This window comes from Corvus kubaryi, unplaced genomic scaffold (genome assembly GCF_017639235.1).
Source record: "Corvus kubaryi isolate FWS band 111438036 unplaced genomic scaffold, C.kubaryi_AGA036_p1.0 37341, whole genome shotgun sequence".
NCBI lineage: Eukaryota > Metazoa > Chordata > Aves > Passeriformes > Corvidae > Corvus > Corvus kubaryi.
Genome location: NW_024581112.1, coordinates 9,234,426 through 9,376,068, shown reverse-complemented (window position 1 = coordinate 9,376,068; position 141,643 = coordinate 9,234,426). Strand labels below are relative to the sequence as shown.

The following is a 141,643-nucleotide window of genomic DNA, read 5'->3' as shown; positions in this document are numbered from 1 at the left end:
TTGCAGGCAGGAACGGCAGCCTGAGCTGCTCTCAAGTCAGAAGGGAGAGCCAAGGTGCATTACATCATACGTTAGTAATTCAACCAAGAGGCACTTCTACCAACACTCACTGAATTTCTCTTTTTCTCCTTCTGGAAAGAAAGCCAATTTCTATCGTACCAGGTTCTATTCACATTTTGTGACTTTTCTGGAATGCTCAAATGGCCTGTTGGCCTAAGTGAGTTAGGGAATAAAGTATCATTAAAAAGGTGAAAATTAATCACAACAGTATAGTCAGAAGAAAGATGTTTGATCAATATTTTCCCCAACACGCTGCCCACGAATGCTCCATAAATAGCTGTCGCACTGGTATATACAGCATTTTTGTGGGAATATGTAGGTTTGTGTGGACCTTTGTAGACTCTTAGGATTCTGTGCAACCAGTGATTTACTGTCCTTGTAAACAGACATTTTGCAGAGAAAAATCTATGATCATTGCTTGTCTTCCAATCTGTGTGGCCTAGGATTTCACAATAATCCTTAACTCTTTCAGTTAGCACTTACCTTCAAGAAAATCTTCCTGACTCAAAGTCTTCACCAAAGCAGACACATCCAGTCAAAAGGTTGACATCCCTTTGCAACATATGCAACATGAAATATGCAACATATATTTGTTGTATATTATGTTTAAACTACATTTGCTTCAACATTGGTTTCTAGTAATGAGCTGTCATGAAGCAGCTAGGCTAGGATTAAGCACATACTTCTTTGGGCAGAAGCACATGGTTACATGCAAGCCATAAATTTGGAATCTTCCTCAGCTCTGCCTACAAATTCTTCATGATGCAGTGCTTAACTGCTGAAAATGTTACAAGGAATTCTGAAGGTAAGGAATGTGCCCCACAGATCCTAGGAGTATGGTGTCAGTGACTGAATAAACCAAGCAGGGAAGGCTTCCTGGAAGGTCTGAGGCGCCGTATGTTAATGGGGGAGGTAGACACTTGCTTCAGCATCTGGCTGGCATCAGTCATTTGTTCATTTGTTTTGTGCAATGTAAGGTCTGGTCCTTTTCTCTTTTTAATCAGCAGGTACTATAAATTAGTCCTGGTTTAGTGCTTGAGATGTAGTGTACTGTAAAATTAGTATATCACTCCCTAGGAGACTAATACTCATTCTGATTCAGTTTATCTTACTTCCATTTGTGCAGGAATGTGTTTGAGGACAAGACATTTTAACACTGAGAGATGGGGAAGAAGGAGAGGTGAAGCTAGTATCTGAACACTCCACAGCTAGGAGAGGAAGTGGGGAGTTTGTAATTAGATCCAATCTGGCTTTACATCTATTGTGTTGCATTTACACTTCATGCTTGATCAAAGAACTATTACATTCACATGGAGAAGAAAAGGTTCAAAATCTGAATCTGGAACAAAACTGTGTTAAGTTCCACTCAACATCAGAGATTTGCTTTTATCACAGCTGATGTCTTACCCACTGATACTGATATGGAGAATATACCTTTTTGGTGTGTTTTTGTTGTTTTTAATGTTCTGGCCTCTTTGGAATATTTTAAGCTGAAGACAGAGTGCTTTCCCCAGTGAGCACATACATTAACCATGTGGAAAAACAAAGCATCTTTTTCACACCCAAGCCCTTCTATAGTCATTCTGTGCATTCTGTGCATGCCAGGTGAAGCAGTCAGACATACGGAAGCAGTCTGCAGAGGCAGAGCCTTGCTTTGGTTGATGTTCACCATAAAATGGTTCACATTTTTTCTGAGAGCTTTTGAAATCTCTTACAGAGCATCAGCCCTGGTGACTGATCCAGAATTGCTAGGGCATGGCAGTAACACCCAAACTGCTGTTACAGAACTGAGTCACTGATGCATAAGCCAAATGAGTGTAGAGGAAAAGAGGACCACAGTGATGGGTAAGATGTGCAGACTCTCTAAATCTGGTTTTTCATGTTATCCCCTAGTTTTTCACTGTTCATGAACTCATCAAACTCATCTTAAAACATTTGTTTACATTATTTTGTCAGCTATAAAAATGATTCATGACAACTGACTTTATTGACTTCTGTGTATCACTGCAACAACTGGGGCAACTTTGAATCAATCCCTTCCTTCATATGCGGGATTACTCACCCGGGCACTGTTAAAAGATATACCTAACCTGAAGTGAGTGCCTTAATCAGTGAGCCCAGACCTATTCTTCAAGATACGAATATACTTAGCACCTTGTGGAATTTATGTCCTTACCTTAGGCATGCAGGCTCCCTTGTAACTAGTTCTGTAGTGTTTTTTAGAACATTATTAGCACTCCTAAAGATTCCAAAAGGTAGTCGAGAAGTAAAGAAGTAGTAAAGAATTTCTTTCGAGGTGACAGAAAAAGAGTGGAAACCCTTTGCAGTGGATGAGATGCTTTTACATGTCGAACAGCAAGCTGAGTTGCCCATTCTGCATGATTATGTAATGAAAGACCCTATTGTGACAACGTGATACACCCAGGGAGAAGGGGTTAGAGCTGCTCTGCGATCCTGCAGTCTGAACTTCCTGATCTTTCTGCAATTAAAATTTCAGACAGCCTTGCATGTGTGCATTCTTTTGACACTGCATTCCCTGAGAGAGCGGCTGTTTGGATTTTGGGCAAGAGACTTGAAAACACTGCTGGATAAATAAATGTAAATCAGCTGCAGATGCCATTGTGCAACTATTACTCCTCCCTAAACTCCTGCAAATACTAAACCTCTGTGTAATGAATGAGTGGTTTACGTTAATAAGGTAGTTTGAAAGGTGTTAGGGTGAGGTAAGGGAAAACAAAGCAAGGGATCATGAAGTGCTTATGAACTTGAGTCTGTTTTTCCTTTCACTGGCAGTGCAGCCAAGTGCTGCACAAAACACAGAGTTGTTGCCCTCTACTTTAACTCGTTTTCCTCTACAAATTCCAAGCAGGCCTAACACTTCTGACTGCTAAGCACAGACTTGTTCTTCAGGCTGTCCAACAATTGCCTTTCCAGTTGCAGCTCTCAGTCTCCTGTGTTAATTACATGCTGCATATCTGAATATGCTGGATGGCTGTGTGATCTTTCTATGACTTAATACTTGCAGAGTATGAGGTCCCCCCATGTGCCATCTGAGTTTGAACTGAATAACCTACTATAATTTCTGCCACATATTGCACAAGCATGCCTTAGGAATAGTATTTTGGACAGAGATATGAGCCAGTCCCATGTATGAAGGAGTCTCATCTTCTCAGCAAGGTCAATTAGCCCAACTAGATTTCCACGTTAAACTGATTCCGAAGTAGTTCTGGTATCTGGACAGGGAAAACATAACTCTCTAGAGGCAAGGCCTGAACCTGGGCTGTGGATTTCTCTGCCATCCTTTGTACACACGCTTGTAAAAACTGCAAGCCTCACCTTTGTGCCTTTGTGCCTCTCCCAGGCATTTTCAAGCTCTTGACAATGTAAGACTGCAGGAACATGAGAACAGAGACAGTACAATTTTCTGCCTGAGCAGTGCTAAAGGCTTTCGTGTAAATGGTGATTAAGCTCTTTGATTCTGGATAATACAACACAATCAGTGACACTAAGTCCTTGGAATTCATGGAGGCTTTCTTTTCTTTCCCCCAAACTGGGAGCAACCACCCTCCCAGGTCATGGGCTTCTAAAAGGAGAATATTTCCAGATGGAAAATGGACTAAGCTCTGCTCAGAGAGAGGCCTCTCTGGTATGGAAAGAATGAATAAACTATGATACATGTCCTCCAGTACACTGTAACTTTAGTAAATTCCAAGTGAGCTAAAAGCTTTTATTGTCTGCAGCACAAGGCAAAGTATTAATGCACTAGGTTCACCTTCACATGTTCTTGTCCCCATCCTCTCTAAGAGAATATTCTGGTTATTCTGGTCATCCAGGTGTCATAATCAAGGCCTGGTAATACCACAGTGCCATCAGTCTTATGCAAAGTACAACTGGGATGCAGAGCCATGTACTGTCCTGTCCTGGCAAAACACATTTTTGCAGCCTAGCTCACCTCTAGACGAATGAAAATCACAATCCAGAAAATCTAATTAGTATTCCTAATATGAGGGGTCAGGAGAGAGGAAAGAATTGAGCCTTACTTGGATATGGTCATTGGCACAAAATACAGCTGAGTATTGCCTGGCTGATGAAGATGTGCACTTGAAGACAGTGTTCCTGAGGGCTGAATTACTCAGAATCTGCCTGTTGTGCTCCTTATGGAGAAAAGCAGGTCTTTTGCAAGTACCTAGAACACCAGCATTTTACTGAACTGTACAGGTAGAGTAGGGCAGAAAAAGGGTTTGGCACCAGGATTCCCACATCCCGCTTCCTGACCTGGTTTGGATTCTCTGCATGGCATCTTACTTTTCTTGCAAAAGAAGAAACCACTATCTCCTTGGTCTCAGAAAGTTTAATTTTGGGATCCTCTGTAAGAAAGACAAGTAGTGAAGGTAAAGATAATCTACTGACAGTTACAGAAAGGTTATAAATGCATGGTTTCCTATGATTGCTTCCATCAAATTTCCCCTCAGGTGAATCAATGTGATTAGGAAATTGTAGCATCAGCAAGGATGTTGTCACATCAGGAGATCAAGCAAGTTGCTTTTTTACCTCCATTCCAGTTCAGGTTAATCTGGAGCTGAAAATGTTCCTGCTTGGTTTCAGTTCAGACCACTAATAATTTGTTAACCACTTGCACCTGACTCACAACAGTCAGGTGCTGGAAAAGATTCAGTGGAACAGAGCTTCAGGCACAAAAAATATTACCTCCCCTTGTTAATTAACTAAAGTAAATTTTGAGAGGGTCTGGTGCTAGTTCAGGTTCTGCAAGGCTCCAAAACTACACTCCAATTCTGGTTCAAAAGAAAAATGACATTTCTAGGTGGCTTTTGGTTGGGTTCATTTCTCTGGTTGCATTGCCAGCAAGCATGGTGTCTTAGTCACCTGCTGTAAGAAGTGATGGGTGCTACAAACAGAAAAGGCCTACTGACTCATTTACTCAGTGTTCCTGGTGAAATGGGTTTATTTGATTCCTTGCATTTACAATTCCTTAGTCCAGTTAATTGTATTTGAAACAGTCAATAAAGCTTCTGTTACTTAAGAGACTACTGTTCCAATTAACAGATCTTCCTATCAGGAAGGTCCCTTAATTTTCTTACAATTTCTTCCAGCATTGCTGTAGATACTTTTTCCTCCAAGGAGGCCAGACCAATTAAAACTTGTGGTAGCTTTTTCTGCTTCTATGTGACTCCATACAGAGGGCCAGATTTGCTCCCCCTCTCCCCATTGATACCTTCCTCACATGAGTAGTCCCACAGAAAGGAACACACTTGTATGACTAATCTGCTCAGCAGCATACAAAGTTCACTGTCTGGACTAGAATTAAATGACTTTTCTGTAGAGCACTACAGAGGTTGCAGAGGGGACGGATTAAAACTCTGGAGTCCCTAGTGACAAATGCCTTGCTTTGAGAACTAGACCGTTCTTCCTGTCTAACTTAACTGAGTCTGGACACCAACATTTTTTTCTCGGATATTTTCTTTCCCCTTAAAAAATAAATAAAATGCAACTTTTTTCCTGTAAGGGTCTCCTCAATTGTGCCACTCTGTCTTAGTTGGATTAAATGCCTGAAAATGGTCTTGTTTTCCCCAGACATTCGCTTGCCAAACTTGTTGACCTAGCAGACGTATTGCTGTATGTTGGCGCATACATTACCTCAGCTTAAACTAATTTATGGGATGTGGCACCTCTGACACAGTTCCCCTGTTCCGAACAACAGTCTTAATCAGTCACACTCAGAAACATGTATAATACAGCTGAGGAGCTGTAACTACTAGTAGCTTTTCTCTTGATTAGGACTTTGGCGCTGGTCCATTATTCAGCCCTCTGTGAACAAATGCGTGAAGCAGCTCACTGAAGCAGAGATGGCATTGACAGATGGGTCAGTGATTTTTTTTTCTGTCAGGAAGAACAAAAATGTGTTGAGACAACTGGGAGACAGGGAAAGTCATACAAGAGGATCCTGCCTTCTTAAATTTCCTCCTTGAAAAAAGATGTCTGGAGTGAGCCTGCACTAGACCGTGGTAGCATTTATTTGTTGTTTCTCGGGATGCTATGGAGGATAGAGCTTCCTGAGGCACTGGAACATCTCTACAGTCACTTTGGAAAATAGGGATGCCGATTGTGACTCTCTGCTCTGCTTCCTTGAAAACTGCAAAATGTGGCCCTCAATATAAACATACCCAAGGGGCTGCTCCAGGTTGGAGCAGGGTTACATATCTCTTCATGACTTACTCTGAAGTTTGGGAGGACTAACCTCTCTACTGTATCTCTTTCCAAGGTCTAACCTGCTTCATCTTTTCTAAGCTAAGAACTACATAAGAGAGCCCCTGGTTATGCACCATATTTATTTCTGCATAGGCTGTAGTCACTTTCTCAGCAGAGTTGTGAATTTAGCCTGACATCCCCTTCAGCATCATTTTAACTGAGGAAAAGGAAGGAGAAGCAGGAACCGAGGGCAAAGAATTTACAGGGAAATTCTAGATACAGCTAAGTACAGTCCTCTGTTCATCTGTTTCTGCAGCTTGTTTCATAACTCAGGAAAATAATTAAGGTAATTAGCTAAAAGAATTCACTTTAAAGAGTGATCAGCATTTAGAAGTGTTTTCCTTAAATTTGCCAAAAATATTTTTTCCATTTAACTCACAATTTCTCACTGTTTCTTCCTTTACTTTCCAGCTAAGTGAGCTGTTTCAAAAAATATTTGCCTGTCCTTTAAAGAAAAAAGGAGAAAAATGGGAAGCTAAAAAAAAATGGTCAACAAAGCCAAACAAAAAATTGCAAGATTTTTTCATTTTTACTAAATAACTCAAAACCAAGAAAAACAAATCTCTCTGAAGTTTGGTTTGGCCTTTTTTTCACCCTAAAATGTGTGGATGTGCAGTAAGATGGATGAAATCTTACTGTGTGAAATGGGCTCATGGTGAAGGTCCTGGTGGCTGTGACGCAGCTTCTTGCTAAGCCGGCATAGCTCACCCTCATGGCCGCCAGTTTTACCTTACTTTGCCCTACAAAGAACACCCTGAAATACGAGGTGTTTCTCCCCACATTTGAAACAAAAAGCAGTTTAAAAAAAAAGGAAAACATGACTCTGGTTATTTTTGTGAACCTGGGTAGGGTGGTGCTGCTACTAGTGCACCAGACACCGGAGCTGCCACGGACTGCACTGAGCTGGGCAGGGAGGAAAACAGAGATGTTTTCAAGCACTCCTGAGTTGCCAAACCACCACTTCCCATTGCACTAACCCTGTCCCGACCCTTCCACCCTGCAGAAAAGGCCATTCTGCCCTACCCCAGGGCAACATCGCCTCTGCACGAGGTTTCAGCCGATGAGGACGTGCAGGTTATAAGGTGGTGTTTGGACACAAAACATTCTGGCCCCACAGCTGTGACGGGAGGGAAGAGGAGGGCACCCCATGGGCAGGGCATGGGGAACAGCTGTGAGGCACAGGCAGGGGCCTGGGGGGCTGTTCCTGAGGAGCAGCAAAGGGGACTGGACTCCCTGCAGCCCTTGCTGAGATAAGAGCTGGTGGCCATGCCTCTTTTGAAGTGGGGAGATAGGCCCAAACTAATGCGTGGTGGCCAAGCTGCCCTGCAGCCAGACAATATGGGCACTTCCTGTGGGATTCAGGTGAGGGTCCGGCTATTTGGGTGAGGAGGGAACTCCTGGTTCATTCTGCTGCTTCTTTCAAGCCCCACATGCCTGGGTAGTGTTTTTAGGTGTCTGACAGATACCCTGAAATCTGTCGCTTCTGCCAAAGAATAATGGGATGTGTAAGTATGTGGGACACCTACCTATATGTTCCGTCTGCCTGAAGTAAGAGGATTTTTTTCATCTGTCCAGAATGAGGTAGGAAGAACGGAGTAGACACTGTCTGATTTTTGAAAATATAAATAGGCAGAGATGAATCCATTTTTTTCTCAGTGAATAGTGTCTTGTCACATGAGAACCAAAATATAATAAGAAAGAGGTGCAAGAAAAATGATACCTGGAGAAGAGATTGGAAGTACCTCTGGTTTTCTAGCTGTACCCTTTCAGAATTACATTCCCTTAACAATCTGCAACCAGCTTTCTCATCCATCAGGTTTAATGGGTTTAAGGCAAATGCATTTGTGTACTGTGGGCTGAAGATAACAAAACCCAGAAAGACTGTCAAAAGCCAAACCCTAAAGCTTTGTAAGTCTGATTTCTCCTCATGTTTTCCTGCATATGTCCAGCTTCTGTGTGTTAAACTAACGTGGAACTTTCTCTCACCAGTAACTCTAAGGAGGACTAAGAGACTCAGGATTCTAGGTTTGTTTTTTTCAGTACACCATGCTCTCTGACTGTCAGCATCCCATAAGAAGCAAATTGCCATGACTAATAAGTTCCATCTCACACTTCATATGAAGAGGTTTGGTAGCTTTTTCCAGAGCCTTAAATTGAATCAGGGATAAGCCAACAAAGAGATTACAGATATATCAAGAGTTTATTTTGCGTGATTGCCACATATTTGCTGCCAGATACAGTATCCTGTTTTCCCTCTACACTTCACTTGGAGATCAGATCAAATAAATCTCAACTTCTCAGTTATGTAGAAATAAAGCAAGCTGCCCTCCAGTTCTGAAATACTTTTTATTTAGCCAGAAATGAAAAAACCCCAGGCATTATGCTGAGAGAATTCACTTGATTTGAAAAGAGATTTTGGTGAAAGGTTTTTTCAAGTCTTTTCTGGGAGATGAGCCTGCGAGCCTAAACCATGACAAACAGGACTGGGGGAGAGGAGAGAGAAAAAACAATCCTCTGTGGACTTTTTCACTTAAAAATACTTTGGTTGTTTTCTGAGAGCTTTTCCTCTGAGCCCTGACCTATTTCCACCTGCCGCCTGGCATTTGATGAAGCACATTACTAAATGAATCCATTGTTATGGTTGGAAATAAATTTACTCACTGGCAAAGGTTAGACTTTAGGATGCTTTTTACAGCCTTAGACCTTACAGTCAGCACATATTTGGGTGGATACTCAGGTTTCAGGAGCAGCTCCTGGTGCTGCCTCTCCTCTTAGGTCTCTGGATGTGACTGGGCACAAGTGACCTTTCTTTGATCTACAGAGACCAGTGAGAGCCTCTGTAGCAAAGTGGCTGCTTGTTAACCAGCAATGATGAGTCCATAAAAGAAGCTTCAACTTTTACCTGACACAAGGAAACCCATTGTGTTGAATTGACAGTAAAACAGATCTTCAGGGTAATTATGTTGCAAAGCAGTGATATATTTAGAAAGCTTATCTATCTTTAATTGTGGTCAGTGAACAGGAGGGCTAAAATGACCCTGCTGCCGAACACTCTTGGAATAGTCAGGTGCTGGTGACTGCCATCATCTCTGGCAAATAATGTGTGAGTCTGTGGTCTCCCAGCACATTTATCTGTGAGCATGAGTCATGACTGCACACCAGCATGCCCACCAGACTTACCTGCTCTCTTCTGTACTCTTCTATATGCACTGCTCTGCTTACAACTCAGGCCAGGTAAGAACCTTCAGAACAAGAAGTTGAACAAATCTATTAGAAACCTGTCATTCCAACAGCTCCTTACTAATGAGGTAAATCCTTTCCAGCTATTGGTGGAAAAAAATCAGGTGATCCTATGAAAAGCAAATTTAGGTACTCCAAACTATCTAACTGGAGGAGCAGAAGTTGTGGACATTCTGATATGGAGGATAGAGGGAGGTGCTGAGGAAATTCAGTTTATTGAATTTGATGGGTGTGAGATGTTGGGATGCATTTTGCCATGGATATTTAGTGCAGGAACTTTGCAGACACTGTAATTTCATTCATCCATCTTCTGTGAAAATTAGAGTACTTAACAGCAGAGTCTGAAGGCTTTATTATCATAGTAAAATGCAACTGTAGATGTATAAAAATGTTTTGCACAGTACAGAATAAAAATAAGACAGATTCCTGCCCCAGGAGCTCATCAATTAGATTCCAAATGCCCATGTTGAATTCCAGCTTCCAGAATTTTGAGTGCCAGCCAGGCTTTCCACACGCCTTGAATTCAGGGGTTTGCTGTGGCCTCAACTCTTGCTACATAGCTCCAACCCTTTCTTCTGCTGCTGCTCTGGGCTGGCTTAAGAGGCTGTTGCACTGTGAGCTGTGAGAGAAACAAATGATTCCACAAACTATTCCAAGATTTGTAGGCCTCTGAAATACGTCCAGAACTGGGAAGTGAATTTGCAAATTTATACCCTGGCACTTCCTCTGTAACCAGCTGAGCCTAATAGGTGTGAGCAGGGCATTCCTACTGGAATGGGCCATCTCTAGAGGAACCAACAGTGGCTTAGGGCCACCACACACTCAGGCACAGGGAATGAGACTGGGGCAGCTCTACTTACTGCCTTTGGTAGCTGCACTGTAGAAACCTATCAGGATACTGGGTGCCTTCCAGGTGATCCCCAATGCCTGGCTTTGTTGTTTCTGGTTAGAAACATATGTAACCCATGTCTTCATATCCCAGAGTTTAAAGGAAAATGTTGAAATTCAGTGGTAATCTGAATTAATTGGCTCTGACCTCACTGTAATAGGGAAAAAAATCTTAATGGATATAAGTGAATATCAAATCTGAAGGAGAGGGACTTGATGGGGAGACGGAGATGGAGATCACTGTGGCACACTGAAGAAGATTTCACTTGCTCTGACCTATAGTTTTTGAGATGTGCTGCTTTTTCACTGAGAACCATTTCAATCAGAGAATCTGACCATTCTCTTCAGTGATTTATTTTCACATTACAGAAGCTAACTCTTTCTGCATGTCCTGATATCACTGGGAGTGGGAGCCTCATTGCATAACCTCAAAACCCTTTTCAGTTTTGTTTATTCTTACCAACATGTTGCATGGGTTGTTACCAGGGTTCTGTGGATGGCAGGAATCAATCTCAACGAAGTGGCTAGAGAGCAGTTATTGTGATGCTAAAGAAATCACCACAGCAGTAGACTTCTGCTCCTGTTGCCAGCAGAGGTTTGCAGACTCAGACAGTTGCTATCTCTTAGTATCTTATCCCCTTACTAAAATTTCTGCGCATCAGGCAAGGGATGATGAGGAGGACATAATGAGAGAGGTTATATTTTTCCTAATAGGAACTTCATTTTTAGAATTCTCAAGCAAGCATTAAGTTCATGAGAAAAAAATACTGACATTATCCTACAAATACTTTTATCTGTTGCCAGGCCAGAAAGCTGATTTTCTGGAGCTTAAAGTGTAGCCCTGGAAGCATGTAGGCTTTGTAAGCCTGCGCTATGTGAACAGGCTTGCCAGTGAAAGTTACAGGAATTCCAGTTTATAAGTATGTAGCACTTGCAATAACATCATAAATATTTCCTTTCACATCACACTTGCAGTTCCCAGCACTGTTAATACAGATATATTGTCAATCCCCAGCCACTGAGGAAGGCGAGCTTGTCTGGAAACTGGTTCATTCCTTTACTGGAAAGCCCATTCCTTCCAAAAGTCTGTAGTGAGCTGGTTGTAAAGTGTGGGCCCCTGGTTTCCCTTCTAAGCACAAGGAGATTATTTTTGTTATTTCTTCTCTAGCAAAGACTCTGGGGTCTATCATCTGACTTCCTGACATGTTTGTTTATCCTGGGCTCGAATAAGTTCTTCACCTCTTAAAGCCACAGACAGAAGAGCATGTCTCAGTATAACATCTCATTTCCTTTAAATCTGTTGCTGGATAGATGGTGGGATCCTTTGTGCTGCCGATTTTCTCAGTAACGCATTGAGAGCAGGACTGTAGCAGAAGTTAGGCAGCACTGAAAATGATGACTATTTTTCCCTGTCAAGGCAATGTCTGTATATGCACATTAGAATCCCAACAAGCACCCTTAATCCTTTTGTGCTTCTTTATATCTTAGCATGTTTAAAAGTGGTTCACTATGAAACAATCTGAAAAATAAAGTGTTTTTCTGAGAAATTAGCACAACTTTAAATCTTAAGTTTTTTTTATTTATATGTAATAATAAAAATGTTAAAAATCCACTCTTTGCATTGAATCTGAGCAAAGAATACATACAAAAGAGAAGCTGATTTTGCTCTTAAAAGGTTTCTGATGTGCAAAGTGTGGAGGTATACCAGAAGTGAATGGCAAGATCTGACTGCAGATATCAAGGCTCTTTCTGCAAATTTAGAGAGATGTGTGTCCATGGAACTGCTCCATCATCACATCCAACAGCTGACTTAACACTCTAGCTGAGAGTCCAGCAAACAAGATTTTTGCTATGTTGTGTTCACTCACCTCTGTTCATGTTAGATTGTGGTCCAGGAATTCGAACTGTCATGGTCCAGCCCAGCAACAGCAACAGCTGTGACACCATGTCTGGTGGGGCTGCAATTGCATTGGCAAAGCTCCATGGAAATGGACAGTACAGAGGATGATGATGATGACTTTTGCCTAAGAGCTGAGAACATGGCTTTAGGTCTTAAATATGAATACTCTTGTATGCCATCTTGAATGGAGCCTGCTGGACCTGCTTTTTTAAGTGTGTCATTGAAGAAACCCATTGGCTTTGCAGCTTTAGTCTTGCACAAATTCCATATTCCATAGGGTGGAACCCAGCAGAGGTGCAGCTCTTGTCGAGTACCCAAACTCTACCAAGAACTAAGGACTTTAATGCATCATGTTTTTTGAAACCTGCAAGAGCAAAATCTTCAGTGGAACCCTGCAAGGGGGATATCACAACATCCAACTTTCAGCATGGAACTTAGATGAGTAAGATTTGAGTGTCAAAACACCATTGTTTCTGAAGAGATCATTGTCCTGCCTAATGACACAAACACAGATTATAAACCTTGGATGTCATCTTGTGTATTTATAAAGTATGCAAAACCAGGAGCATGTTCCCCCAAACACAGTAGGAGTCAAGGTGTTTTCGGTTCTTAGCCTTTCAGAGACAGCATGGTGAAAGCCGCCTTTCTAGACCTTTTCACAGAGTTCCCAGTGTTTCTATTTAAATGTCGAATTTTGTTTCTTTTCTTTGCTCTCACTTACATAAGTCCATCCTCTGCTCTAATACACAGAAAAACATGCATGCCCTTGTGATATAAATATGTACCTAATGAAGCCATTCTGCTGATGTGTTTGAGGTTTTCAAATTGCTTTTCATTTGCCTATGCTTTGTGTGGTTAAGGTACCTGTGGTTTGAGGTTACTATCAGCTCATACTGTTAATTATAAGACTTTGATAAATTGTTCTTTAATGACTTTGTGTTTATTGACATTGTCCAAAGGACTCAGTTGAGCTTCAAGGAAGATTTTAAGAGTTCCATTAATTTCACTTTTTCAAATCCAGATAAGCAAATTAATGAGGCAAATGCTGATCCCTCTGAAAAGTCAGCTGGACTTTTTCTATCCCTTCCCATACATTAGCAGTAGGAAATATTCTGTTGGAAATGAGACAATAGCTAGGGGAGCAGTGGCTGATGCAGACTATACCCCACCTCATAATGGCTGAGGCTGGATGTGTGGCAAGGTGGTTGGGTGTGTAATCTCACTTACCAGGAAATGGAGCAGTCCACATTCCTGGCTCACGTGGAGTGAAAACTGTTCTTGCAAAAAGACCAGGAGAGAGCTACGTAGCACCTTGGACTCTTCACAAGGAAAAACCCATGTCAGTTTACTTTGTTGCTTTTCTACAAATAACCACTCTTTGAGGGAGATTTTATTTCCTCTCCCAAAGTTTGTATATTCAGAGTAGTGTTTCCTTACACAGACTCTGTGCTCATCCTGTGTTCTTTGTCCTTTCATGTCCAACAATCCAACATTAATATTTTGGTTCTGTGGTTTTCTGACTATACACATGGATGCCTCCAGTTAGGCTAATGACATGTGATTTCAATTATTATTACTAGTAGTAGTAGTAGTAGTGTTAATATTTCCTCCAGAAATACAGAGTTCCTAGACAGAATCAGAGCCCTACTGGAATGAGTATTTTATACATTCATGTACTGTCTTAAGAACAGATCTAGTTTTCTATTACAATTAATTTCTAATTGCTGGCAAACCAGAAATCTTCAGGATTTCTTTAAGCAGATGTTTTGTTCTTTTTCCATATGAAGCAGAACTTTTCATTGTTTATTTGCTTTTTAGGGCTCAGTTATCACTGAGTTTTGCTTTTGTACATTTTCATCCTCATCTACTTAAATCTCGTGGTGTTTCTGTAGATGTATCTTATCAGTATTGTCTTTAAACATATTTAGGGAGAAGACCAAATGGAAGGGGACCAAAGTATTATCTGCATAGTACCACGTATAACATTTGTTTCGGAGCCTGCACTGGCTTTGGTGCACATGGCTGCTGGTCTTTGGAGCCAACAAACTCCTTATATTTAATTGTCTAACACACAAACAAGCCCCAGTTACATAAAATATTGTCATGAAATACAGTGGAGTTATGCAATGTGTGAATCAAGTTGAGCTTGAAGCAAATCTCCATTTCCTGTGAACTTAAACAATGGTGAAATTTTGGATCTGGGTGAGAATTCTGTAGCTAAGGTTGACCTGGAGAAATTTAATTGCGGGATATTGCTAGGACCTGATTAGTACCTGAGGGTTCAAATGCTGACAATGATTCATTTCCTGCTTACTGCCAAGGGAAGTGTGCTTCAACATAAGGCAACAGGGAGGAAGAAAGGACAGGGAAAAGTCAGCCCCCTGCCACTTCACAAATGGCATTAGACTGAAATCTTTTGTCCTGGGAATTGTTTAAAACAATGCATGGTCTGTGAAAAATAATCTGGAGAATCTCCACGATGAATCTCTCCAGACCAGCACAGACTGTGAAAGCCAACAACAAAAAAACCACAAAGCTTGTTTTAGTGAAAAACAAACAAGCAAAAATCAAAACCCAAAAATCCATTCTAGGGCTTGTAATTTAGGACAAAAAGTGGAAAATGCATTAGATTGACTTTAAAAACCAAAAAAACATGTTCTAACTAGTTGCAGTGAACCAAGACTTCTATCACTCTATTCTTCTAGAGAAGCAGACTAGATTTATATGTAGTTTTGGAAGGGGGAAAAGAGCAGATTCTCTCTCAAATCAGTTTCGTTTAGAGCACAGCCTGATGTAGCTCTGCTTTCTGTCATCTGTGGATGAAACAGCATTTTTTCTTCACACACAAAAATAATAACTGCTAAAGGGTGTTACTTTCTCTTTTGCTCATTTTCAATTGCTCTTTCTATTCTTCTAGAATTCACTGATCTTCTTGGTAGAGCCTCTTGAAAGTGCTTATGCAGATCATAGGCAGATCTTTATATCTTATGCCTGTAATACTAACAAAATATCCTCAGTACATGGTATCTCATTTGCCCCTTGAAGTCAGCCAAAAAGCCTCTGATTTACTTTAGTGCTGTTTGGCTCAGACTCTGAATGTTGATTTAGTAATGTCACAGCAATAAACACTGCCTGAGTTTCCTGAAAAACAGTTGAAAGCTGTATATTTACTCTTCCTAACTTTTCTCTTAGAAGATGACACACACATCCTTAAGCCAAGCCTAGCCTGAATTAACTGCTGTCAAAGAATACCTGACATAAATAATGTTGTGTTAAAGCAGCTACAATACGGGGAGGAATTTTTTAACTCTCCCAGTGTTCTCAAACTCAGACTTGTTATATTAATAGGACCTTGTACGTGTAATTTTTACTGAAGCATACTAAAAACTCCATCAAATTAGCATTATCCCCTTTGAATTGGCACTGCTCACTGCTTCCATGCTCTTCATTAGAAGAAATACATCTGATCTACAGTTGTACTTCTAAACTTGTTTTCAGGCACTTTCCCTGCACATCACCATACAGCTGCCTTAAGATACAGCAACCCACATTTCCTTAGAGAAACTCTAATGAGAGCAATTCGGAGCAGACAGCAATTTTAAATATATTTAGTCTAAAGCATAAAGAGTAAGTGATATGAGGTGGGGGTTGTTGTCCTGGGCATTGAGTTGGCTCTTTGGCAGAAAATAACTGGGGTTATTCAGGAGCTCTCTGGCAATTTTGATGATGCTGCCTCTCATGAAAATGCTTGTGTTTCACTGCCTCCACAGAAACAAATCTAGTGACAGGTTTCAGCAGTGATGTAGGAATCAGCTCTTTTCCATCCTAACTTGAAACCAGGACTTTATACGCTAATCTACTTAATGAAAATACTGCTGTTTTGTCCATGCACAGATGTAAGGAAATGAAAAACAATTGAAAATATTCAAAAGCCATTTATGTCCACTTCTATAACATAACTCCTCCAACGGTCTCTTCTAAAACAAGAGAAAATAGATACTGAGGTCCAATTCCAATTCAGAAATGTGCTTGATGCGTCTGATCAACTGTTAGCACATTAAAATACTCCTAAATTAGGATGTAAAGATAAATATCTCTGTTGTAAATCAGGCTCACAGTTGTGTGATAAGATTTCCTATTATTGCATTGTTACTGTTATGAAGTAAAGAATGCTTACTATAAATTTAATGTATTTTAGTAACCTAGCAAAGATTGCCAAGGTTTCTTATAAAAGGAGCAAATCTGGTTTCTATTCTTCCGTATTTTTATGTAGCGAATATTCTTTTCAAAACCCCTCTTTTGGCCTTTGTTTTCTTGTCATTGTGGATTAATGAAACTGCTCTATCATTGGGATTGTCACGTAGATTGTCATGGAGCTTCTGTTACAAGTACAAGTTGAACAATTTACCTCTGCCTCTAAATGACAATCGGCAAAGGGTTTTACTCGTGTTGCTTGCATTCCTTCCTGAAGAAGAACTTTTATTAGTAGCTGGTTGTAGGATATGCCCAGCCACTGCCCTGGAGGGATGTCTGCTGAGATTGCACAATCCCCAGCAGGACTCCCTGGAAAGGCAACCACTTCTTTAGTCACAGCGAGAAAAGACAGACCCAGAATCCTCTGGGAAACCCTATGCAGATCCTTTGTAATCCATTGGCCTTTACCCTCTGACACCCGTCCCCTGTATCCCTATAAAAGCAAGCCCTCTGCCCCTGCAAGATAGAGCTCTCGTCCTTGGCTTTCCCCTTCACTGGAGTACAGACCAACAATAAAGCTACCTCGTGCGGAACCAGCCACACGAGCCTCTCGTCTCTCTCTCTGGTCTGGCTTGGCCTGGAGGCTGCCTTGCAGAGCTGAGCTGGAATCACTAAAGCTGACAATCACTAAAGAGCTGACAGCTTCTGCGCGGGCCCTCCTGCCCGCAGCTGAGGGAAGACACCGGGCCTCGGGAAGGCGATTCCTTTCGGGACCATCTCCCCAGACCGGTCACCTCTTCCTGGGTCAGAGCTACTGACCCCTCCACCAGCTGTAATAGCTGGTGGCTTTACTAGTGTGTCACGTACAGATGAAATACAGGGCTGTCACCTTCAAAGAAATTGAGTTCCACAGCAGTATCAGGCATTTGAGTTTTATTCACTTTGTTAAGCAGTTCCTATGGAGTCTACATCCTGAATCTGACAAAACAAAATGCTGAAAGGAGAAGCACACAGGTTTGTGGAGTGTTGGAATGATGCTTCAGCTGCCTTGAGCTGAACGTAGTTCCTAACAGATGAAAAACATTTTTGTTCACTTGAGATAACTGCAAGGCAGCCAAATGATTACATTCAAACTTTCCAAAGCTTGGAAATATTTGCTTCTGAGTCACAGCCAAACATGAGTAACGGCTGCCCAGAAGGGATACTGTTGTTTGGAAAGAGACAGACAGCTATAACTGATTGCTGTGCTGAGCCTGGAAATTCCATCTCAACCTTATCTTCAGCATCATGCTTTTGCAGCGCTCTCATGAGCTCCACCACTGCTGAAGCAGCAATCCAGGAGCAGCAGACCCACCTTTATGATGCGACAAACTGCTCCAACAAAAATTGTGGTGAATCCCTACACTGAGAAACAAGTAGTCTAGCAAGCAGGTAGCCTGGAGAACAGAAAGCAGTCATCAGTGTTCCTTCCAAAAAACCATAAATGTACTGCATAAAATTCAGCAAGTGATCTTTCTCTTTTTTTAAATTTGATTTTGATTTTTTGATTTGTGTGGTCAAACAGGATGTTCTGCCAGAATTAAATACAGGTTAGCCTTTATCAAATGACTGTGAGTAGTTGGCTGTTAACCATTTTTGTTGGTTTTGTGACTTCGAATCTTGGCCTACAGCAATTTATTTTTGCGTGTGGTGAATGATATTTCACCTATTTTTTGAAAGACAGTTGTTCTTGGAGTAAGAACTAAACATTCCAAGGACTTGCTGTAAATTAAAAAGAAACATGTAGGATCTTTGTAGAAACAAGTCACATAGGAAATGCCTTCAAAACAGTTTTGTATTGGACTGAGCAAGAGATACCGATTGGGATACTCATGGAGAATCAAAAGTGACAGACATGCAATATTTGGTTCTTAACTTTATTTATGGAGCCAATATGTCTCTATCCAATCTTCCCCAAGAAGGCTTTCTTGAAGACCTTAGTATGACCTTCCCTTCTCAAGTATCCTGCCATTTTTAATGGGAGAAGGTAATAACATTAGGAAACAGTCAAAAAAACCCCCTCCCAGGTTGAAAACAGTGCCTTTCCTGTGGTGCTTCAAGTCTCTATATGGATTTCACTTACCACCAACCAAAATGTTCCTTTTCTAAGAGGAGGAAGACTGACTCTTGGAAAGGACTAAAAGGTTCTGGGCATTTGGAGTCTCTCGTTGCTGCCAGCTTTTCAGCTAAATACAGTTGCAGACTCTCCACTGTGCATAGGGGGATAAAAAGCAGATGCCTTTCAAATCCCATGAAGTTTCTGTAACTGTCATTTAAAAGAAAACACCTTTGACTTGTGCAGCAGGCAAGCCTGAACTGAAACCACAGGGAGAGAGTAAATATGATCCTCATGCTGAAACCATAGGGAGAGAGTAAATATGATCCTCCTGGTGTCATTTTAAAAGCCTCTTTTCTGTCTGTAACTGCTCTTTAAAGGTAAATAAACACTGTTCTCTTAATACGTGAATTTCTTCCCCAGTACTCTATTAGGGATTGCACAAATATTACCTCAGTGTATATTCAGACATTATTAAAACAAATTATTCTGTTGCAGTACAGCTAAGGCCCATTCATTCATTCATTCATTCATAATGGTGGAGGACTGTGCAATGTCCCTGAGGTATGCCAGAAACAACCGTTCTCTTGTAAGCTTACACAATCAGTTATTTAAAATTGATTTATTTTGTTAATGTCGTATAATGGCTCCCAGGAGGAGATGAAAACAAACAGATCAGAGCTGATTATGCCTCCAGGTTATAGCTTGAGACAAGGCAGTAACTCGTGGGTCTAGAACTCACAGCTACAGAAAGATACTGCTTTGTGCTCTGTGTGCTTTTTTCTCCTTGCAAACCTTTGAACCTCACAGTGTTCATGTGCCTCAGGGCCTAAACCACCACAGGCCTGCATTGTACAGCTTGGCCCAAGGTCTCCAGATTGCCTGGACTGTACCTGGCAGAAGTCCAAAGAGGCTCTGTGTTGTACACACAGCTATGGGTAGTTTCAAACCATCCTTTAAAGCTCCCCTGCTCTTAGGTTCCTCTAGTCTTGGCCAGGTATTGGCATTGGATAAAACTGGCCAAAGAAAAAAATCTCAAAACAGCTGGGGATTCCTGGTGAACAGAGACAATTTGTTCCCCCTTTTATACTCTGTGTGTTGAAAACAGCAAAGGCGTGACCTAGAATACAAAGATCTGTATTGGAAATTGCTCAGCCCAAATAGGAAATTTGGAGCCATGTTCTGATTTGGCTTCCAAGAGGGATTTTAGCATATAGACACCTCTCTTCCTCTCAAAACCATTGTTCGTGGTTTCATCATTTCATGGTTTTCATCATTCATGGACATCGTTTCATGTGTTGCATGTTCCTGACTCTCCATTTGTTTCCATTTTCACGTCAGATGCAGGTTTCTGTCAGCTTTAATTAGCTTTAATTAGTCAGTGGTACGACTATGCAGCAGCTTTCTCTTGCCACAGGAGAGGGGTCATTCCTAACCTTGCTGCTGAGGTCGTTCCTTACCACTGCTGCTGTAAACAGCCCATGAATTACTTTTGCAGGAACAAAGCAAAACATCAGAAACACGAAGGGAGAAATCTGCTGTGTCGTGTGTCCACACTCACGCTGAACTGCTGCGAATGCTCTCAACCCAGAGGCCGTTTGGCCAGCTGGATGAGGCACACTACAGACAGTGGCTAAGAATGTAATTTCTGAGTAGGACTGTTGCACTGGCTGCTGTCACTGTGGTCAAAGTGCCTTCTGGCTGCAGTCACACATGAAAACCTGCTATAGTGGGAGCTGCTTCGCTTGTATGTAGCGCAGCACGAAGCGGTGTTATCATACACATTCCCCTTCCCAGAAAAGCTGTATAAGGGCTGTCAGATCTTTGCTCTAAATATAAAATTCATGCCTTGGAGCTACTTGACTGCTGATCATTATGTAGCCCTGCAAGACTAAATCCTTGGGATTCTGTTGCTTGGCTGTGCTTGCCTCCGCAATCCATGCTTTTAGATAGTCCCTGAGGAGCAGAATCTGCCTGGCCTGAATGGTGATAGATTGTTGAAAGCAAAGTCATCCCCTATCTGTAAGAGAATCGCAAGTTTTCCTTATATTCCTGGATCTCTGAGGCTTCAGTGGATAACAAGATCTTATTTCAATCCCTTGGCAACTATCTAGGCATCTGTCCAATAAAACAGTTATATTACTTCAAATAAAGTGAGGCCAGGACCAAGGATACATTTATGGTTTCTTAATGCCTTGTTTAACTGTTGCTACTTTAATGGTGTTTGGCCTTCAGATTTCGGCCTGATTCAAACCTCTGAGGGCTGAGCTTTCAAGGCAGAGTTGTCCCTACATCTCTTGGGTAGCTGTATCAAGTATATTAGACTGACACAACTGTGACCCTGGAATGTACTTTACGCCTGTGGCTGAAGGCCCTGAGTAGACCCTTCTGAGTGACACTTTTGAGTGTCTTCTGAGCATCTACTGAGCAGACACTTCTGAGGCTTATTCAGAGAAGGCCTAGACAGCACCTGCACACTTAAAAGCTGTTGGGAATCTCTGCATAGTCTGAGGTCTGCCCAGCCCTAGCTAGAGCCTCACAGTTTGTTTTAACTATGATCTTCCTTGCATGGGTCCTGGAACTGTTACACGCTCCTAATGTAGATGTGTCACTCTGTGCTGACAATGGCTTCATTCTTCGGGCCCTGCCTATTACAAGATGTTTGATTTCTTTCTTTTTATTTTAATGATAGGTATAAAACTCACTGTTGTTTAATTTGCAAGTTCTTTTTGAGGTGCATGAAAGGCATGAAGTAAAAGAGATAGAAAGTATACATCTATCATGAAGACTTGAAGTTATTTTCTTACACACTGTACCTATTTTGACTATTCAGATGGTAAACTATCCCTGGTAAACTAGGACCTCTAAATTTACCAGTAATGCATAAATAACATTAAATAATAGTAATGTTACATCCATATATCTATAAATGCATACGGTATATATACAGCACAAATCTGTTTTGTAAATACCAGTTTAGGATTCTGCTTTTTTATTCAGAGCTTTTTATCAAGACAATCTTTTGGTAAAATTTAAAAGCACGTGTAATTTCCAATAAAGGACAAACTCTAGAAAAAGAATAGAGCAGGCATTGGGACAAAAAGGATGAGCAAATAATAAAGTTTATATGTAGAGTATGGATCAGATTTCAAAAGCATATGAAATAAACTTAAGCAAAACAGCATGTATTCCAAGTTGGAATCAGCTATAATGTTATGAGAAATCTGTGTACCTCCTATTGTAAATATTTATACTTTTGAATTTCCTTAGTAAATGCCAGATATTATTCCCCAAAGAACATTATTTACTTGTTTTAGGTTTTAGCTTATCTGCCCTTCAATTCTCTGGTGAGATCAAATTCTCACATTACTGACACATGGGAGTTTGTTTATTGCAGATCAAAGGGGAATACAATTCATACATGCATTACAGCATAATCTCTTAACACCTAGCAGAATATAGTGATTAAAATCTGACTTCATAGAGCATTAAAATTTGAATATGATGCCAGAAAATGTACCATAAATCTCCCTGGAACTGAAATCCACTAGTTATCCTCATATACGTAACTTCTGCACAGCCTTCCCTATGTCAAATCACTGCCAGTTCTGCAACACAATTTCAAAGGGAGAATTCCATGCACTCAGAGATCAGGGGATTATTGGTGCAGGAATTATTCTATTTAAATTTACATATGAATTCTGCTCTGTCTCAGCATACCTGCAATTATTAGGTTTCTGACAATACACAGTCTATTGATCGGTCTTGCTCAAGGTGATGGGACAGATCCTGAGCTCTGACCTACCTATCTAATTCCAAATTATCCTGTATCTGTAGATAATTTCTGTCCCATCTTTCATGCTTTATGTTTTATCTGCTGTCTACTTTCCCCACTCCTCAGTGGGGATACAGTGAGGCTTACATGTCTTTTACTTAACTGCCTTGATGGCTGCCCAATAAAGTCATCATAACAACGTAGTTTGTTATTTTTGCTTTGAGCTTTTAAATGGAACATGCACTATTGACTGCAATGGCACAAGATCCAGCTTTTGTTTCTACAGGAGGTTGCAAGGGAAATGGAAATTCTCAGTGAAGGGTTTATATCTTCACTAGCTCACAGAGTCAGTAATTTAAGGTGAGCTTCCTCTACGCATTTGCGTATCTCACACCCTTTTGGAAAATCTTCTCTTTGATCTAGGAAGGTGTGACTGGGCATTAAAGTATGAAATATGCTGCTACAATTGCACATGCTTTCCAAAATCACTGATAACATCCTGTTCTGTCAAGTTGGTGTGTCTGTTTAACTTATAAGTTCCTTAGGTCAAGGACTGTCTACAGCTCCTTGTTTATATGGTAAATTAATCTTTGTCTGCGTTGATTAGTCCCTAGACATTACAATAATAAACAAAGCAGTTAGGAATCATCAGTCACATCAGATTTGAACTAGAAGCATAAAGGCAAGGCCTAATCATCCCTTGTGCCATTCACTCAGTCTTTTTTCAGCACAAGATGTTTCCACCTCCTTTCCAGCAATCCCCATCTCTTATTCTTTCTTTATGTGGCTAAAAAAACAGGTAAGAGAATAGTCTCAAAAATTCTTAGGAAAAAATTGTCATCTGAGCCCCTCCAGGTCCAGACAACAACAGAAAAACAGAAAAGCAGGGGGAAAAAAAGAAGAAAGAGTGTCTAGTTTGGCAAAAAAGTTTTGATCAAAACAGCTGCAATTTGCAAGGATTAGATCTGGTTCACTGTCCTACAGAGGTAAGAACTGGACAGTGGCTCTTTATGATTTCACAAGCCTCTGTGTAGGCTGCCAAATTAAGTATGTTTTGGATGGAAGTCTGAAGAAAGAGCTGGCATCAAAAAAAGTTTTGGTGTCCACTTCCAGCCCTAATAGTTTTCTTTTAATCTTTAGCCAGGGCATGGGAAATACAATCCTCCTTCATTAAAAGTATTTAAGTGATCATCTGTTGGACTGTATGTGACTTGATATTTGCCCCCTTTATGGGATGAATAAGCTGCATGGAATCTGGTTATAAGCTGAAAAGTCGCCATGGAAATTTTTACAAAGTTTCTCTCCTCTTTACCCCCCCCAAAAGTAACTTTCTTTTCTAGAGCTACTTCTCCTCCTTCTGATGTGATGTGAGGAGTAAACCAAGGAGAGCACATATCTACCTGGAATAATACCTAAAAATATTCAAGGTAGTCCTACTGTATTTTAGTTCCCTAAAGCTCTCTTTCACAGCCATGTGGCCATTTAAGTGATTTTCTGTGTTCTCTTGTATGCTTACAGATAGAAGAAGGAAAAAAGTAATTGTTTACGTTCGGCTGGTGCAATTGAGCTTGAAATAGTAAGTGAAAGCAGATGATGAACAACCAAAGTCTCAATACTGTACACTGGTTTTGCAGGGTTTTTTTCCTAGTTCTTTTGAAATCAACACTCCCACCCCCACACACACGTGGCAGTGTTTGTAGATTTTGAGCCTCGGGATTGTTAGCAGCTGAGTCTTGTCTAACCTTTCCACTCTGGGGCGGGAGCTCCTCAGCTTGTGCAGCTAAACCACTGCTGGGCACTGGTCAGTGTGAAGTGAGGAGGCCACAGGAAAACAAACAAGCCAACAAAAACCAGTGTCCTGTGGAAAGCATTGCCTAGCAAATAGACAATAGACAGTGATTTATTTTTTGCTAAGTGACATCTTAAATACCAAAAGACATTAAAACTTTCAGTAGTATTCTCTGTAAGGATATTATACACTCTTCTGTGACATGGTGCAAATGCTGGGGGCTGAAGGACAGCTTGCCCATCTAAACTCAGTTTGCCAGTTTCAGTTTGATGATACAATTTTCACTTTCTATTCTGTGACTCTCAAATATTCTGTTCTCTCAGCTTTCTGTTCTCTCAGTGTTCAGGCTCAGAGGCGGCTGCGCTTTGAGGTTAAAAGCAATACTTAGTTTTTACACAATATCTGACATAAGTAGAAGACAATGCACTTCACAAAATAGATCTGTATCATTACCCTTTTACTTAAGGGAAAAGTGAGGCTTTTAGAGGTGAAGAAATTGGCTGTTGATTATTAGAGTATTACAGGCTTTTTTTTTATTGTTAAGGAAAGTTAGAGCATGCTAATTATTATTTTATTTTTTATTTACTCTTGCCGTAGATCTGTCCTGATTTTTGAGTAGTCAAAATGTGGTTCTTGGTGACTGTGTGAAAATCACAGAATCCTTCTTTCCCTTTATATTCTTGTCTATGGAAAATATTGATGATACCTTGATTTTAATTTTAAAATACTGATGATAATTGAAAGCAGATTAATAGAATTAAATTTAGACGTAATGGTAAAGTACTGCAAGATCTTTGGCTAGGAAGTATTTACTGACAGGCAAGGCAATATTATTCATATGATACAGTATTCTGGACTGCTCTTAAAATACTGATACTAAACCCAGAGAGCCATGACTGACTACTTACATGAGCCTTATTGCATTAGCAAGGCAAAGGGAACCATGTTTTTTTAAAAATCCCTTTTTTATTGCCTCCCACGCTGCTCTGCTGTGGCAGTGGCAGTTCCTACATTTACAACAGCATCCTGGTTTGGATATTCCCTAAATCAGATTTCACCTTGATAGAAGATTTGTAATGTGCTGAGTTGTTTTCCTGAAATGGAAGTCCTGGAGCTGGAAAGAGGCAGTTGCACTGCACCCAGCCAGCGGTAAATACTTCTAAAAGGCATGTTACTACAGTCATTCATCTATAAATCATCTCTGTATAATCTCTCCTAAGTTTCTTCTGCAGATCTATGCTGGTGCCACCAGCTAGCCCAGATGTCCCTGTTCTTTGCTGGAACCTCACACCCACCTACTTCCCTTTCCTGAAACAGCACGCCAAGCAGCATGATGGATCACACGAGTCCATGCCCAGACATCTGGTTACTTTCTATTTGGAAAAACAGCTTTTCACATTATATAGCCCAGTGTGCACGTCTTCAGACATCCGCAGTGTGTCTGTAATGTGACCATACAGGCATCTCATGTTGGCAGCACCCAACATTTTCATCAGCATTTCAGTATTGAGAGTTCTGAGTGCTTGCAGAGAGGGCTGAGTTGAACTGAGGATATGAAGCGGTCACTCATGAGAAATGTGAAGGGAATTAAGGTGTGTGACTGTGGTGGGATGCAAACTTTTAATAGTATCTGGTCCCTGGTTTTCACTGTGAGAAAGCCATAAGGGCTGTGAAATAAGTGTTCCTGAGGGGTGTGTATATTTCCCTGTGATCAGAAATTCTTGGCCACTTTCATAGGATTGCCTCAAGATAGAAAGGCCCCTCATAGCAGCGGGGTAATACATAGGTCATACCTTTAATAGGCAGGGCCAGCATCAGCTCTTCTTGTTTACATGGCTCTCCCCAGCTTAGCCCTCCATAGAAGCAGAAAGTGACCACTGTGTGCTCTTTCCATTGTGTTTTCCATTAGGTTTTGATCACAATTACCCTTTGGGCTGGTATGCAGTGATCTCTCACCCACTTCCTTTTTCTGTGTCCAAACTGAAAGATGGAGATTAAGCTTGATAACAACCCTCATGTGACGTCAATGGACACCCTAAAGGATCCCACCTTGTCAAGAACTCTGTAACTTTCTGGTTTAGCAGGTGAGGGATGTACAAGGGAGAGGAGTAGGAAATTTGGACAAAGCTGACCTCAGATGTTTATTTTGTCTAGACAATAAGGACCAATTTTCTGCGTAGAATAACCACTGGACCGGATGGTCTGCTCTGTTGTTACTCATACTGAGGTCAGGGACCTGTGGAACTGAGGGCATGAATTTTACTGAAGGCATGGGATGTCTCCTAAGGTTTCTACTGCAAATCTGTGGATTTGGACCTACCAGCAAGAGGACTAACTAGCCCAGACATCCCTGTCCTTTGCTGGCTCTCTGCTGGGACACACACCTACTTCCTGTCTTGAAGCAGTAGCCAAGGAGGTATGAGGACAGTGGGGTCTGCAGGGAGGAACCAGCTGCTCTGTGGACTCCAGGCAGTACACAGATTTTGATACTTAAAATAAAGAGAAGAATGAGCCTTTCCACTGTGAAGCTGGAGTGCTGAAAATGGAAGGGAACTCCTGTTCCTATCTGCAGTCCTTTGAATTCTCATTATTCACTCCCTCATTTGTCTTTTACAATGCCAGCCCTACAGATCCCACTAATTTTTCCCTATTCTTTTCTCTATACCCTCAGAACCTACTTACCACTGAGCATTTGAGAGTTGTGTATACCACAGAGAAATTTCCAGTGATGTTTTAATGAGTTTCTTGGTGTATACCATGTTATTTTTGTTGGTTTTCCTTTTAATTGCCTTATTTCTCAATGTTGTTATCCACAAGAAAATGATTTTTTTTCTTTTTGTGAGAACATTCTGCCACAAATGGAGCTCTAAATGTAGGAAAATGAGTCACTACAATTACAAATCTAATAAGAGAGTATTTGGAAAACTAATGCTTCTCCTGTGGAAGTGTTTTCCATAGGGTGAGGTAAAACTGTCATCTAGTGGTCATGATCTGTTCCTGAATTACTGTTTTCATTTGGATATAGCCAGAATGTTTCCTATTCCCAGGATGAAATATACTGAAATACACCTGAAAATACTAAGCTAGAAAAAAATATGTGTTCGAAAGGCTTTGAGGTAAAGGGAAAAACCCTAGAATCTTTCATAAAGAATAAATTTATAACTTCATGCAGCAAAGCTGTGAACTCCCCTTTTTCTCTCTCTCCCACAATTTACCACAGTGACATATCACTTTCTGCCTTACTGAACAGCTGTGGGAGGCAGAAGATCAAGATAACTGAAGCTAAAAGAGACCATCAAAATAACCTCTCTTAATAGGTGTCCTGCTACAGTCATTTTACAAGTCAGTCTCAACTTCTCTGCGACAAGAACGTTGATGCTATCAGGAGAGAGCTGACTGTGTGCATCTTCTCACTTTGAGCTTATTTGTGTACCAGTGTTTTGCAGCTGCTGATTGGTAAAGGTAATGCTCACACCTACATATTAACAACTGGAGTTCAGTGAATAAATGTGAAGAAAAGCAGCACTGGGACATGGTGTAATAAGATTATGCCCTTACAAAAAAGGAGAACTGGCAGAGCAAAATGCAGTGCTATGAGTTTATTGACTCAGGCTGGAGTATTGCTGCATAGGATTAGCACCTGCGTCTAGTACCTGTGATACTGTGGACAGAAGCAGGTGGGATTCTCAGATTTTTTAATGGAGAAATTCATGTGTCTTGATGAGTGAGGAAGCTTTTATGCAGGCAGTATCTCCTGGAGTGAATTGGCTAGTATAAATCATAATACTTAGCAAACAAGCTTCCTGCTCAGTTTGGTTTCCAGATTCTGTTTATAACTTGTATTTTCACAAGGTGGTGGATCCCTAGTTTTGGATTAGGATCCCTTTATTCAAGGTGCTTTGCAAACTCAGAACTTCAAGATACTATCTGCCTTGTAATGCTTAGCGTTTTAAGCATATATTGAAGGGCATTGCTGACAGAGGCAGATGATGGGGACCACAAGGAAATTACAAGACAGTCTGTACATAATTAGCAATAATTCCAGTATGCCCACATGCTTAAGAATGTAATTTCTATTGAGCAGATGTTATTGAAGAGGTTTAACAAAGATATTAATAAAAATAATGAGGTACCTTTCTGGATGTTTATGCGGTTTCCTGACTGAGGACAGTGCTATCTGAGGTAAATGACAAAAAGCACAAGGTGAATTATTTTTAAACTTAATGCATAGTCAAAAATAGTTGTCATCTTTAGTCCACCAGAGAGAAAAGATTTCTCAATGGTGAATGCGAGGGAGAACAGGTTAGGCTGTGGAAGCCTTTCTTACATATTCATTATGAAATACATTTAGGAGTGAACATTCTTTGCTTAGTATTTGCTGTGAATAGGTTTTGCTCTGACTGCATAGCTTCTGTGCAAATGTATTTTTTTATCTTTCTTTCTAGTTATGACTAAATACACTGTACAATTTTCTTTCCCTACCAATTAAATATGAATCTGTTTTTATTCTGCTTATAAAGATTTTAGATTTTCTTAACATTTAGTTTAATAAATTGGGTTTTTTGAAAAAAATTATCTGGTATTCCCTAGCCAATATACTCATTCTCCAGGTTTGTGTAAGTACACTCATTCTTTAGATTTGTATGAAGAAATCCCTGCTGTATCTAGAGGGAGAATGCTCCTGTGAAAGTCATCCAGCTCTAGCATGAAAACTTAAACTTCTGTAGCCGGTAGGATAAATATAGAAGATCCTGAGGTAATTTTGCTTCATAACTGGAAGTAAGCTGAGCAATACTTCAGCAGTCACACACTGAACCAGAGGGTCATGATGGACAGCAGGGTTAAAAACTAGGCTGCAGGTAGTAAACAAACAAATACGAGTAGGTGATACTGGCAGGAGAATGCAGTTGTAAATCCTGAAAGCTGTTGGGATGCAGAGACAGGGTTATGTCTGAAACACCACTTTCACTGGACTCTGTTATTAGCAAAGCTGTTTGAAGCAGGTAAGTGATGATATAATGACCTTTCTGCTGATATTTGCAATGTAACCAAATCTTACATGTTACTGTGATGGGTGATGAAGCGCTTTACCCGGTTCTCATGAAACTATTTCCAGTTAGGGAGGCCAAGGAATTGATGCATGTACAGAAGCTATATTTAGTCTCAGGATTTGTGGTGCATCCATTTTTTGGTACTCCACTGCTATCCTAAAGAATAGGTGAGCAGCTACTCTGTGGATGCACAGCAGCAGAGAATCTGCTGACATGCTGTGCGTGTGAGCTGGGTGCTCGGGACTCTACAGTCATAAGGTAAGTGTGATTATTAACCGCCTCCTTAGAGCAGGAATGGCAGTTATAAACTGTCAGGAGACTGAAACATGCCTGTGAAGATAAAATATAGTGGTAAAAGCGTGAGATGCAAATTTACCAAAATCAAATGTTGCAGCACAAGATACAGCATCGGTAAATGTGGTTAAAGCCAAAACCTGTCTGTACGGGATGAGCTGAAAAGCTGCTGACTTTCTTCCTGTGACTTTGCAACACGCTGGGGAGTTTATAGGGCAGGCTGGCCTGACTGCTAAGAAACAGCCAACACAGAAGTTTTGTGTGGAGGATGCCTGCACCACAACAGCAGCACAGTGCAGAGAGGAGCAGCAAGCACCCTGACAGAGAAAGAGGAGTGCACAAAGGGACTCTCTGCTTTAGATTTCTGTGCCGCTAAGGACAAAAAATGCACTTGTATATGTGTGTATACATAAGACTCTTAATACTATTTACCACAGTCACAAACTAAAATCCTGTTTTCTGCCCATAGCAGGTCTGATTGTGGAACAAAGTAAAGTACAAAGAAAATAATCAACCAGTTAGCAACTTAGCAATGTCCAGGTCTGGAACTTATGTGATTTAGTTCAGTGTGATAGGCCTGTGAATGATCATAAAACCCCACAGCTAGAGAGCAGTTTAGTAGGTGATACACGTCTGTAAATGTAATATATTGCTTATAAACTGGCAACAACCTACCTTCAAGAGCTGATGAACCCCATTTATGAACACGGAACAACATAAACCACTTTCTAGTCCACAGAAAAAAAGCCTTAAGAAGGGATGCAACTCTATTTTTGAGTGGGAAAAAATATCACTGGTCAGTATTACACCTTTTTTAAGTGGAGAATTTCAGAGGATTATGCCTGTGTTGACTGTCTCTCTTCCTTGGTCAGTCACTGGAAAGGGAAGTTCCTTTAAAAGTTGTTTGTAGCTGCTTGATATTCAGCTTTGATCCCTTCCACTCTAAAATGCCATGCAGAAATGGAGAAAAGCAATACTTGCATGCAGAGAGCACCTGGACAAGAGTGGCTGTTTCATAGCTGCTAGAGTGAGAGTAAATAACTCTATCGGTCTACATGAGTAATACATTTGGGAACTGCAATCAGTCTAGAAGTCTGTTTTCCAAGCACTGTGTCATAGCCCTTGGGAGCTTTGCTCAAAAGAAAACTCTAGCAATGTGTGTCAAAAGACATTTCTAAATCTAAAGGAAAAATCCAGTTCTGATGCTACAATCAGACCAAGTACCCAGTCAGTCTTTTAAAATACTGAAATAAGAGGTAGTCAACAGCGGTTTATAAATATATTTCTTTACTCTTACTGTAAAGTCATTTCATGCTTTAGGTAGAAAGGCATCAATCCAAAAAGTCTGAGAACTGCTATTATATGGAGGACAATTTATTTTACTTATTCCCAAAGGATATTCTGTGAAGGTGGGAACAAGTCACCTCAAAATGAGACACAATAAGATATATAAGCTAATTTACAGAGTAAAACGTGAACTTGCAAGTACATTGAAAAGAATATGAGTAAAATATCTAGACATACAAATGAAAAAAACTTCATTTGTTGTAGTTATAATAAATATGACTACAATTAGCAAGCATTTGATCATTTTTGTACATTATTGCACATTTATAGAAGATGTATTTGTAATTGTTCTGTTTTGTGAAATATTTTACGTTTGTTTCTGGTAAAAGTAGTCTATGGGTTTTGAGTAACAAAATTATTTTACAGCATCTTAATGCTTATACTCTTAAGAAAGAGAGGAATGCCGTATCTTCATAGAATCTTATGGGAAAATAATCATACCAGTGATCTGAAACACAGAATGAACATATTTAGTGGACATCACAAAATCATAGAGTGGTTTGGGTTGGAGGGGACCTTAAAGATTATCAAGGTCCACCCCCCTGGCACTGGCAGGGACACCTTTCACTAAACCAGGTTGCTCAGAGCTCCATCCAACCTGTTCTTGAACACTGCCAGCAACGGGGCATTCACAGCTTTTCTGGGCAACCTCTTCTAGTGTCTCACCACCTCACAGAAAAGAAACTTCCTCCTAATATCTAATCTAAACCTACTCTCTTTCAGTTTGAATTCATTCCCCCCTGCCCTGTCACTGCACACTCTTGTAAAAGTCCATCTCTGTCTTTCTTGCAGGTTCTCTTCAGGTACTGGAAGGCTGCAATTAGGTCACCCTGCAGCCTTCTCTTTTCCAGGCTGAACAATCCCAGCTCTCTCAGGCCTTCCTCATAGGAGAGGGGCTTCATCCCTCTAATCATCTTGATAGCCTCCTCTGGATCTGCTCCAGCAGATCCATGTCCCTCCTGTGCTGAGGACCCCAGAGCTGGATGCAGCACTGCAGGTGGGGTCTCACCAGAGCAGAGCAGAGGGGCAGAATCCCCTCCCTCCCCTGCTCGCCACACTGCTTTGGATGCAGCCAGGATGTGTTTGGCTTCTTGGACTGCAAGTGCATGTTGCTGGGCTGTGTCCAGCCTCTCATCCACCCCAAGTCCTTCTCAGCAGGGCTGCTCTCAATCTGTTCATCCCCTGGCCTGTGTTGATACTGGGGGTTGTCTCAGCCTGGGTGCAGCCCCTTGCACTTGGTCTTGTTAAACCTCATGAGATTCCCATTGGCCCTCTTCTTAACCTTCTCCAGGTTCTTCTGGATGACGTCCCATAATGGCTTCTCAAAATACTGGATATGAACCTAACAAGTGAATTAGTCATGCTAGTGCAGTCTCTTTCTTAGTGGATGACCTTCTAAATTTCTCCCTTATTTCCATTTTCAAAACCCAAGTCTTCCCTACCATTATCTTCTGCTATTTGAGGTATTCAGTGATGATCAGTACTCAGGTCACATGTTACTAACATATGAATTAGAAAAAAGTGGCTGTTGGTGGAAGAGTGTTTCATTTTAGTTCAGACATAACACTCCTCTGGTCTCCCAAATGTGTGCATCATAGTGTCAAGTGCATCAAAGTAACTACAAGTGACTGACAAAACTAGGATCTCCACGGCAAGAACAGCAAAGGGAAGACTGGTCACAACTTCTTTTCCAGGAAAAACTGTGGTGTGTGGTCTGTCACGTCTTCCCAAGGAATAACACATTTTCCCAAGGAAGAAAGCAAAATGGGGAAAAAAAGAACTATGGACTCATCAGCAGGCAGAGGTGTTTGAACAGACCTAGTGGTCTATGCTGCTCCAAAATCTGAAGAAATCCTCTGAGAAGTTTCTTTCTATAAGCAGTCTTCTATAAAGTACCTCTTTCCTTTTCCGGTGTTGTTGAATCATTCATGTTTCTGTACACAGGTCTTGTGGAAGATTCTGCCCCACTGTCAGATCAGACACTGAGTTGTAAATTACATTCTCCTTCTGCACATAAGTAGTATAAGGTTCCACTTCCATCGTGTCATCCTAGCAAAACAAAACCAAGAAGTGTGAATACAAGGAGGAGTTTAGTTTGGCAAGACTCTGCAAATCTTTCATCTGGACTGAAGAAAATAACTGGGAAATAGTGCTCTCATATTTATTCCTCTTCGGCTAAGGGAAAAAACCCCTTCTATTGCTTTTTCTACCAAGGAAAACGGATTGCTGTTCCTGTCAAAGATTTGGAGTGTAAAGCTAAGGTATTGTTTTACTTGCCTCCTTTTTTTCCCCTTTTACTCTACTTATTTTGGCCTGAAAAAAAAAATTGTATTAGGTTCTAATTCTCTAGAAAGAGCAAATAATATGTTGGAGTGTTGACCTTGATTCATTCCTCCATCAGCCTACAATTTAATAAAAGTCACATGACATGACAGCAAGAACACTGGTACTTAAATCATTATTTTACATTAATGCAGCTGCATCTGTCAGCAACAACGGGGAGGTAGGAACAGCAGAACACTAATAACTAGATTTGACTAAGTCTCTTCAGAAACTGAAGCATCTTTTAAACTTGATGACAGATTTGGAGGCTAGTGTATACTGTGGGTGCACAGATACAATATAATTGTAACACATCTTGTCTGCATAGAGATGCTCTTATTTGGGTTTGGCAGCAGAGAACAGAGACAGAGCTGACAGGTGAATTGATCAGCTACACAGAAAGCTTCTAACAACATAGGGAATCCAATAATATCTCCCAGTTTGCAGCTCAGCACTCCTTCCCTTGCCTTGAGTATGATTGTTTCTTTGATTGTAGATTCACCATGCAAGAAAAAGACTGGCCTTCAAAACTCACATTACCATTCTGGACACCAAAAGAGATATTCTTTTTCTATTGGTGTCTGTTAATCTTGTTGCTTAATCTTCTTGTTCACTAATAGTTTTCTTAATATTCCCCAACCCAAGATATTGAGTCCCTTCCTGATTATTATTTGGAGAGCAGTTGTGGTCAGAGTATCTGATATGATGAGGGAAATGTGCTAGGACTCACTTCTTGTTAAGATTAAAGGATGGCAGTAGCTGAGTGTTTGCTGTTGGAACACCCCTCTAGTGTTTGCTCCAAGTGAAGATAAGCTTTGTTTTGTCCTATAAAGAGCTAAGAGTAAATATATAAGACACAGTAGTACTTGCTGAAAGCAGAGAGTAAAAATCTAATGTTTTCCTGTCACTGGTCATGTTTCCATGGCTACCAGAAGATCCCTGATTTGGTGATGGTCTAATTTGGAGCATTGTCCTTACCTGTTGGGAATGTGCAGGAGCAATTTCAGGAGGCTTGGTTTTGTGGCATGGTCTGTGAAAAAGAAAACAAGTATTAAAACATGTTTGGCTGGATCACAGCTTGGTTTCTTTGATCAAAAGCTTATGACATATTTATTTTTCTTCTCTTCAAGAGTAAAGCTTTCTCATGTTTCTCTCTCCTTGAATTTGATCCTGAAATTATGGCACCTTAATTTTCTTAAGAAATCTTTTCTCATGTTTGTGGGAGCTTGTACATAAAATGGAAGCAAAAGATTAAAATCAAAGCTCTCTATAAGGATATACATTTTGTGGTTAGTGGAATTGTATAGAACTAATTCTTCACCTCAGAGGGAAAAGGCCTGAGAGAAAAACAGTTTCTGAACAGGCAAATGAGGAACATAGCTGAGGTCTTCAGTACAGGTGCCAATTCAGCTTTCCACTGCACAAATGATTTCTGTAGATTTTCCTTTGAACTACTTTTTTTTCTTCATAGGAAATCCTAAAGAGGCTAGACTCCAGCTACACCCAGGGAACTTTTTCATAAATACAGGTACAATCTGCTGTCCCTTCTGATCATATGGCAGGCTGGCATTGATCAGCCCTCTGGCATTTAGCACAACTTACTAGGCAGCAGAACAAGCGCCCTGATCTAACCAAGAGAGACACTGACAGACTATCACAGTATCTGAAGAACAGTTTTACTCTCACAAATTCCTATCAGAATGAAGAGCTCCCCTTTAGCAGGCAATGCAATGAGGGCCCTCAGCCAACTTCTTCCCATTTATATTTTACTCAGGTGCATTATTCCATGAAGATGTGCGCAATGCACAGTGTCTGCAGTACAGAAATATTTGATGTAGTTAATTCAGTTATTCACAGCAGCACAGACTGACAGAATCATATTATTTCAAGACACAAACAGTACTTTAATATTTCTTCCAGTGCTAGAAAATATTTCCTTAGCACCTTATCACACATACATACCTATCACTGCAGAGCTTGAAATAGTGAATGACACCCAACAAGATTATAATGAGCAGAACACAAGGAATGGCGTAGACATACCGGATAAAGCTGTCTCCCTCTAAACACAAAGAGACAGTCTCAGTTATATCTTCTTACTTCTCAGTTTCTCTCTTATTTCAGTAGAAGATTAAAGTTGTTTTAGCATATACACATATTTTCAGCATGCTTGTAAATGAAATATAGAATGAAATAGAATGTCCTTCACCAGAAGGGAAAGTCAGTAATGAAACCTGGCTGAGAAACACAAATAGAGTCTGTGTCGGAGACTAAAGCAGATTCCACAAATCCCACAGTGGACACTCAGAATATTTTTTCACAATGCCACATCTGAGCTCCTCTCAAGGACTCAGCTTTTCTCAGTACTCATGTGTAGTTCTCAAAAGCAACAAGAAAACCAAATACCAGAACCCAAGGGTCATACAGTGTCAGACATTCACAACTTGGAATGAAGTAATTCATTTTTTTCTGCTAGCCACACAAGAGTTGACTCTCTTTCTCTCTCTTACCATTGATGCCATGATGATTTTTGCCTTTTCTTTTATACTCCTGTTATACCTTTTTACAACTTCTGTATTCTTAGTGCTTTTTGCCTACATTCTTGGATTTGTTTGTTCAGCTAAGAGACAAAATATTTTAGAAGCTTCGCAGTTAGGGATCAGTGTGCCCCAGACCCCAAGGTCCTCTCCAGAACATATTCTGTAAACTAAGATAGAACCATCCAGGGGAAGGTTCCTTGGGGAGGGGGGCTCATCTGAGCCTCTCATTGGGGAATTTTTGATAGATATGCTAATTAGTAAGACCTATAATGTTACACCAGATCTTTTGGGGGTGGGCATTGCGGTGTGCATTAAAGGACATTCGACCTAGACATAGCGCACCTAAAGATCCTTAAAACAAATACCAAGGTAAAATCCCTTTTTCCGTTCTAACCATGTTTGACTCTTGATTTTAAGACCAAGAAAACGCATCGCCATAACATTTATGTTTGCATAAAAAAAAAAAAATTGCTGATATTCTCATTCCAAGTTATTATTTTATCCCAAAGATCATGACTGATTTGTCTTCGCTTCCAACAGCATTTCCACTACCAAAAGAACGCTACAACATTTGTATATATATCCCTCTCAGGGAAGAAACCATTGGGAAATAGTGTCCAGAACACAAACAAGCTGGTGATGTTTCTGGGCAAAGGCAGCTGGGGATGATACCCTTGTCTTTGCAGGACTTCAGTGAATTTTTTAGAGATTTTCCCTCCTAGAAGGAACATGAGCTGACCATGCTGAACAGGGGTTTGAACACCAAACATACAAAGGGAAACTCACCTAAGGGATAACACGCTATGGACTCACTCCAGTTCCCAGCTGGGTGGGACATCATGCAGGTGGTCACATTGGTCACACTGGTGTTACTTGCTGTGAACCTGCTGAGAACAGTCACTGTCCCGTTGTCGTGGCCTTTTTCCTCTGCAGTGGAGCTGCTCTCTGGGACCCACGAGAGCTGAGCCGGCGGCTTCCCTGCCGCTGCCTTGCACACGGGGCTCCCCTGCTCATCACAGTACAGGCTCGGCCTGGGGGGGGCTGCAAAGCACCAGCAAGGGGAGATGCATGGAGTTAGTTTGGCACAGCAGGGCTGGGCTGTTCTTGTTCCCTACCCAAAATGAACCCAGTGCAAAGAGGAGGATAAGGCTGGAGGTCCCATCCCATCCCATCCCATCCCATCGCAGAGATGTGGCCCCAAAGCACAAGAGACAGACAGTGTCTCTTTTTCCCTTTTGCACAATTCTCTCCCACTCAGGTGAGCCTCACCTCAGCCATTCATATCCTCTGTGAGTACATGGGAAATTGCTTCACACCTGTCATTTCTAACCAGTGGGAAAGGAAACAGCAGAAAGAGTTTTGGAAAATAAAGAGAAGGGATATGGCAGCTACTATCAATGAAATCCATGAGTTTATCCCAGCAAGAATTACAGAATGGCTTAGGTTAAGGGAATTTTAAGGGACCTCAAAGATCATCTAGTTCCAGCCTCACTGCCATGGGCAGGGACACCTTCCACCACCCCTGGTTGCTCAGAGACCCATCCAGCCTGGCCTTTAACACTTCAAAGGATGGGGCATCCACAGCTTCTCTGGGCAACCTGTTCCAGTGCCTCACCAGCCTCCCAGTACAGAATTTCTTTCAAATAGCTGATCTAAATCTTCTCTCCTTCACTTCAAAAAAAGAAAAAAGTTCCACTTCTTGCTGCACACTTCCCCTGCTGCATGGGCAGAGGAGCTCTGTATGTCCAGGCCTGGCCATGGTCCTTTGGATAACTGTAAAAGGAGCAAGGAGTGCCTTACCCAGCACAGTCAGGTGGTACGTCGTGGGGAAATTCCCCTCTGTTGATACCATTTCGCAGCTGTAATTTCCCTCCTGGGCTATTCCCACTTGCCGTATCTCAAGGGCAGGAGCCAGACGTGGTCTGAATATCAAGTTTATGTTGTCACAGCAGTTTGTTCTGTTTGTCATGTTCTTATCAGCCCTGTATACCAAGGAGCAGGAGCCTCCAGCCTTGGGGCTTGTTGTCCATGTCAGCATAGTGATATTTCCTTTGAGAGGGCAGGTGAGTACTGAGCTGTCACCTACAGTCACTGACACTCTGCTGTTCCCTGAGGAGAAAAAAAAAAGAACATGTGAGACGGTGCCCAGGGATGTCTTAGCCTTGGAGTTGTGGTCTGCACTTCACAAGGAGACGTCTGCCCTGGTACACACTAGCATGAGGCCATGGCTGTGCTCATCTGCACATTGTCTGTCATCTCTTATTGTAACTGTGGGTTGTGGAACCAGTGGCCTGTCACAGCCAACCCTCGCAATACTGTCAACAAATTTCCCACTGGGGATCATCTTAGCGGACAAGACTGGATACTGGAGAAGGACCCTACTGCTGCCCATTGTCTTAAGCAGTTCAGCGTCCAAACAGTGTGCTTCTATCAGCAAATCCTCCAGTGGGTTGCTCACAGGGCTGAAAATATAGAAATATGACTATTACATCTGGCCACATGATAGTGGCTTTTCTCTGGAACTGTTGCTACCAACAAAGTAAACAGTTTTACTTCTGCATTCCTACGAATCCAGCACTGTGGGCAAAGGCCATCTACACCTCTCAGGCATTACACAGGCGCACATAGCAGTGATGGAGCTTTGTGTAGGAGGAAAGTCATGCCTAAGCTTTCTAAATATTTTTCATATATTTGTAGCTTTGTAGATTTCTAATACATGGCTGTAGCTCAAAGTACTTTTCCTACCCCTTTCCCCCTACATTTTAGAACAATAAGGTAACACTAGCACGTATTACACTACATTCCTGAAATATTATTTAGTCTTGCCTCTTTAGCCAAGGACATCATTTTTTTTTTACCATGTATCCTAGACATAATAAATATGGGTCTAGAAACTTGGGGGGTGGTGCTCCATATGGAGCAGAACCAAAAGGGGGATTACTTAACTAACTGCTCTTCTAATTGGACACTATTGTTAAATATGCTAATTTGTTGAACTTATAAAATTGTAGAACTCCTGTATTACATAGGCATTTTGCCATATTTACACCTGGATGCCTCCAATTAAAGACCTGCTTTTATATTACTTACTATATTAATACTGTCTTGAAAGTGTATTGTTTTGTTTCTAGATTTTGAAGGCATCAAAAGAATTTTGCCTTATGTCTCAGGGTTGTCTTATATGTGCATTAGTGTTGCCTACACGTCCATAGGCAGCCTCTTTTGTGAGGCACTGGTGAGACTCAGAGAAGAGTCTGAGGCACAGGTTGTGAAGAGTAGGAGAGGGAATGGAACTTTTGTGTCCCTTGGCTCCTGCTGAAATAAAAAGCAAGGAATCCCTAGAATTCACAATGTACGTGAATGAAAATTCACAATTAATGAGTTAACAGGAATAATACCCATAGCTGTAGTCCAAACAAACCTCTATTTACCACTTCACTCAGTTCCTCTTTTAGTAGGTGGCCATTAAACTTTGGGGCCATAAACCACTCATCTCTCAGTTCCCTGTGTCACTGGTGGAACATGAGTTGCTCTTTCCTTGGGCTGAGCAATGGTTTTAGTGGCATTCTGAAAGCTGTGTGTGAGGAGAAAATCAGAGTACTACTTTCAAAACATGCATTAATCTGGACAGACAGCTAAAGTTAACCAATCTGATTGGTACTGACAAATGAGTTTTTCACAAATGATTCCAAAAATGTTAACCCCCTCCCCAAATCTTCCAAGCAGATACACTAAAGCAGCAATTGAAAGTTCATCTGGAATATGCAAAGAATTAGAAGATTTAATTTTTGCATGATTAGTCAAACTCTTGTCAGTCTTCCTTCATGGTAGCAGACCTGAGTCCTGATTTTGTTGGGTTTTGCTACCCCCTACCCAGGTCTGGAATTATATTACCTGCGCTGTTCAGCACAATGTGAGGCCCAGTTCCTGAACATTCACAATGCTATAAGCAGTGGTCTTAATGAGCATCAACTTTAAATCATTGGTCAAATCATTACTATTAGCCTCTTTGAGAAAACTATAGTTGGTTTTACCTCGATAATATTATCTGAAACCTCATCATCTTCTTGAATCTAGGTGAATGAACCATTGCAGCTCAAGCACTTTTGCTTGTTTGACTGTTTTCTTGGGAAATGATTGCTGTCTTGCAAAATGAACACAGTTCACTGCCTTTTAACTTCTTATATATTCCTTTAAAGGTTTTTGCCTTTTCATTTTGAGCATTAGGTATCCTTGGGGTGAAGACACTTCAGCTGTTAAGAGTGTTCTGTGATGCATTATTACACTGGAGGTGTTTTTAAATGACAAGTATTTTTCTCCCTAATCGCATTCCAAGAAAATGTGAGGCACCTGTTTTAAACTCTGATGATTTTACCAGGAGTGGAAATAAAAGAAGCCTTTTGTCTCGTGATAGTTTCTGGATGAGTTCAATGAATGTCTCTGAAAATTGGAGAACAAAGTGTTTCCTCTCCTAGTTTTACATTGCTGAGGGCCTCAGAGCTCCGAGTCATGCAGAGTATGGCTGACCTCATCTGAAAATGACTAAGCAAACCCAAGCACTCAAACAAGCCCATGTATTGGAGCTGGGATTTTTTGGATGATGTTTGAAAACGTTGAGCATGAATGACAGTGCTGTACATATTTAACTGTGTACACTTTCATTTACATATTAAAGCAGCATCATTTTACTTGTCTTTCAACTCTTCATCTCCTAAGGAGCTCATTGCAATGTAAAAGTTCCCCAACATAATGGGTTTTCACGCTTCAAGGCTGTAAAGAAAGAGGCAGTGAAAGTGGGGCTTTCTGCCATGCCCTTCATATTCTCCTCTGAATGAATCAGGTACCATTCACTTCAAATAAGAAACCACATCAGTCAGCTTATAATCTGCTGAATCAAGTTTAAGTACAAGTTTAGGTTTACAGAAAATTTGTAGAAGGCTTGTGAAATCCCCTGTATCTTGTTATTAATTCAGAAGGCTCTTAGTAAGGCAAGAGCTTTTCCCCAGATGGCCGATTATTAGTAAAAAATCTTCTTGCTTATCCTCTCCACACTGCTTTCTAGTTTTGCAAAGGTGCCTTATTAATATAAAAGGTTAAACTGTTTTTACTTTACTGCCTCTTTCATTGCTAGAGTGCAGGTAAGCAGCATTAGTGTAAATATTAATTGTGAATTTTCTTCCTCGATCTGCTTTTTTTCTGTACATGCTGCTAGAAACATGATCATTTGATTTCTTTTACAGAAGAATGTGTCTGCCAAAAATCCTCAAAGGTTTGGTTAATTTGTGCTTCCGAAGTAACTCTGAAGTGACTTACAAGCAAAATAGGACTGGACCTGGGTAATACTTGATGAGGAGCTTCCAAACCATGAAGAATAATGTAATCCATTTTTGTAGCAGTTTCTGATGAACTTTCCATTTCAAGCTAAAATATAATCTCAGGAAATGTCAAAACTTGCTAGTTTTTACCACAGAGTGAACTTTATTTAGAAGCCATCCAAAATGGATATTCCCAGAAGTTAATATGCAAATAGCTATGGGATCCACAAGCTCAAAGGCTGTTCTTTAAATGGAAATTATCCTCAGCCTTATCCTGTCCTTCCTGGTCAGCCTTAGCATTTCCTCCAGTTTGGCGATGTTGCTAGGACCTCATGTTAGACTGAAGTTGGGCATACTCTGCTTTCTCTAATTTCTCTGAGCCTACCAAAAGCCATCTAAGTATCTAAAAGTATATTTTATTAGAACATAAATCAATATGCTAGAAAGGGACAGTTCTGCGGGGAATGCAGAATTGCTGGCTATACTCATGAAAATAAAAGACAAGAAAATAAATTTCCTCTGCTTCCTCTACCCCTAAAGAACAGGTTCTTTCCCTCAATCCTCTTTTCTACTCCACAAGCTTTTGTTGACTTGTCAGGCTGCATATTTCTTACATGATGACATCTGAGCTCCTTTTCCCTCACTTCCATGACTTCTTGTGGATCTGCTCCAATCAAGCCCTTTGCCTGGGTCTCCTGATCTGCTTTTTAGTCCTTCTTATGCTGCCTGCCCCAGCCTGTGCTCTTGGATGTGGACTGAGCAGCTCTGAGGGAAGACACAATCTCCCCTTCCCTCTGGGAATTTCACTAAACCTAGAGGGTGCATGTTTAATCTGCACGAGAACTAAACAAACGAAAGTATTTCTTGTGGTTTAATCCCAGCTGGCAATAAAGTCCCACACAGCTGCTGGCTCACTCTCGCTCACTCCCCCCACAGTGGGATGGGGAGAGAATCAGAAAGGTGAGAAAACTCTCATGTTAATAGGTAAAGAAAAGCCATGTACACAAGCAAAGCAAAACAAGGAATTCCCAAGGGCAGGCAGGTGTTCAGCCATCTCCAGGAAAGCAGGACTACATCATGCATAATGGTGACTTGGGAAGACAAACATCATAGCTCCAAGCATCCCTTCTTTGTTCTTCCCCTGGTTTTATGTGCTGAGCATGATGCCACGTGGTCTGGAATACCCCTATGGCCAGTTGGGGTCAGCTGTCCTGGCTGTGTTCCCTCCCAGCCTCTTTTGGACCCCCAGCTGACTCACTGGTGGTGTGAGAATCAGAAAAGGCCTTGGCTCTGTGTAAGCACTGCTCAAAACATCCTTGTAATGTCAACACAGTTTCCAGCACAAATCCAGCTCCATAGTAACTACTGTGAAGAAAATTAACTCTATCCCTGCCAGAAACCAGCACAGCATTCCATTCTGTTAAACAGGAAAGGTTCAGTGCTGCAAGTGTTCTAATTCAGACCTGTCATCACAACACTGTTTTCTGGAATGGTCTTTCATGCTGCAAAGTGGCTAAAGTCATTTGCTGATGTTTCCTCTGTGATAAGCAATTGGTTTATGACCATTGCATTAGGGAAGATCAGCATTTCTCTACTCAAACAAAGGCTCAGAAACAAACCAGCAATGTTGCATGGCTACATCTCTCAAGGTGAAATCTCATTTTACAGCTGAGCTGAACTGACAGCTTGCTGTGGCTGAAAAAGGGGATAAGAGGTGCAGCAAAGGCCTCATCATCTGTGGGCCTGCAGAGAACAAGTGATGTGAAGAGGTGTGAGCTATCACACTCTTCAGTGTGATAGCTCACACTGCATCTCGGTGCAGTGCTAACTGTAGGATGGTAATTAAATGTCAGTACTGTTAAATATTTCATTGCACACAAGAGAGATAAAATGAAAGGTCATATATCCACATATTTATTGTAAATAACATCTCATTTTCAGTCATGTTCTTCACAATGAGTTGACTCTGGAAAACAGCAATCATTTTTTCTGTTAGCCAGAAAGAGCAGAGCTCAGGAAACCAGGATTACGTGCTGCCTGTCACACCAATGTGGAAAAAAGGTGAGTCAGGTTCTGGGAGTTCTGTACAGCACCAGGCTGAACCGTTTTATTTTGGTTGTGAATACAAATCCATTGTGAACAGGTTTCACCTTGGAGACTCATCTGACAGTAGCAGGCCTTTAGACTGAGGTCCTCCAATTTGACTCCAGCCTTTGAAATCTAATTATGCCTCATTGTCTCTCCTTGACTGTTGAAGAAGACTTCAAGCCATGTCTAAGAAGGTTCTCAAGCTCTATTGCAGTGCATTGAGTGCACATTCCAGCACAATGACAGATTCCACTTTTATGTTTGAAAATGGACATATCCTCTCTCAGGAAAAAACAAACTCGGTTGAGGAGTTCACATTTGTGTTTCAAAAATGTGCTGGTTATTGTTGTCATGGTAAGATTACTGTAATTGACTTTGCTCCTTTTTCTTCAGTGTGGTTTATGTAGAGTGTTCGACAGCTCTCATGAATAACTAGTTGCACCAGCTTCTTTGCAGTATCACTTATTTAGTCATTTCTCCTGTTTCTCAGAGACTTTCCCACACTAAAAGAAGAAAGATTTTAAAAACAGGAAAATTTGATGGTGAAGCCACTAAACTATTGAGGGGAATCACTGCAAAATCGGACACAGCTACGCAGGTTGAAAGTGCTTCTGGTTGCTTTCAAACACGAAAGATTTCCAGCCTCTGTTATTCTTTATAGCAGGTTTTAAACCACAGTAGAACTTTTTATTGCCTCAATTTCCATGACAGCCTCTTCCAAAATTTAACTGTTAAAGAGTTTTTGCACTATAAAGAGACTGCTTTACTTTCTCCAACATATTTCTCAGACATCCTACTGATTCTTTATTTCTTAGAGCAACAATTTACCACATCATTTTGATGGATCTTCCCCCTACACCCCCTGCAGATATTAAACTTAGAGATATAATGAACTGAAACAATGATCATACCACAGCAAATGCCTAACTGTATCTTGGAATGAATGTAATATATGAGTCACAGCAAGTCATAATCAAAAAGGCAGCACCGGACGCTTGGAAGAGTTCAGATACAACAGTATCTGTGTTCTGCATCTGCGTTCCCCCTCTACTGCCACAGAGTTCCTGTGACACTCCGCAAGGCTTGTCTAGAATGAAATGAAAGATAAATAGAAGTGCTTTGCACTAGGGTAGGAATTGCTAACATACTGACAGACTCGTATATTGTGGCTTTGTGACTGTGAGAACATAGTCACAACAGCACAGGATGGAGGGTAGGCTAAAAAACACCCCTGTGTTTCAGGTGAGTAGTAATTAGTTAGACTACTTTAATTTTCATTATAGAAATACATCAAATAGCTGACCTAAGCTCATATGACTCTGTTTCTTGAAACTGAGAGCACAGCTTTTTCAGCACACATATATCTTTTAAAGGACACATTAAAAGACTTACACCTTTATTGCTAGTTTCACACTCATACTGTCTTATCCATACTTATCATTATTCCTTGAAAAGATATCTTATTCTCATTTAATTCTAGTTAGGCTTTTTCCTTATCTTCAGAAATTCCTTTCTTCCTCATACTCAAGTTGTTATTTTGCTCTTCTTTTGACACATTTCTTTTCTGTCACCACTACCATGCCAGTTGCAGTACTTTTCTTGCCACCAATACTGTGTCACTCTTTCTTGCTGTTTCATGCAAGCTGAAATAGCAACCTTACACACTTTGTCATTGGTTTTACAATATGAAGTGCTCATAGCATGGCTGGATTTTTTTAGATTGCAAACTTCAACGTGACTTTATATGTTGCAGAGGGCTGAGGACACTGATAGCACTCAATAGTGATCCCAAGGTTTCAGTCTTCCCATTCAAGGTGGAATATACCTTTGCAGTTGCCAGTTCCTAGTGTGTAACTTTTCTATGATCTTTCGATCGTCTTGAGCTTTCTCCAGTATCTTTTCAAGCAGTCTTTCAACACAACTGATTTTGAAGGCAATGAAAAGATGTTAATGTGTTTGATACAGTGTCCTCTTGAAAAAAATTAGGCTGAAAGAATAAAGGGACAACTACATGATGGATAAAGAACTGGGGTAAGGAGAGAAAGAAAAGGCAGTTAAATGGAGGTGCCAGGTTGAAGGTAGCTTGCTGATAATGTTTCTCAGCAGATGATTTTTGCTGTAATTCCGTTTAACTTTTTTACTAATGGCATTGGCTGTATCAGGAGTGTGTGAGGGAATTTGTTGAAAGCAGGAAGAATACAGTGTCATTAGTGTAAAGAATTGATATGTCACACTAAAAGAACCAATTGACCTTGATGAGTAGAATGATAGATGTGTGCTGAAATTCAGCAGCTAAAAATGTCATAATGATAAAACCAGGTAGTACAACAAATTTTGACTGGAAAGTAGAATAGAGAACCATGCCTCAATCAGTATTAAAACCAGCTTTTCAATAAAATAGGTGCTTGTTTTGATGCTCAAATTGTCTATTTATTTTCATCACTGCAATTCGATCCAGTGATTCAGTGATTTATCCTCACATAAATAAGTTATGTCTCGATATAAACATGACTGTGTAGAAAAAAAAAGGATGTGTACACTTGTTAAATGAAGAAATTAGTTGGTGTTTAAACGATGTGTCAGTCATGCAGTTTAGAGAACAAACACTGTTGGCCAAATCCTCAGCTGATAATAAATCATCACTGAACTTAACAAGCTGTTACATAGTACACCAGTCTGGCTGTAAACTTTGAACTTTGCTCCTTTTGTATGCAAAGTAAGTACATCTTTGTCCTTGCAGAATATGAGCTGGAATGGATGAGGGGAAAAGGGATTTGCACTGGATGTCAAAGTGCCTTGGGTAGAATTGCTTTAAGAGTAGCACTGTGACACCACGTGTAACAAAGTGCTTCCAGTTCTCACTACAGAAACAGATGCAGATTGTTTTATATTTTGTTCTGTGTGCTGAACTTGGCCTTTTACTCTCGGCCACATGAGAAGAAAAATAAACCAAGTACTCTTCACTTACGCTTAAGCGGCATTTTCCTACTATTCTAAACAAAAATAGATCATTGACTGCAAACTGTAGGTTGTGTGCCTTCTTTTTTCACTCTTTGCTGACAGCAGATAAGGGACTGCTGTGAAAACATACTTATGACCTCACTTTTATACGATTAAAATCTCAGTCATACCCTGTTTAGTGCTTATCTTTAGGATGGTAGTTTTCATCCCAGCATTTTCTTATTCAACACCAAGATAAGGCAGCATAAGAAAATCCCCTACACATTTTTTTCTTATGAATGATTGTACCTCTAACTACAAAATATATCAGCTGTGAGTTTTAAGTAGCATGTGTCTCTAGAAGTGCATTCGCAGTTAACGAAAATCTGCTTCCTTTGTAGGTCATGAAGTATGTGGTCAACTTGCAAGACTGAAATTCCTTCCTTCTGTGGTTTTGAAAGCAGACAAGTTCAGACAGGAATGCACTCAGTGTGTTTGGACCACAGCAAAGTAAAATGTTGGTATCATAAGGACACGCTTGGAAGGTTGTACTATGGCAATTTAGATGCGTTCTAAGAAAATTTTTGCTCAAAATAGTACAGAATTATTTTCTAAGAATTTGGATGAGAAAAACAGGCTGCTTGGATTAAGATGTTTTTAGGGTAAAAGAAGTCAGAACGATTCCAGCACATAGTCCCAAAGGAGCAGCAAAGAAATAGTAAAATGGAGACAAGTATAAGTTTAGCATAATAGTTTTTTTAGGCTATGATTTTTTATATCTGGAGCAAGACTCCACCATAAACTAGAATAGAAGGCAACAGAGACAGGTGCAGTGAAACATACTAGGACAGAGAGAGTCAAAAGGCAATGAAACACTAGTACACTAGTGAAAAAGAATTTGCCAGTTTTATTAAGGAAAGAAACTAAATGAAAGCAGTAGCATTCAAGAAAGTTATGTAGGAGAACTTGAACTATAGCTAGGTTGCTCTGTAAATCAACTTTACTTTTATTCACCTCATACTCTACAATTCCAGCACAATGTCACAGACTTCAGTTTTGCACTATTGATAAAACTGAACAACCATAGAAAATCACATCTCATTACTGATAATAGATTTCTTGCAACTTCCTGTGAAGCAGTTGGACATACCCATTGTCACAGGATGCAACTACAGAGGCAGGACTTACCCAGTCAAATGCTGCAAATGTTATTTCAATAAAAAGAGATTTATTGCATGGACTTCTCATGGAAGATCTTATCTGTCCTTACCACTTCCCTTTGGAGTATGTACACAACCACTTGAGGTGTCGTGTGCTTAGTTAAACTAGAGAAATCTTCAAAGCATTACCAAAAATATTTTAATGCTGAGTCTTTTTCACTGCTGCTCCTGAGGATCATCACGAAAGGAGTTTTAGTAGAGATCATGCCCCAGCAGCTTCAGTAGCTTATTATCCAACTCTACCTGAGGGCAGCTCTAGGTATGACAATTATGAAGCAGCCTCAAGCCTTTTTTCTAAGCTGTCCCATCTGCTGTGGTAAAAACTAACCCAGTCACACAAAAACAACACACTAAGGAAATGTTAAGGAAAATGTTAATGGCGATAAAGTCTGGTTACACACAACAGTTTTTTCACTACTTTATGTTTTTCAGAGTAGCTTGCTCTAGTCTTCAGAAGGGGGGACATAGATCCTTCTGACCTTCATGCAACACTGTGTATGACATACATGACTAAAATTATGTGGACAAAGTTCACACATTGGATCAGCTTGACACATTTAGCCTGTGATCTCTGAAGAAAAAAAACCCCTTGCCACTAGATCTTGCTCAGAGGAGCCACCCTAACACAGAAGGAAACAAGTTTAGGATCAGTGCTAGCTAAAAACTTCCCATCAAACATGGGCTGCTTTTTATTGGGAGCAGATTGGAGGAAGAGATTTCAGGTGTGAAATAAGATTTTAATGGAACATCTTTTTCTACATTCTTTGAATGGCAATATATTTCATTAACCAAGACACCAAGAAATTAAAATCCAAGTACCTTAGGGTGAAAACCCCCCAGTTTTTGGCATTGGACTTTTTAAAATATTTCCAGCAAAGTGAATTTTTTAAAATAATTTTTGCCAGTAGGGTTCCCCTGTCTCTCCATTTTCTTCAACATTCTGTGGTGTATCTGCACTCCTTTACTTTTTGAGCAACTGTATTCAAAAATGTAGATGGTCTCTGATGCTACCGAAATTGATCTGTATGAACTTGAGCAGGTTCCTCAGTATTCTTTTGACATAGTTCTTTACCTACAGAATAGGGACAGATTTTTTTATCACCAGTATGCCTGTTGTGAGGTTAGTGATTCAAAGTTTAATAATGTTCATGAAGTATTTAAATTTTTTCCAGTGGGTAGCACTGAGGTAACCATTTGGGATCCTTTATTATCACTCAAACACATTATAGGTGGATGTTCCATCACTGCCAACAATGACTGCATCTGTTTTGCTTTAAAATATGACAAAGGAGATATTTTTATTTTCTGACCAAGTGGAATGAAGTAAACTCTTGTCCATTTAGTTTAGTTCTATCTGTCCATAATAGGAATGGACACATGCATGTTACACATTATTCAGAGATGTCTGAAGTTTAATTTTGATCTCATGGACCTATCTGCCTTCTTCCTCCTGTACAGAAACAGTTTAAGTTTCTGGAACTGCTCCTCAAATCCCTAGTTCCATTATCAAGTCCCTGGATTGCTGCATGGTGTCTGGAAGAACACAAGCTCTAAAAATGCAAATGAGCAGTATGTGGGAAACATTAACTGCTGTAGCTAAACTGCATTAAGACTAAGTCAACTACACTAAAGGACAGAAGATCTGGACTGCCACTGCCCTTGGCACAAAAGCCTTTCCCATCTTGATACTGGTCGTGCCCCTTAGAACAAAATTGCAGAAACTGCTCTCCTCTGTCAGGGCATCAGAGACCTTCCACTTCTCCTCTAAAAGATGCAAGAGATCCCTGCCCTATTTCAGAGTGCCTGCAGCCTCTCTTCAGCAGAAACTACATGTCCAAAAGCTTCAACTTCACAAACACTTTCCCAGGCATATTTTTATTTATTTTTTGACATTTTTAGTATGTCAAAAGGATCAGTTTCTCAGATGACGTGGATTTGGAGGTCTCGGTAAAAGGCCATTTGTGACAAATTGTACATTCCCAGCTAAGGGTCTCTAAATAGTTGCTTACATGGAAGTCACAGGGAAAATTCCTGGCAGCCTTGTGACCACTAAGAAAAGAGGAGCAGGAGTGGATATTGGGAAAGCATGCCTTAATTGTGCTTCATAAATTTTAGCACTTAATAAAATCCACTGAATGATTTTCTAGAAAGAAAGGAGCTATGCACATTTCCCGTTCTTACATCCCAATGGCCAGTTGGTCCGAGTTAGACTCACCTGATAATCTCATGACCTTGGTGATGGTGAGCAGCACAAAAACATACACAGTCTTCCCAGCCATCTTCATGTTGGTTCCTGCTTTCATGGCTCAGGCAGCTCACTCCATCCATCCCTCCACCAGCTTAACTGTGGTCATGGGGAGCATTTCTTGCCTGCCAGTATATCCTCAGCAGCCAGTGTCAGTGCTTCCTCTCCCCCTTGCTCATGCCTCTCCTTTAGCTGTGCATGCTCCTGATCAACTGGTTCCTCAAAGCTGGAGAGCTTCCTCCTTCTGACTTTTGAGAGCACTTTTCAGAGCTTCCTGTGCTGAGAGCCCAGGCAAACGCTGAGGAAGCAGGGCTGAACAATTCTGCCTTCTGTTCATTGGCTCTCCTCAGGAGGCTGATGAGTGAAGATAAACCCTGCAGCAGAGTTCAGAAAGAGTAAAAGCAGAGGAGAGTATTCAATGTTGAGTTTAATATCAAAAAGGAAATGTTAGTCTTGGGAAACTAAAGAGAAACTTATTCTTCATGTTTCTCATTATTTTTCCTTCTGCTACTTTCTTTATCACACCTTTGGCACCACCTCCAAGAAAATTCTTCTTCATGTCTTCCTCAAAAAAAAAAAAAAAAAACCAGTCTTACATCTTCTCTGTAAGTGACATTTTCAATTATTTCTCTCTTAAGTACCTACTTAGCACATGGACTTCTAGACTTCTCATATATATACACAGCCTTGTGTGAACTTCTAAGTTCAGGCCTTGTGAACTCTTAAATAAGTTGTAGGTGTATCCTTACTCCATCCCCACCCCTGCCAACTAAAATATTACAAATCCAAACCTCGTTTCTTCCTGAATCTGAAAAAAAATTGTGAATATGGGACAGTTTCCAGAAAAAATGCAGAATGTCTCATTCTGGAGGACTGAAACAAGGAAATAGTAAATGTTTCTGAAATGAAACACTGATACTTCACATTTAAATTATGCTTTTGTTTAGAAACTGATCTAATTTGAAGGGGTCAGAAATCTGTACAAAAGGCAAAAAATTGAGCAATTTTTTTTCTTTTTTGGCACAATTGAAATTACATTTTTCTCTGGATGACTAAAACAAAAAAAAAAATCCATTATTATGTGCCCTTAATCTAGTGCAGGCTTCCCATGGGGTCACAGCCTCCTCTCAGGCATCCACCTGCTCCAGTGTGGGGCTGCTCCATGGGCTGCAGGTGGATCTCTGCTCCAGTGTGAACTCCCACGGGCTGCAGGGGCACAGCTGCCTCACCATGGTCTGCACCACGGGCTGCAGAGAAATCGCTGCTCCAGCACCTTAAGCACCTCGTCCCCCTCCTTCTCTGACCTTGGTGTTTGCAAGGCTGTTTCTTTTACATATTCTCACTCCTTTTGCCAGGTGAAGTTGCTTGGGCATTTTCCCACCCTGCTTAAATGTGTTATCCCAGAGGATGGGCTTTCCAATGAGCAGCAGTGGGGAAGTTTGTGTGCTGAAATTTCCCCAAGCGACACCATGAATTTTACAGGTACTAGAAGCTGTAAAGAAATGAAGCACTCTTTGTGCACAGAGACTTGTTTTCAGAGTTTAATAAGGTTCTTTCCTTTTACAAACTTTTTCACCAAGTGCCTTGACTTTTGTACCAGCAAAGATGGAGGTACTTCACAGAGTAGAGAGAGGAGCCAGCCCATGGGTGTGGTGAGAGTAAAGAAACGGGATGCATAAAGCAGCATAAATGTCGGTACCACGGGGAAGATGCTGAGCAGTGTGGGAACACAAATAGAACAGACAGGAGCTTTGTGTAGATGAGAAGGATTTGGGTAAAGCACGTGTGTGTATTATGCTAATTCTGTACAGGGTGAATTAAGAGCTGCAGAGTCTTGTGGATCATTCTGCTACTGGCAACATAGTAATTCTCCTGAAAATTTCCACAGGAAAATACTGTCTTTGAATAAGAAACTGAGATTTCCTTTGAGGAAAAACAACCTGAAAAATATAAAGTTAAATCAGTATTTTGAAGGGAAATTATGATTTTCATTTAGCTTTGTCTTAAACTGCTTTTCTCTTTTCCTTGTTTATGAATAAAAAAATGGAAACAACAGTTATTGTGGATAAGGACAGGTAATCCAGTCTTGCAATCAGAATGTAGAAGAGATTTGCACTTGTTCAGAGGGAAAGCATGAAGCTGTTTCATAATGAAAAGTTTATTTTACATACTTTTCACCAGAAATAACACAGAAATTGAATGTCGCCCACATCTTTCACTGAAAAATATGTTTGGGGGTTGTTTTTTTCAGAGTACCCTTGTGTGGGTTGTTTTAAAATAATACTGTATCAGTTTCTCCACTTCCTCACTGATACCATAATTTTAGAGTCAGGGTTCCCTCTCCTTTCCTAAGCCACAGCATTTCCCCAGTGCAGTTCTGTGGGTCAGTGGTAGAGAAAAGGCCTCAGCTATTGAAAGCTACAAGTCAGAATAATTAGCAGTGAGGACAGAAACGTAAGAGGAAAAGACAGAGAACAGATCAAAGTTGGCAGGAAATGAACTGCTCAGGCACTAGGACTGCACGCCATGTTTGAACTGTACTGATGACTGCAGTCTGATGTTCTGGTAATTTTGTTTGATCAGACTGGTGTTCCACAATGGTCTGCATTGATGTTCACTGGAACACACGAGTGTGAATTAAAGTCTTATGTAAATAAGTAAAAGAAAGACTGATAATGATCATATAAAGAAAATAATGCAAGACACAAATGCAGCTGGATCATCTGGGTCCCAGGATCATCTTGTTGACTACAGCTTTTTGTGGGATGGTGATCTGTATATTTTCATCCACTTGATTTTTTCAACTCAATATAGGATTTTGACGCTCCACTGTTCTGAGGTTTTCGATGTGCTATTCACAGTAACACTGGATTATTTACTGAGTATTTACCATTGACCTTGGAATTAGTAATGCATGTGAATAGATATCATAGCTGTGTTTTAGACAAGGGCATGGAGAGGAAGAAGATATGCTTATGTAAGTAAAGATAAGAAACAAGGCTGGAGAAAGAAATGGGCAAAAAGTAAGCAGTGTCATGACTCAAATGTAAAAGAAGTAGTGCTCAAATCTGATGCAAAGACAAGAGGATATTAAGATATAGAAAATGTGCAGACTTGTTGCGTACTGGATACAAGATTGCTGCATAAACATAAAAAACCTAAAAGATGTAATGGAATAGAGGAGATTATGGAAGAGAGCAAACTGTCTTCTAAATAAGAGAAGTCCAACCTTAAGTTGTCATCATGGAAGATCTTTACTATAGAAATTAATTCAGAACCAGAAATTAGACAGCTAGATACTTTGCGTAGGGAAGAATTACTTAAGATGTTGTCATGGTTTAGCATAGTTTGGGTTTTTAGTTAAAGAAGGCTCCATCAGCCACAGAAGTGATTCTTTGCAAAGAGGTGCTTACAGCTTCCTCTAGATGCAATAGAACCAATCAACTGGCTAGTTTGAATAATGACAACTTTTTAAAGCCACTTAAGAAGCTTGACACACCTCTGTGATCCACATTTAAGAACGGACAAACCCCAGGAAAGCCTCTCTTGCTTCCAGCTTTCGGACAGGTAACTGGGGGCTGCGGCGTGGCCAGTGGGGCCAGGCTGGGCCCTGCTCGGCACAGCCTGGCCGGGTCGGCCACAGCGTGGCTTGGCTGAGATCTCTCAGCCGCTTCTGCTCGCTGGACACCCGGCACAGCCCCCTCAGTGTGGGCCAAGCCAGCCAGGAGACAGCCATCGTGGAGCTGAGTGGCCTTGTTCCACCTGCAGCCCTGCTCCGTGCAGGCAGCCCTGCAGCGCGGCTCGGCTAGGCAGGCCTCCCCATCATCAAGTGCAGCCAAAAATTCATCTGAGTCCACTGCCCGGCAAAGATCATGTGACCAACAGCGAGAGGTGAATTCCAGCTGCAAGGCCCGGGTGAGATGAACCCTTTTAGCGTTTTAAGTTCCCTCCAGAACAGATGAAGCCTCCAGATAGCAATCCTCTCCCGAGTCAAAAGGAACAGAAGGGTGAAGGCACGTGAAGAGAACACCATAAAGACACCAAAGTCAGTGAAGAACGAAGAGCTGAAACCCTGAGAGAGGAGAAAGAGATGCTTCAAACCTAGAAGCTGAAATTCCTTTGTAAGGCTATGGTGATGGACTATGATACATCAGAGTACCCATTGTAATTTCATGAAGCATGGGGGAGGTGGAGCGTTCAAATTGCAACAGTGAGCAAAAGTACCTGTGCTGAAATAAGCAAATGTTGAAGTAGCTGTGATTTGATGGTAAGCTTGGGCAGAGAGAGATGAAAGTGATGAAGACCCTTGCTCCCAGGGAAGAAGACCTCTGTTCCTAGAGATGAAGATGCTCCCAGAGATAGGTGAAGAGAACCTTTGCTTCTGAACAGCTCATCCTTAAAATGGTACCCCAGTAGCTCAAGATTGGACCCTCGAAAGCAGTTGTGGGAAAGCTGTAAGTCGAGGGAAGGGACTCTCACATGCAAGCAGAGAACCATCCCGGGCGGCTGTCTCACTGTGATACTGAAGCCATGAGAGAACTGTTTCTTGTGGAGATGTGTCCTCTCCATAGCATGAGCAAGAGAGACTCCTCTCCCTAAGTGAACTGAAAAAGATTATTATAGAGGTGGTAAACTGACTGAAAATCTCAAGGGTTGTCTTTTTACGTTGTCAGTGGGACAAGAGAGAAAGGTGGGGGGAGGAAAGTGTTCTGAAGGTTTAGTCTGACTTTTTTCCTTTCTTTTAGGTCTATTAAGAAACTTCTTTATTCTTTTAAATTTTGTGCCTGCTTTGCTTTCTCCTAATTCTTATCTCACAGAAGGAAAATAAGTAAGTAATGGATATTTTGAACCAAACCACTGCACTTAATTGGTGTTTCCACCCGGTTTACGAACTGAACCCGCTACAGATGTCATTAAAATACTTTGGAAGCAACTTTCTGGTTGAGGGCAGCAGAACTTGGGAAGTGAGATATGAGAAGTGCATAGCAAATCATGACAAAAAACAGAAGTTTACCACAAGAAGGGATGAGTAATCACAGCAATCTTTTCTCCAAGTTATGCATTGAGAGCTGGGATCCCATGACATAGAATTCAGAGGATGCTAGAATGGTTTGGGTTGGAAGGGACCTTAAAGATCATCTATTTCCAGCCCTCCTGCCACAGGTAGGGACATCTTTCCCTTGATCAAGTTGCTCAAAGCCCCATCCAACCTGGCCTTGGTATCCTTCAATGGATGGGGCATCCACAACTTCTCTGGGCAACCTGTTCCAGTGTCTCACTACCCACACAGAACAGAATCTCTTCCTTATATCTAACTTAAACCTACTCTCTTTCAGTTTAAAGCCATTCCCCCTTGTCCCCCTACATGTCCTTGTAAGGTCCCTCTCCAGCTCTCTATCAGGTTGCCATCAGGAAGGCTGCTCTAAGGTCTCCCTGGAGCCTTCTCTGCTCCAGACTGAACAACCCAAACTCTCTCAGCCTGCTGTCATAGTACAGGTGTTCCAGCCCTCTGGTCATCTTGGTGGCCCTCCTCTGGGTTCTCTCCAGCAGGTTCATGTCCTTCTTATGTTGTGGGCTCCAGATGTGGATGCAGGACTCCAGGTGGGGTCTCACCAGAGCAGAGCAGAGCAGAGGGTGAGAATCACCTTGCTTGCCCTGCTGGCCACACTGCTGTGGTTGCAGCCCAGAAAACCAAGCACATCCTGGCTGTGTGCAAAAGGATGTGTTTGACTTTCTGGGCTGCAGGAGCATGTTGCTTCTCATCCACCAACACCCTCAAGTCTTTCTCCTCAGGCCTGCTATTGATTTATTCTCCACCCAACCTGTGTTTGTGCTTGGGATTGCCCTGGCCCAGGCGCAGGATCTTGTGCTTGGCCTTGTTGAACTTCATGAGGTGTGCACTGGCCCAGCTCTCAGGCCTGTTCAGGTCCCTCCAGGTGTCATCCCTTCCCTCCAGTGTGTTGACTGCACCTCACAGCTTGGTGTTGTGGGCGAACTCACTGAGGGTGTGCTCAGTCCCACTGTCCATGTAGCCAACAAAGGTGTTCAACTGTCCCAGTCCCAGCCCCTGAGGAACGGCACTCATTGCTGCTCTCCACTGGAACACTGAGCCAGTGACTGCATTGCTTGAGTGTGACCATCCAGCCAAATCCTTATCCACTGTGGTGTGGTCTGGGCCTCTCCAGTCTAGAGACAAGGATGTTGTGTGGGACAGTGTCGTGTGCTTTGTTTGTATGAGTCCAGGTAGATGGCATCAGTTACTCTTCCCTCATCCACTGATGCCCTCACCCATCACGGAAGGCCCTCAAATCTGTGAGGGAAGCCATGTTGGCTGTCGCAAATCACCTCCTTACTTTCTGTGTGCCTTGGCATAATTTCCAGAAGGATGTGCTCTATGATCTTGCCAGGCACAGAGGTGAGACTGACCAGCCTGTAGTTTCCCTGGGTCTTCATTACTTTCCTTTTTAAGAGGTGTGGTGGGGCGGTGGGGGAAGGGATGGGGGGAGGGGTATGTTTCCCTTTTCCCAGTCAGCGTGAACTTTACCAGACTGCCACATCTGATCCTGAGAAAGGCCAGAGTGGGACAGAGGATGACCTAGATGAAGAAATAATGCATGTAGAGGAATGAAAGTTGTCAGGATTTGCTGGCTGCATTAATTAGAAACATAGTGTGCATTTAATGTAAAGGAAGAAAAGTGGAGAGATTGGGATAGCTGAAGCTGAAGCCTGAGACATAGTTGAGGATGAAGACATTGCAAACAAGTTCAATTAAAGATGCTTTGAGTAAGTGCCTGTTTCCACACAGCAGCAGAGAAACTCAAGCATTGTTTGTTTAAGGTGCTACGAAGAATGCTCGTAGCCTTGCTGGAGACTGAACTTTCCCTGTCTTCCGAGTTCTAAGAGCACAGATCTAGGCTCTGCCTGTGGTTTTCAGTGTGGGTTATTGCAGAGCCATTTTATGTTAATTATCATAAATGTCATCAGATATTATTTGGCAGTCTCTGTGATCTGCTCTGTTTGAAGTGGTTTTACTGAGCTTGAAGTCCTTGCTGACAGCAGATTCCATGCTAATAACTAATTCAACAAGAAGTGCAGGAACTGTAAAGCTGGTTTTTAACTTTTATTCAAGTGTAGACAGAAATTAAATTTGTTCCAGGAACTTAGTTTCCAATGATGACACGAATATCAGAGTGCTGGAACCCAATCTGGTACAAAGTTAAGCTGGCCCAGTTTTGTTCACTTCTCATGAAGCTACCATGACTTTCTCCATGTGAGAATTCTCACCGCTGTCTCTTCCTATGTCAGCTGAGAATCCTAAAGATACAGATAGCTCAGTTGTCTGCAAATAAATTAGTAAACCTCTGAAGTTGGGAATGGTTCTGGGAAAGGATCATGGGTCTCTGTGTACTGAGAGATCTGTTTCAGTCACAGAGGAAGTGCTCACCCTAACAATGAAATACAGTGGTTTTGTCTGGCAATTTTGCACGAAGGTAAAATTAAGGCTGGATTACAGTATGCAATGGCCTTGTTCAATGTATAGGGCTTTAAAACCAATTTAATTCTTTCAGACGTTGTAGCGTGTGTCACACTTGTCAGTGAATTTCCTGCCTTTTGATGACCTGTCTTAGAATCTAGAACTTGTTACAATGGTGGAAAAAGAATTTCAGAAGTTTTATTTGCATATTCTGTAACAAATACTTTAATTTTGCATATCGAAGTATGAGAAAGAGAAAACGAAAGTATTCATAGCGTCATTTTTTGTGTAGGCAGATGCAAAACTTCTCTATCTACTTAGCTGATGCACTTTGATGTTCCTCCAGCTACTCCATTTCTTGACTCTAATAGAGTTCATTCACTCTATCTGGAACATGATTGACAGGTATGCCTTAGATTTGATTGTCTGAATGTATTGTGATTGCAGACTCTGTAATTTGAGCTTTTGTGTTCACCATGCCATGAAGGCCAGTGTGCAGTGGTCATTTCCTAGCCCATGGATCCCACCATATGGCAAGTTCCCTAGCAGAATGGCATAATGTAGCAGACTGGCTATGGAGATATAATGTATAATCTTTGTGGCAGCAGAGTGGCACAATATGCTTATAAAAGCTTCTTCCTTGTTGTTCTGTGGTTGGGTGTTGCTTATTCCTAGAAACACCCACGCACCTGAAAGTCCTGATGAGAATAAACTTCCTTTTGCACAACTCCTACTGGAGGGTAGGTAAGGCTGAGGTGAAGCCCACATTCCCAGAGTCCTTCTCCCTTCAGGGAAGCTTACATTAAATAGCAAGACTGAAACCTGTGGACCTGACTTTGAATTCAGAGCTGTTGTGAACCCTTTATACACATATGCAGGTAAATAAAATATTACTCATGTTTCAAAGTACTCCTGGGATTGAGTGTAGGTGATAAAAGTACTAAAGACCTCCCTGCAGCCTAATCTGAAATTCTGCTTCCCATCAGTCCTGGGAATCCTGCCTTAACAGCTTCTGCTGACCACGTCCATGCTGTGCAGATGCTGACAGTGCAGAGCTCCCTGGGCTGGCTTTGAGCTGGCTTCAGAGAGAGAAGCTGTGCACTGAAGCCAGCACAGCACTGCACATGGCCAAGGCACTGCAATTTGTGTGTGCAACTCAGTGCTACCTGGTGGGCGTGAAGGAGTCCACCCAATGCAATGCAATGGCCTGTCAGATCACTTCTGGGTCACTGACACACAGCAAAGGCACACAGCTTCTGCTGGGATGAAATGTTGTGGCTCTCTTGAAATCAGCATTAAGATCCTTAAAATGCATGATGTTCACCTGCACAGGATCCTGAGCAGGTCACAGTGCCTAGGAACTTCCTTTTGTGATTCATTGTGGTTGTGTTCTAGCTTACCTCTCAGCAAGGCTCCCTTTGAGCACAGCTCCATATTGTGCAAGGAAGACTGGGCTTACTTGCAAAAGTGCTCTGAGAGCAGATGACTGAAAAGTGAGGAGGAAGTGGCTCAGAGGACCGGATGAACTGACACGTTTCATGAGAGGAATGATGAAGCCTAACTCCCCTCTCTTCTGGAGGTCCAAAGTACTTCAGTCTGCCCTTCTTTTCTTTGGTCAGGAGGTTTCAAAGAAATGAGGAATTGTTAAGGTTCTGCTTGAAAAACAGGAAGATGTTTCACTTCTCTGATTCCTTAGATACTTAGATACTTGACTTGAGGAATGAACAGGATATCTTCACTTGACAGCAAAGACTGAGGCTATTTTTTTTCTAGTAGAGATGCTCCCTAGCAATCTCCCAGGATAGGCAAGCTAATGATATGAAGGAGGAAATTTTGCACTTGCAAACCCTTTGTAGCACTCCAATGATGTGGCCTGGAAGTCTGCTAGCTCAGCTAGTCTGGGACTAACCTTGGCGCTGCTCTGCATGTTGTGCTGTGTCTATGATCCCCAGTGTGGTTGCACAGAATACTAAGGCTGTATGTGATCTATCCTCCATTATTTCAAGTACCTGGACTAAGAAAACATGAGAAATCTGTGGGGAAATTTTCTCTGACATAAGTCAATGGAAGTTAGTGGAAAGAAACTGGTGTATGGAGACTTTTGCAGGGTGTAGAGGCTTCATTTCATTTTCTGCAACAGATGCTACATGTGTAGGCAGAAGCAGGAGACTTCTGCCTGATTTTGCGGGTTTGGACAGTTATTTGTATCTTATTTTGCAGTAAGGGTGAGAGCAGATGATTCTAATAGAATGGACATCTCTATTTCTATTTCTACTGAAGAAATTCAAGTCCAGCATCAGATCATTCAAAGGTGCAAGACACTTTCTAATCTTCAGGAGTTAGGTATTGGTTTAAATGACAGTATATAAAGCTTAGTATCTGTTTCAGTACTGTGCCTGCATTGCTCTAATTTCTCATGTTTACTACAATTGCTGTCCACTATTCATATCACTGCAAAAGAATTAATGATTTATGTTTTACGCAGGCTTGCTTGCTTTCTTACTTCAACAATATCTAGTGATAAGGATGTACACAGCCCATTTATGTGCTAATGTAAAATTACTTCCTGTCCCTGCCTTCAATTGGTATAAGGTGAGTTGAGACTAGTCCATCACAGCTGTGTTAGGCATAAAGTAGTTAAGTTAAATTTTGTTTAATTAAGATGTGTAAATCCAAAAGAATCTCTAGTTTAACTCCAGAAAGGTCAGTTTATTCATCAAGCCTTGATTTTTCCTGATAGTCTCAATTATTTTAATGTACAGGATGGAATTACCTGATTTCATGGTGCTGTTCTTGACACTTTCTAAGGAAGGTCGACTTGATATGGGGGGTTCAGGACAGTCCAGAGGTAAAGATCTCTCTTGCAGTTTTGCTATTGACTCATTCTGTCACCTTTTCTTTTTATAAGTGAAATTGTAAACACTGCTTCTGTCTCAGAGAAGCTCCACTCCCAAGGCTACAAGTATTCCATACATACAATGCCTGTACTATGATGGGGATGCATATATTGGAAATTGAGAACCCATGGGTTTCTCCTGTATAAGCAGACTTGCTAACCTAACAGTTCATTTTTTCTGATACTAATGTAAAGCTAGGAATCAGCCCTGCTTGCTACAGAACAAAGAAGGCCTGTCTGACACAGGGAAACACCAGACTGGTGGTGCACGGCATCTATATGATCTGGAAAACAGAGCCTTGACATCCCTGAAAATTGAAAAATAATTTCTCAGCTTGCTGTCCACTATTCATATCACTGCAAAAGAAAAGCATTTGCTTGGGTGATTTTGCTCTGTAACAACAATGGCCAAAACATGAGATCTCAGAACCATACGACTTTATCTGGCACGGAACTCCGAACATCACTTAATTTGGGAACTTGGCAATACTGACAACGTTTCAGGTGAAATGTCACTACAACGCTGGTAGTGACAATAAATTTGGGGTTTTATGTTTTAATCAGGTCAAAATTTTTAAACTAGATATTGGTGAATACAAGTGATTGACATTTGCAACACCCTAGTGCTTGGCAAGATTGCCTGAACAGTAAGCAGGAAAAGCCAGTGAGTCATTGTAATCTGGGGACATGCTTCCTCATGCTGCTTTGTTCCCTCTTTAGAAACTACTGTAGCTACTCTTTGGGTAAAAATGCTGAAAGTAGAATGAAACAGCACTAAAATCCAGGAAATGCTGCAACTTGAATTTTGATGAGACAAAAGTGCGGTACTGAGCACAGCATTTTAAGCTTCCCACTTTGGGCTGACTTTCTGAACCCTGTGCCCTTTGATTATAATGGCAACTTACAACTTGAGCCCTGCAAAAAGGAACTGTTTGCCCTGATAAGCTATAAATACCAACAGTAGCTTACTAACGAGTTTGGCATGGTTTTCAGTGAGTATGCAGCAGGAGTACAGCAGCTTTGTTTTCGCCCCAGATCACCTTTTCAATATATTATTGTGATCCAAATAATGTCTGAACAGAGAATTAAATCCCCTGTGATTAAATATTCTGCTTGCTCTCAGGGTAGGTTGGGATACACACATTTATTTCATTACCTAGACCAGCTCAAGCTTCCCAACTTTTCCCTGCCAAGACTTAGTTCAGTAATACCATCTAGAAGACAGAATGACTGTATATGAAATGGCATGTATAGTTAATGCCTTGAAGTCACTGAGGGGTTTTGGCACCTATTAATGTTTGATTTCTGTGAGAATCAAAGATCTAAACTTAAGTCCAGAAGGATCAGAACAAACAGAACAAAAGTCACTGGAGAGCACTTGCAACATGGAGTTCAGCCCCGGCTTTGTACCCTACTGATACAGCAAATCTTTTCACAGGTACTGTCTTGATGAGTAAAAAGAATAATCTGAGAACTCAAATCATGCAACTGTCTTAAAAATACCTGGCCCAGGCAGCTGAAATAAGCAATATTTGTTGCATTGGACTTTTAACTTGATGAAGTTGATCACCTGTACAATCTGTGAGAAGGAATCTGCTAAGTTATCAGCCGCCTTTTCTCCTTGGTTGTTATCTCTGCTGAGAAACGTATTATGAGCTTCTGTGTCACCAGAAATACTGAAAGACCAGAAATTACTTTAGAAGCAACATCTCATCTATGTTGCAGAATTCTCCCATTTTATCTATTTACATTCCACCCTACTTTTCAGCTACTGTAGCAGTAGGATCTGAGAGATGGGTCATTTGCTTCTTCTAGAGGAGAAAACTGACCCTTTTCCTCTGTTCTGTCCCCTGGGTTTTGCTATCTGATAATCCTTATTTGCCTCATTGTTCAGTGCATAAGACCAGGCAGTTGGGATAACACACGTTTGACTCGTGGGTGATCTTAGTAGATTAAAAAACCCACTCTAGTTGCCCTTTCATCACCACCTTGTGGTCACATCAGATGATGCTGCCCTGTTTCAAAAACACATTTTAGGATGGAATTAAATACTTTATTCAGAGCCTAAGACTTTTTTTGTTCAAAGGAGTAGAATTTGGCAAAGGCGGTGTGGTGTTAATATATTTTTGAAGGTCTACTTTTTGTGAAACTTTAGGTGAAAGAATGTACCACTGTGTGATTTTTACCTAATGTAATTGCTTGAATAGGTATGGTGTAATACTTGGTCCTCATTATATGCAGGTTTATTTTAAAATATTTAAATTGAAAAGTTTTATTAGATTTTTTTTTTTTAATCCATGCTGACATTCACCTCCATTTAGACTCCTGTGAAAATTCATCTTTTTTAAGTAAGGTAAGTTCATTCTTCTGTACATTTGAGAACTAGAAAAAAGACAAAATGTAATTTAATGCAGGTTTTTTCACATTAAGTGTAAAGACTTAAGAATTTAAGCATTGTAAGAATTCATGCTTCAACCCCATGGCATAAAACCTGAAACAAGCAGAACTGAACCAGGGGAAAATTGCCTCTGATGTACTTGATAACTGTAATTTAAATCACTGATTTCAAATAAAACACTGAATTTGTAGTTGCTTCTCAATGCAGTGTACATGAATGGGCCAGAACACAGGCCCAGTTTTTATTGTGACAAGGTACATATAGGAAGGAGTTTCGTAATTTGATAATTTTCCTGGTGCAACGGGCTACCTGGCTTCAAAAACAGACTCACTGGTTTAGAGGGTTGTTTGTGCTTGCCATGGCTCCTAACATGTTGTTTAGATGACATTATCAGCAACATATGAAATGAATAAACTCTATTTGATTCAATGTAAGAGAAACTCCTGATTTAGAGCTATTAAGCAAATTACTTAATAGGGAAATGTTCATCTGCATGAGTTGAAATACTAGATGTAGTAAAAATAAGCAAGGGCCAACAAGCTTGATGATAGAAAGACAGATAGCAGTAAGCAAAGATTAGGCAGGCCCTATTATTTTTGTATTGTTACACCAGGTGCATTGTGAGCATTTGCACTCTCATCTGGAGGATTTGACACTGGACAGTTCCCCATCTCTGAGATTATCCCAGCCAGATCTTTTGTACTGTTGGTCAGGCTGGAACTTGTAGATTTTTAAATCCTTTTGCAAAGAAATAAGTAGGGCTCTCTCCAGGCTGATTATATCCAAAGAATAATGCAGCTGAAGCAAAAAACAATTTTGATTGTGAATAAAAGTCTGGATGCTGACAAAGCCTATATAAAACCCTAGCATTATGTTCATTTTAAGTGCAGCCCTCTGGACCAAGGATGTCCAGCTCAGTGGTAGCTATGAGTGACACACAGCCCACTTTATGATCCCACAAATACCGTTTTGTACTTAAAAAAAACCCCTCCAATTTGTTATTAACTCCCTTTTATAGCAGATATTCCTGTAGTTGAAATTCTGACCTTCTACTCTGCTGTAAACAGGAGCTGACTCTGGCTCCAGTAGTGTTACTATGTTTGCAATCTCATTACTGAGGGAAATCCAGATGAAGGCAGATATATGGATGTCTGCAAACCTTGATAGATATCTCATAGCCTTATGGCTGTTTTGCCAAGCCTTTTTAATGGTAGCTAAAATCTGATAATTCAATAAAGGATGGTGGTTGCATTCTTATGTCATTAGTTCTTTAGCAATTGTTTTTAATTCTAAAGAAAAGAAAGTATCTAAATCACTGATAAGATTAGGACAGAAGTTTCCATTGGGTCTTAGAATTACGTGTCTGATTGAGATGTCAAGATTCCCATGCAGTGGTGCTGTGAGCAGAACTCCTCAGTGGGTGGTGACACCATTTGTTTTTAAATATCATATTCAGAAAATCTTGTCATATTTTCAGCACTGAACCAAAAAGACATTACAAAGGGATGCAGTCCTTAGAACTACTTTTTAAGCACTTGCAGAAAAGCTGTGCGTGTACTCGGTGATATTTACATGTCATTTAGTTTTCAGAAGTTTAATATTTAGTTCATAAGATATGTTGCAAGTTTTGTAAGTTTGATACCGAGTTCTCACAGGTTTTTACTCCTCCCTAAGGTGTGGTGTCCTAATGCCAGATGAAGACAGTTAAATTCCAGTGGACTTAGGTCTCTGGTCGGCTCTTTCTGTCATCTTTTCCAATTACCCTGGAGCATGTTTATCTTTGAAAGAGCAGTTCCAAAGAACAGTCTGACTTGCGCTCTGCACTTGTGCTCCTCTCACGCAAGGCACAAGCAGCTTTTGCACTTAATATTCAGGCCTGATCTTGTCTCTGTCTCACATGGGTCTTCCATACAGTCTGGCCTGTGCCAGATTCCTGTTGTGCAGTACATCCCCAGCAACCAGAGTCATGGTTCTCTCTTCACTTCTGTGCCATGACGCCCCAGTATTCTGGTGGATTTGGTCCTTGAAGCTGGGGAGCTTCCACCCCCTGTCATTTTGCAGAGCTGGGCTTCCTGTACCTTCTTTGCCTTGCCTCTGTTATGGGGCTGATTTGTGACTGATAAACCCCACAGCAGAGCTCAAACGGGGTAGCAGTTTCTTCTTGTCTGTGTTTCATATCAGAGAGTTTTCGTATTCTGAGCTAGTGGAAAAAACTTATTCTTTCTTTAGCACTGAAAATGTGAAAATTACACAGCGTCTCCCCAATCCTTCTACAAAACAGTACCAATATATGGTTTGTTAGGTTTGTGGTGTTGATGTTTTTGCAGCGAAGTGGTGCTCAGGCATCAGCAAGAGTGGAGTTCTGAGCCCATGTCCTGAAAACGGAAGGCCTCCCAGGTAGGTACTTCAAGAGAACACAAGGAATGGAGCAGAGATCATAGACACCTGGCACATTCTTGTCAAGCTTGGGAAGTGGTACCAATCCTGTTCCATATGCCTGTTCTAGTGCATACTGTCTACCTCTGGAAAATTTAGCATAATCAAAAGGGAAACCACATAGCCTGGGGGAGCTCGGAGCACTTGTCAGACCTATTTGTCCGTTGGATACTCGCCTAAGTGAGAAGCTGTCCTGGAAAGAACCCTGCTTTATTTTAAGTTGCTCCTGCCTCTTCTGGCAATTCTTGGCAGGCCTGAACAGGATATCCCAGGTTTCTGTCCTTTGCCCCCCATCTCCAAAATACTTTAAAAAATCACCTGACTTACCTCAGTGGTGGAGAGTTACTTGCTTAGATACATGATCAGCGCTCTGATTTATAATAACCAAGCACCTTTTTGCTGCAGCAAGTCCACTTTCACTCTGTGAACTTGATCTTCATGTTAATTTGAAATATATATTCAGGGCAGTGTAGCTTTCTGCTGCAGGATTCTTTGTGGCTTTCAGTCACGTAGTTGCATTACCACAAAGAACTAATAGCAACCCCAATCTAGTTTAGTGAAGTGCTTACTGTGCTGCTTCTCAGTGCAAAAGGAAAATGTTCTCTTTGCTCTGATGGCTGATTTACACACCACACTGCCTTTTTTTAAAAAGAAACTTTTAAAAAACTCTTTTTTAAAAACAGAGTTTACACTGCTTAGAAACTCTACTGCCTACATAGGCACACACATAAACCTGCATGCCTAGGTAGTACCTCTTAGTATGTTTATCATTTCTCAAATACTTAATAAAACATGGATGTGGCTGTGCAGAAGCTTCTTTTAATTAACAGTCAAATTACTGTTATAGGTGGAAATCTTACTTTTGCCTGTGTTCTTCAGATATACTGCTGACGAGAGAGTGGCTGTGAGGGAAAGAGCATAAGAAATGTCCAGGGGACAGGGAATGTCAAAACCTCCAAAATCAGACCATAACAGGTTTGTCTCTGACTCTTGCTGTATCTAGTCATTTATGTGGTCATTCATCTGGTCATAAGAAAAGAGCTTGGTATGTCAGGGCACACAAAAAAACCCAAAAAAAAAACCCAAAACAAAGAGGTTTTTATCCAATGCAGACATTTTATGGCTTCTGTGAAAATTCCCAACGCTGGTTGCAACTTCATGTGGCTCAGTGATACAGGACAAAATAAAATGGAAAGAAACCTATCCATAGCATCTGCTTGTTTCCGAAGAACAATTTGATTTATTTATGTCCCAGAAGCAAGAACAACCACAGAATTTCTCTGTAGAAAAAGCATCCTTACAATGTCTCCCTTCTCGAGGGGCACACTCACTGGCAGATTTGAGGCCTCCTAGACAGTGAGTGAGATACAAAATACTTAATAAAATGAATGTTTTCCTACTATGGACACATGTAATTCCAGGAATGAAACTGTGCAGTGCTCCTCCTCATCAATGGCAAGAAGGGGCCAGCTAGAAGTAGTTGCCACTGGTCATGGTGTTGACACAGCTAGAGGCAAAAAGCAGAAAGAAAGGCTGGTGCAAGACATCCTGCTTCAACCATTGGCTCTGCTGGGTCTGACCCAGAAAAGTGTCTGTATGTGGAATACCTCTGTAAAGTGGAACCCAAGGATCCCAGTGCCACAGACTCCCAGGACAGCTACTGACCCCCACAGGGCAGGTAAAGTTAGACTTTGTTTTTTCCCAGCTCTTCACCCTTGTCATCTTTTTGGCACACAGTCTTCTCTTTCAGGGTAATGTGACTTACAAGGAAACAGACTTTACAAACAAGTTTCTAAAGCAAGCTCATTCTGCATGGGGCATATGGACTAAATGGGAACACTTGTTTGTCACTCTTCCTCAGTTTCCTTGCTGCTCTTCAGCAGTATTTGGGATTTGATTTGATGGTCATGGTTAGAGGTTTTCCTCTTGAGATACTTCTATAGGACTTTTCCTCTGAACTCTAGAGGCTCATGACAAATCTAGCAATCTTAAATCCCCCTGACTTGGGAAATGCAAGGAGTCTTGTTCTCTGTCCTGTTACTCACCTAGGGCTGTGTCACTCTCGCTCCATTTCCCTTTTCTGAAATGGCAGGCTTAGCCCTTTGTTTTTATTTTTCTCCTACTTAAAGGCTTAGAATTGGCTTGAATTTTAATTTATACAGATATCTTCCTGCCTTTAGTAATCTTTCTGGTTCCAAATTATATAATTGCTTTTGCCAAGACTCCTAGGGTCTGGGTCTACACTCACACATCTGTGTATAAAATCTTACAGCAGCACTGGACTTTCATTCTCTGGATGTTCCTTTGGGAAGAAAGGAACATACATGACTGTCTTCTTTGAGAAGAAAGATTCAGTGAATAGTGCACTGCATATATGAATTGTACACTTAAGAAGTCTCTGTCCCTTGATTAATTCTGGCCAGGCCTTTATGGGGACTCAGCACTAACAGAAAGGCAAAACATTAAACACTGAATCTCAGATATGTCAGTGCTACAGGTTTTCAAATGAATCCACACTTTCTGGTATGAGTAAAATGTTATTGAATTATCGATCTAAATGAAAAAGTAGAGGAAAATAATATCAGGCTGAGGCAGATATTTACCACAGATAATTCCAGCCCAAACTCCTAACATTTGATAATATTATAAATTGTAGAAAACAGACTTTTATAATGGGAAATGTTGCACACTCTTAAGAGCTGACTGTATCAGTCCTATCTACAAGCACTCACTCATGATTCTGCACAGGACTTGCATAAAGTCTACTTGTGAAAAAAACATGGTACAGTTTCACCAGACTAAAAGGCTTTTCCTCCTACTCATGTTTCACGGTGTTCTTTTCCGGATTGAAGCTTTTTAGCCTCTCCTTTTTAAACTAATCCCTTTCCAAAGTGACACATTTCATTTAACGGAAGGTCCTTAAGCCACTGTTATGACTTCCATTAGTCCCACTGCATGAAAGAAAAGGGTCCATGGATTAAGATGGCACACTCTGTAACATAACCTAAATTCAGCCTTGTTCCAGATCTTAGACTTCCTGTTTTCTATTGAGCAGGTAAGTGCATGTATTTTTCTAACTATAACCCCATGCATATTAGAAGTGCTGTTGTGTGAGTAAACATGCTGAAGATTAAGAGATGCTTACCTAGCTCGGTATTGCTAACTTAGGATAGGTAGAACAAAGGTCTCTGGAGAGCTCACACACTGAAAAGATGGGGGTGGATTTTTTCATAGTCTTCTGATGGACAGATACACTGAGTAAAACATAAAGAACCTGTGGTCACAGATTTGCTGCCTTGCAAATAAGCATGTGTGGCAGGGGAAGACTTGAAACTTACTGATCTCTGTTTTGGTAATGGAAAGTTAGAAGTAATGGCTTGTTTTCTCACAAGAAGCTGCACCTACCCCTTGCTCACTTTGTACCATTAGCATAAACATACTACATACTACATCAAGAAGATGATAGGAAAAAAACAGCAAAGAAAGTCATATGTTATATGCACATTATTAAAGGCTTGAAAATTAAGCAGTTGGAAGCAGTAAGAAAAGCCCCAAACACTGCACAGCATATGTGCATTACTTTACGGTCAATAATTAGTCACAATATGGCAGTGCACACAAACCACTTGGAAAGAATATGCAGAAAGAATTAATGAGGGACTTTGTTATTTTTACCATCTGTGGCTGGGCCTTCACTGGAATGACCTGCAGCTGAAGCAGACTTGGTCTTGTAGGAGAAAAGAAACTGCAGGGAAAACAGGTTTATTAGAAGTTCTAGTGAGAGGCTTTCACTTGCTTGACACAGACGCCATGCTGGAACTCGGAGTAGTGTCTTCTCCTGGTCTGAGATGTGTTCTTTTTCCTCCTCCAAGAGAGTTCAAGAATGGATTATCTGCAAATGGGCAAAGCTCCAGTGTGTGATCCTGTGGTGTCCCCGAGCCTCGCTGTCCTTGAGAGAAATGAAACCTGTGGCTGGGTTTGTAGAAAAGAGCTGTTAAAAGAGATGCTCCCACTTTCTTTTCTCTCATGCTCTGGCTGGATACCTCCATCTGCAGTGATGATTTTACTGCTTCAATCTCAGCCTGACAGGCCCTAGCACAGAAGGACCAGTGCAACTTCTCTGTGGCACTTAGGAAATTTTGACCCAGACTAGTGATGGCTCCTGGCTGTAGCAAGTTGCTTGGACTCAAAGTTGAATGAAATGTTCAGTACAAGTACACTTGTTAATGAGGTGTGTCCTGACAAGTGTGTGCAAAGCTCAATTGATTCCAATCAGTTGAGTGCCTTCCATTGTGCTAGGTTTGTTTTCCTGTGGAAACTCGCTCACCAGACCTTTCTACAATATGTTTCTTTTATTTCTGCATATAAGGGTGAGGTAAAGGCTAGGTTTGAAGAAGAAAACATCCAATTAAAATAAACTCCCAGATTCTAGAGTTACATGGCAATTTCATTTGTCTCAAGTCTCAGGCTGTACAGTTCTTCAGGGCATTATTAGGAATGACTGTAACATAGAAAGTAATTCACCCAGGACTGCATTCACCAGCATAATGCCAACTGCTACATGAGTATAATATTTTGCTGCTACATCATGAGTTGACATACAGAACAATTAAGCATCTGGGTGAATGTGGGGGAGAAATGCTCTTCTTTTCATCTGCAACCTTTTCTCTGCTTCAAAAGTGGACTGAAAATGCTGTCTCTCTTACATTTGCATGGGAATACATTTATTGATATGCCTCCACATATTTTTTTATCTGGTTATTCATATCTCGGTGCATGAGACTACATAGAACTGTGTGTTGGTTTTGCATGGGCTGGTTTTTGGTAGCGGGGGGCCACAGAAGTGGCTTCTGTGAGAAGCTGCTGGAAGCTTCATTCATGTCTGGCAGAGCCAATCCCTGATGGCTCTGAAGATGGACATGCTGCTGGCCAAACCTGGGCCAATGAGAGAGGTTGGGAACACCTCAGTGATAACATATTTAAGAAGAAAATCAAAACAAAGTGCACACAATTTTTCTTCTAGTCAGAGAAGAGGAGGAGCTGAGGACATGTGAGGGAAAACAACAGGCCGACACCCAGGTCAGTGGAGAAGGAGGGGGAGGAGGTGCTCCAGGCATTGGAGCTGAGATGCCTCTGCAGGCCCTGGTGAGGACCATGGTGAGGCAGCTGTGCCCCTGCAGCCCATGGGGATCCATGGGGGATGCAGAGATCCACCCACAGCCCCTGAGGGAGGTGCCCATGCCAGAGTGGGTGGATGCCTGGAGGAGGCTGTGATCCAGTGGGACATCCAGTGGAGAGAGGGGCCCCTGCTTCCAGGCTGGAGCAGCCTGTCCTTGGAGGACTGCACCCCGGGGAAGAGCGGCCATCACAGCAGTTTTGGGAGGGCTGTGTGCCCGTGGGGGAATTCACATTGCAGCAGGTGTGGCAGGACTGCTGCTCATGAGAGTGGACCCATGCTGGAGAAGTTCATGGAGAGCTGTCTCCCGTTGGAAGGACCCCACGGTCTCACAGGGGAAGGACTCCTCTCTCTGAGCAGTGGGAAAAAATCTCAGGTGATGGACTGACCAAAACCCCCATGCCTTGTCTCCCTGCGCTGTTGGTGGGAAGAAGGGAGGGGTTGGGGAAGGAAAAAGGTGTTTTTAAGGACTTGTTTTACTTCTCATTATCCTCCTCTGACTCTGTTAGTAATAAATTCACTTTGTACTTCTATGCTGAGTCTGTTTTGCCCTTGGAGTGTTTTCTCCTGGTCCTTATCTCAACCCATGAACCCTTCATTAATTTTTTTCTCTCTTCTGCCCAGCTGTGGTAGGGGAGGGTGAGTGAGCAACTTCTGTGGATGCTAGGTGCTTGCCCAGTGTCAAACCACGACGACGTGCCAATGTTCTTTCTGATGTGTTTGTTACATGTAAAACCAACGTAACAGTCCTAAAATATGCTATCTATTCTTTAATCTCTATCTTACGTGTCAGGCAAGTAATAGCACTTACCTTTTAGGGCAGACAGGGAGTTTAAACTGAGCCAAAACAGCACTGATTCATTGTGGGGATTTTTTTTTGGTGTTTTTTTATTGTTGGTAGACTTCAGGGAAGACTCAAAGGTGTTTCTAAATGTTGAATCTGAATGCTTAACTCTAAGGCATTTTTGGTTGAAGCAAATTGAGGCACTCAGAAATTCAACATCCATCATAAATATACTTCCAGCTCTGCCTTTGGTTCAGGATTCTGTCTGGTCTCCTGTGCACTGTATTTTCAGCTGTAACCCTGAATGGTGTCCTGAGTTTTTGTGCAAGGACAGTGCAGTCCAACAGACATCTAAGCATTGCTGTGTAAACCACAGCGCACAAAGATTTTAGTTTTTTTATCCAATCTCCTCAAAACACAGTAACAATCTGGCTCCTAAATACAAGTAGTTTGATGGTGGATTATTTTATTTTGATAAATATTATTTATTTTATTTTCACTGACACTCTGCTGTTCCCTGAGGAGGGAAAGAACAATAAGGGCATGTGAGATGGTGCCCAGGGATGTCACTCATGGCCTTGGAGGTCTGGTCTGTAGTTCACAGAGAAATGCCTGCCCTGGGACACGCCAGCATGAGGCCATGTCTGTGCCAGCCCAAGAGCTGTGATTCTCTCCTTAGGCAGGAATACATCTCCAGTTTCATGGCTGTGTTCACATACGCTGGGCCTTGTTTTCACTCCCTCCCTCTGTAAGGTCCTCTCCCTGGGGCAGCGGATAAAGAACATGGCTGGCAAGCAGAGTCTGAATGAGCTGCAGAGCCCATCTCCCTGTGGAGATCTCTCAGGTTGCCTTTTCCCTCTGCATCACTGCCCAGTCCAGCAGAAGAATGAGTGTGTGAAAACATTTGCCCCACTTTTGCTCTGGACATAAGCCGCCCTTTTAATGGAGTCAAGCACAGGCGGCAATTTCTGCCTTGACACTCCAAAGCTTCTAGGAACCAATTTCCCTCACTATAGTGGGGACAGAAGAAATAGTTGAGGACTCCAGGGCATTTCACTGGAAAGAAAACACATTCCTGTTTGCTGTGACATGCAGAGATCCCTGAGAGTCTCAAGATCACAGCTTTGTGACCTGTTCCACCTGTACTAACAAAAGCAAACTAGAAAAACAACCAGGAATTTGCATAATTACTGTAGATTAGGAAGGAGAAGGATTAGAGCTGCATTCTCAGATCCCATATTTTTGGAATTTGCTCTTCTAAGTCTTAGTAAAACTTTCATTCTGAGCCTAATGTCTGAAAATCCCATTATACTTCACTTGTCAGGACAAGTCCCTGATACCAAAGAGTAGAGCTTGACAGGGTGATCAGATTGATCATAAAACCTCCCATCAATTGTGTTTATAATAAATTTGTTAATTATTATTAAAAATATAGTCCAAGGAAATCATTACCAAGTTCAGCACATTATTGCTTGACAACTGAAACCTTCCAAGTGAAAAGAACATAAGATGTACTTGAAGGGCAAGCACAGATTCAGACACAGGCAGTAGTGCTCTTAATGTCACAAAAAAAGCAGACAGGCTGGTGCATTCACCCTGTCCTTTCCAGCATGCTTCCTGGTGACAATATTTGGTCCAAGTTTCTCTTGGTGGAAATGAAACTCAAGACCTCATCTGGTTTTCGTTCACAGAACCTGAACCAACTGTCCCAAATGCACCTCACTACTCTCCCAGAACTCCATCTCCAGCTGGTCTCACAGCTACTCTTCTCAGATATCTGAAATGAATGATGGTTTGACCTGTCTCACAATGCTAGGATAGACAAAATCAGACCAGACAAGACAACTGGTGTTGCCACTTCCTTCCAGCTCCATGCTCTTGACTATTGTTTAGGATTTAGGTCAGTGTCAATGGTTATAGATCCCTCTTTCAAACTCCAGAGGAATGATTGTCAGAGTTTTTAATGTGGACTAAATTACTTCTGTAGTAATTCCCTAACATTTGAACTACATAACCAGCAACTGAAAAGAGACATCTGCTGCCGCAGACATGAGCCATAGGCAACGTCAGTGTGAATGCCTGATGTTTGGCAATAACATGCACAATAGAAAGTAGAGTCTTTCAGGGGAGACACAAAGCAGGCTTAAATGTTGTTAATTTACCAGCTCTGTCCACAGTAACCTTCCATTTTCCATCTCTGTATGGTCTGCCCCCAGAGAACCTCAACTGCAGTTCAGTCCAGGAAAAAAAACCCACCTTCCACTGAAATGTACAGTTCCAGTCTCCAGGTTTTAGATGTGGGTTTGCTGGATACTCTTGTTTATCCCACCCTCTGCTGTAATTAGAAGTAGGCAAAAGGTCCTATACCACCTTAATTTGTTCCTGCCACCTATGTTGTCACATAAAAAAGAGAGACTTAATTAGTGGCTGGGACCCTGGCCTGTGAACAGGGCACCTCTGTTCCCATCATCACACCTGCAGATGTAGTGTTAAATGGGACGATTGGTTTCTCTGCTGCCTTTCCCCCTGTGTCTGGCTGGCTGTTCTGGGTGTAATGTGCTGCAGAACGTTTGCCTGACAGGGGTAATTATTGCAGGGTAATTTGAAGCAGGCAAGTCTGCTCCCTGCAGCCGTGAGCTGTGTGGGACTCTGAGGCAAAAGTAGCTAAAAGCACTTGTTCTGTTTCATTTGTCACAGTTTGGCATAGAAACAGGGAAATCTGCCTACTAGTGTGGTTATGAACATATCTCTCTCTGGCCAGTGTGTTTTTTCTGTTAATAGATTCACCACAGATTTCAATTCAATTAGGTTGCTGCTTTAGCAACCCCCCAAAAAAAGGATTAGCAGTGTTCCTGAAGTAATTCTTGAAAGGTTTTGCTTTTTTTTTTTTCCTGCATTTATAGTTATTTGTGCCATAGGCAGTGACAGGAGAGAGGCCTGCCCTGTAGGTTCCAAATAAAAGTCATCTGTAGATTTATTTGGGAGCACTCTTCTAAGTATGCATGTAGCAGCCAGTGATTGTGGTCTGTCCTGAGCTACACACATTTGAGCTCTGTCTTGCTGTGAAACAAAGCAGGCTTTAAGAGGACTTAATTTACAGGACTGAAGTAGAACACAGGGTTTTTCTCTAGGTTTACACCATTAACCTCTCACTGTTAACCACTTTCACTGATCATAAATTTGAGAAGCAGCTTATGGATTTCAGTAGAAGTTTGTCTTACTACAAAATACTCAGAGCTCTCTCTGAGAAACATGTAGGTTGCTGGCTGCCTTTATCTTCTAACGGTCCTTCCTGGCCTTAATCTATTCATTGTAATAATTAAACCATCCAGACTTACAGGGCTTTAAACAGAGGGCTGTGACTGCAGAAGAAAAGGGAGTCTCTGTCTCTAAGGAAAGGCAGTGTTCCCCAGGATGTCCAGGCTGGCCTGAGTGTAAGGTTGAACATCAGGATATTTTCATGTATTACTTTTATAAAGATATTGATGAAGTTTACTTTCATTTGATGGTGTTAAAATTGCAATACTTTAAAGGTGAAATGTTTCAAGGACATACATTTATTTCTGTGGTTTTGCAGCCCTATGAACTGTAGTCATGACGGAGAACAATGTAAAAAGCTTTGTGTGTTTTTTTGATATGCAAATAGCACTCTGATACATATCAATAAAGTTGTAAAATTTCAGGGGTTTTCTTACTGTAGTGTGAACACAGGTGCCAACAGTTTTGTGGTTGGTTTGGGTTTATTTTATCCAAAATAGAACTGACCTCTACATAGTAGTCCTTGAAGAAACGGATTTTTTTTTTTCTTAAATTACTTAATTTTTATATTTATCAGACTAGTGCTTGGAAAACTGGTGTCTGCAGCCAGGAGCTGCATGGTGCTATAGGACAGGACTGCTTTGCCCCACTCCATGGCCAAACAGGGCGTCAGCACACGGAGCCCTCAGCAGCTCCACAGCGTGGCTGAGAACACACATGAGAAGACCCAGAGCTGAACAGATGATACAAAACTGGGTGGAGGTGTTGACTCCCTCGAAGGCAGAGGTCCTGCGCAGAGACCTCGATGAATTAAAGGACTGGGCAATCACCAACTGAGATAAGCATAATAGCCCAATCAGAATGAATAAAGAAATAACATTTATTATGCGACCGAAATATCGGTCTCAAAAGCCACGATCAAGAAAAGCAGCCCCGAGCCCGGGGTCGGAGCTGGGTGAACACGCAAAGATCTGATCTCTATCGCACCAGACCTCCCAACTTCACAAATGCTGCTTTGGCTGGTTCCTTTTTATACAGTTTCTGGGCAGAGTCGAAATTAATTGTATTCTTTTCCTGAAGTTGGACTGCACAAAGCCTTTCCTGGGTCTGATGAATTGTCCATCTTGGATGATGAGTGGTCCATCTCTGGTTCCTGGAACAGTTATTTTTAGTTCCCAGAATGTCCAATTCCTTATCAGCTGAGATGTAGATATCAGAAGATGGTGATCAAGTCATCATAGTGTTAATGTCCCGGTGATAAGATCCAACCCCACCTGGGGTGGAATTCTCACCTATTGATTACATTTGTGCTGAAAAAAACCTTCTTGTTTAACTGCTCTAGTGTTGTGGAATTTTCCTCTTAGCCAGGTTGGGGGGGGGGGGGGTTTGAAACTCTGCGTGGTTTTATTACATTTCAGTTTTATACATAATAGCATGAATTACATACTTTATTTATAACACCAACCATATGGCGTTCAACAAGGGAAAGTGCCGGATTCTGCACCTGGGATGGGGCAACCCTGGATTTATGGACAGACTGGGGAATGAGATGCTGTAAAGCAGTGCCATGGAAAAGGACCTGGGGGTCCTGGTCAGTGGAAAGCTGAATCTGAGTCAGCAGTGCCCTGGCAGCCAGGAGGGCCAACCCTGTCCTGGGGGGCATCAGGCACAGCATCGCCAGCCGGGCAAGGGAGGGGATTGTCCTGCTCTGCTCTGCACTGGGGTGGCCTCACCTTGAATATTGTGTGCAGTTTTGCTCACAACATAAGAAGGATATAGAGCTATCAGAGAGTGTCCAAAGTAGGGTAACAAGGATGGAGCAGGGCCTTGAGAAGCTGTATGAGGAGCAGCTGAGGTCACTTGGTGTGTTCAGCCTGGAGGAGGGGAGACCTCACTGCAGTCTAGAACTTCTTCATGAGGGTCAGAGGAGGAACAGGCACTGATCTCTTCTCTGTGGTAACCAGTGACAGGGCCCAGGGGAGTGGCCTGAAGCTGTGTCAGGGGAGATTTAGGCTGGATATCAGGAAAAGGTTCTTCCCCCAGAGAGCAGTGGAACAGGTTCCCCAAGAAGTGTTCACAGCACCAAGCCTGTCAGAGTTCAGGAAGTGTTTGGACAACACTCTCAGGCACATGGTGTGGTTCGGGGATGGTGCTGTGCAATGCCAGGAGTTGGACTTGATGATCCTTGTGTGTCCTTGCCAACTGAGCACATTCTGTAATTCCATAGACAGCCGGGCCTGGCGAGCGCCGGCCGCTCTGGGGGCCGATCCGGACGGCGGGCACACACCCCGTCGCGGGCTCTGACAGCCCCGGGCTGGGCGGGGGCACCCGGGGCACCGCCCCGTTGTCCCTCCCCCCGTCCCGCCCATCGCCTTCCGGGGCTGGCTGGGTCCCGCCCGCAGCCGCTGGGATGCTGCTGCCCCGGGCGGGCCGTGCTGCGGGCCGGGCCTCGCCGCCGCTGGCCGCCCTGGCCCAGGTGCTGCGGCTGGAGCGGAGCCGCCGCACCGGGATCGTGTTCCCGCTGCAGAAGCTGGAGCGGTACCTGGCGCCCGGCACCGACACGGCGCGGTTCCGCCTCTTCCAGCCCGGGCTGGCCGCCCTGCAGCGCGCCGAGGCGCTCTTCATGTCCGACCGCGGGCACCCCATCGACTACGTGAGCTCCGCCGTCCGCATGGACCATGCCCCGCCGCCGGCCCTGCCCGAGGTCAGGCGAGCGCTGCCCCCGCGCCCCTCGGCTGGGACCGTGCCGGGACAGCGGCTTCCCCCCGCCCGGGCCACCCCGGGCTGGGCGAGCTGCGGGGGTAAGGGGTGGTGGAGTGGTTGTGCAGCTTTGGGCGGCAGTGTCAGAGCGCTGTGCAATGTGTGGGGCACTTACTGCTGCTTTTAAAAAAATCGTTTATTTGTTGTTGTTCCCCGTTGTACAACTCGGCAGCCTGGCACAGAACACCTCTGTCCCCCCCACTGGCAGCACGGGCTGGGAAATGACCAGGACTGGCTGTAGCGAGAGGCGGGCAGGTGTAGATGTGCCCTTTCTGCCTCTCCCCCTGCAGGTGTGCTTCATTGGCCGAAGCAATGTGGGGAAATCATCTTTAATCCGGGCCTTGTTTTCGCTGGCTCCAGAAGTGGAAGTTAGAGTGTCAAAAACTCCGGTGAGTGACATTTTTAACTTCCCTCCGTGGGTCATAAGCTGGTACCAGTCCGGAGGATAAGGCTGAGAAGGGTTGGAGGGAACAAGCTCTTCAGTAGCCTGAAATGACAGAAGGTGCCGGCTCTGGTGGCCATCAACTCTTGGCTGGCACTGGCCTTGCTCTAGCCCAGGAAGAGGCAGAAGGAGCCCAGCCTAGCTCTTCAGCCAGACAAAGGAGCTGGTGCCATAAAGCCGTTTGAGGAGAGCCAAGTTTAGAGACTCATTAAGGTATTTTTAGTCTGTTTTATGGATAGAGCTATGTACGATAGGGTACAAGGGTAGGAGACTGAACAGTTTAAAGCATTCTGGGGGGGTGGGGATCTGGTATAGAGATGTTTTGCAGAGCATCTCCTCGTACACTGCTTAAAGCAGCTTTTTTTAAAACCATTCCTGTGCTTCATCTTGTCTAAATCCTCTCTTCAGGGCCATACCAAGAAGATGAATTTCTTCAAAGTGGGGAAGTACTTTACTCTGGTGGACATGCCAGGATACGGCTATCGTGCCCCGCAGGACTTTGTTGAGATGGTGGAGGCCTATCTGCAGGAACGGCGCAAGTAAGGGACCTACTTGTACCTCACAGCCAAAGGACAGCCAGACACCCCTATACAGTGTCATGTAAGGAGGGGAGAAAATGCAGAGGGATAGCTGCTTCCATCCATTAGTTCTGACATCATTTCCCTGGAAGCTTCTGCAGTGTCACTCACTCATACTCTGACAGATCAAAACAGTAGGAAAGATTGAGGTGCTGCTCCATGCTGACCCTCAGTTTCCATGCATGGCTTTTCTTGGCTCTTCCTATACCCAGATCCCATGTTACTTGTTTTTACTTATGGATTTGGAAGTAGCAGAGCAGGCATGAAATAGTGGTGGCATTTACTGTTGCTTGTTTTTCTGGCAGCTTGAAGAGGACTTTCCTATTAGTTGATGGTGTAGTTGGACTCCAGAAAACGGATAACATTGCGGTAGAGATGCTGGAAGAGTTTGGGATTCCTTATGTGGTACGTAATGCTTCATTCTTGAGTTGGTTATAAGGTACACATAATCTGTAAAGGTGTGTACCCTGTACCTGAGCTTATGCAAGTTGACCTACCTAAGCAGTAATCCCACACGCTTTATCATTAATAAAATAGGTTTAAAGTGTGTTGAGGGAGACAAGTAGGATTTAAGAGGGTCTTTTGTGTCATTTATTAAATAAATACTTTTTTTTCCAATGCTCAGCTTGAAAAGGCTCATTCCTTATGCAGGCTGTAGAAGTGTTTTTGTGAAGTGTATTAGACCATTTTTTCCCCCTAGATATGACCAGAGCTTTCAGACTGCCTTGTAAGATGGTCCGGGACTCTTACAGATGTTCCAGGTTAGCAGCAAAATAATCTTACTTTCTTCTTTTAATCCTCCCTTTCTGGATCCACGCAGATGGTGTTAACAAAAATTGATCGAGCTTCCAGGGGAGTGTTGTTAAAGAACGTACTGGAGATCCAGGAGTTTGTAAAGGAGAACACTCAGGGATGCTTTCCTCAGCTGTTCCTGGTCAGGTAAAGCTCCTCTCCACTGCTGCTGTTTCCTTTCTGGTGATGAGCTCAGTAGGGCAAGATACCTAAAACAGGTCTGTCTGCTCTAGATGCAGCACCTCTCTGTGCCCCAAGGATGGAGGGTGGGCTGCTGATGGGGAAAAGTCCCTTTCCCTCTTTCCCTTTTTCTGCAAGTAAGTGGAGCTTGTTTCGAAGGGTGCTTCTTCCTTTGGCACTTTTCAAAGGCGGGCAGCAGTCCCTGTGCTACATGCTAGTGGGCTTTGCCATTTTATTTGGAGTTCTGGTAACCATAGCAGCTGTAATTGTAGGATTACACAGCCAAAGTGCAGGCTCTTCCCAAGGTGTAGTGTGGGACATGTAATTGAACACAGCCAATGGCTGTTTGCCTTTATTACTCCAATACACAGCAATATCTGGCACTAAACCTCCATGCCTCTGTTTCCACAGTTCTGTGGAGTTCTCAGGGGTTCATTTGCTCAGGTGTTTTGTAGCCCATGTTACTGGAAACCTGCCCACTGTAGAGGCCAGCTGAAAAGACCAACTCCTGCTCTGCTTGGCTCAACCAGAACAAAAGGTACCAAAACCAGACATCTGGGGCTTTTGTTGTAAATAACCCAAGTTACTATACAGTATTTTATAATAAATTAGTATTCATAAAGCTAAGATTTTTCTTTATTAAGTTCATTGATTCAGGAAGTTTGCAGTGTGAATTAATCCAGGTTATTAAAAAACTGTTTCATAAAACCTATATGATTGTGCTAAGGAGAAACAAAGCAGAGAACTTCCAAAGATAAGGGAAGTTTTAATAAATTTTCTCTTCCTTCAATGAAATGTTCAAAAAGCTATGACTGCATGCCTAAGCTCTGCTGTATTTAGGATATTAGAGATAGTCTAGTAATATTAATAAATACGCATTTAGTTTAGGAAAGAAAAACTACGGCCCTAACACTAAGCAAACTGTACTTGCCCAGTTGAACTGAATGATACACAGAGGTTTTCTCCTCTCAATTAAGGTTAGAATAGTGGGGGCCAAAACCTACCACGTGTGCAACCTACCTGCTCTAAGGCCATGTAGAGTGGAAATAGCCAGCATGTCTGTGAAGGTGTGTTTGATGTCATGCATATTTTACTTTTGTAACTCTTCTGTGTCCTGTGTTCAGTAGGTACAGCAGGATAGCATGCCTTGCTTGCAGCACTGAGTTGTCCCTGTTCCACAAGGATGAAGGAAAGAACACATCTTTGATGGGGTCTGCTTTTCCATCACTGTTGGCTTGAAACAGAGTGGAATAAAAGACTAACATCTAGAGGAGCCCTCTCCTGCACATTGTCATCAGTGCTGCATCTACCTCCTGTTTTGAGATCCAGCACGAAGTTCTGCAGCTGCACGTGGATGAATTGCCAGATCTGAGGCACACCATCCATGATCTGTGTCGCTCTACCCTGGCAGCTGAAGCACAACACTGATGTGCCCTGTGCCTTTTAGGGGAACTGTGTCCCAATGCAGCTGTGTCTGGCTAAGAGCACCTGAAACTGTCCAGTTACAAGGCGCAGAACTGGACAAAAGGACAGCCATCAATAGCAGCACTCATACAGGAGAACTTAGTCCGAAGCTACCAAGTGCCTGTGTCAAACCCTCGCACTCAGTCTTTGTCATGTCTTAACATGGCCAAATGTGGTTATGCAGTTGTCAAAGTTACTTGCATTAAGTGTTTAAACCTCAAGAAAGGAAAGTTCTTTTTTAAACCACTCTGAGGGTGCAAAAGGACTAGAAATATCACTTTCTTTCACCGTGCAATTTCTTGTAACAAACTAGACATGAGGCAAGATCTTGTTTTCAGCATATGTGTAAGGAGTGGAGAATGTGAGGAATGATGTAGATTTGGCTCTCTAGCTTCTGCATCTTAGCAGTGATCAAACCTGTAATTCTGTTAATATTTTATCTCTAATCCCAAATTGCTACAGAGCAAACTTGCCCAGGGGATGCATGATCCTAGAAGTGCAGCAGTAGCTATACAGATAGAACAGGTGAAAGTGAACACTTCAGGAAGGATCTTTCCTTAGTATCTTAAAACCAGGATCTTCCAAAAGGATCAATCCTGTCAAGGCTATAATTTTCAAGGCCTCAGCCTTGACTGAAGAGCTTCTGAAAATAACCCTAAAAATGTAAAACAGTGCAGTTCTGGTTTTAGTCCCTCTTCAGAACAAACCCCCTTACATTACATTATGGTACAATCCCTTACAGTGCTAGGAAGTCTTTTACTAACCACTTAAATACATTAAATATGTCCAGTTAATCCATTTGTATAAACAAACTGGATGTGTGTGCATGGAACATTAGGTACCATCTTCTCCAGAAGAAGCAGCTTTACCTCTGGACACATCTTGGTTTTATTCAGAAGTGCTTCAAATACTGGAATAACTCCTGCATTTTGCTCAGTCATTTGCAAGAGAGAACACTAAAGTTTGATTCTTGAGTGTGACAGTGCCCCTGTGACAAAACAGTAAATAAAATCAAGTCCTCTCCCTAAACAGTAAAACTTATATTTAAGTGCCTTCATGGGAACATGCTTTGGGTAAGCAGGTGTCTTGACACACTACTGGACCTTTTTTGCCAAGTTCTTGAGGAACCTGTTGTGTTGCAGAGTGAGGAGCTGCACTTTCTCAGGCCAGGGACACAAAAGCTCTCCCTTTCTTTGCCCCTTACTGATGAGTGGTGGGTGGGCTTGGCAGCATACATACACAGTAGAGCTCATGTCAGTTTTAAATTCAGTTTTAAATTCAAATGTCTTCAGTTGTTTGCAGTGCATAAGCTTCACTGCAGGCACCTATCATTACCTTGTAAAGCTTTGCCTCTTCTACAGCTGTTATTTACTGAAATGATGTTGAGTATTAGCTTTTGTGGAAAAGGATTTCACCTTGTGCATCTTCCCTGGTCTTTCAGCAGTACTTTCTCCATTTTCTTCCTCTGTCTCGTCTGGTCTGTCACCATAACCCTGACACTACAAAGGCAGTATTTTTGCAACAGTGTCCAAAACTAGAACATTGCAGTCTGGACAGGTGCACTAGTAAATCAGTAAACTGGTTGAATAATTGAGCTGGGAGCATAGAAGTCAGTGGTTCATACTCCAGTTGCATGGCAGTTACAAGTGGAACGCTGCAAGGATCCATTCTGGAATGTGTCCAATTTAACATCTTTACAAGTAATCTGGAGGAGGTGCATTGCTATCGAACGTGCTTAGGGCACCAAACCGGGGGGAACAGTGGACATGCTCAAGGGCAGGGCTGGAGGAAAGGGGCTGGCAGCAACTGTATGAAATACAACAGGACTGGAGCACCTCCCCTACAAAGACAGGCTGAGACAGTTGGGGCTGTCCAGAAGGTGGAAACCTCATAGCAAGCTTTCAGTATGTGAAGGGGGCCTAAAGGGAAGCCAGAGAGGCACTCATCGGGAACTGTAGTGATAGGACAAGGGGGAATGGGTACAAACTGAAAGAGGGGACTTACTTTGGGCAACTTGGTCTAGTTGGGAGGTGTCCATGTCCATAGAAGGGGGGGTTGGGATTAGATCATCTTTAAGGTCCATTATTCCAACTCCTTTATATTCTGTGATTCTGTGAACATGGGCAAGTGTGCCTTGCAGAAGGGAAGGAAAAGCCCCTGCCAACCGAACAGACTGTGAAAAGACATCCTTCCCGACCTCGTGGCTGACCCTCTTTCGAGCAGGGAGGTGGAACAGACACCTCCTGAGCTCACTTTCAAACCACGCTATCCTGATCTGACAATCCAATAATGAGTGTCGTGTACAGATTTGGAGAGGGTCAGCAGACCCACGCCCCAGCCACTCCGCGGTGCCCTCAGCACAGGCAGGCCCGGCAGCGCCGCCCGCCCCGCCCCGCCCAGCGCAGCGCAGCGCAGCACGGCGGGGCCGCGGGGCGGGGCCGGGCCGCGGGAGCTGTTCCGGGCCGCCGGGCAGCCATGGCGGATGAGGAGGAGGACGTGCCGGTGAGTGGTGCCGGGGCTGCCCTTCCCGGCGATCCGCAGCCCAGCCGCGGGCGGGAGCGCGGCGGGAAGGGGCCGGCGCCAGCCGGGCGCTGACCGCGGCCTCTCCTCGCTGTGCCCGTGTAGTTCGAAGAGGACGCGGAGGACGCCGGCGGGGGCCTGGACGGCGGGCAGGGCAGGAGGAAGAGGCTGTTCTCCAAAGAGCGTGAGTCGGGCCGGGCCACAGAGCCCTGCCCAGCGCGGACGGGTCACTCAGCTGAAACTTCGAGCTCACAGCTATGGGGGCCCAAAACTCACTGCTCCTTAGCAAAGCAGCGGCTTTCATTCTGTGCCTTGGCTGCAAGTGCAGAAAGCTGCCGCGTAGACCCCCCTCAAAAATACTACTAGTGCATCCTCTGAACCTAGGTGTGCCCGAAGTCAGCTGCGCTGTCAGTGTGCAGTGCTTTACAGCCTAAATGAATATTCAGAGAGCCTGTCCTCAGACATGATTTTCTGTATGTACAGCACCTGGCTTTTGTTGGCTTCTGCTTTTTTCCTGTATGTTTTCTCAAGAATTGTCCTGCCTGACAGACGAGAGTGCCGTCCTGGTGCAGGAATGTGCAGGCTGGTGAGCTCTAACTAGATGTGTGCAGCACTGAATGGATGAAAGACGCCTCATGCTGAGTGTTTCTTTGTGCAGTAAGGTGCATGATGTATGGATTCGGGGACGACCAGAACCCTTACACAGAATCAGTGGACATTCTTGAGGACCTGGTAATAGAATTTATCACAGAAATGGTAAGTCAGCTCTAGACAGCACAGTCAAAACATCCTCACCAAAACTTTTAGCCTTCTGAAGGTTAATACCTCTGCATTACTTCAGGCTCCAAACTCATGGCATTAGTAGGAGAAACATAAACTTGGATTTTGTTTTTCCAAGATCAAAACAAAATTTATGCATCTTGCTCCATGTAGATTTGGAACACTGAAGTCCTTAAGTAGCAGGTTAGTATTGTAGGAGAGGAAATACCCATCTGACTTTGGGGTTCACTGTGGCGTCACTGTATGTGCAGCTGACAGAAGATAAGGCTCAGATTTGAAAGTCTGTCAACTTTCTATGTTTGCCCAGTGTCTGTACATGGATGGGAACTTAACTCTGCCCTACAAAAGAAATGCATTCTTGGGCCTGAAGCCATTACTTTTCCGGATCTGGATAGCGTTTCAAAGTATCCAAGCCAGGGCTTGCTTCCAGCAGCAGCTGCTTAGGGTCCCTGTTGTGCTTAGTCTGACATGTCCTGTTCCTGTATCAATGTTGCAATGTTCTTCCTGACTCAGAAACCCATCCTAGTAAGCTGGGAAGATGAGTGATGAGATGTTCTCACAGACCCCTTCTTATTTTGAAAGGTTGGTCTTGCCTATCCTTATCAAAATGGATACACTGTCCCTACACTGTCCTCTGATACGGTTACCTCACATTGCTTCCAAGTTGTGCCTTATCTTCAGGTATTCTGCAGGCTGGGTGTCCTACATGTGATCTGGCCTTAGTTCTGATACCATTATGTAATGTATATATAGTGGTATGTTTGGGGTCTAAGTGACAGGCAGCTTGGGACAGCAGAGTAAGTCCATGGTCTTCTGGCAAGTTCTCTTGTGACTAGGATGATGGTGCCCAGAACCTGCAATTGCTTGCTTTTTTGTTATAAAATGACAGGAAATAAAGTGGAATTGAGAGCTTAAAAAACCACCATGGCAAGGGAATGCTGCTATCTTTTTTTTTCCCCTCTAACAGACACACAAGGCCATGTCCATCGGGCGGCAGGGTCGGGTGCAGGTTGAGGACATTGTCTTTCTAATACGCAAGGACCCCCGGAAGTTTGCCAGAGTTAAAGACCTCCTAACTATGAATGAAGAACTGAAACGAGCCAGAAAGGCCTTTGATGAAGCAAACTATGGGTCTTGATTTTGTGCACAAGCTGCACTGGAGCATTATTTGGGCATCTGCTGCTCAGTAAGAAGGAAGATCGTGTGTGTTGTTTGGAAGGGTTATTCGGGATGGAGGTCACTGCTGGGATGTCTACCCTCACTCCCAGCCTTTTCTGAGAAATATTCAAGCAGCTGAAATGTTACCTGATTGTATGTGGTATACTTAGGTATTTTTATACCGTTTGATGAAATGAGAAAAAGAGCTGTAAAAATTCCTGCAATGGCAGGAGTCTGTTTGAAGTAGGCCTATGTTCAGTCAGACGGCTCGAGGGCTGATGATTCACGATTCTCTAAAATAATTTCAGTTGTCACTGGGTGTTCCTGTGACAGGAAACCCAGAAAATGGATCTTGGTTATCTGTATAAAGACCTTAAGCCCAAACTACTATCAAAGTTGTGCTCTTTGCTCTGTATATGCTTTTTGAATAAAACATGTTTGTGCTCCCGTTTCACAGCTAAATGTACATTGACCAGTTCACACAAGGTGGGTAATACAGGGAGTTTAGCACTTCATAAGCTATGAAGGTTATTTTTGTTTGTCTCAGTGGGCACAGCTCTTTTATTTTCTACCACTATTAAGCCTAAGAAATTGAACTTAGCCCACTCAGGATTTACTTGTACTACTTATTTGTAGCCCCCTCCATACTGCTGTTATACAGCTGCTCTGTACTAAACCAGATTCCTATTCTTCACTTTGAATTTTTTTTCCTTAATACTTCCTGGTGATCCTGATTGTGGGAATTAGTTACAAGCAAGAGCCTGGCAGACACCACTAAGCCCACTGCTTTATCTAACACTATGGGGTACCTGTGCCTTATATTGCCAACCAGGCAGAAACTGCACTTAGATTAAAAAGATTTTGGGGACAGTGAGAAACATGTTCATCAGGAATTTACTGTTGCAGGCCACAGCTGTGCTTTCCCCTGCTTCTGGAACAGCTCAGGGGAGGTAGGTTCAGTTAATTCCTCATTTCAGAACAAGGATAACAAATGCTGAAACAGCAATAATACTGCACATCAAGGCTGTCCCCTGTACAAGGAGCACGGAAGGAAGGGTGTAAGGCTTGGAAAGGTGTTGGCAAGTCTTTTGTCCAAAGCAGCAATAAGTGATCAGATGCAGCCTTCTCCCATGGATGGTAACTATTTGCACTGTGGATTTGACAGCAGCATTTAACATGTGGTCAAGCAGTAGAGAGGGAACTCTGAGTAAGGGTAACAAAGTCACTGTTCCTGGACAAGGCTATGTAAAAAGACAGATACTATCCAGGTATTTGGAACACCCTTAAAAATAAAAAACCAGCCATTTAAAAAAAAAGCTGCTTTACAAAAACATAATAAAATGGTTGCTATTTTGTTAACAGAATTCAGAATGTGAGTTACTGACACACCATTAGGGTTCAGAGGGATTTACTTAATAAAAAAACAACAAAAAACTAGAGTGACTTGACCTCTTTCCTCCTTCAAGTCCACGGTCAGACACCTATTGCTGCAAAAATAGAATCAATATCTGTGTGCTCAGCAGCTTCTTTCGACACAGGGCCAGGGCTTGCTTCCAGCAGCAGCCGCTTAGGGGTCCCTGTTGTGCTTAGTCTGTCATGTCCTGTATCGATGTTGCAATGTTCTTCCTGACTCGGAGACCCATCCTGGTAAGCTGGGAGGATGAGGGATGAAATGTTCTCACAGAGCCCAAAAAGCTCAGGAGGCTTTTGCCCAGCGGTCTGTAGAGCTGTCTTCAAGCACGCAGATGATGTGATCCTCCTTCGGCAGAACCGTGCCCCGAGGCGCTGCTTTGGCCAGCGCGTGTGCTGTGACCCGTACAGGAGGCATTTACAGACAGATGTTTTGACACAGCGCAGCTTTTTCTTCAAGCTTAAGGGGAGGAAAGTGCACAAAACAGAACTTTATCAGCTACTAAAATGTTACTTCATTTGGAGTTCGGAGAGATTTGCTTATTAGCCCTATCTATCATTTTCCTTATCATACCAAGGAAACAGAACAGCACCTTGTACAATAGTAGCCAGGGCAGTCTGAATAAAGACAGCCCTTGTCTCATACAGTTGTTACAATTAAACATGAAATAATTTAAGTTGCATTTTCATCCTCCCTCTTAAGTACTGTACATTTGTTAGCCTTTTAAATCCTTTCACAAGTGACTGAAGCTAAACAGAATGCTCACGTCAGAGTGCCCAGTAACCTGAACTAGTGATCCTGTTTGAATTTTAAAAGAATGGCTTAGACCACTGTGTTTCACTATACAAGAGCAAAATACTTAATATTAAAATATAAAGTGTTAGACTCAGAAATCCCACACCCATGCAAAACTACCTGCATCCTTGAGCCTCCACATGGTGCAGCCGGTTGCTTTTCAACAACTTGTTACGCAGAAAATAGGCTTCTGATTTGAATTTGTTGGTTTTGCACCACAGAATAGCTTTTCTGAGTGCCTCTGACAGCTCCCCAAATGATGCAGCTGTTTGGACCATCTTCACAAAAGATCCAGTATGCTGTGATTTTGCTATCCGAGAGGAGGGTGGTGCCAACTTCGCTTTAAAAGGTGTTGATGCAATGCTTAGACCCTGAAACAAACAGTAACAGAAAGTGTTGTAAAAAGATGATGTGTCTGATCCTTTCTGCTGGAAGGGAACAGAACACAGGGGTTTCTGTGAGAACACTCCTTATTTTCTAAGGATAAAAGGGAACAGCGATCTTGTTTTGTGGAATACAGAAAGAAGAGGCAGATAATTAGAATTTGTATTCCTGTCTACTACTGACTTGCTCTCTGGTCATTTCATGTGACAAACCAACAAATGCCCAAATTCCTAAGCAGAAATAAGTAGCAATTTTCTGTGAAAAGCTTCTACACTAACTTGGGTTGTTAGGCAAAAATAAGGCAGGAAAAAGGGACATTTTCAATCAGGGATATCGTGTTTCAAGTGTTAAGAGTCTTTAAAACAACAAAAAAAACCTATTACATAAAAAAAAAATGAAACCACCAACCTAATATATAAAACAATACCATACAAACCTCTTGTGCTGGATGTCTGGATGGCCTAAGCAAGGTCTTCACATCAAACCCTGGGTGCTTCCCTACAGAGAGAGAGGAGAGTTCCCATTACAACACCAAGACAGTTTTATTTCTTTGCATGGAAATGCCACAGAGCTCTCGGCAGGCTCCCACCTGTACTCAACATTTTCAGGCAGACTCAAGGGAACTGCACTCATTGTGCACTGCAGCTGGCAAGGAATGAAGAGCATGCAGAGGTTTACAGATGGCTGCAAAGTAGAGCTCAATGGGTAAAAGCTTCACACCAACACTTGGATGGCTGCAGTCACTGGCCATAGCCGTGACTGCAGAGGAAGACTTGGGCATAGTCCAGAACAGCAAGTGCAGGATACTTGTATCCTGTACCTACAGCCTCACCTACTCTTGTAGGGACTGCAGACAGTGCCCTTAGCTTGTTATCTACACAAAATCAGGAAAGTACAAGTAACTATTTTCAGGACCTATATACTGCATTCATTACCTGCTTCTCTCCAGACTGTATCCTGTTTAAAAGAACCCCCCCAAAAAATCATGATACTGACATTATCCACAGCTTTATAAAGGCAAGGGTACATGCAGCATTCTCTTCTCCCAAGGACAGGGAGAAGAGAATTTGGTTTGTACCAGAACCACACTGTGGGCAGTAGAACTGCTTGGCCCTGTTGGACAGAAGTTGCAGTCAGTCTCTGAGGTGTCAGAAACCATTACACTGTGGCACAAGGCTTTACCTCTCCTGGCTCTGGGCACCACAACTGTCTCTCCAATGTCCACGGGGCACGGGATGCTATGGCTTTTCACGGCACTTGTACAGGTCTCAGATTTTCTCTTTTTCCCAACCTTTGATACTGCCTCTGGCATTGCTGGGAAGAGCTTCTTCATCCAGCTGGTAGACTTTTTGGTTGTAAGCATTTTAGCCTTTTGCTTCTTCGCCTCAGAGGATACATTAACTCCAAGGAAGTCGCTGATATCAGAAGGGAAGGTAAACCCCTTGATATAGGGTGTCTGTTGGGTCTCAGATACCAGATGAAGCATTGTCCACAGCGCACCATACAAGGATGTGAGGGTCTGCAATACACACCTGTACTGAATCCTGAAGACAGAGGACAAAAAAGTACGGAGTCTCCTCTAGCAAAACATTATGCACACTGAACAACTACCTTCAGCTCAGGTAAGAGATTCCAAGGTGCCCTTTCCCTATTTCCCCTCAGTACAAATGTACTTTTTTACACTTCATCACCCTGCTTTCCTTAAGTCTGAGCTTTAAGGAACTGTTCCAGATCAGAATGTAGAAGTGACTTAACTAGTAATTCCTGATCAGGAGCCCCTTTGCTTCTGTACAGTTTTGCTGAGTGCCACACTTGGAACCCATCAGGTTCTTGGGTCACATCCAAATCAGTCGCCAGGAAGTCTTCCCACAAAAGCACCCTGTACCACCTTAAGCCTGATGCCAAAGAATTGCCTGCTCTACGTTTCCTGGAGATACAAGATTTCTTGTGCCAAAGAAAGTTCTTCTAACAATGCTGTTACTCCTTCAGCTACAGACAGCAGTTATTCTCGCAGACTGAGAGAGATCAGAACACCAATTTCCCTGGAAAACTCAGCAGTATAATAGAACATGTTTATCCCAGCCTTTCCATTTCAGCATGAGGCAGGACTTACTGCTTGCTGCACAGAGCACCAAGTGTTTGTGGCAGGCTGACACTAACACTGATTTCATTAGAGCTTCATACAGTTTGCTAAGATCCAAGAACAAAGCCTTTCATAAGTGCATTTAAGAAGTCTCTCCTCACTTGCACAACTCTGCAGGTGCTAGAATCAAGTCCAAAAGCATCGAGGGACCTTCCCTTCTCCTCCTCCCAACTGAATAAAGCTCCCCTTAGCAGCAAAGCCTAATTACAAGCCCTTCTCCCTGACAGGCACATCAAACAGACAGACACAAACAAGACAGACTTTTGAACACACGAACCAGAGCCGGCTCAGGAGCCCTGAAGCCACAGTGTTCAGGAGTATGAATTCCTTCGAGCAGAGGTGTTTAATGGACAAGCTGAACATTACAGCAGTTAAGGTTAAAAAAAAAAAATAAACAGCATGTAATGAGATTTGCTGAACACACCAACTAGAGGCAATTCGCAAGGCGATATCCTGGAATAATCTGGGAGATGAGCAGCCAAACTTTGGATTGCTCAAGGCCAGAACAGCTGCCAGCCAACAGCCTGAGCTTCCTACATAATAACTTGAAAATAAGGTGAATAAGGTGTTTGGCTATCAAAGAAACTTCAAGTTGTACAAATGAATTGCACAGTTGAGTCCATCAGCAATACAGGGAGGGGCCTAGAACAGACCCAGATTTGGTCTCATGAGGTGCTACTGGTGAACTCTAAGAAAGTTTCTATGGTGAAAAAAGGATACAGAAAAGCTTTACAGCAACAATCCAGTAGACGCAGTACAAGCTTGCAGCCTCCCAATACCTTCAAAGCCACTGTTTCCAGCATAGGCTGGCTGGGAACCAAGCACTCTGTCTGGGCTTCGGATGCATTTTTCCTGTGTTGATACAGAGATGAGGGGTTGGTTATGAACTAGCATCCTCTTCCTTTAGCTCTGCAGATGGAGTTAATGGATAGTACAAGATATAGGACCATGACACTTACTTCGGAATCAGTTCTACCAGAGTTTCCAGGCTGCCCACCAGATTCATTTTCCATAGGCGCTTCAAACATTGTTCTACCTTTAAAAAAAGAAAATCCCTTTGACTGGTATTTTGAGATACTGAGTGCCCTGGTCAAAGAACTGTCACTATATTAAATGACACCTTCTCCTTATCAGTTTAACAGCCCAAACTGCAGGTTTGTGTCATGGGATGTTCTGGGATGTTTCTGCAACTGCACTGTGATGAAAAACATCCCTTCATCACTCTACTGAAAATAAGGAATTATGTGAAGGACTGGAGTAGGCCGTGTTTAATTGGTGCTGCATGATTTCCCCTGCTGTATACAATGGCCTTTAGTACTGGCTGTCAAAAAGAAAACACATAAACAAATCAAGAAGGTAAGCACCATTCCTGCTCGATTTCGAAACAATTATTAATGAAGATGATGACACCCCCTTTCCTGGAAAATTGGCAAGGTGTTCACTTTTCAGCTTAAACCAGAAAGTATCTAATAAAGTAGGCTAGGATTATTATTCCATCCTCCCATTATTACAATTAGTTGAGAATGATGTCCCTGTATTACTCATGTATTCAAAGGTATGGAATTGTACCTACTTCAGATCTCAGTGTGAGTATTGGAGACCACGGCTGGAAAATGGGAACTGCACTCGCTGTACAGAGCCAAGAAACCCACTGGGCTCAACTATGAGGGGACAAAAATGCACCTGCTCCCACACATTTTTTGCACGATGCTCCGGGCGCCAAGTGCTACTCCAAAGGCTTTTCAGGGAGTGGTGACTGGGAGCCGGGAGTACCCAGCTGCCGGGTCCCTGCCGCCCAGGCGGGGTTGGTGCTCACCTGCTGCAGGGCCAGGTAAGGCCGGTGCCGGAGCAGCCTGCTGTGGTACACGTAGAGCACGGCACGCAGCACGCGTCCCTCGGCGGCCAGGCCCGGCCCCGTCAGCCGCTTCCCGGCGATGTCGCACCGCCGCCGTAGCACCGACAGCAATCTCACTGTGGACGAGACCCGGGCACCGCCTCAGCGCCGGGCAGCAGCACCGGGCACCACCTCAGCGCCCGCCGCCGCCCCGGCCGCGCCTCCGGCTCCCACCAATCGACCACCCACCGCAAACGCCCGGGAGCGGCTTCAAAAACCCCCCATCCCCCCTCGGCACCGCGCCGGGACCTGCGGGGTGTTGGGCCGCCAGCAGCACCGTGGCGCTGCTCGCGGGCCAGGGCACATCCAGCCGATTCCAGGGCGCGTCCCACGCAGCCCTGGGCGCCGCCATCTTCCCGCTGCGCGCGGCGAGCCCTGCGTGGGCAGGACCATCCAGGCGAGCCGGCGGGGAGAGTCGCGGGCCGGACCAAGTCACCTCGCGGGGGTGCGTCATGGCCCGGGGCTGCCGCTGATGTACTGCATTCCCAAATGCCATAAGCGAGAAGGGAAATAAGTAGACATTTTGAGTGTTATTGACACTTTCTAAACCTCGCAATTCTCCAGTGTGTGCCTCGGGAGCTGTGGCCGTTGGGAACCAGCCCAGCAGCAGCTGAGCTGCTCCGTGAGGCGGTGCAGGGGTGTTCCGGGGGTGACCCCAGTCCCCAGCGCTGCAGCTGTGCCGTCCCATGTCACACACAGCCCTCAAAGTGCTGGAAAAGCTGCGTGACTGGCTTCACACCAGGAGCAATTCATATCCGGACTAGAGGATATAGTCTTAAGATGCACCAGGGAAGGTTCAGGTTGGACATTAGGAAGAATTTCTTCACAGAAAGGGTGATTAGGCATTGGATTGGGCTGCCCAGGGAGGTGGTGGAGTCACCATCCTTGGGGGTGTTTAAGGAAGGACTGGACGTGGCGCTCAGTGCCCTGTTGTAGCTGACACTGGTGTTCGGTCACAGGCTGGACTCGATGATCTCAGCTCTTTTCCCGCCCAGCTGATCCTGTGGGTGTGTGGCACCGGCGTTCTGAGCAAGGAAGGGCCTTGCTGCCCACAGCCCGGGTACCCGCCCCGCCGTCCCGACCGCTCCATGCTCCCAACGCCTGCTGCCGGAATTTGCTGTGGCGGGGACAAAGGGGCACTGCCAGGCCTGTGATGGATGCACGTGCCCCATGGAGTTGACTGCTGTAATGTATTACTGTTGGTGGAATAGTTTCCTATCAAAAAGATTCTTGTGGTGTTCTGAGTTCTCCTCAAATACAAGACATTTCCTGCCTCTTTCCCTCCCTGCCTGAAGTTGAATGTACTCTTCCTACTTGCAAACATTGGGATTCCAATTGATATATTTTTTAGGAACAAGGGAGTTAAATTGAGCACAATTTTTTGTACACTCTTCTCTTGATTCCATTTTGTTGTACACTTACTCTGTTCTTTTAAGAAATCTCATACAGATACAGATAAAGTCATGTCCCTTTAAAAGGACAGAGCAAAAATTGCCATTAATGGTTGCACCTGCGGGGAAGAGCAATAAGAGCAAACCAAGAGGTAGAACTGATAAAAGGCTGCTGTGAGCACTTGCCTATCCTAGAAAAGGGAGTGTTAAGCTCCCTAGGCATAGAGTGGTGATTAGAGGTGAAAAGAACAATGGAGCCTCCAGAGTGTGAGCAGAGGATCACAAAGGTCTCTCTAGCTGAGCTTCTGAGGTGTTTTGAACATCCTATAAGTGAGGAGCAAGCCTGGGCTATCTGCTTTCAGTGTTGCAGAAAAATAGAGCAGTTGGCTCAGGGGCTGTTCCCATCACTCCATTCTGTATTTATAAAAGGTTCTGGGAGCGTCTTTATCCATGCTGATGGTACTGCTTCCTTCAAGGTCTACCACAAATCTGGTAAGAGCATTGGTAGCTGTGGATGCCGAGGGCTGTTCCCCTAACAGACTGAAGTGTGCGGACAAAGTAGGGGAAATTTCTTTTCCCCTACTTTTTTTTTTCTTTTCCCCTCTCTTTTCTCTGTACGTTGTCATGGAGCTATTCTCCTGCCTGTACTTCATTTCAGAGGACTTTAGATGAGTGGTAATACAGATGTATTACATTACAGATGTACTGATTTCTCTCGTAGTGCTCTGTTGAATCATTTGGTTTTAGGGAATAGCTGTGATGAAAGCCTTCTACCACTCATGTTATTTGAAATAAATAGTCTGAGGCTTTGTTATATGTACTGCTCTGTTCATTTTCCAGCATATGGTTCCTTTGTTATGGTAACTCTCACTGCAGATTTATGATTGGTACTTTCCCTTTTTTTGGTCACTATGTGTAGCCAGCAAGTGGCAACCAGTCTGTGTTAGGAAGGGCTTGGTTGGGCTGCAGCAGAGGTCAGTGCTAGGCTAACTCTTCAGGGACTAGAGTGGGTAGTAAAGAATAAAGACAAAGATCCTGTGCCTTCCCTGTGGTTGGATACCAATTAGCAAACAACAAAATGCAGTAGCTGTTACTTTGGGCTAATGCTCACAGTAGCATGAGTCTCCTATGTTGCTTTCCAGGACTCCCCCAAATACAGGCCTACTTTCCCCAGGTGGGACTGACTGTAGTCAGAGGAGTTAGTTACCTTATTAAAAAAAATGCTTCCTGTTCCCCTCCCTTGAAAAGGGTTCTAAAAGCTGTTTATCAATGCCTGTACAGATGTCTTTCTCCCCTGACCCTCATTTTTCCCTTTCAGATGCTGGCAGCATTCAGCAGTCAGAGGACAAGGTAAGCCTGTGTCTTTACCTTCACTGTGTTTGCAGATATAATCCTGTTGTAGTAGAAGGCCAGCTCAGGAGATGCAGATGTCTTTGGAAACTATCAAGGTGCTTAAATTTGCTGTGCCCTGTGAGAGTGACTTCCCTGCAACCAGGAAAAGGAAACAAAATTCTTGGACTGAATTTAAGTAAGACAATGGGACTGGGAAACAATGTGGACAGATGCTGCCTACTGTGGAATAGAACAGAGTCTTTCTGTCTTAATAACAGATATCTTAGGGCTGCCAATTAAGGCCATTTAAAAACTTTAAACCAGCTTAAATGGAGGGTATATCTCATCCTGAGAGATGTGCTCAGTCCTTGGGAGCAGAGGAGGGTACTGGAATGGTTGAAAGTGAAAGCTGTGATGTTCTCCACAATGCTTTGTGTTGCACTGCTTCCTTGGTCTCTGTCCGCAGCTGTTGGAGTACTTGGGAATGGTGATCTATGAAGCCCTGGACTGGGGAATCGACAGCCAAGTGGAGCGAGAACTGAGTGATCCTTTGGAGAAACTGCTGTGCCTCATGTTGAAACTGGATGACAAGGCAATGAAACCACCAGTCACCCTGCAGGATGTTATCAAGGTTTCCTTCTTCCCACTTAGTAAATATAGCAGGTTTAGAGGAGTTGATGGAACAGTGCCGTTAACCAAGAGGCAAGACCGCTTCTGGGAAAAAGCTGGGTGGGCTGTTGGAGGACACAGAGGGAGCATTGGCTTTCCCATCAGAGGGAAAAAGCAAAACCATTTTAGGTGTTTGTAAGTGCCCATGGAAAAGAATTAAGTAGGAAGACTGAGCATGGCTTTCCCACAGCTGTGTCTACAAAATCCTGTACACAGTCTCCAAATTCAATACCTAGAACACTATGGATATTGAAAAAACTTACTTTGCATAGAATTCAGCTTCTGCAAAGGCTGGGATTTGAATGTCTCAATTCAAACAAATATTTCCCCCTCAGCCATAATTTAAAGGTATGAGAAACTTCCCATCCCTCTGTCTGATCAGGGCAGGGAAAACGAACAGGGCAAGTGACTCCACCTGCTGTGGGTTGTTGTTCTTTGAACTGGAGGCTTCCCCTTTCAGGTGCTTGTTTCAAAGCACACCTTATGGAAAACAAGGTATACAAATTACACAGCTGCTTCCATTATTGTACGTAAAAGATTGGACATCTTCCTTCTTTGTTCCTCTGTATCTGCAATAGAAAAAAATATAAAGGGGCAGTGAAGAAGATGATTTTTAACCATGGATTGAGGAAACTGAATCTTGCTTTATTCCATCCTACCATGATTTTTTAAATTTCAAGATCTTTTTAAAATAGCTGCACTTCTTTCAGGTCTGCGAGGAGCACTTGTCCAGGCCTTCTGAGGCTACCAGCCACTATGAAATGACTTGTAGGAGTCTGTTTATTGAATATATGGAACTTCAGAAGCTTGTAACCATCATCCAGACCTCCAAAGAGGTACATTACCCATTAGCTGCTATTCCCTCTACCTTCACACACTCACCAAGTTCTAAAGTAACCTTCTTATTGCACTAGAAGTGGAGCACCTGGATGAAGGTCTGTTTTCACTATGTGAATAGCTGCTGGCTCTGCACCACTTTTATTTATTGTAGCATTTGAAAGTTTAGGTGTTTAGAGCTTCTAGGCTTTTCAGATAAACATTAGTAATTTATGCTGGATAGACAGGAGATCACTGAAGAGTGTAAAGTAATGACCTCATGTGCTTGCTTCTCAGAGACTGAGAAAAATGGATGTGGAAGATTGGGTGGAAAACCCCATTCAAAAGAAGAAAACCCATGGTGTAAGGGATTTATTTTCTTCATTATGGGGGACTGGGTTTTTTGGTCAGTATTGGCTCTCTGAGGCTTTCCATTGATTCTTCTATGAAAAATAGAGCTTGAACACAAATTAAACTGCTTAGGTTGTTCAGGAGCCTGAGTAGTTAAAGACTTGTTTGCAAAACAAGCTGGGGAGTGAACTTGAAGTTAAACTATTTCATATGTCAACCTCACGTGGACTTCTATTCTACCCAAAGATTGTCTTTGTGGTCCAACTTAAACCACTTCTAAAAATGAAGTTGGAGGCAGTCTTTGGAGTAAGTGCCCATAAGTAGTTACTCAGGCTCTTTCTACCCGCAAATGAGCCCCAAATTCCAGCTCTTGGCAGGAACTGACATCTGCCAAAAGCAATCTGTTCCTTTCTCATAGCTGGACTGAAAACTCCCAGAAACCTGTTCTGTTGTTGGTAGTCCTGGGGTGGACTAGCTCACTCTTATTATGTGGGATCTCTGTTGGTCAGGACTGGCAGGGACTGAAGGCCAGTAGCACTGTCCATCTTTGTGGTTGTGCAGCTCCAGCAGCTCAAACAAAGGGGTGAAGGAGGGTGAGGAGATGTCTCTCCAGCCTTCTGTGCTCTGCCTTTCTTGCCTTTGCCTTTTGTCCTTCCATAGACGTTGGACTGTGTGGTTGGGGCAGGGAAAGCAACTTGCTGTGCTCTTTTCAAGGCTCTACATAGTCAGGGCTCAATCAGAAACAAATAGCTTCGGGCTGGAGCTCTGCCCAGCATAAACAAATGCTCTGTAGTCTGGAGTCTGTGGAGACAAACAGCAAGCCCCAAGAGACTTGTGGACTTGCTCCCTTTGTCTAAATAGCACTTGCTTTGAAGCGTGCTCAAACTATTTGTATGAAAATGTTTGTGAAATGTGTGTTTGGGCATATTCTCAATTTTGTGATCTATTAAAATAAACTGGCAAGCTATCTCAAACCACAAACTCATCAACTGCTGTAGCTCTTTTCTGCAGGGAATACATGAATAAATACATGGACTTTGCTGTGTGGCCCGAAGGCCAGTGTATTTGGCCTCTGCTCCTTCAGGAGACATGAATTCCAAAAGCTGGATGTCTGTTGCAAATCCTCTGCCTCTAGTTTCCAAGTCCTTAAGCACCAGTTGATTGCATTGCTCTGACAAACTCTTGAGTTTAAAGTAACCAGGATGCCATCTTCTCTGTGATCCCACAGATTAGAGCTGATGCCTTGAGTGGTGCTAAGCAGGTAATGTGCTCTATGGACCACACTTTTTCATGTTGACTGATATAAAACAGGTCTTCTGAAATGCAGACTACAGCCTGACAGCATGCAGGGTTGTACAGTTTCAGCAGAGCTTATTTCTACATGTCCCTTGTTGGTATTCACCTTGAAATCTAAGCAGTGAGACCTGTTGGAAACTCAGCTGTTTTACCACTCACTGTTGAACTCAAGGCAATGGGTTTAGAGTGTTGTAGTCCTTTGTCTTGTACTGCATAGGTTGTGGAAAATTTAGGTGGCTTTTGACAATACATGGGATGGCACAAATAGAATAATTGCAGTGATCCAGTCAGTAGGGAAATAAAAGCATGAGTGCTAATGATGTCACCAACATCTGAAAAATGTTTTGGGTGTGCAAGTTGCTCTGAAATGACCAGCTGGAGGCAATTCTTGTCCCCAAACTAATGTGGCAATATTACAGTACAGAAGTCTCTCTTCAGGTCATGTCTCTCAGTCAAGTTCAGTCGCCATGTGAAATACAACTCTATAAAGTGCAAATGCCTTGGAATAAGCTATTCCAAAAGTCTCAAGTACTGATGACTTTGCCCAGAGACTTTTGTGTGTTCTCCCACACAATATTAAATATAGCCTAGAAGATATGCCTAGTGTTTGATCATTCTTTGAGAGTTCTAGTTCTCTGGAGTTGAGGTATGACTGTACCAAAGCCAGGCTAAAACAGTCCAACAAAAATATGTCTCCTTGAAGGCAGCCATCAGGCAGAGATTGCATAAGACTCTTCTTGGTATCTGAAGGAGTGAGTTGAGAGAAGGTGCTTCATGCTGTAAGTAGAAAAGAGAGAGAAGCCTAAGTCAGATACTTTGTTCTGAGGCAGTTTTCTAAAATGTTTTGCTTCCCTATCACTGTTTCTAATACCATGACTTGCTCTTACTCAATTTGCCACCGGGGTCCAGATAAGCTGTTGATTTAGCACTTCTGTTACAATGTTGTCTAAACATGCTATTGAGTTGATTATTTTTTTTTCCTGCCTTTAACTTTTGTTGGGTTATACTGCATGCCTGAACTTCCTCAGATACTAGTACAGAAACAGGATGAGGGGATGTCAGGGTTTTTAGCTTGTGTCTCCAGGCTGAGATTACTAACCTATGCTGCCTTTAAGTATGAGATCCCTTCCCACTTGTCGTCTTCTTTTGTTTCTGGGTACTTCAACCCTTGGTTTCTGAAAATTTAGGGGATTTTAATGTTAAGATTTGGGGTTTCATTCCCAGTGTTTCTTAGGATCCAGTAAGATGAAAACACCCTTGCACCTGGAGCACTTGCAGAAAGAAAATGTCTATTAATTTACCTGACAGCAAAAGCTGTATTTTGCTGAAGTACATCCATAATGTTAATGACAAAATTTGGGAATGAGCTTGGTAAGCCAGCTACCAGTTTCCTTGTTGTAAATTAACTTCTTTGGTACTGCTCCCTGATCTGGAAGTGAGGAGAAGGGCATGTTAGGGACACAATTCTGTGTTTCTGAATGACTTCAGCTGTTAAGTGTGCCCTGTTACATGGAGGGAGGGGATGCTGCTCTGAAAGTCCTAGCCAGCTACTGACTTGGCCCTTGCTGGTTTCTCCAAGGCATCCCTGTGGCCTGGTGTCATCTGTGAGCTGCAGACTGGCGTGAGGCTGCGCAAGGCCGCTGAGCGACCGCAGCGTTGTGTGTCTCCAAAAGAACGCATTCGCTCTCCCTACGAGCTACTTTTGGATGACATTCAGCACAAGAGGTACACCCTGCGGAAGGTGAGTGACTGGAGTCAGCAGACAACTTTGGAAACATCTGCTCTACTTAATTTCTGAGCAGTATGTGTTGAGACCTCTTCTCCAAAGGCTTGTCTTTCTCAAAGGTACACAACAGTTCCATGGAATAGACTCTTGCTTGCTTGTGCTTTCCACCTTGGACACTTGTGTCCTTCCAGGCTCCTTGAGCTGAGCTGTGCCTGGCATCTTTTACTTGTTGCGACGTCTTCCCAGATACTGTGGTGTGTATGCAGGTGCAAAAGCCCTTTTGAGACAGTTCTCTGCTCAGCCTCAGGCAGAGGCCTCTGGGCAGTGCACTCAACTACTGCAGGAGTTTAGTCAGGGTAAAAGATGTTGAGCCTCTCTCGGGGAGGGGTAGGGACTTCCAGCTTCACCACTTGGTTGGTGAAGATGACCAGGTACAAAAATGTCTGGGGTGTCTCTAAAGGCTTGGGATGCTCTTTGCTTGCTGCAGCTTGAGCTGGGAATGATGAGCAGATCTAAAACATTGGCACAAGGCCTTGTGGCATTGGCGTGCTTTGCAAACAGACGTCTTGGCAGTAGATGAGACACAACTCTTCTTGTAATAAAGAGCGGTATTACAAAAAGTGAAAACTTTGCATACTGCACTAGGCATCAGCTTTTTTCTCCTCTGTGTTGGTGCTGCTAGAGTGTAGCAGGTTTAAAAGCTTCAGCTAAACCATGCACCTCTATAAAATCCCAGCTCTTGCTTGGCTTGACTCTGCCTCCAGGTAAGGCTATGTCATGTGTTTGGAGATTATCTATTGATGGATATGTAAATTAATAGTATTGGAAAGGAGACAGTGCATCATAACTAACTTGTATTCCTTGCAATGTACTGTGTATCAATTCACTGTGCAGTACAGAACTGTAACTCAAGGTGGCAGGATGATCTGGGTCTTGGGGTTTGTTTTTGTGTTGTTTTTTTTTTTTCCCTTTCCTTTTTTTCCTTTTTGGTAACTTTTTTCTTTGGTCCATGAGAAGCACAAACATGTTTGAAGAGTAGTAGTCAGAAATACTGAAAGAAAGCAGAGTGCTACTGCTCAGGTCTTTGTGAAGGCTCTTAAACTAGGATTTCCCCATCTGCAAAGCTATTTTAAAGCTTGTCTAGCAAAGAGTGGTCTAATTTGCAAATGAATGAAAGCACAGCTAGTGTGGGAAGCTGTAGTGTTGTTCTACCTGCACTCCCACGTGTTCTGAAGTTGTACACACAAGTGAAAGTAAATGGCATGGCCTCAAAATAGGAATAAGTGAACAAGGCAGCTAAAGACATGCATGTGCAATTGACTTTTTTGTCAGTTCTCCCCTATGCAAGCACAGGACTTGATGCTTCACATGAATATCTGCCCTGCAATTCTATCTTGCTATTGTTCCTAGTTTATGTAGGGCTGTAAGCCAGTCTCTGGGACTCTGGCTTATGCATACAGCTGCCTGCTGCTACTGTTCTTGTTAGTCTTGTTAACCCGTTCCATTGCTCTCCTCCCTGGAGCCGAGCTTTTACTGGTGAATATGGTGTGACCATGGTGGTTGTCAGGATCACTCCTGGCATTAGTGTGTGAGCATGAGGGTTTTCCAGCAGCTTCTCAGAGCAGTTCATGAGCTGCTGGGGCTAGAAGGCTTTATGCTCCTTGTGCAAGCCTCTAAGGGCTGTGCAGTACTTCCGATTGCCTCTGGTTTGCCATCGGCAAATCTTACCCTACCAAAAACCCATGTAAGGAAACTCCATTATTCTACACTTGCTGACTCTTTGTTTTGTTTAGGGGTTTTTTGTTTGTTTGTTTTGTGGGGGTTTTGTGTTTGTTTGGGGGTTTTTTTGGTTTTGAGGTGGGGGGGTTTTGTTTGTTTTGGGGTTTTTTGTTTTGTTTTTTAATGCCTTCCCTACCTCCCTTGTTCCCAAATCCTTACTTGCATCATTTGCTGTGCTGCTGAATGGCAGGGTGTACAAGGAGTAGAGAAAGAACTATTTCTTAAGCATCACTTCTGCTCTTTCAGGTGACCGTCAAGCAAAAACACAGGGCCCCCAAAGTTGATGTAGCTGCTCCCAAGCCTCATCTAAAGCCGGTAGGTGACCTGGTGCTGAATCTGATGATAGCAAAACAAGTTAATTCTGGAGCTGACAGGATGTTTTGAAGGAATATAAAGCTAATACCTTAGCTACTGATTTGTATTTGGGAGGGGGTTATATTAACCATGCTTAACTTTTGAATAGACCCTCCTGCCAAACATGGCACTAGGAAAATGGGAATTGACATCTTCATAGAAGAAAGATGATCAATCTTCCTACTTCTTCCACTGCTACTTTAATTTGGAACATTTTGTGGTCTTCAAAGAACTCCTGGAGCTCTCAATTTCAAATTTGAGTCGCTATAGTGCTCTACTATGCATAGTGCTGAAGAGTGTCTCATGTGCAGGGCCCAGTGCCCTCTTGGGTGACAAGCACTTGCAAAACAGAGCCATTGCTGATGCAGTTGTTCTGTCACCACTGGTCTCCTTTCTCTGTCCAATGGCTCTTTGTGGTCCTATGCTTTGCCTGTAGATGTTGAAGGTGAAGCTGAAACAGTGTGTGCCCCAGGAGCCCAGCTGGCACAAACAGCTCATGGCAGAAATAAAACAACCACCGAAGCTTCGGTCAGCAGCAGCAGCACAGGAAAAGGGGAGCAGCTCCAAAGGTACTATACTGAAAGCACTGCCATAGAGTGACTTAGCAAGCAAGAAAGTGACGTCAGCATTGGCTAAAAATAACAGATGGCCTTGGAAATGAAAGCCCTTATCTTTTCAATAACATTTGTAATGTAAGGGGCAGGGAGGAATATACAAATTTGGTGTGATAGAGATGGTATGGCATAAGAAGAGTTATTTCTAGAAAATCTGTTTGTGTCTTATTAAGACTCAAAAGATATTTCAACTTGTGCTTTTTTTAAATGGATGTTCAAATTTGTCTGTCCACTAAGTGAGATTACTTAGGATTTTGACCATCACCTAAGACTAAAAGATTATGTAACTATCAGGACAAAGTCTGGTGAAATCTCAAATTCCAATGGGTGGGTATCAAATTTGTCATTTTCTTGTCCCAGCTCAGTGTGTCATTTAGTCTGTGAGTATGGGGTTTTTTGTTCTCCCTCTCCCCTGCAGAAATGCTTGTGGCATCAAATACTGCCTTGAACTCTCCAAGTGACAGTTTCTTCCATCTCCAAGATGCCAGTACTGAGTTTAAAATTGCCAACACTACAACACAGCAGCTGGGACCAGGAGCTCAGGTAAGGCTTTAGGTGAAAGGACTATGGAGAAGCATGGGTACTTCAGGAATTGAGCTGCAAGCACATACATAACCTGGAAGGTCAGGAACAAATCCTAATATAGGAAATCTTGTCTCAAAAGTGAAAAAATGTGGTACTGCTGGGTTCACTGAAGTCAGTTTCCTCTACAGAAGCTCATGTTATATTCAGACACCTCTGTTTGTGGCATGACTGAAGCATATAGGTACTGATCTCTCTCTCTGACCAGTGACAGCATGCAAGGGAATGGCCTGCAGCTGAGTCAGGGGAGGTTTAAGTTAGTTATGAGGAAAAGGTTTTTCACCTGCAGGAACAGGCTTCCCAGCGAAGTGGTCACAGCACCAAGCCTGACAGAGCTCGAGAGGCATTTGAACAATGCTCTCAGGCACATGGTGTGACTCTTGGGGTGGTCTTGTGCAGGGGCAGGAGTTGAACTTTGGTGATCCTTGTGGGTCCCAACTCAGGATATTCTATGATTCTACAGAACTGAGGTCTGCTCTGGTCTCTGAAAACTAGATCCTGCAGAAGTTTTAATAGCATGGGAGTCTGACCAATATGGGTCAGAATATTCCCACTCTTACCTCACAGTGAGGCATTTGATGCTAGATGTATTGAGGTATTTTGATTTCATGTGGTATGTGAGCTCATGGAAGGAAAATGTAATGATTTATTTTCAGGAAGCAACTTGATGGGTGAATTCCCACTCATCTGTCTGTGTAGTTATTTTGGGAGCACCATTCTTCAGTAAACCATGATACACAGTCTTTGGGTTCTTTAACTCTTGGCTCTGTCATGAAAAGCTTGACTGCTTGGTTCTGGGATTCAGTCTGAGCATATTCCGAAATTCTGTGGAACAGAACTTAAGCCCTAACACATCATGTCTAGCACAGATGCTCTGGCATATAAACAGGAATCTGTTTTCTGTAAATATTTCTGCTTGAAATGCAGTTGCCTAACTGAGGAAAACAGATATGAATTAATAAAAGCAGAAAATCTTAGCTATATTTGCCCCAGTCTGTGCTACTTGTAGGAATAGTCAGCATTTGAGAGCCCTGTGGTTGATGTATTACTGCTGAACTAGAAGGACTTTCATATATAATATAATATAATATATTCAATATATATAATATAATCAAATTTGTTTTCTGCTTGTCTAGACAAGGTAGAAACAATGCTGTTGAGATAAAGCATGGGGCTTGAGTTGAGTTAATGGGTTGGGTTAGTCACAGTCTCTTGAACTGTTCTCCAGTGTTGCTACATGTGAACAGGAGCCAAGAAAATGGTTCCAGTGTATTCCATGGATTGCATAGGGAGGCTGTTGCAAAGTTGGTTCCTGAACAGATAGAACTCTGGTACTAGTATCCACTATTGGACTTGGGCAAGAGAGACAACAGGTGAATTTGAAACTTCACTAACTTGGCTGGAACTTCCTAGTTGTGGAGTGCAAGGGAAATTAACTTGATATTCCAAGAGGAAGTAGAAAGTTCCTAAATGTACTCCATTGCTTTTTCTCTCTGCTCCACTTTCGGCTGAGCCTTGAACATTTCTGATCCGTTGTGGGCATCCTGGATTTTGTTAGGCATCAGTAGTTCTAATGAAGTGGCCTTGGTGTCTCTTATATGCAGATTATGAACATCCTGTCCTCTGGTCTACAGGAAACCACTCCCAAGCTGCCTGCCAGTGCCTGCCTTCCCTCCACCAGGCCACCAGGAGTATCCTGTTTCAGCACAGGTCAGTGCACTTCTGGCTGCACCTCTAAACCAGGTCACAAAGTACAGCCAGTGGTCTGATGGGCTCCCAAAGCCTTGGGCTGGGCTCAATGTCCACTTCTCTGATCACCTGAAGATACTTTGCAGGAGAAGATCCAACACTAAATAAAGTCTGGGGAGGTGCCCTTAGAAAATAATTTCTCAGCAGTTGACTGAAGCTTGTGTAGCTCCTGCAGCTTCAAAACAATGATTGCATGTCCCCAAAGGCCTGACTGGAATTTGCAGTAAAAGCTAAATGAGTGTTTTGAATATTCAAGTAGAAAGTGCAGCACTTCATTTTATGAAGCTAAATGGTGCTAATGACGCCTCATCAGTGCCTACTGACAAGCATAATTACTGTAACCTCTGCTTTTTTTGTGATCTGAGCAGATGGGTTGGAGGGGGAGAGGTGTAAGCCTTGCTACCTTCAGAAGGCAGTGTAGTGCTCTTGAGTGTTAAGCTTTCAGGGTGAATACTTAGAAACTGACAGTTGGTTTTCTGCACCCTAAAACTCTCTCTTCCCATCCAGGTTTCGCTGCAAATTTTATGTGTCCTCCCATGAGTGCACCCACACCAGGAGACATTAAACTGAAGTGTTTCCTGAGCACTGGCCAACAGAAGCTGCCTCCGTACAGAGGAAGGTCCAGATCTTTAGAGAGAGGCCTTCAAAGCAAGGAATTTGTAAGTCCAACATGTCAGCAAGCAACCCTGGTCTGACACCTCTGATAATGACTTGCACCTTGATCCTCATGCAAGCAGTAAGCATGCTCTGTGGTTTTTGTCTTGGGACATATTGTATCTGAAGTATGTATATTATTCTCTCCTTGGAGACAGCTTAAGAGAAGACTGGATGCTGTAGTGTCCTTGTGGTGGCTTCCCACTTTGAATGATATGAAATAAAGTTTTCTCATACAAGAAGAGAAAAATACCGTGGCATTACTTGAAAGTGTCCATCAAGGCTTCCTCAAGCAGAATGTAATTGAAAGTGGGACTGTCCTGCTTTCTCCATGTCCCTTCATTCTCTCTAGACTCTGATATGCTCACAAGGAATCTTGTAAGCTGCAGTAAAGGGGAATAGTTAACAAAATGTGGATAGCACAGCATCGGTGACTTTTAAATGTGTAATGTATGTAGAACTGAAGTTATCAGGCTCTGAATGATGGTTGTGGGTGAAATGCTGGGGTCTGTGTGCTTCTGTGCAACCCTCTGAATTATGGTCTCACCCTATTCTGCCCTGACAAGGTGTGCTGTGCTCTTGTCTCTTTCTTTCCTTCTGCATCCCTCCTTGCCCAACCTTGGTAAGTCTCTGAGCTCTCTGACACCTCTTGTATCCAGGAGGGGCCAAGGTGGCATCTGTTCTGTGGCCTGTTCCAAAAGGTAAAATGTCTCAAAGGAATCTGCTTGAAAACTGCAGCAACCACTCACCTCCCTGTAGTAGTTTTTCTGCTAGTATTGTCAAAGAGTCACCTGATAGTCCCCATCACAAGCAAAATAGGTTTTCGGAGAAAAATGTTCCTGATCCTTTGGGACCCAGTTTTAAGGTGACCTCCCCAAACAGCTGCTTTCTTCAACTTGATCTGATGTTTAACTTCTGTCTTTCAATAGGACTGTCCCTTTCCTACCAAGTGGCCATCACCAACCATTGTTGAGCTGATTGGAACCAGATATGCAATGATGGTGCTGGAAGGGCAAGGCCTCTTCCAAGGAGGTAGTGATGGTGTCTTTCCAAGAGCAAAGGTATGTTTCTTCTCCTTTTCTTTGTGCTGCCCTTGCCTTTTCAAAAGCTGGCAGGTTTCATGGCCCTCAGTGATGAACTGCAGAGGTGCCCTCTGTCTCAACTTATCCTATTCATAACAGCTGATCTGAGTTTGGCCCTAGGCTGGAAAAATTTTTTAGTATTTATGCAGTGATGGCTTCTAATCCATCTTAAACTGTGTAAATTGCCTAGAAAGTAGCCCAACTTTTGCTTGGTGCTTCTTGTCTGATTTCCATGTGAGGAGAGCTGACTGCCATGACCATTGGTCAGCTCTGAAATCCCGAAGTAAATAGTTGGGATTTGGTACTGCTAAACAGTGAAACGAAGGCTTTTGACTCAGGCTCCCACACCCGAGTTGTGCTGACTCAAACCACCTTGGCAATTGGACATGAAGGCCAAGAAGATGAGGGGCACAGGGAAGGAGCTGTAGCTCAGGACTGTTGGCTGTTCATGTTTCTTGACTCCTGGCTTATCCCCTGAGTCTCCTTTAGAGAGGGGGTGTTGCAACCACCCCTCCAGAGCAGATGTCCTGAGTACAGGCCCTTTGCAACACAGATGTGAGGAAGCCTGTGCTTCTTGGCTTTTGGGTCATTTTCTTGCCCTCATTTATTTAGCAGTATGGACAGAGTCAAAGGCTCTACTAGCAGAGCTATGCTACTTCCACAAGCTATCTGACGCTCCTGAGACTGAATCCTTGTTTTCTTCTCACCTCACTGACCCTGCTTTAACTTGCCTGCTGTATGACTATTCTAAAATGTCTTTCTTACCCCCTGCTGTTTTTTCAGCTTTCTCAAGTTCTACTTCTCAAGATAATATCACTTTGACTGCCAGCTGTGTATGAATGTGCTCTTTTTTAGAAAGTCCAGGCAACTCATCAGCTTCCTTATGACTCATTTTTTGCTTCAGGATTGAATTCAAATTTGCCCTGATTTAATCTCTTTGGGATTGCTGCAGTCTACCTCAAAGAATGTCTCTCTTCTCTCTCTTAACTAGCTACTGTTACACTCTTGCACAATACAGCTATTGTTTGCTCAAGAGCCTTTTTTTAAACTCCTGTTGTCTGGCAGCTGCCCCAAACCTCTGCATTATAAAAACACTGGCCTACAAGTAAGAATTTTTTTGCCTTTTTAGCTTTTAATTCCTGTGTCTTTGCTATCATTTATTGGACCTCTGTTATTGTATATGAATATAAAGCCTTTAGAAGGTTTATGTGCTTGCTCTTTGGCAGGCAGTGGATCCTGTTGGTACAAAGATATTTCCCATTTGCATTCACAAATAACTTTCCTTTCCACAGATCTGTTTCAGCTGCCATAAGCAGATGTTTCTTAAGTGGCCTTACAACTGTTACCTCTGCAGCAGGTGAGCTGATATAAAAGAAAAAAACGAGGAGAGAGAAAAGAGTGAAAGAACAGTGCTGAGAATTTTCAGTATTCATTGGCTGTGCTACTGGATAGGAACGGGTTGCTGAACCCTTCAGCTTTGCCTTACTGCACAAGCCAGGCTGAAGTGTCTACAGCTGGGGAGGATGTGGAAAGTCTTGTCTCTGAAGTAGTATCTCAGTTTTAACTCTTAGTATTAAGTCAGCAATAGCCAAATTTCCTGTGCCAGTATTAAATTAATTTCTCTGAGATCAACCTCTGCATTTTGCTCTAAAGGTTTGATATAACTTCAGCCAAGGGCTTGAACAGGTTCTGGGGGAGGGTCTACACCAGAATCTTCTGTTGAGGACTGAAAAAGAGAACTCCAGACCTTGTGACTGGGGAAGGACTTGAGCCTACTTGTATCCACTTACTTGTCAGAGGCTTTCTGTTCACGGGAGAGTGAGAGAGGAACTTCAGGCTCATTAAGGCTCACTTAAATCTATTTGAAGGGGTTGTGAAGCACTGAATTGATTATAAGCAGCAAGTAAACAACCACTGGAAATTGAGCAACTGTCTGATGGTAGTGCTGGGTGAAGTGTAATGAGCATTTGCAGATAAAGTCTTGAAGCTATGGATGTTGACACATTTCAGATGATTTAAACTACCAGAAATAGGAAGGCTGGCAATCTGAATAGGGGACTTCTCAGCTTGCTCACTTTGCCATCAAGTGATTCTGCCACAATCATGAGTTCAGACTTACTTGGGAATGTCACCTGTAGCTGCAATATTGGTATCTGCTGAGCTTTACTCAAATGATGATGCTGGAGACTTTTTTCTTTCAGGGTTGTCTGCTGTGACTGCTGCGTTAAGGCAAGTCTAGTCTTTACAACAGCATATGGGATTTTTACATTTTCTGCTTTCCCTCCTCCTCACCTAGTCCTCAGAAGCTTTCCTTCATCCCACTGATACCTCAAATCTACCCTCTAGCTAGTTTCTAAGAAAATAGAAGAGGGAATAGTATGAGGTGTAAAAGTAGCCAGGGTGACACAGATATCTCTTGTCATACTCAGCTAAAACAACTCTGGTTCTTCTTTCTTTCATCCTGTGTAAAGTGGTTGGGATTACACTGTGCTCTATTTATACAAGGGTCAGAAAGTTCACTGCATTAATGTCTACCTTTTAAGTGCACCAATAAATCAATTGCATGGCATGCAAATTGTCGGAGGATGTGTTTCCCTGAGAACTCAGGTGACTTGTGTTGTGATTCTAGATGTCAATGCCCTTCAGAACATGTGTACATCTCCCACTTCAGTTCCTAAAATTGTTGAGACTCTCCAGAGAGGAGGACCCAGCTACTCAAGAGCAGAAGAGCTCCGAGTTGCTACATGAAATAGAGCACTGGCAGTATTTTGGGTAAGCTGGGACGGGGTTGTTCTGTTTTTGCTTTGAAAGATGTCACCAGTTACTTATGCAAAGCTACAAACATGCAGACAGCAGTATGTAGTATTGGGCTGGTCTGCTGAATGTTCTGGTTTTAGCCACTGCTCTACCTAGGCTACAGTTCTCTGGAAGTATTGTGGATTTTAGATGACCAAAAGGGAGGAAGTGTAGGTGCTCTGAAACGCGTTTTCCTTTTTAACTAACAGGCTTGTGACATGGATTTAGAAGTGTCTATATTAATGCAGACATAGAAGGCTCCTTGCAATACCTTCATAGTATGAGGATTTCCAGACCCCATCACATTCTATCCCCCACAGCTGGAGGTCTGTCACTACAACCCAGAAGTAGCCACTTTCTACCTAGACATGAAATGTCCCAGTTGTGGCTCAGGTATAACTGACTGAAGAGTGATGCCACACATGGTGTCTTGGTCCCTCCACACACATACAGACCCTTTCCTTTTGTCCCCAGAAAATGAATTATTCCAAAAAGAGCTTTTGACAATTTTGGGTGAAAAAGACAGACAACATGCATATAAGACTGAAAACATACATTATCTCTTCTTTATGTTCTCTTCTTTCCAAAGCAGTAAAATTTTCTACTGGGGGAAGCAATACCTTCTTTTTGGTCTTCTGAAGCCATTCTTTAATGTAGCCAGAATAAAGACACAGCAGTTTCTGGTTCTAAGGCTTGTACTTCAGTTGCCGAAAATCAGGAGCAGTGTTCATTACTGAAGTTGACTGCATGGGGCAGGCAGTAGTTTGGTCTGTGTTGTAATGCAAATGCTGCAGAAGAGGCCTGAGAGACTGCATTACTGTCACACTGCAGGATGGCCAAAAAATGTCCTACTGCACGAGGATGCAGCCATAACCTTGGACCAGACACAGATATCCATTAGCCCTTTGGCTGACACACTGTCAATAGAGAGAAGGTGTCAGTAAGGGAAGCTGTTCTGGTGCTTTTTAGCCTTCCTAAGTGGTGCTGATGGCTCTTTTGAACCTGTGCATTTGGCTAAATCACTTAGCAGCCTGGGAGAAGGGTGGAAGAGCACCATGCCCTCTAACAGAACCCTGGGTCAGCTTTCCTGCTTTTGTTGTTCCCTCTCCCCCTCCAGTGTACCCGTTGTTTTGGAGCCCCGTTGCCTAGCACAGCCGCTGTGCTGTTACACAGGGGCCATGGCAGACTGGCTGACTGCAGACATCTGTACATGGTGTGAGCAATATCTGTTGAATATGGCTTCCAGTCAACAGCACAGCATCCCTCTCAGGAGAATTTCCTGGACTTGAACCAAACTGGAACGATTCTACCATACATTTCTCCTGTCACTTGTTATGTACCTGAAATAAATGAAACAGCTTTATGCACCTACTGACATAAAGGCCTGAATAAAAGACCTCCCTGCTGGTTAGTCTAAGCAGGAAGCACAGTTAGTATTTCTGTATTGTGAAGTATTCTAAAGCTTTGTGGGTTTTAGAACTGTTTTATTCTTTTTATGTGTCTTGGGAAAAATAAATGTTGAAGCACTATCACGCCTTTGGCATTTCTTTCTTTGCACCTGCAGTTGTCATTGTTCTGTGGCACTGTTTGCATTCATTGCTGAGCAGACTTCATTTAATGTACTGAGCAGAGAGAAACTTCAAACCAAAACCCCCATTTCTGAGAGGCTTGGAAAGTGGAGTTCTCAGTTATGCAATCACATCACCATGCAGATTGCAAACACTCCTTCCTCATAACTCACAGCGTTGAAGCTCACTGCTTTGATGCTTGTAGTGATGGCTGCTCTGTCTGCTTGCATTAGGAAGCAGATTTGGTTTAGGAAGCTTCTTTTGGTTTTTGTCTGTGCAATATCGTGCTTTGTCACCAGAGCTTTCTGTGCATCTCACAGATATACCTATTATATCTCAATGCTGTCATCAGCTGAGGGGCACAGGGTTGTTCTTGAGAGATTCTTGCTCATTGTCTTGGCCTTAAGCATTTGCCCTGGAATAAACTGGACTATTGCAACATTTCATGGATTTTTTTTGTGTGTTTAAAACAAAAAGAGATACTTGATAGTATGTTTATTGATCCCTAGCAATTGCCTTAATGGGAAGGGATGTGGGGCCTGATGGAGTTTGCCTTGGCGAGTTTTGCAGGGCCTGGATAGACAGTGTTGAAGGATACAATGGACCTGTAGCTGGAATGAGTCATGCTGAAGAAGATAATGGCTGGGAAGGCCAGTTCTAGGTAGAGGAGAAGGGGAAGAAAAACATGTTTAAGCTGAGCCCAAGGTCTGCATCCAAACTGCCACAAGGGTCAATATCTCCAGCTGACTTGCACTGACCTGACTCTGTTTCCTCCCAGCTGCCTGTCTGCAAGCTCGTGCCTACTTGCAGGTTTGGGCAAGCTCTGCAAGTAAATGAATGTGGGGAAGCTGGAGCTTGTGCTTCCTTTTGGAGCAAGTTCAAGTGTTCCTCTTCCTTCAGTCAATTAGGAGGGGTGCAGCCTGCCTGTCCAGGTCCTCTTCTGCATGTGCCAATTGCTGGTGCTTCTGGGAAGCACATCCTTATCAGGCAGGTGGGCTCCTTGCAGGCTGCAGGGAATGGCAGCCAAGCCACAGGTGTGCTTGCTGGCAGGATGGGCACAGTGTGGGGCCAGGGGCGTGAGGCGCTCTGGGATGCTTGCTGAGTGCGGTAGTTTAGAGAGAGCCAGAAATGAGCTTAGATCAGCCTGCTTGGAGTAATGTGTAAGGCCAAAATGCTGCTCAGAGCTGGGGTGCAGCAGCAGGGAGAGAAGGTGTCTGTATGGCACTAAGGTAGACTTCAGTTCACCTGTGGAGCAAAGGTAGTTCTAGGTTCTGTCTCTTGCGCATCTGCTGCGGGGTCACAGGGGCTTGTTTCACTGCCTTTCCCTTTCCCTGCCTTGGGACCATGACAGGGGTGATGAAATGCCCTCACTTGCAGAACAGACAGGCAAAGCGGTGGGGGAGTTTGTGCTATCCCTGTCCATCCCTGATGTAGCATGCTGCTGGGATAACCCCTGTTCCCGTCATTCCTCTCCACGGCACTGGTTGCAGTGGCCGCGGGACGGTGACAGTAACACCTCTGTCCCCTGTGCCCGAGTGCCATCTGGGCCTTCTGCACCCCGGCTGAGCCGGGACACCTCCTGTCCGCCTGGGGGCAGCCGCGGGCCGCGCCGCCCAGAGCCGGAGAGGCGCGATGGGGATTATCTCAAAGATAACAGCGATTGACCTCAAAAATAACAGAGATTTTACCGTCCTCGTTTATTTTTATTTAATTTTGTCCGTCCCGTGGCACTTCCCCAAGCCGGGGAAGATCCCACTGGCAGACAGGGCCTGGGTGACGGCCAGGACTCCCCAGTGGGAAGGCGAGGGTGAGGGGGAAGGTGAGGGCGCGTGGGTCAGAGACAGCTGGGACGGAGACACAGCAACACAAAAAGGGGGTTTGAGGTGGAGGGGAGAGGCGGGAGAGGCCTGGCTGCAGTAACATCGTGTGGCTGTCAGGGTAGTTTGGTGTTTGCTGCTTGAAACCAGCTGGGGAAACACGCTCTGGTGGAATCACAAAATGGCTTGGGTTGGAAAGGACCTTAAAGAACATCTCATTCCAACCCTCTGCCGTGGGCAGGGACACGTTCCACTAGACCAGGTTGCTCCAAGCCCCGTCCAGGCTGGCCTTGAACATTTCCAAAGGAGGGCCACGAGGATGGTGAACGATCTGGAGGGGAAGCCTTATGAGGAGTGGCTGAGGTCACTTGGAACAAACCTACTTGAACAACCTCATGCAGGGCACCGCTGCCAGCACCTTCTTGTCCAGGTTAAAGCTGGCTTTGAGTGGGGTTTCACCCTACATTTGATCCAGTTTGGCTTAATTGTTTTGCTTTGTTTTATTATAAAGGACAAACATAAGGACTTTCATTTGACACATGAAATAAAACCATAGATGCAATGTTGGGCAGGATTAGATTTAAAAGCTATGTGGGCAAACTGGGGAAATGGTCTGGAAGAAACAGGAGGCAGTTGAATACAGAGAAGTGGAAGGTCATACACGTGAGCAATAATATGAACTCCCAGAGTACAGAGGAGGGAGTGATGGGTTAAGTAGCAATTCTTCATAAAAGGGATCAAAAGCTGAATGCAAGTCAGCTATGTCATGGTGTTGAGGTGATAGAAAATAAGTTAAGGGGAGATGTGGCGTAATTGGATCCAGCCCAGCAGAGAGCAGGGAGAACAAACGGAAATGGAGAAACCATTACCTACCAGGGAAGCCTGAAAGAACTGAAATTCTCTAACCCAAAGGAGGAGAGAACTGAAGATTTAAGCACATTAAAAGGCATAATCATTGCTCCTTCTCTGTGATGGAGGAGAGGAGAAAAAAAAAAAAAAGAAAGAAGGCTTAAGTAACAGCAGGAAAGGCTCAATTTAGATGTTAGGAAAAACTTTCTAATGACAGGGATAATAAAGAATAGACTGCCTAGGGAGTGGAGAACTTTAAGATGAAGTTAAGCAACATCTGTCAGGGATGTCCGAGGTTTAGGTGATCCTGCTTGGGTTAGTGGAATGGACTGGTCTGACCTTTCAAGGTCCCTTTCAGCCTTAATTTTTCAGTGGTTCTGCGGGCTGACATTAATCTTCTTAATGGTATTTAAACAGTCAGCAGCTTCTCTTAAGTAACTGCTAGCAAGTCTCTTCTCTTGCCTGCGGTTTAAAATTAACTTAATTTCCATGCATCACTTTCGCCCTCCAGCTCCCAAGTCCTGCATAGCGAACCAGCAACTGAATTCCTTGACTGCTTGTCAGTACCTTCCTTGTGGCTCTGTAACGACACACAATAAAAAAGAAGGGATAGAAATGCTGCATGTTGGTGGCTATGCCACCAGTGTGAGGGTGCCCTCCTTTCCTGCATTTATATGCAGGAGATATGGTCCCCCTCTTGGGATAGCTGGGTCTCACACATGGTTATTTCATTTTGTGCACTCCAGGGACCTGCCTTTCCATGTTGCCTGCAGCCTTCTGAGGGAGCTTGTCTTGCCCTGCCTCTGGCCGAGGCTGGCCTGTTTCTGAAAGGAATCATGTCAGACCACAGGTCTTCGCTGTTGGTTTGTCACAGGGGCCTGGAGCACAGTTCTTATGAGGAGCAGCTGAGGGAGCTGGGGGTGTTTAGCCTGGACAAGAGGAGGCTCAGGGAAGACCTTATCACACTCTACAACTACCAGAAAGGAGGCTGTAGCCAGGTGGGGGTTAGTCTCTTCTCCCAGGTAACAAGTAACAGGACAAGAGGAAATCACCAGGAGAGGTTTAGATTGGATATGATGAAAAATTTCTTCACTGAAAGGGTTGTCTAGCCCTGGAATGGGCTGCCAAGGGAAGGGGCAGAGTCACCGTCCCTGGAAGTGTTCAAAAACCCTGTGGATGTGGCACTTGGGGACATGGTTTAATGGTGAACATGGTGGTGCTGGGTTAATGGCTGGATTCCATGATCCTAGAGGTGTTTTCTAACCTTAACAATTCTATGGTTCTATGATAAATGTCCAAGCCCAGACACTGCCCAAGGTGTGTGGCATGTCTGTGTAACAATGTGTACAACAATAAGCGCTATAATTAATACATTGTCCACCAATGATGTCTCTTCAAATGGTTCAGACTCCAGAGAGAAGTCTGAAGTTGGCCCTGGGGCTGGGTCCCCTGAAGTTACTAATGAAGGTGAATTACATTTTTCATCTGCCAGCAACAGGGGAAGAGGGAGTGAAAAAGCCAGGCCACAATGAGCAGTATCTGGTCCTTGACTAGTGCTGTTGGAAAACAGGAGAGCTGGCGAGTGTGTCCTGAAGGCAGCGTGTCTGCAATTCCTTTGTTTTTTGCTTAAAACAGAAAAGATGGCATTTCCATAGCTGGGAAGAACTGTCCCGAAGGAGAGAGGGAACCACTGCCTGAAAGCCCTCACCTTTGGAAAATAACCCTCTACCAGGCACTGAGCTGCATGTATGGATGGTGAAGGGGTGACGCTGCTCAGTGTGACCATGAAAACTGGGTGGATATGGCACCAAGAGGATCAGAGCTCGGAGATCAGCGATAGAGGAGATAGCCATAAGCCAGAACAGGTTATCCCAAGTCAGGAAAACATGAGGTTTCCAAAACTTTGTTGCATACTCCTTAGTTATCTATCTAAACCAGAAAAGGTGACATTTCTATAGCTGAGAAAAATCATCCCTAGTGAGAGAGAGGACCACAAATATCTGCCCACAGAGAAGCAGTCACAATTTCTCCTACTCATCCAGTGGTTTTAACCAGCCAAGATAATTGTGGGCCCGTTACATGGGCCTTCACATTTGCTTTTGTTAACAGAGCAAGATCTGTCTTATCTCTGCGTGACAAGCATTAGGAACATTATTTCATATGTGTGAGTAACGCATAAAGAAACGGAGTGGCCACCACGGCAGCAAGTTGGAACACAGGGCCTTTCACTCTCAGCTCTGAGCTCCTTCTTGCAGACTGTGCTGCCAGCTCCCAGACGTGGCGGGGCTGTTATTTATACGCGTAATAAAAAGCCACCTGAATGCAGCTGGAGTCCTACCTTCGAGCAACATTAGCACGCCAGCGACTTTATTGACAGCTATTTCACTTTGCCTCTCCTGATGCTGGGAATGAGAGTTTCAGGTGTGCTCCCCTTTAAAAAAAGCACTGTGAAATACGCATATATTGAAGTGGGCTGTGCTTTTTTGGAGCCTATAACCCAAACTATATAGTAGCTGCTTTGTGCACAAATTTTACAATTCCGCTCCAATGAAAACGTATTTATCAGAACCACAACAGTATGAATCTGACTCATTAAATAAGACCTCATTTTTTTAAGGGAATGTTGGGAGTAATACAAATAGAGCAAGCTTATAAGGCCCTTGCAAGGTAAGGGTGAAGCAAGTTTACTCCTTAACTGCTGCAATTTGGTAGAGGTGTTTTTGGAAATGCTATAAAAACCGTAACTCTCTTGAGATATTCTGAACACTGTTGTATCCCACAGGATTTGGGGAAAGGATGAGATTAGCCACCTAAATGTAAGTTTATTTGAACAAAGCAATTTATGTGAAATGCAGTGGGACTTTTCAAGATAAGAGAAAATCACGACCTTTTTCATTTTTTGCCCAGACACCTGGGAAACTCAGGACCAGCTACACTTGAGCACTCTGCATTTCAGGCTTTGCAAACTCAAAAGTTTCCCAAGTGAGGGGTGCTGCCAGCTGCAGTGAGCTTGATCTGTGCTTAGCGCTGGAGCCAGACGGAATGCTGATGCAGTATGGCTGCAGGCCTTTCTGCTGTTTTTACTCCGTGGAGTTTTTATGAGACCATATCTGTCAAACGTATGTGTGAAGATAAATCAAACAAGCACAGCCACGGCTCTTAAATAAATGTGAAATCTGAGTGGCTTCCACCAGCCCCTCGGTCCCTCCCCCTCGGCTGCCGTGTGTACTGAGTGTTTTATAGACACAGGACAGTGAAGGATGGCTGGTTAGGAGAAAGGGAAAGCAGTGGGGAGGCAACTCCAAGGGAAAGGGGTGATCTTGCAGGGGGAAGCAGAGAGCTACAAGATGGGTTTGGGGCTCATGCTGCTGAAATATTTGGGTCTGGAAAGAGCCTGGTTCGAATCTTGATGACTTTTGAAGAAGGAGAGACTCAACAAATTCCATCAGGGATGTGGTCTGATTGCTGTGATGGAATCCAAAATGCAATGAAGATGGGGATTCAGCAGAGCGGACAGGAAGGCACTCCATGCAGAAGTGTAATGAGATAGACCATGTTTGGAGCTAATGTTGTATGAGCACCACAAGGTTCCTGTACCTTGAATACCAAAGCATGAGTAGGACACCAAGCTTCTGCATGCCTCACAGCCTGTCTTCTCCTGGAAAATAAAATAATCTTAACCTGATCACCACTCACATTTTCCCACTATTCCCCAAATTGTTCTTCCTCCAGGAGAAGGGTGGTCCTTCCAAGGTCAGGGTTGAGGTTACTGACAGGTCAGGGAGGGCAAGGTCAGGCTTGAAGCTGACTCTCTGTACCAAAGCTGTCCCACATAGCAAGAGGGCCTTGCAGTTTCCAAAGCCATCAATCTCCTCCCCACTTTCACCAGCTATTCACCTCTCCCAGTTTTAAGTGGAAGAAAATACAGCCAACCTCTTCAAGTCCTTGTGTCGTGCCTCTGGGAGCTGCATTCCTGCTCTCGAGTGCTCAGTCACCGAAACAGAATAGCCAATATATCACTCCCATTGTTTTATTTGTGGGTTGAAATTGGATCAATGTATCTGAAGGCTACTGTAACCAGGAAATTATTCTTCTGATTTCTGACAATGGGGCTGCTTCTGCCACCAAGAAAACATTTGTCACTTCTCCCTGGCTGCACTGGGGTTTGGCTGAAGGTGCTTGTTTGTCCTGGCACACAGGGAGGGCATCCTCGCCAAGGGGATGGGGACTCGGCAGGAGTCGAGGCTCATGAACCACGTGGTAGCAAAGTGTACAGTGCTGGTGCCAAGGGTGAAGCAGGAGGGGCTGTGCCATGTGCTCTGGACATGGCCTGGAAGGCAGGAGTGTGGGACGAAGATTATTTGACAAGTCTTCTACATCTGTGATAACACTGTGCCTCGCTCTATTTTTAATGCTGATTGACACTAGGAGACGACTTGACCCAAAGGAATATAGTGTGCTGCACATAGCAGCTCTTATGGCAGCTCCTGGTCCTTCTATGTATATCACCAGTGTTCAGCTGAATGAAAATCCTCAGAGATGGGTTTTGCCAGTAAAAATACACAAGGAAAGAGAATGCTGATGTACTAACAAGTGCATTTCTGATGAATTGCTAGTGCAATGCAAAATTATTATTAGCAATAATTAGCAATGCACATGAAACTGCCATTGAACAAATAATCTGTGAACACTCAGAAGGCCAGGAAAACACTTACAACTAATCTTTCTTTGAAAGTAAATGATTTAGATTGGATTTTGTGAGCTCATAGGGCCAGGTTGCTTTGTTGACATGCTGGCGCTGTTACTTTCAATAAAATCTAAATCAGCCAGTTTGCATGAGTTGAAAATCTTATTCCAAGTTTTCTATTGATCATCAGAGTCATTATTAAAGCTAAATATTTAAGGAACTAGCTTTTAATTCACTATTGGAGTTGGGGTTTTTAAGAGTGTGCTGTAGGTCCTAGTGTATAGCAGATACATGCAGTTCCAAGTGATTCAGGGGGCACTTAGCAGCTGAAACGCTGAGTTTATACCGTCACGTGAGTGGGGAACAATTGTATTCTGATCCCAAATAACAGAAGCACAATTCAGAGGTCCCAAAGTGTCATCCTCTGCTGCCCTGTAGCCAGGGTAGGAACCTTGCTGAGATCAGGCTAGAGGTGCAGGTTGGCCTTGACATCTGCTGTCCTGGCTGTTGTGGGGAAGCCCCTCATGCTGGGATGTGTAACATGCCCTAAGGCACAGGCAGCACAGGCAGTGCTCAGGTGCCAGACCTGCCATCATTCTCTTTGCTTAGTCCAGAGGAGACAGGCACCAGTGGTGACACAGACCACGAAGGCGAAGCACTGGTGTGTCACCTCTTGCAGGCCTGTCCCTCCATTCCTGTCACCACAGGAGATGCTGGCTGCAGGGAGCTTCCTTCTACAGCAGCCATAGCTGCTTCCTCACCCCATCTCTCCAGTGGCACTGGGAGCAGCAAGCCCTACCTCCAGGCTTTTCAGTGGTCTCCTATCTAGCCTTGCACCCTTCACCTTCCCAGGACAAGGCTGGTCTGGATGGACACCTCCTGATCCTCAAGCATTCAGCAGCAGCTGCAGAAGCGCAGAAAGCTCAGTGACACCTGCTGCAGATGAGAGACTGAAAGGGGAGTAAGTGGAAACAGGCCCTGTGCAGAGGGAAAAGGAAGTTTTGGGGGGAAGACTGAGGAAGGAAGAAGGAGAAACATCCTAGTATTCCTCCGTTCCTGTCCTAGTAAATACTCCTAACAAGGCCTTCCATGTACAGTGGACCCTTCCCAACCCTTCCCCTCAGTCAAGTTCCCCCAGGAGAGATGCAGACTAAACCTAAACCTCTGCTCCCTCTCCAAACCCCTGAGGCAGGACACCGCTGTCATTGCTGACAGCTACCCAGCGTTCTTGAAGCTCTCCCCTTAGGGAGGCTTCATGCCTGGACACTTTATGCATTGCCTCCATCTATTTCCCCTAACATTTTTGTGACATCAAGTTTGAACCTTTCTTGCTGCAGTTTAAGCCTGTTATTATTACTGAACCTCTCTGTTTTGGGCAGGTAGAAGTGACTGGTGTCTTTCTCCCCTTGTTGCAGTCTTTCATGAACTTAAAGACTTGCTGTGCTTGTTATAGTTCTTCTTTTCTTAAGGCTAAACTTTACCAAAACTTTCAGATTTTCCTCCCAGATCATGTTCTCTAGACTCTGATGATGCTTCCTGGTTTTGTCTGGATTGTATTTAATTAGCCCACTTTTTTTTTTTCTTTTTTCTTTTTCCAAGAGCATGGCACTGATGACAAACACTTCAGGTTTTAATCTGCATTAAACCTCAGCTCCAGTAGTTCCATGTCCATATTTGTGCAGTCAGTTATTCCTCAGTTTGGACCCTCGTATGGATTCCTACTACGTCCTTTCATTTTTTTCCCCCTGACGGTTTCTTGAATTTGTCAGGCTGTTGTTTGCTTTTTAAAAAAAATCTAATCCTGTCTTTGATGTCCCTGCAGATCCTTCCAGATTTGAGCACTCTGCAAATTTAATCATCTTTCTTCTAGTCCACAGTCCAAGTCACCAACAGACTGGAGTTGGAGACAGAGAGAGACCTGTACATCTCTGTTTAATAGGTTCCTGTCTGTGGAGAGTGAAGTCCTGCTCCCAGCCTCCTGAGTACCAGTGCTGTGTCTGCTCTGCAGTAGATAGACCACACATTCCTTGCTGGTTTATGAGAATTTCATGCAAGACAGTGTCAAAGGACCCACTCGAGTCAAGATACTGACATCTGCTTCTCCTTACTGGCCTGTGAGGTCTGTCTGCTTGTTTTAAAAGGAAATTAGATGGGTTTGTCAAGACCAGACTATTGGTTGTTACTCATCCCATTACATTCCAGTTTCTTACAAATAGCTTTTTTCATTACTAATTCCAGAATTTTTCCTGTAATTGAAATTGAATTAATTAGCCTATAATTCTACATCTTTTTTCTTTTTTTTTCCCCCAAAGACTTCTGGATTTTAACTTCCCTGGCTTTTGCTATGCTTCTGTATTAATTCTTAGAAAATCAGCCTAGATTTCACTCTGTGAAGATGTCTTCTTTATGCTCAAGGTCAACAGTGGCATTCTAGTCAATCTATTCTTTTCTTGTACTTATATTCCTTTCTCTGCACTGGTGTAGAGCTTGCTTGGGCACAGTGTGTCTTGCTGCCTTCCTAGCCCAGCAACTAGCTGGGTGCAAAAAATCCCTTGAAGTCTGCTAGTTTCTTCCTGGCTTGATGGTTTGCAGGACACTTGTCAAGATGATGAGGCCCACACCTGGTGACCTGTAGGCCACCCTCTGCTGTTGATGCTCCTGTGTTCTCCCTGAGCTGTACTAGCTACTGAATTTTACCTGGCAGAAGTTCTGGGTCACTCACCTCAGCACTGGTGCCACCTTCTTTCTCTTTTTTTAGGTCTTCTCAGAAATTATTGGCATGAATAAGACAGCCACATCTCCTGCCACGCCCAGCAATTATCCATTCCAGCTACTCCACTGGAGAGGGAAGGAATACTGAGCACCACTGGCAAACTAAAGTCTCCCCACTCAGTTACTTTTCTTAGCCTTCAAAGTCAAGGTTAGATCTGCATTACCATACTGGCAGTGAAGTCCTAGTTGAAGCCAGCTTTGGATAATGTTTGCTCAGGTGTAGTATCTTGGAAGTGAAATCATTGCTGCTCCTTTCCCAGAAAATATAGTCATTGTTTGCCACATTTAATTAAGTTTCCCCCTCTGTTCACACAGCCTCCCCCACACAGATCTGAAGTTAGTTTTACTGTTTCCTCTCAGCCTTCTCCTTTGATCCTAAAGTAGCTGTCACCTCAGTACCTACAGCCCTTCCTTTCTCACCTTGGCCAGCATAAAATGTGTTTGTGTGTTAATGGCTTTCTCCTCGGGGCGGCTGACTCTTTACCAGTCAGCTGGATGCTGGATGAAATCATTCTCTCTGCTGCTTCAAATATGTCACACATCTATATTTCCCCGCCTGGGTTTTATGTTCCATCCCGACTTCATTCACAGGAAATGATTCTGTTTGAGTTCATTTTGTTTTGGAAAGTGAATCCGTTGCCAGGGGAATGTGAGAGATTTCCAGAGACTAGGTCCAAGTTTAGTGCAGGAAGGTGCTACACAGACTTTGCCACCCACAGCCTGCTGCTGCTGTGCTGCAAGAAGCTGTTTCTTTCTTACAGCCTCCTCAGCACCAGCCATACTCAAACCAACGTGTCTTGAGTTCTGTAGAGTCTCTGCTCTGGTCAGCTGTGTCTGTGACCTGCTGTCTCCACTTATCTGGCTTCTGTTAGCCATCTTGTCCTAGACCTGAACTAGAACTAACCCTCAGGTCTGCCCATCTGGGAAAACCTGCTTCAGTAAACAGAGCTGTATTCCAGCAACTAAAGCAGGGCAGGAGCAAGCCTTCAGCTTACAGTGAAGAAAGTTTAAAATGGCAAAAAAAAAAAACCAAACCCAAACCCACTTGACATAAATAAACTACAAAATAACCCCATGCTCAAGATCTAAGTGCAATTATGAGTAGTACCATTTTTAGACTGTTGGGATAAAGTTCTGCAACAAAAGTTATTAATAAAATGCTTTGCCACGAGTGTGGCTTCAATAGCGTGACTCAGAAACCTCAATCCAACGACAGCATGTCTGCTGTAGAGCCTAATATGGATGCTGCATTTGGCCATGCCACAGCAGGCTGGACTCAAAGTGCTGGATTAGCCTGATTAACCCAAAGTGCATTTTGTCTGATGTGCCGTCGAGTCAGTGCTGCTCAGCTCTGGTCCTGGGATGGGACAGATCAACAGGATCTGTCTCATGGGCATGATGTGTGAAGAGGGCTAATGGAGGAGAGGGCTGATTTGAGGAGGTCTGGAAGAGCAAACCTAGAAGGGAGGAGTGACTGTGTGTGAAGTGCCAGAGCAGAGTTGTGTGCAGTTACACACGCTGGGGATCCCCGTGTGCTCCCCCTCTGCTCCTCAGAGGTAAAACCTTACGCCGCTGTAATCAGTGACAGATGCCGGCTGCTGAACCAGAGCTCTGCTTCATCTCAAGAGAGGGAAGAGAAGAAGAAGGCACAAAAGATGTGTGTTAGAGTGGTTCACAAAGAACGATTACAGATTGCAGTCTCTGAAATGAACACATGTTGTTCTCTAGTGCTTGCTATAGATTAACTTTCAATAAAAAAAAGAACCCACATTTGTAGAGAGGAGGGTCTAGAGAAAGTGTATGTGATTTTTGCTTTTTTTTTTCATTTTGGTGTATTACTATGTCAACAGGCTCGTTAAATCCTACTTCTATGGATCATTTTCAAATTCATGCTTACATTATGACCCAAAAGAATGAAGGAAAAAAATACCTCGATCCAAAAAATGGCTGGCAGAGGATGAACAAAATGTCTGCTTTGGGAATGAGCACTGCCTCTCCCTCTCTCATACATATGCACACATACTCTTGCTGGGCAGATCACTACAGATCAGGATTACTAAGAAGAGTTCAGGCCAAGTCTGAAACAAGGGAAAACTCTGTCAGTAGAAACAGCTCAGCAGATGCACATTTATTACATTCATTGCAGCAGCACAGAAAACAAAACAAAACATAACAATTTCTTGGTGCCTGTGTCTGATTTGCCTGCAATGACCTCTCTTTCCTTCAATCCAAATCCTTTCTTTCTGCAGATCTCCATGTATGGTTGGCATTCCACAGTTCGGGAAGCATCAATAAATCAGTGACAGACAAGCAAGGACTTCAGCCTTCCCTAGAGCTTGCAGCACTAAAAGTTCATCTCCAAGTGCTCCCTCTCCATTCCAAGCAGCAGCCAGGGTGCTTAAGGTTTGTGAATAGGAACAGCACGGGCTCAGTGCTGGCCAGGCTCTGAAACTGGAGTGGGAGGGGGTGGGGATGCAGATAATATTGGGTTGAACTGAACACCATTAGATATTGGGCTACACAGTGAGCCAAGAACTTGGGTGGTAGCTACTGTTGTGAATCATGGTCAAGAAATGTTGTTATTACATAGGGCTTTACATTGGGTTGGGGCCTGATGGGAACCGTGGGGATTCAGCTTTGCAGAACACAAAGACCAAGGAAAGGCTCATGGAGCAAAGGGGCAGAAATATCTGTCTGAAGAGGCTCCAGTGTGGCAGAGAGGATCCCGTATGGAGCATCGGTGGCAGGGTTCAGGTGCACAGGTAGCTTCTGTGGTACAGTATACCTGTCAGATAACACCTCAGGTGAGACAGGACCTTGGCAGGCTCCAACCTTGGCCCCCGCTCACAGCAAGGCTGTTTTCAACAGGTTGTGTTGTTTAGGTTCTGTTGTCCAGGACTCTGTCCAGTTCAATTTGAAAAAATCTCCAAGGATAAGGATTTCCCAATCTCTCTGTGAAACCTGTTTCAATGATGAAATATCCTTCCAGACAAGACTTTTTTTCCTCAGCTTCAAGGAACATTTCTCTAGTTGCAACCTGTGCCTGTTGTTTCTTGTTCTCTCACTGGCCTCCTCCAAAAGCAGACTGGCTGTGTCTTCTCTTTAACTTCCTTTAGCTAATTGCATACTGCAAGTTCATTCCTGCATATCCAGGATTCCCTTTTTTCTCCAGGTTAAACAGGTCCCTTTCTCTCAGCTTTTCCTGATACAGTCCTCTGTTACCCCCACATCTTTTACTGGGCAATAATCTTCCTCTGTCCCATCTATTTGGACAGTAAGGTCTTTGGAATGGGTGTTATTATTTGGTACAAGCATGGCAAATTGAGTGGGGAGGCAAGGGACATGGATGATCACTTTATAGCTTTCTCCTTGGAGTAATCCTATTCCCTTGCCTTGCTGGAGGTCAGAAAGGGGCTGTAATTAAAGCTGCAGATTCACTTGGGGAGCAGGACAGGGAAGGAGTGCAGCACTGAGTGCTTGGTTATGGTCTCATAGATGCCCTCATCTTCTGAAGCAAGATTTGCTGTATCTGAACCCTTCCTGACAAGTGTATCTCCAGCTCCACTTACATTGCACCCTGCAATCTGCAGTGTGCCTTATCAGCTCCAAAGTTTCCCTATTATTGCTCTGTTGGCCTAAATCTTTGCTGCAAACCAACCCCAGTTCTCCTCATGCTCCTCCCTTGGGCTCTGCAGTCTTTAGGACAAGCCCTTATGTATTGAAGGGCTGTTAATGCTCCCTCTTAGTTTTCTCTTCTCCAGACTAAACAAACCCAATTCTTTCAATCTGCCCTCACAGATTATGTTTTCCAAAGCTTTTGTCGAGCTTGTTCCTGCACCTCGGAGGGCTCCCCAGTTTGTTTACCCAGTTTGGAGAGTGCTGTGCCCGGCGTCCTCAGGGCCAACTGCAGCACAGTCATTTTCTCCCATGCCTGCCCTGTGAATCTCTCATTAATGGGTCCCATCAAGAGACTCGCCTGTTTTGAAACAGCATGACAGTGTTGACTAATTTTTTGTCTGCAATCCTGGGAGCCTTTCCTGCAGCAGGGCTCTTTATCCAATTAGTCCCCATTTTGCATTTGCGTTCCAACACCTCACTGTGGTATTTTGCACTCGCTCTTGTGTGATTTCCGTCCTGCTGATTTGAGACCAATTCTCCAATTTATCTAGATTGTTTTGAAATCTGCTGCTGCTGCCTTCCCCTCCACACAGACCCCATGGCTGCAACTCCTCCCAGCTCAGTGGTGCACATTAATGTTATCCTGATTTCTCCACAATATCCCTGATGCTGTGGTCCCTATTATCTCCAGTTCTGTGGTCAGGCAAGCTGTTGAACTGCCTGGGGCTTGGGGCTGAACCCTGTTTGCAGCAAACACAGTTGTTAACCTTTTGGGACAGTGTTACAGTGAGCTACACACCAGCTTGTAGCAGGATTTCACCCACCACGGGTTCCTGGTGGTTTGAGGCAGTTCTGCAGCACACCAGAGGGCACTGAGTATTGCTGGGCCATGATCTCTCCTGCTGGTCCTCTGTGAGCAGCACTGCTAAGCGCAAAGGATTGGAAAAAAGCTGCCTTGTGGTCCACAGCTGTGAGAAACTGAACTGAGAAAATTATCCAGAGGGAAGTTTTAGACAAAAAGATGCACAGAAGGATCAGGCGGACTTCCCTTTCTAAAGCTTCTTAAGTCCCGAAGTACCCTGGCCAGCTGGGGAGAGGGAGGTTATCCCAGAGTTCAGCCTCAGGACTGGGGTCTTGCACCAGCCCTCCTTTGGCCCCACAAACTCTTGGATGACCCAAGAGCCCCAGGAAGCAGCAGCTCATGCCTGGGACCAGGGGTTCCCCACAGGCTGAGCCTGGATCAGAACCCTTTCCCCGCGCTCCCTTCGGTGCCTGGCTGTCTCCAGGCTGCGGCTGCCAGGCTGGGATGTGGGTTAGCAGATTTTTTCCACGCTGTTTCTCCGGGATCCCTGACAGAGCCCATCAGAGCTGCCTTTTATCAGCACTGCACGCCTTAGTGAGCCTGTCATGACTCACACACAATGTGCTCTGTGCCGGATTAATCCGGCTGGCTTTCATGCTCAGGATGTGGGCAACGGGCAAGGCGTGGAGGGTGGGGGGGCACAGGGACAGATGCAGGGCTAGTGGGGGCCCGGGACATGGGCACACTTGAGGACCCTGAAGTACTGAGGAGGAGGACTTTGTTTTGGTATGATCTGAAGGGACAAAGAGAGAACAAGCCCACAGGCACAAAACTGAAAGGAGAGCAACAGGTGGCATGCTGCCTTCCAGCTGCAGGTACTTGTTGCTCTGCCTTTTTAGCAGGAGCCATGCCAGGGAGTTGTGCAGAGGTGTTCAGCCCCATCAGTGAGTTTGTTTGCACTGCCACACACTTAACTTCCCTCCCTTAGCTTTAACTTCCAACTTCCCAAGAGCATCCGGGTTTGAGGCTGAGGGAGCCAAGAGTGGGAGGCAACCCTTGCCATATACAATCATAGAATGCGCTGAGTTGGAAGGGACCCACAAGGATCATGGAGTCCAACTCCTTCCCTGCGCAGGACACCCCAAGAATCACACCATGTGCATGAGAGCGTTGTCCAAACACTTCCTGAACTCTGTCAGGCTTGGTGCTGTGACCACTTCTCTAGGGAGCTTGTTCCAGTGTCCAACCACCCTCTGGATGAAAAACCTTTTCCTGCTATCCAGCCTAAACCTCCCATGACTCAGTTTTATCTTGTTTCTTTGAGTCCTGTCACTGGTCACAAGAATGAAGAGATCAGTGTCTGCGCCTCCTTTTCCCCTCTCGAGGAAGTTGTAACTGGAAGGAGGTCTCCCCTCAGCCTCCTCTACTCCAAGCTGAACAGGCCAAGTGACCTCAGCCACTCCTCAAAGGCTTCCCCTCAAGGCACTGCACCATCCTCGTGGCCTTCATTTGGAGGTGTTCAAAGTCAGGCTGAATGGGCCTTGGAGTAGCCTGGTCTAGTGGAAGGCATCCCTGCCCATGGCAGGAGGGTGGAACTGAAGGAGTTTTAAAATCCCTTCCAGCTCAAACCACTCTCTCATTCTGTGATTCTATGAAGTGCAGCAAATATAAGATTGCATGCAGCTACAGTTATTTACGCAGTATTTTATAGGAAGAATTGACTAAGAGCATAGTTAACCTTTTGTCCCAAAGCCATGAGCATGCTGTCACTGTCTGGCTTTGATTGTCTCCTGCCACCTCTTGAGTCCCTCTAGCTCCTGCCATGTCCCATGTTATTTCTTCCACCAAATCATCCACTCAGTCAACCATAACTTATCCCCAGCTTGTGGGCTCACATAGTACTAAGCATGTTTTGCAAGATTTCCTGCAGCTCTGCTGCTCCAGAGACTCAGTGTGATATTAGTCCAGCTGGGGTCATGGCTATGTGTTGCTGCAGGTACATGAGTATAGTTTGGTGTTCATCTCTGTTACACAGATCTATCCAACCCTTAGAGAAGGAGAGACAGATATTTGCAAATTCATGTGCAAAAACTTTCTTTGAGGCTGCTAATACTTTTGATTTAGGTGACATTTCTTTGATATATACACACATCTGTTAAAGCAGATCACTCAGGGGGCTTACATGTCTGTGAGACAGGTATGTCTGAAGCCTTGGTCCATGAACTGAGAGAGGACAGTGTTTATAGCTCATCTTTCATCTTTTCTGGACTGAATTTCCAGAGTAATTAACATTTCTCAAAAATGTATTGTTTATGAAATGGATGTCTGCAGAAAGGGCTGCCGTGGCAGTCCTCCCTGAAATGTGTGGAAAGCTTGAGGAAAGCTCTTCACTTTCATCCCAGTTACCTGCAAGCTATGCAAATTTGGGATCTCTTTCTGCTTATTTGTGAGAATTATTTGCCTCTGAAATAAAGAACTGTGAAGTTGAGCTGAGAGAAAGAGTTACTTCTCCTAAGGGTAAAAAATACCCAGTAATTTATGTTCCCTGCATAGTTAATTTCTGTGAGTCCATCATCATGGGCAATTAGCATATCTCCTAAATTATATCCAAACTATGGCAATTCAAGAGGAGTGCAGAAAAGCCGTATTTGTGTCTTCCAGACTCTCTTTGGAGCGCATATTCCCATGACAAGATCTGCAACCTGAATAGTTCCTTTTGGTGACAGTCACAACAGCTCAGCCAGGCACAGAGGAGGGAGCTTGACCCACCTTCCTGGTACTGATGCACCTTGTAGGGCAGGTTATGGACACTGCTGCTGCCTTCTCTGCTGGCACCTTCCTAGTGGGAACACCACAAGGGGCTAGGCAATTACACCCTGCAGTGCCAAACACAGACTGTTTTGGGAGTCTTGCTACAGCGCATCACATGAGGGTTTGGGGCTATCAGTCCAGCACTTGGTTAAATGGCCTGGTTGTTTTTTATATGAAGAGGTGTAAATTTGCCCAGAGCTAACACTAAGAGCTTGGTTAATGGTTTTTTAGGTATGCAGAATGGAAATCAAACATTGCCATGCCTTTCTGAACAAGGACATATCCTTCATATCCTAATCAATATAAAGAAGAAACGGGAAGATGCAGGAAAGTATACATATTTCTTGCCAGTTAAAGGTATTCAGTTGTGTAATACATCACCACACAGCTCTTTCTCAGTGGTTGATCATTTCATCTTCAGTCACCAAGTAACGAGGATTTTCATTCATCTTCATTAATTGTAGAATGGAGAACCTAAAATAGTTCGTTGTTCCAAAAGCTGCTCTTCTGTTCTGCTTTGTCACCTTCTTCCTTTCACTTTCCTCAGGTGCAAGGCCTTGATTTAGCAAGGTGCTTAAACATCTCTTTATATTTAAGCATATAATTAAGTTTATTCCTACCCAGCAGCACCTCTAAGCATGTTCTTAACCATGTGCTCCAGTTTCTGCAGTCGCAGTGAAGTAAGGCGAGCAATTAAGCAGGTGCTTTGCTGAAGCAGAGCCTAAATGACTACTTTAGTCCTTTGTAAGAAGGAGTATAAATCCTCCTCCTGACAGGGGTGGGAGTGGGGAGGCATGCATTTTATTATCATCCTCCTCTTTAAAGCTTGACTTGGTCTTGCAGACTGCCCGGGTCCTTCCTTGTGCTGGTGACCAGCTGGTAAGCGGCTGTCACCTCTCTGAGAGCCACAACCATGTACAAAAAAATCAGATTTACAGCAACATTGACAAGATCATCATCCCTTTTATGGAAATGCAGGCTGGTGGCGGGGAAGTTGGGAGCTGGCTTGTGTTAACCCAGGCAGGGGGAGGACAGCAGGGCTGCCCCACTTTACACCTGCTGAGCATGGGGCGGCGAGGGAGGGAAAGGTTTTCCCTGGTTTTGTTTCACACCACCTTCTCACAGGGGCCACGAAGCCCTTCTGCAGTCACTGTGCTGCTTGGAAAAGGAACACTGTCTCTGTTTAATTTTAATGCAGCCCATTAACTAAGCTGACTCACTGCACTTTGTCCATCTGGGTCGTCCCATGCCCGCCGGAGTTTCCCTTTCGTATTATTCCCCATCGATGCAGGAGGCCCTTTTGACTCACCCCCTCCCCTCCTCCTCTCCCCAGCCCATCAACATTGTGCTGCTCAGCCCTGGAGCACAAGCTGCAGCCATTCCTTGCGTTCCACTGCCAACACAGAGAGGCACCAACCTGTGCAAGGATAAGTTGCACAAATGTTCCCCCTGCCCCAAGAAAATAGCCCTTGCTGCCATAAGAAAGGCAAAAAGCATGATGGAGCGAGGGACCACAGCTATAACAGTGCACACTTGCTAACTAGGAAAAAAATGGATAAGGAGGAGGAGGAGAAAGAGAAGGAGGACAGATGTAGCAACAGCATGGGCTTGGGCAGGAAGGGGGCTGGCAGCAAGGGAGGCAGCCAGACACGTAGGGTCCCTCTGCTGATGCCATCAACTGTAGGGCTCAGGGCCTGTTTATCATTGCTGGCAGCAGGGAGAGTTGGGGTTTGCTTTTTTATGTTCTTCTTTTTTTCCTTCTTTTCCTGTTTTTGTTTGTTTGTTTGTTTGGGTTTTTTTTGTATGAGTGTCTGTGGGGTTTTGTTGGTGGGGGGGGGGGGATGGTTTGTGACGTCTGGGCTGCATCTCGGCCAAGGAGGGCTGGGGGCGGGGAAGGAAGGGTGAATATGGGATTTTGCCCAATCCACTGATTCTCAATGGAGGCTCCAGGCAACCCTCGAAGCGCTGTGAGGCAGCACTGGCCCGAAGAAAGGAACCTTCTTGGGCTGTGGGGGGAAGGCAGGCAATGGCAGGCATCCCCCCTGCCAGGTGAGCGGGAGCCCAGCGGCTCTCCCCTTCCCCCAGTCCTATTGCCCAGCCAAATCTCCCAGTGGAGATTTTGGCCCCTGAGCTCAGGCCAGGAGGTTGTGCAGCACTGTAAGACTGAAATGGGTAAATAAATAGAGTGTACAGAGCAGACCTTTGGCTGGAGGGATGCTGGTCTATGCCAGCTGGGGCTGTGTACGTGTGAAGCTACACATACATGTGTGTGTGTATATATATATATATATATATATATAAAACCACATTCCTGCATGGAGCACGGGCTGTAAGGCTGGTGGCAGTGGCAGTGACTGTGACTTTCCAGCTTGGCCCCGCATGGTTTCTTCCCTGAGCCTGCTGTCCCTGGCTAGGTGATATCATCTCTTCCAGGAAAACATCTGGTCCTGATTTCAGGCCTGCTGGCGACCGAGCTACCGCTGGCCTTCCAGGCAAGGTGCCCTACGGATTAATTGCTTTCACAGTTGAAAACGTGCACCTTGATTTTTAGTCTGAATTTGTCTGGCCTCAACTGCTGGCAGCTGGTTCTCATAAATGCCCTTTTCTGCCAGATTAAAGAACCCTTTGATATCAGGACTCTCTCTCTCCCTTGAAGTGCCTGTGGATCAAATCACTCCTTGGAAGAACCAGGGAGAGTGTGCCTTTTTAAATTGCACACTGTAGGGTGGGTTGTCCAGACTTCAAACCTTTCCAGATTAAGCCATGTGGCATTAAATATCCTTTGGCATCCACACCTGTTCCTGCATCACTCACTAACATTGTTAAGGGCTGCCTGCCAGCCCGGGATGCTTGATGCCTTCAAGATGCAAACACAGCCATGCACGGACCAGCAGAGAAGCAGAGATTTGGGGGAGACCCAACAGATGCATTTGGCCATAGCAGTTTTAACTTTTATATTTTTCAAATCCTGTACTCCCTAGTGTGTAATTCTGAAGTTCCATGTGGCCTGTTAGCTGCTGTTCTCTCATGCTGCTTAGACATAACAAACCCTATCTAGGTTTGCACTTCAAGGACACCTTGTTGTCCCAGGCCCCAAAATATGTAAACTAAAGCCTCTGAATGGGGGGGGGGGAGGAGAGGGGATCGTTTGGTAATTACTTCATTGCCTGCAATTGTAATTGGAGAATTAACCCTGATATGCAAATGAACCAAACTTATGAAAGTGTGAAGAACCCGTGACCCGGGGTCCATCTTGGGTGGAGGCTTTTGACTGCCCAGGGTGTACCTTTGAAGGCCCTTCAAATAAATACCTGCTTTTATTCTCTTAATCTTGTCTAGCCTCTGTTTTCAGGTAGCCACTTCAAGGCATCAGCTTGGCTGCTCCTTAGGTGTGAAAGGACCAATGAAATGAAATCTTCCACTGTGTCTGCTGCTGAGGAAATCATGGTATGCTGAGTGGGTCAGAGCAATTGAGGCTGACCCTCACTAGTGGGAGGGTGTGAGGGAGATTGCAAACTGGCCAGCACGTTGCATACCAGCAGCCTTGGAGGAACAGATTCATCTCTTGGATCAAAGTGTGTTTAGCCACAAAAGTCTGTAAATGGAGAAAAAAAAAATTGTTGGTTTGCAACATTTATTTTTCAGATTTTAGCTTCTTGTGGTAGTATAGCATAAAAGAGGGAAAGGTTTGGAATGAAGCCTCGAGCTCACAAAGTGCAAAAAATATCTTCCTGCCCAGTTTTGCAATAAAAAGATGTTTGTGTCAGCAATGGAAAGGAGAGCTTTTGTTTGTTTGTTTGTTTGTAAGCTCTGCAGCCCAGTATCGCTGCCGTGTTTGTTACACCCAGAGCTCCTGCAGAGTGGCATTTCCAGTGTCCACATGCGTCTCCACTTGGTGGCTGGAGTGCCACAGTCTGTAACACACAGGGTCTGGGATGCTGAGACGCTGCTACTCTGCCACACTTACAATTGTCTGGGGTTATAACCAGCTGAGATTACAGCCAGTTGGGTATAACCAGCCCTGGCTACAACAGCTGGGGAATATGAAACACTGGCCTTGGCCCAGTAATTTGCAAAAGGTCACCCAGAGAATCTCTGGCATGGCAGGATCCGAACCCTGCTCTTTTAACTCTGCCTCATCATCACAGAACACTCTCCTAGGTGGGGCAGCTCCTCAAGTGCAGGCAGAGCTGTCTGGGCAGCCTTTCCCACTAAACTGCATTTCTGAAAAATAGGATTTATCTCTCACAGTTGTATTTTAATCAGAGATAGAAGTCTTAAGCTGAGGGCAAATCAGGCCCCTTCTGCCCATCTGATGAGACTGGGAAGTAAATCCATAGGGTATCTCAGGAGAGAGCACCACAACAGACTAGTCCAACGCAGACCACAAAACTTTTCATCAAAACCTGGATTAAAATTCACCTTTCAGGAAGATTTAACTTCTTTACAGACTTTGTGCACTCTCCAATTCTGCAAACTAAAGCAAATGGTAAAAATGTCTTTCACCTGCCCAAGCAGGACCAGTGGAATTATCCATCCCACCGGGGTGCTGACTAGTAGGGTATTCCCTGCAGACCTGTATCTCCTTCAGGAGAGCTAGGGAGAGCAAGTCGGTGTTGCGACATCAAACCTTTTTCTTCCTGTGTGGTGATCAGTGCTAATGGGACTGTAAAGGAGAAAAAAGATCTTCTTTCTTGCCTCAAATCCTCCTACCCCTGTCCCAGTCCCAAGGGTCCCGTGTGATATGAGACATGTGTTTTCCTTTCATCCCTGCCTGAGAAACTCATGTTTCAGCATTAGCATGCAAGATGGAAGAGAGGCAGCATTTCTGGGAGGATTTCATCCCAGAGATTGCTTTCACCTTTTCCTGACTATTTTCCCAACACTGACTGCAGCAGAAAACCCTGTCAGTTTGTTACCTGCTCACTCCCCGAGGTGGTGAGCTGAATCTCTTGACTCTGTCAGTGATGCACTTAGACATGGTGACAAGCACCTCTCACCAGAGGCTGCTATCGGCAGCTCAGGTACGAGGTGCTCTGTAGGGTGCATGGCAAAGGAGGCGTGGAGAGGGGAGGTAGCTTCTTGTCTCACCAGTGAAGAGGTGTTAATTAAAGTGACTACTTTAACTTTTTCACGCCCTGACATTCTTTGTCAGCCTGATGAGAACGTGCATGACCCAAGTGGCCTCCCAGGAAACGCTGTGTGAGATCCACTCTCCTCCTTGGCCACTCTTCACCATCCCCCCTTCGTCATCATCTCCCGCCCACCTCCCACCTCGGTGCTGCTAATGCATTTCCATTATTTATGAGACATCCCTTGGTGTTTCCAGTTTAGCCTTTCTCATTCTTCCTACTTTTTGCTTGGCATGTTGAGGTCCATGGCCCAGAAGTCAATATGGCTCAACACTCAGCTGCCAAACACAAATCCCTTGAACTTTTCCTTTCTAGCAGGGTTTGTTTTAAAGGAGCAATATGCGATCATTGTACATGGTTGTATGAACAAAGCAAAAGTCACAAGTTTTGGATTAATGGCTATGGAAGCCAGTGCCTTCTCAGGCTGGCTGTAAAATATGTAACCTACCATCAGCAGTAATGTGGACCAGAATCCTGTCAAAAGATGGAAAAGAGAATTCATCTCTTCAGATGCCCTCTGTTTTTTCAGACGCACTCATGTTTTGATGGTTTATCAGTGGCACAGCCAGCTGGTGCCATCATGGTTACAGGTTCCTTCTGCCTTGCTGTGCACAAGGAAACCATGTAACACATGATCAGTGCATTTCTCATGTACTGTCTATGTGAATAAGCCTTTCAGCTGCAGCACAAGTAGGTTTGAACTCACTGTAGTGAGTTCACTCGTTGCAGCACTGCTCTGTAGGGAAACGGGGAATATATTATTCTTTTTTACAAGGCCTGCATTTGCACGCTGACAGAGGAGGCCCAGAGGAATGCTTCCTCACCAGACAGCAGCCAGACCTTAGCTGGATGACCTTACGGCTCGCAGACAGCAGTTTTACTAGCACATCCAAAATAAACCTGTCCTTTGTCCTGATGCAGAAACTGCACGGAGGCTGTTTCATTTAGAAGCCATTCCTTGGACAGCTTATTCCTCCAGTGGCCTGGGAAGGCTGTCAGCCTCTCCTGTGAACTATTTACCACATCTGCCTTTTGTAACACCAAGTTATTTTGCTGCCTTGTTCCCACTCCAGCCCCCACAGCAAGAGAATAATCGTGCACACCCAATTAAAGCCACGCACAACTCTCCTGACATCTTCTGCTGGCCTTCAAGGATGTCCATGGGTTTTCCCACTGAGAGTGAAGGTTTCTCATTTCCACTGTAATAGCCCAGGGCTTGTTGTCTAAATGTGATTTTGAATTAGGCAAAGGTCCATGGTTCCATGTCAATGCCAAGATGTGGGTGGGAGCGGAGGGGAGGATTTTTTCCTAGGGATTTGAAATCTCTTCTTACACTGTTTCTGAAAGATTTCATCTCTCCAGGAAGCAGAAGTCTCTCGAGATGAGCTGTTTGTGCAAGACTCTGCCGTGTGGGCTTGAGCTGGAGCCTTCAGATGCAGCCAAACCAAAAGACTGCATTTTTTCTGGGTTGGGACCAGTCAGGATCCAAACTTCAGGGAAGGATTTTGGTCCAAGAAATTGAATCTGAGCTGCTCTTATCTTCAAGTGTTTCAGATGAAAGGGTCGCTTGAGCCCAAGAAGGCGTGTGAAATGCAGTCACCCTGACTTAGTTGTGCCTCCAGGCAGGAGATGTGCTGGGACAGAAAGGGAAGCTGCTCGTGGCTCGGGTGGGTGCATGATGAAGTGACTTGACAAGGGACACACAAACAGCCTGTAGCAGAGACAAGGAAAAAAATTATCTAAATGTTGTTTTGTTATCCCTCTTTGATCCAGAGAGACTACTTTGGCTGGGCCAAATCCACAGCTGGCGTAAGGCCCTCCATATTATCCAAATGTCTAGGAAAGACGCAAACATAAAGATTGAGTTAGGAGTGAGTGGTCCTCATTTCTAACTGGAATTTACGACAGGAGCCAAAGTTGGAGTTCACATGAAACACATCCCATTTCAAATCACCAAAGCCAATGCCTGGGTTGGATTTTCTTCCATACCAAATATCAAGGCTGAAAGCGTGGCAATGCCTTGTCTTGAAATATATCTTATTTCCACGGTCTGGCTAAAGAGGTCCCTCACTCCCAAACCATTACAGCCTTTGTTTCTTTCCTAAATCTCACAGCACCGACGTTTGCCGTGAAATCACCAGGTCAGCATCCCCCTCCTGGCTTTACTCCTCCATTCTCTGTGAGCTTGCTGGGTTACACTCCAGGTTACACACAGGGAGATGAGCTGAGAATCCCCAGCAGCGACAGATAAAATGCTGCCAAGTGAAACCCACACTTGTTGCAGAGTCGTGTTTTAACCTTGTCCCATCCCTCCCCCTGTAGAAAGCCAGCCTGGGTGGGAAAGTCGAGGAGAAATAAGATGTTACGTTCATCCCGGGAAGCTGAGAGACGGGGGATTTGTAACTGGAGACCAGGGTGGAGGCGGGGGAGAGAGAAACACACAGAGATATTGATGACCCCCTATGTGGGCAGGTCGGCTGTCCCCGGCGCCCCTTTCACAGCACGTTTGGCATCTCTCGGCGCCACGCATCCCTCTACGTGCATGTCCCTGCATGCAGGCGCGGGCGGTGGGATTGGGGGGGGGGGCGGCTCCAAAAGCCTCGCTGAGAAAGGTATTTCTTGTGGGGAGAAAGACGAGGGGGGGAAAGAAAGAGGGCAGGCCCCCTCGCTCCCCACTGAGTCCATTTCTCCTGCTTTGCCGGAGCTGTCAGCCTTGAATCCCGGTGGCGTCCCGTAACTAATTGACAGCAATGGGGGCCTTTGGGAGCCGAAGAATACGCATCCTTGCCGGGCGAGCGCTGGAGCAGGGGCTGCGCGGGCAGCTGTGGGGGATATAAAGGGCGGCTTTGAAAGCCTTTGTGCCTGCCCGCAGTGCGTGCGGGCGTGTGTGTGGCGGGTTTGTGGCGAGGTGAGGATGCCGGGCAGGGCGACGGGGGGAGCCGCACGGAGAAGCCGCCGTGCACAAGTGAGGTTCTCCCAGGGAAAAGGGGCGGGGGAGGGAGGAAAAAGCCCCAAACGGAGCGAGGAGCGAGGTCCCCGCGCTCTCTCTCAGAGGCCGTCGGCGCTGCGAGCAGGGAGCTGGCGGGGGATTCGGTGTAAAAGCCAGGGCCGTCGCGAAACTAGATCTCTGTTTTTCATCCTGCCCTGGCCCAGACTGTAAAATATGACCTGCCCGCACGGCCGCCAAGCTGCAGCTTCGAGAAACAAAACCCCTGCTGTGCTTTTTTTCTGGGCTTTGGGAGCGGGCAAAGAAATCTTTCCTCCCAGGTGTAACCTGGCAGCTTTGTCCCTGTGGCCATCCTACCCCTTCCTGAGGATGCTTTGATGCCCACCAGAGGAAGAGCTGGATTTTTTTATTATTGTCCTGAAGCCAATTGCACAAACACGTCCCAGCGTCACAGACAAAATATTGTCCGGGAGACATTTTTATGTTTTTGGCTTGACTCATGCAAAAATGCCCCGTTGTCTGTGACATTTTAAGAAACAATCTCTGATAAAAGTACTTGCACATCTACAGCTGGAAAGAAATAAATTAACTGCTTGAATTTCTCCGGGGTCTGTCACTGTGGAATTGAATAACAGAAGCAACCAAATGGGGACAAGTGTGGAAGAAACAGCTCCCAAGGCAGCTGGGCAAGGGTGCTACTATCAAACAAGCCTAGCACAACTGTAGTGGCAACAAGGGACACTTATATTTTAGACCTAATTTGTACCCAGTTTTTGAGAAAGTGAGTGTTTGAAAGATGGAGCATCAGTTCATAGGTTTGAAGGTCAAAAGATATCATTAGACCAGCTAGTCTGATTGCTTGTGTTACAGAGACCCCAGGCTGATATCCAATTACCTTTAGATTGAGCTAAATGACTTGTATCTGACAGTAGCACCTTTTTGGTTTGTTTTTTTTTTTTTTTTTTTTTTTTTTTGGTCACAGTCTTTTGTCTCTTTATTTCAGCTAGGCCCTATGCAAAAAATGCTTGGACTCAGCCAGTCAAGAGATTCTGGACATTTGGCAAAATGCTATTTTCATTCTGCGTTTGCCTCACTTAAGTAGAAGCTGTATTTTTGCTAGATCCTATGTGTGACAATACAGCACAGGAAGTCCAGCTCCTCACAGGTTTGCTTGCTGAGCAAGGCTAATTGCCCAGCTCTAGGCTAAAAGAGAGGTGCCCAGCTATCTCCCAAGTCAAGTCCAGAGGCCCTTGGAAGCACCCCAGTTCCCAAAACTGTTCATGCTGTGGGCAAGGCAGTGAGCCCTCATCCTTTCTGTTGCCTGTGAGTTATACACTACAGGAAAGGGAAGCTGGATTTCCTGGGGACTATAAACAGCTTTTTGCTTGGCCACAGGTCAGTGTGGGAAGGTTTTCTCCACTAATCCAGAGTGGGCATGTTAAATGCAGGGAGCAGGGCAAGCCCTGGGTGGGCAGTTGGGCTTGCTCAGAGCATCCAGCCCATCTGGTACCCATCCAGTAGCTGGCTAGTGTCTCTGCTCCTGTGAATTAATGGTATTAAAGGGTGGATGATCAATTTGTGCTGTTGAAAGAGAATTCCTTGACCAACCAGAAAAGCAGTTCCTCATGTTGTTGGGGGTTTTTTTTATAAGTAGAGAAAAGCATGAAAAAATATACTCATTTATCAATATGTTTGAAACACTTTTTTTTCTGGTTTGTTTGAGTCACATGGATGATGGTGTTGGTTTCTCTATGCCCCAAACACCCTCGGGCCAATACAGCTCTGTCCAAGCTCTGAAAGATGATGTTTGCTCCATCTAGTAACCGCTGGATTCAGCCCAAGCTCCCAATGAACTCAGTAAAAAGATTGACTCAGCTTAAAAGGGAACATGACCTTAGTCTGTACCCTGAACAATAGTTCAGAAATGCCTGCCTGGCTGCAGGCTGCAGTGACCTGTTGCTGCTTGTGAGAGTTGCACTGCAGGCTCTGGGCAGCTCCGACCATCTTTAGGCTCCATGTTTGTGGAGCACCCAGAGTGGAATCAGTATCAGTTTTCTGATGGATGCTTCCACACATTGTTGCAGCAGATACGTGATAGCAGAGCCTGTCATTGCAGGTGTGAGCAGGGATGGCACTGCTCTCCCCCTGCGAGCTCTGGAATTTCAGGCAGCTGTTTTGACAGCAGAGGGGTCGCTGGTTTGTGTGGGAAGAAAGACTGTGACTGCTGGCAGAGGCATCAGTTCAAGCCTACTGATTGCTCTCTCTTAGCTGACAGTAAAAATAACTCTATTTCAGATAGTACAGCGTTGTTCTTTCCATGTGGAAAAATCGGAAAGGCATGCAAAACTCTCCGTCTTTTTTTCCTGCCAACTGCCTTGATTTCTACTTCCACATTCCCAGCTGCCGCTCCTCTTCAGGTTGCCCTTTTTGACTCCTCGATTAACTTCTTTGTCCACCCGTTTACCACTCAGGACATGGCGACCTTTGGATGTAAATCTGCGCTGACGTCCCTCCCACTTGCGTGCTTTTGTCGGGGCTGACATCTGCGAGACTCCTTGTGGTGGAGATGGGAGGGAGCCGGGTGGATGTGGGACCTGGGCAGAGCCCTCCCCTGCCAGGGCTGCTGCCCACCTCTACTCTGTGTTGCTGGCTCCCCGTCCCACAGCTCAGCGCTTTAGCTTGGGATGAAAGAATCACGCATTTTGGTCTGCAGCTACCAGATGAGACTTGAGTGTAGGGGCAGCCTTCACTCTCTGGTGTCTGCTGGCTCAGGAGTTCCTGAGCTGCCCATGGGACAGCTGGCTCTCACCTCCTCAAGACACAGACCATCTTTATTATCAGGTTAATTTGGACAAGCATTCTTGGCAAGAAAGCCGAAGCCTGTATATGGGCCCAGCCCAGCCCGCATGCAGTGCCCCTTGTTGGAGCTGCTGCTGTTTGAAATGGGAGCCTTGTTTGGAGGACACCCCCAGAGCCAGGACAGTGCATTTGCTCCTTATGTTACATCAGGGTGCAAGGTGTCCTCCCTGCACAGCAAGTCTCTCACAAGCCTTGCAGCTGTGAGGGGGCCACAGACCATTGCAGAGCCCAGCCATGCACCTCAGACCAGAGCTGACAGGTGGGGTGGACACAGCACCATTTTCCAGAAGCAGGGCCTTGTAGACTTTTGAACCAGAGGCAACTTTTTCCCAAATAGTGTCCCAGGCTGCAGCATGAAGGCATTATTTGCTCTGAAGTGGGTTTTAGTCTGCACAGAGTTTGACAACTGGGATATGGAGTGCTGCCTCGTGGGTCCACTGTGATTTTTGGCAGTATCTCCTGAATCCTGCTCTGAAGCTTCCTGCTCTGAAGCTTTTCTGAAGTCCTGCCCAGAGCCTGCACCAGGGATGTGAGATGCCAGTTAAGGTTCAGCTTTCCAGCATCGTGTAGGGCTTTTGGCTTTAATTACACAGACAGAGCCCCCTTTCCCCAGCCTCCCCCTTGTTCCCAGCACAATGAGGTCAGACACCTGCAGAACTGAACTTTAGGGAAATGGCCCCAGAGCAAGACAAAGGCGTTGGGCGGTGGGGGACGGGAATGTGAGGGGCAGGCAAGCAGCTGCGGCAGAGGAGGCACAGCTGGATCCCCCCACAGCACTGCCTCCTTGCCTGCCCCTGCCTCATCCTTCTCAGGCCTGTTAGAGTAGTTCCTCCTTGAGAAAGCAGAGTAGTTTCTCCTTGAACTCCATGGTACACCACAGCTGCCAGGCAAAAGAGTCCCTGGACAAGCTCCTTGCTGAAAGCCTCTCTGAACAGTTAAGGGAAGTGGTCTTGTTTGATGTTTACTCACTGAGCCCTTTTCTTCTCCTCAGCTTTACCCAAATAGAGAGAGACAACTCCGTAGAGGTTGAAATAGATGAGCTCTCCCCATCAGACCTGGAGACACTACGAATGGGCAAGCTCTGAATCCCTTCCTTGCCTCACTTAGATCAGTCTTTCTTCCTTCAGTGGAGGTGGAATGCAGATGGCATTGCTGAGCTGTGTCCAGATGCTTGAAAGACCTGCTTTAAATACTTTCCTAAAGGAAAAGGAACAGTAAGCATTGCAACTGCATGAAGGGATATGAAGTTGTACTTACAAGCTCAAGAGGTCTGTGAGCTTTACAGAGCACTCTTGGCAAATGAGTTTTAGTGAAATCATACATGGGTTGAGCTATACCAGGCTTTTGTTTGTCTCTTCCCACTCAAGAGAAAGGAAATAAGAGGATATATCCATTCCTAAAAAAAAAAAAAAGAAAGAAAAATATTTCAAAAGAAGCAAACAAAAAAGAGAGGAGGACTAATAGGTGACCTACATTCCCACCACTGGTCTGCTTCTCTGTGTTCACATATGTTAAGTGGGAAGAAACACAGTGAGTAGATAATGAAAATGGGATGACAGATACAGTGGAGTAGGTGGATAATGAGAGGAAAAGAATTAAAAGGGTCATCAGTTCTCATGCTTACGGATTCAGCTCAATATACTAAGTGCCAGGAGAAAATCTGGGGAGTTGCATCATTCAAGTGCTTCCAACGAGATTTCCTGTGCTTCCTTTTGATGTCAGGCAAGTGGATCTTGCCCAATAGTACCTGCTTTCAGACAGGACTTCTCCCTAGGTTGTAGAGGGCGTTGTATGAGCACTGCATGAGTATAAGAAAGCATCTCTTTAATAAGAGATGACTGGTTGGAAGGGCCAAGTGAATTCCCCACTCCACAGAGGTCTGCAATGCAGCAGTTACAAGGCAGCAAGTTAAGCCTGAGCTTTGGACAGTGTTGGATTGAGGACTTCCAGTTTAGGCTCCATCTCCTTTTGGAAGGGTCTGTTCTGCCCTGGAATGGTGTCAGGCTTAAAGTCTTCTCACCTCACTGTCACACTGTGGGAATGTTGCTGAGGGGGTTCTGTGCCTCCCATCATCTCTCCTAAGGTACGACCCACTGTGCTGCTGCCTGGGCTGAGATGTGGTGGTGAGGGGTAGGGATGAAGGGGAGGGGGTGGGGGGAGAAGTTGTTGAAGAGGGTAAAGGAAGCAGCTTTTTAAATAAAAAAAAATAAGTGATGAATAGATCGGCTAATCCCGGGAAACCTTGAGAATATAGAGCAGCGTCTGTGGAGCCTCCCTTTTTTCTTTTCTTTTTTTTAATTTTCCTTTCTTTAATTTCGCTGCAGCACGTATAATCAATTATGGCTTGAATCGGGGATAAGGGGAGGGAAAGTACTTCAATTCATAAATCAATTTTATACGGTCATCAGTCAGGTTGTGAATGCAAATACCTCTGTCGGTTTAGGTTATTCAGAATTAATTGACTCCCACCGGGCTGGGCTGCAGATGGAGAGAAGCTTTCTCACAAAGTCTGCTCAGGCTCAGCATGGGGGCAGGCAGGCGGGCTGGCTTCCTCCTCCTCCTCTTCCTCCTCTTTCCTCTCCTGGAGCATTATACTATTGGCGTTGAGGAGAGTTTTGTGTGTGCGTGTGTGTGTCCCCTCTGTGAGAGGGAGAGATGCTTGAAGAAAGAAAGGGATATGCAAAGATTAAAGTCACAAGCCCCCTCTTCAGCCCTGGCCTGCGCAGACACTTTTATGTGATTAGGAATGCTTTGCTTTCAAGGGTTTGCTTTTAAGCCTTGAGCTTCTCTTGAACTTCTCCAATAAGAAAACAAACAGCAGTGTCAAAGCCTCCCCTGTGCCTGGAATTCGAGCTCGAGTTGTGTCATTAAAGAGCCACTTCGCTACTGGGACTTTGGCATCTGAGTCACTGTTTCAAAGCCAGTCTGGGGCAGGAGAGATCGAAAGTCATTAAACATGTAGTGGTTGTTTTGGTGGCCTATTGAAAAATGAGGTTTGGAGGGTTTCAGGGCCACCGGGAGGACACAGAACAAATGCTGCCACCTGAATCCTCCCTCCTCCTCCTGCACCTTCTCTCCAAAGGCTGCATGGCTGAAATATCTGGCAAGCTGTATGGAGGAAACTCAAAGGATGGATTTGCTGGAGGGTGAAGAGGCAGCCCCTCTTTTTCTCTCCCATTACCACTACCCAGGTCAGCACTCCTCCTGGGCTAAAAGGCAGGGCAGAGCTGGCACTGCACCACAGAGGGGGCTCTCTCCATTTCCTCACACCCCCACACCCCAATCCCCTCGTGGGAC

General features: G+C 43.8%; 5 protein-coding genes across 12 annotated transcripts; 3 read left to right on the top strand and 2 right to left on the bottom strand.

The window, feature by feature from the left end:
- Positions 1-31,899: 31,899 nt before the first annotated feature.
- On the bottom strand, positions 31,900-49,854 carry CD200R1 (CD200 receptor 1). The gene is made up of 6 exons (XM_042031836.1): positions 49,541-49,854; positions 37,563-37,871; positions 36,549-36,803; positions 35,185-35,284; positions 34,201-34,252; positions 31,900-32,949 (listed from the first exon to the last, which is right to left on the bottom strand). The coding sequence occupies exons 1-6, from the start codon at positions 49,626-49,628 to the stop codon at positions 32,827-32,829; spliced, it is 927 nt and encodes a 308-aa protein (XP_041887770.1). The 5' UTR covers positions 49,629-49,854; the 3' UTR covers positions 31,900-32,826.
- Positions 49,855-76,381: 26,527 nt separating this feature from the next.
- Positions 76,382-81,249, top strand: GTPBP8 (GTP binding protein 8 (putative)). Of its 3 annotated transcripts, none has more exons than XM_042031834.1 (7): positions 76,382-76,696; positions 77,043-77,141; positions 77,603-77,733; positions 78,078-78,177; positions 78,593-78,711; positions 79,156-79,282; positions 79,872-81,249. In XM_042031834.1, the coding sequence occupies exons 1-6, from the start codon at positions 76,403-76,405 to the stop codon at positions 79,238-79,240; spliced, it is 828 nt and encodes a 275-aa protein (XP_041887768.1). In that variant the 5' UTR covers positions 76,382-76,402; the 3' UTR covers positions 79,241-79,282; positions 79,872-81,249. The 3 variants fall into 3 exon arrangements, with proteins under 3 accessions (XP_041887768.1, XP_041887767.1, XP_041887769.1); XM_042031833.1 differs by having other exon boundaries at positions 79,869-81,249; XM_042031835.1 differs by lacking the exon at positions 77,043-77,141 and having other exon boundaries at positions 79,869-81,249.
- Positions 81,250-82,620: 1,371 nt separating this feature from the next.
- TAF13 (TATA-box binding protein associated factor 13) lies at positions 82,621-85,122 on the top strand. Its single transcript, XM_042031832.1, has 4 exons — positions 82,621-82,710; positions 82,834-82,912; positions 83,387-83,484; positions 84,476-85,122. Exons 1-4 carry the CDS (start codon positions 82,684-82,686, stop codon positions 84,644-84,646), a joined length of 375 nt encoding a protein of 124 aa, XP_041887766.1. The 5' UTR covers positions 82,621-82,683; the 3' UTR covers positions 84,647-85,122.
- A 419-nt stretch (positions 85,123-85,541) lies between these two features.
- On the bottom strand, positions 85,542-91,762 carry NEPRO (nucleolus and neural progenitor protein). The gene is made up of 9 exons (XM_042031825.1): positions 91,543-91,762; positions 91,216-91,370; positions 90,359-90,435; positions 90,120-90,251; positions 89,677-89,754; positions 88,439-88,800; positions 87,693-87,754; positions 86,993-87,243; positions 85,542-86,536 (listed from the first exon to the last, which is right to left on the bottom strand). Exons 1-9 carry the CDS (start codon positions 91,745-91,747, stop codon positions 86,140-86,142), a joined length of 1,719 nt encoding a protein of 572 aa, XP_041887759.1. The 5' UTR covers positions 91,748-91,762; the 3' UTR covers positions 85,542-86,139.
- Positions 91,763-91,797: 35 nt separating this feature from the next.
- On the top strand, positions 91,798-122,781 carry LOC121666345 (protein spire homolog 1-like). 6 transcript variants are annotated; one of them, XM_042031828.1, is made up of 16 exons: positions 91,841-92,093; positions 94,003-94,034; positions 94,483-94,647; positions 95,396-95,521; positions 95,799-95,864; positions 98,728-98,889; positions 100,900-100,968; positions 101,444-101,576; positions 102,040-102,164; positions 103,838-103,913; positions 104,460-104,611; positions 105,536-105,667; positions 106,981-107,045; positions 107,890-107,917; positions 108,318-108,460; positions 109,602-110,495. In XM_042031828.1, the coding sequence occupies exons 3-16, from the start codon at positions 94,501-94,503 to the stop codon at positions 109,771-109,773; spliced, it is 1,596 nt and encodes a 531-aa protein (XP_041887762.1). In that variant the 5' UTR covers positions 91,841-92,093; positions 94,003-94,034; positions 94,483-94,500; the 3' UTR covers positions 109,774-110,495. The 6 variants fall into 6 exon arrangements, with proteins under 6 accessions (XP_041887765.1, XP_041887762.1, XP_041887763.1 ...); XM_042031829.1 differs by lacking the exons at positions 91,841-92,093; positions 109,602-110,495 and adding an exon at positions 122,427-122,781 and having other exon boundaries at positions 93,243-94,034; XM_042031826.1 differs by lacking the exon at positions 91,841-92,093 and having other exon boundaries at positions 93,243-94,034.
- Positions 122,782-141,643: the final 18,862 nt, after the last annotated feature.

Coding starts and splice junctions, on each gene's coding strand:
- CD200R1 (XM_042031836.1), bottom strand. CDS start 49,628: ATGAAAGCAGGAACCAACATGAAGATGGCTGGGAAGACTGTGTATGTT. Junction 36,804..37,562: donor GTACCACCTGACTGTGCTGG/GTAAGGCACTCC, acceptor GGTGCTTTGCAG/CCCCCCCCAGGCCGAGCCTG. Junction 34,253..35,184: donor TTCAAGCTCTGCAGTGATAG/GTATGTATGTGT, acceptor TCTTTTTCACAG/ACCATGCCACAAAACCAAGC.
- GTPBP8 (XM_042031834.1), top strand. CDS start 76,403: ATGCTGCTGCCCCGGGCGGGCCGTGCTGCGGGCCGGGCCTCGCCGCCG. Junction 77,734..78,077: donor TATCTGCAGGAACGGCGCAA/GTAAGGGACCTA, acceptor TTTTTCTGGCAG/CTTGAAGAGGACTTTCCTAT. Junction 78,178..78,592: donor AGTTTGGGATTCCTTATGTG/GTACGTAATGCT, acceptor GGATCCACGCAG/ATGGTGTTAACAAAAATTGA.
- TAF13 (XM_042031832.1), top strand. CDS start 82,684: ATGGCGGATGAGGAGGAGGACGTGCCG. Junction 82,711..82,833: donor ATGAGGAGGAGGACGTGCCG/GTGAGTGGTGCC, acceptor GTGCCCGTGTAG/TTCGAAGAGGACGCGGAGGA. Junction 83,485..84,475: donor TAGAATTTATCACAGAAATG/GTAAGTCAGCTC, acceptor CCCCTCTAACAG/ACACACAAGGCCATGTCCAT.
- NEPRO (XM_042031825.1), bottom strand. CDS start 91,747: ATGACGCACCCCCGCGAGGTGACTTGGTCCGGCCCGCGACTCTCCCCG. Junction 91,371..91,542: donor GGCGGCCCAACACCCCGCAG/GTCCCGGCGCGG, acceptor TCTCGTCCACAG/TGAGATTGCTGTCGGTGCTA. Junction 90,252..90,358: donor CTGGTAGAACTGATTCCGAA/GTAAGTGTCATG, acceptor GTATCAACACAG/GAAAAATGCATCCGAAGCCC.
- LOC121666345 (XM_042031826.1), top strand. CDS start 93,954: ATGCCTGTACAGATGTCTTTCTCCCCTGACCCTCATTTTTCCCTTTCA. Junction 95,865..98,727: donor AAAAGAAGAAAACCCATGGT/GTAAGGGATTTA, acceptor GGTTTCTCCAAG/GCATCCCTGTGGCCTGGTGT. Junction 102,165..103,837: donor AGCTGGGACCAGGAGCTCAG/GTAAGGCTTTAG, acceptor TCTGGTCTACAG/GAAACCACTCCCAAGCTGCC.